At 40.5% G+C, this 144,179-nt stretch overlaps 6 protein-coding genes, 1 pseudogene and 7 gene segments (V, D, J or C); 6 read left to right on the forward strand and 8 right to left on the reverse strand.

Moving 5' to 3' along the window:
* Positions 1 to 3,036: 3,036 nt before the first annotated feature.
* On the reverse strand, positions 3,037 to 45,203 carry tmem65 (transmembrane protein 65). 2 transcript variants are annotated; one of them, XR_003694322.1, is made up of 8 exons: positions 44,569 to 45,203; positions 15,237 to 15,281; positions 14,450 to 14,517; positions 14,177 to 14,231; positions 8,406 to 8,448; positions 7,051 to 7,156; positions 5,442 to 5,841; positions 3,037 to 4,311 (listed from the first exon to the last, which is right to left on the reverse strand). XR_003694322.1 is itself a non-coding variant. In XM_028598421.1 (7 exons), exons 1-7 carry the CDS (start codon positions 44,822 to 44,824, stop codon positions 5,710 to 5,712), a joined length of 705 nt encoding a protein of 234 aa, XP_028454222.1. In that variant the 5' UTR covers positions 44,825 to 45,203; the 3' UTR covers positions 3,037 to 5,709. The 2 variants fall into 2 exon arrangements, 1 of the variants encoding a protein (XP_028454222.1); XM_028598421.1 differs by having other exon boundaries at positions 3,037 to 5,841.
* A 2,884-nt stretch (positions 45,204 to 48,087) lies between these two features.
* rnf139 (ring finger protein 139) lies at positions 48,088 to 64,860 on the reverse strand. 2 transcript variants are annotated; one of them, XM_028597427.1, is made up of 7 exons: positions 64,290 to 64,860; positions 56,103 to 56,758; positions 53,998 to 54,145; positions 53,782 to 53,888; positions 51,448 to 51,699; positions 49,736 to 50,038; positions 48,088 to 49,123 (listed from the first exon to the last, which is right to left on the reverse strand). In XM_028597427.1, exons 1-7 carry the CDS (start codon positions 64,450 to 64,452, stop codon positions 48,635 to 48,637), a joined length of 2,118 nt encoding a protein of 705 aa, XP_028453228.1. In that variant the 5' UTR covers positions 64,453 to 64,860; the 3' UTR covers positions 48,088 to 48,634. The 2 variants fall into 2 exon arrangements, with proteins under 2 accessions (XP_028453228.1, XP_028453229.1); XM_028597428.1 differs by lacking the exon at positions 64,290 to 64,860 and adding an exon at positions 58,159 to 58,499.
* A 2,269-nt stretch (positions 64,861 to 67,129) lies between these two features.
* tatdn1 (TatD DNase domain containing 1) lies at positions 67,130 to 79,329 on the reverse strand. The gene is made up of 12 exons (XM_028597827.1): positions 79,115 to 79,329; positions 77,438 to 77,503; positions 75,014 to 75,063; positions 74,329 to 74,392; positions 73,611 to 73,754; positions 73,323 to 73,365; positions 72,326 to 72,411; positions 72,194 to 72,234; positions 70,124 to 70,200; positions 68,112 to 68,182; positions 67,653 to 67,779; positions 67,130 to 67,492 (listed from the first exon to the last, which is right to left on the reverse strand). Exons 1-12 carry the CDS (start codon positions 79,191 to 79,193, stop codon positions 67,390 to 67,392), a joined length of 951 nt encoding a protein of 316 aa, XP_028453628.1. The 5' UTR covers positions 79,194 to 79,329; the 3' UTR covers positions 67,130 to 67,389.
* A 110-nt stretch (positions 79,330 to 79,439) lies between these two features.
* ndufb9 (NADH:ubiquinone oxidoreductase subunit B9) lies at positions 79,440 to 85,457 on the forward strand. The gene is made up of 4 exons (XM_028597848.1): positions 79,440 to 79,585; positions 81,917 to 82,109; positions 84,069 to 84,182; positions 85,035 to 85,457. Exons 1-4 carry the CDS (start codon positions 79,497 to 79,499, stop codon positions 85,164 to 85,166), a joined length of 528 nt encoding a protein of 175 aa, XP_028453649.1. The 5' UTR covers positions 79,440 to 79,496; the 3' UTR covers positions 85,167 to 85,457.
* Positions 85,458 to 87,201: 1,744 nt separating this feature from the next.
* Positions 87,202 to 95,628, reverse strand: LOC114568554 (fibrinogen C domain-containing protein 1). Its single transcript, XM_028598181.1, has 6 exons — positions 94,802 to 95,628; positions 92,640 to 92,868; positions 91,447 to 91,581; positions 88,686 to 88,902; positions 87,514 to 87,709; positions 87,202 to 87,348 (listed from the first exon to the last, which is right to left on the reverse strand). Exons 1-6 carry the CDS (start codon positions 95,378 to 95,380, stop codon positions 87,202 to 87,204), a joined length of 1,503 nt encoding a protein of 500 aa, XP_028453982.1. The 5' UTR covers positions 95,381 to 95,628.
* Positions 95,629 to 98,675: 3,047 nt separating this feature from the next.
* Positions 98,676 to 105,336, forward strand: LOC114568187 (pro-opiomelanocortin). The gene is made up of 3 exons (XM_028597621.1): positions 98,676 to 98,695; positions 103,245 to 103,362; positions 104,770 to 105,336. Exons 1-3 carry the CDS (start codon positions 98,676 to 98,678, stop codon positions 105,334 to 105,336), a joined length of 705 nt encoding a protein of 234 aa, XP_028453422.1.
* A 6,925-nt stretch (positions 105,337 to 112,261) lies between these two features.
* LOC114568556 (Ig kappa-b4 chain C region-like) lies at positions 112,262 to 114,112 on the reverse strand (annotated as a pseudogene).
* A 3,060-nt stretch (positions 114,113 to 117,172) lies between these two features.
* LOC114567510 (Ig kappa chain V region 3381-like) lies at positions 117,173 to 117,666 on the forward strand. The segment is given in 2 exon segments: positions 117,173 to 117,224; positions 117,332 to 117,666. Coding segments are annotated over 2 exon segments (387 nt in total).
* A 4,606-nt stretch (positions 117,667 to 122,272) lies between these two features.
* LOC114567512 (Ig kappa chain V region 3381-like) lies at positions 122,273 to 122,779 on the forward strand. The segment is given in 2 exon segments: positions 122,273 to 122,324; positions 122,432 to 122,779. Coding segments are annotated over 2 exon segments (378 nt in total).
* A 1,051-nt stretch (positions 122,780 to 123,830) lies between these two features.
* Positions 123,831 to 124,483, forward strand: LOC114567518 (immunoglobulin kappa variable 3-11-like). The segment is given in 2 exon segments: positions 123,831 to 123,932; positions 124,149 to 124,483. Coding segments are annotated over 2 exon segments (360 nt in total).
* A 2,657-nt stretch (positions 124,484 to 127,140) lies between these two features.
* LOC114567520 (Ig kappa-b4 chain C region-like) lies at positions 127,141 to 128,543 on the reverse strand. The segment is given in 2 exon segments: positions 127,141 to 127,676; positions 128,474 to 128,543. A coding segment is annotated over 1 exon segment (258 nt).
* A 1,029-nt stretch (positions 128,544 to 129,572) lies between these two features.
* On the forward strand, positions 129,573 to 130,045 carry LOC114567517 (Ig kappa chain V region K16-167-like). The segment is given in 2 exon segments: positions 129,573 to 129,624; positions 129,732 to 130,045. Coding segments are annotated over 2 exon segments (366 nt in total).
* Positions 130,046 to 134,846: 4,801 nt separating this feature from the next.
* On the reverse strand, positions 134,847 to 136,951 carry LOC114568558 (Ig kappa-b4 chain C region-like). The segment is given in 3 exon segments: positions 134,847 to 135,346; positions 136,397 to 136,472; positions 136,922 to 136,951. Coding segments are annotated over 3 exon segments (435 nt in total).
* A 2,358-nt stretch (positions 136,952 to 139,309) lies between these two features.
* LOC114568559 (Ig kappa-b4 chain C region-like) lies at positions 139,310 to 140,860 on the reverse strand. The segment is given in 2 exon segments: positions 139,310 to 139,872; positions 140,728 to 140,860. Coding segments are annotated over 2 exon segments (462 nt in total).
* Positions 140,861 to 144,179: the final 3,319 nt, after the last annotated feature.

Genomic DNA, 144,179 nt, shown 5'->3' on the forward strand with positions numbered 1-144,179 from the left:
GAATCGAAAGGAAGAATCGGAATTGGAATCAGAATCGTTAAAATCCAAACGATGCCCAACCCTATTGCCAAAGGAGTCTGGTGGCTTTGAAGACAGCAAATACGCATATAAACGGCTTTAGTTCCCTATCAAAAAGTGCTATCTGGGCAAGATAAGGTTGAGGTTGTTGAAATTTTTTTATTTGCAATGAAAATTAATAAAAACATTGTTTAAAAAAAAAAGTCTGTCTGACAGCAAGGTGAGGTAAAGCGGTGAAAATATATCTAAAACCCTTCTGACTTCTGCAGAAGGTAGAGCTTTCATTTGGGATCCCATCATTCAAAAGTACAAAACAGTTTGAGAAACCATGTTTTCAGAGCCTTTAAGATGCATTTTGTACCGAATGTGTCTTCAGTTGACTGGTGATATTGATGTTTGTGAGATACACAATCTGACCTGAGAGCTGCTCAGACCAAGTTTCCGCTGCCTTGCTCGAGGGGAACTTCAGCCGCATCCGCGATGGACGAGAAGACAAAAAAAATAAGAGCTTCGCCACCACCTGCAGAGCCAGAGGTAAACACTCCCAAATTTATTGTTAGTGTAAATTGCACATTTTTGGCAAAACGCATACGCTATATAATCATTCCTTCCACATCACTGGTTTTATACTACATACATGTATCAGTGCACAACAGCTGCTACTGCTGTTTCAGACGGTCCACAAGATGGCAGCACAACACAGCATTCCTTTAACTGACAGACTGAAATAGATTATACTTTTGTTCATATTCTTCAAAAATCTCTTTGCTCATTTTTCCTTCAGATAAAGAAATGATCATCAATGATCAAAATATCATCAAGAAAATTAAAACATACAAAAATCTGCCGGACACACAGGCCTGAAGAAAACCTTCATCCTTTAAGAAACAAAATGCACCCAAACGTGATATAAACATGAGATGATACAAAAACATACAAGTTCAGTTTGTCCGCGGTAACAAACGGCATTGTGAAAACATCATATCATTTATAATTACATAATGAGTTACTCCTTATCCAACACATGATTCAAACAGATGGTAAATTGCTTTTGTGTCATCATTCTCCCCCACAATGGATCTCTCTTCCAATGAGACAAAATTCCCTCGAGGCTTTTACCGTTAAATCCAACGACAAACTTACATTTCTTCTGCAGAAATCCCAACACTCATTAAAATATTGTTCAAACATTTCTGTCACCAGTGAGTCTGAACTCAAGAGGTTTGACTGTTTACTTTCTCTCTTTTTTTTCTCTCCATCCAGTCCATAATTCCTTTTGATATGAGGATTTGTGTCCCCATCCCTCTACGGATGAACATTTCTCCTCCCTGGAGCAACCATCACAATCTGTTAAATAACCGCAGGCAGTGGTGTAGTCTACGTGATACGCAGGTATACCCACTAAGAAAGCTCCAGGAGTTCCATATACCCACTTAAAAATGCCCAATGACCCACAACAACATACTTTCCATTATATTTTTGATATATTTTGAATTGTCATCTGTGTTTTTCATCTTCGCATAGGCTAAATAAAGGGATTTCCACCGTAAATTGGTGCATAAAGGTGTATCCGAATGCAGGAAATTAAGTCTTTGAAGTGCCCCCCCAAAGGCAGATTCTGAACCATATATATATATATATATATATATATATATGCCAATATATTTATATACAGTACAGTATACCTACTAAAATACATTAGACTACACCACTGACCGCAGGGTTTAAAACCAGCTAAATCACAATCATTATTGCAATATTTTACTAAAGTTTTGGCCATTTTCAAACTTTTCAAGGCATAAAAATGCCCCAGTTCTCCTTCCATACATTGTACAACCTGTAGTAGTAAATAAACATGGACATGCTCTTGTGAAAACCATTTCAGGGTTAATGGAAAACAGAATAATGTGTGATCCATCGGCCGGGTCTGAAATCACTCCCTCAGACACATTTAAGAAGATGTAATTATAGAATTTTTACTTTTTCATAAAAACAAATGACTGAAACCGATTAATATTGTTTTTTTGGCGATTAATTTATTGGTCGACAACTAAGCGATTAATCGATTCATCTTTACAGTTCTACTAGCGACACCAACTTTCGCTGTCCGTAGAGCAAACAATAGATAGAATTATTGTAAACGAGTGTATAACAATATATCCGCAGTTTGTTTAAATATGGAGGCTTGCCTTGGTCTCCCCATTGATAAACTTATGTATTATGCAAATCCAATCACACCTAACCCTATCGCAAAAAGGCTTCGCATGAAATCCCATTATCAGAACAATAACAATATGTTAACTTTCTCGTTTATCGGCCAATAGGATATAGTACATCCCTCGTCTATGGAGATCAGTAGTGTGCTACGGCGGTCATTTCTGCATCTATCAATGGGTTTGTTAGCAGCGAGAAGTGCAATGGACACGACTTTGTTTGTTGCATTGTGGGAGCACTTATAAATGTTACGTGGAGAATTCAGACTATTGCTGAGACGTTAAGTCAACCAACAGGAAATAATTGTATAATTTTGAACTTAAAAGAGCAATAATTTTCCAGTTCCAACTTCTAAAATTTACCATTTAAAATTCATTGTTAAGTTGAACATATTTCAACTCAGAAAAAAACAAGTGCTTTTTAAGAATTCACCTGGGCTTACTCACAACTTTCGGTTACACTTTACTTGAAGGTAGCTACATAACAGCGACATGACACTGTCATGAACGTGTCATAAACATTATAAACAAGTCATAAACGTTTATGACATGACGCTTCTTTTAGTGAGTGTCATTCGGTTTTGTCATGATCAAGTTAGGGTTAGGATTAGAGTTAGGCTTAGAGTTATGGTTAGGTGACAGTGTCATGTCACTCTTATGTAGATACCTTCAAGTAAAGTGTTACCCAACTTTCTTTTGTTTTCTGACATTTTATAGACTAAACAATTGATCAATTAATCCTAAACATTATCACTTAATTAGAGTGTAATAATATATATATATATATATATTTTATTTTTTTTTTTTTTTTTTTTTTTTTGTTGCAGCTTCAAAATGTGGACACTCAAATAAGTAGTGAATAGAGAGTGCTATCTGATGGGGCCGGTAGCAGTGAACAGGAGAAAAATGGATCACTTTGATTTATCGCAATTACAAAAAGCACCTTTGTTATTATGTGTGCTGAGAGCCGGAGTGTGTGAGAGAGAGGCACAAAAGAGAGAGAGATAGAATTAACGAAGGAAAAAAAAAAAAAGAGACAAATGTTGAGTCACAGAAATCACTGAAAACTACTGTACTGACTTGTGATGGCATAAACATGTTTAGGACTGCAGGGCCTTTTTTTTTGGAAACTCCCAACTATCTGGAGCTTCAAGTCTGAGGAAGCAAAACCAAAAAAAAAATACTAAATACACGGCCGGCGGATCCAAGTCAAGAGTCAGTGAGAAAGAGAGGGGAGAAAAGATGCAGTGGACAGAAACATGCAGAAAAGACCTTTGAAAGCAAACATCGGCGTACAGTAAAGGCCATTCAGTTTCCAAGTAGAGTGCATCACCACCGAGCGCCTCTTTCAACCCGCGCAAAACATATGAAGACTTTCCAGCATATTAAAAACCATCTGACGGGGAAAGAAAAAGTCTGACTATAGAGCTACATCAGTTCTTCATGCAAAACATCTAAAAATATTCCCATCGAGGTAGCAGCGGACACTCTTACTCTTCTTTTAAATATTGTTTTTTTTGGGGGTTTTTTTGGTAAAAGTTTAAAAGATGCACGAGAACCAAACTGCCGATACTCAGGGACCGTAATGTGTCACTGAAAAGTCTGCTCAGTTTCAGCTCAAGTAATGAGTCCCTTTTACTTTTTGACCCAAAATGGAGATGAAGTCTTCAGATGTATAAAGTGTCTGGTGAAGAAAAATAACCAAATATAAATCAGATCTTAGTAAAAAAAAAAAAAAAAAAAAAAAATAATAATAATAATAAAAAGGACAATGTTTAAAATGTTAAATAGTGTTCCAGTATATACTTTTGAGTTTCTACCGTCAGGATGGGAAACGACCACCGGTCACACCTGGACCCTTCTGTTCTACCCTCAGGTGGCACCTGGGTGTTTTTTTTATTTTTTGGATTCACACCTTCTCTGTGGGAAAGCAGAGGGCTGTCTAAAACCCTGTTGGAATCAGCAGCTGCAGCTGGTACTTGAATCCAAATTTGACAGCAGTTGGTCTGAAGGTGTTGACACAGGTGAGCACTTCGCATCCTGGGAGCTACTCAGGCAGCGTTCACAGCAGCCGTTCGCTCTGTGTCAAAAACAGAGATGGAAATTCAAGATTGGTTTCCACCGACATAATAATAATAATAATAATAATAATAATAATAATAATAATAATAATAATAATATTATAGCTTCAGCACCATTGATTCCTCTCATCAACGCCCAGGACCCAGCAGAAAGGAAAAGACGTTTAAACACGTGTTCACATTTTTGACAATAAGATGCGAAACACTGACTTTAGGCAAGAGCGGTAAAAGCACCAGTGAGGTTCCACTAATTGGTTAGGGTTGTAACAATCCAACTTCCCTCCCCCAGATACCGATCCAGATGCCTACACTCAATCAATCTGCCAATACTGAGCACTAATAAAATAACTTTACCTCGCTTGTCCCCCCCAGTTAAAAATCTGTACACAGCAACACACTTAATGTAGGCCAACACAAGACTGCTGTGGCACTAAAAACAGAGTCTGCAGCTGGCTGTGAACTATTACGTTTTATAGTGACAAAGAAACTGTAATTAATGTGGATTAGCCACGCGTGGCCCGTACTGGAGAGCAGTACGACCATCCAGCATATCGGATTTGTTTGCGGTAATTAAAGGACGTGCTGACATTCTGGGGAAATTCTTTTGCTTGTCAAACACGTAGACCCAGAAATGATACTTATATCAGTCTAAGGCTAGGGATATGCTCGGTTGTGGCAGCCTGTTCTCACCAACCATTTGTTCAAAAAGCTACGCAACATTGAGCTCTGTAATTCGTAAGCATTCCATTCCATGAGTAAAATCTAACAACTTAAAGTGCTCATATTATGCTCACGTTGATCAAATATGGAGAGAATAGTCTCTCCTGGAAGACATTCTTAGTGTCGCCCTCAGTTTGTTCCCATTAATGTGACAGAAATAGTTGCGTGGGAAATGAAAAAGGAGAGACTCTTTTCTCACCTCCACGCAGCGGACCAACAGCAGCGCGAAATGGGCGTGAATGTCGGACCGTCGGTTTTCGGAAAAATTACAGGAATGGCCGGACTGGGTCGGTCGGACAGACTCCAGAAAGAACGGGATTGATGAGAAGAACCAGAAGTGATAAGATCCCTCCAGCAACCATCCCTCGTGACAAACTTAAACGAGTGAATCCCCATCAACTTGACGTACTGAATGAACAGACGGCATGTCTTGATGGAGCAGACCGTGTGGAAACACCGCAGCTTGGTGCGTCGGAGGAAGCCACAGAGAGCTGAAGCTGCGATGGAGCTAAATACGGTCAGCTGACACAAACAGCTTTAGAGGGTTTCGGAGACCGAAGAAGTGTGAACGCCGCCTGAACAGAGAAACATCCGACTGTAAAATACTTCAAAAGTTGACATCAGCAGTATCCAGTCTGTAGGTGTGACGGGGGGTTGTGTGTGACTGTAGTGGCTTGTTAGGAAGACGAGGCGTCACCGCAGGGCTGTGCTTCTTTTTCTTTCTCTTTGTCCTTTTCCTTCTCGTCATCCAGGAAAAACAGCGGGAACATCCCCAAAATGCAGCCAATGGTCACTCCGATGGCTTTGCCCTGCAGGAGAAGAAATGATATTGTGTTAAAGTAGAAATCCTTCGCGTGTCGTCCTTCTCATGGACTCTAGAATAAAACCCATTAATTATATTCTTTGGACTTCAAAATATTCAAATAAGGTCGCTTTCACACTTACCAGAGCTTGGTGATCTGACCCAAATCCATTTACTAGCCTGCAATTTCAACCTTGCACACAATTCTCGGACTTATATACGATTAAGGGAATGGTAACTTTCAAATCCATAACCTATTAATTTATAACCACACATCGCTGGTCGTCAATGTGACATCATCATCATCTCTCTTGTCTCCATCACTCGCTGTCGGTCAGCTGCTCCTTATCGCCTTCCTCTAAAATATTAGAAACACTAAAGCAGAACCAGAAAACCCAAGAGGTTATAAATTTGGAGTTGCTCCACTTTCCGAAATGTCGTTGAGTCTCACCCAGATATTCTGTCCAATAAACAAGTGGCCTGTTTCCGACCGTGTGACGTTTGTTCACAGCGTTTGGTGCATTTGATAAAGTACAGTGTGAACGCTAACCGAACCAAATGAAAAATGAAACAATGCTGCAACAATGTGGCAATCGCCCCAAGTCTACAGAACTATAGGTGTGAAAGTGCCCTAAGAGTAGCCTGTTAGGGTCCTAGTTGGCCGCGATACACAGGAGACAAACATCTTCAGAGACATGTTTTAGAATAAAATGAATATTTCAGAAAAAGGTCGTTTTGGCTCACCAGTTGCTTCTTCCTTTTAAGCTTTTAAGTGCGTGTGCCTTTGATAGATTTGATCTTACACCTATTTCTGCACTCCTCAGGCATGCAAATGACAAGAATAAAGCTGACAGTGATTTTTTTTTTTTTTTTTTTTGGCAATCTCTTTCTCCTTCAATCTTTGCCTCTTCTTTGTGTCTGTGGATTCTCTTCTTGTAATACGTTATCAGCGGCAGACTTTCCTTCCTGCACCGCTTAAGCTTTCTTCTTTTTATACTTTGCAAATGTCCTAGTTTTGTGCCTACCTTTATTGTTGAAGGTTACTTGTGGTTATTGTAATGCCAATTGCTACTTGGAGACTAAAACACGTCACACAAATAAAATTGGGGGCAGCCGGTCTTAAACTGCAATATCGCCCGTTAAACTACAGCTGTTGCATGTAATTAAAGGCATAAATACCCCCCCAAAAAAATGTAAACAAACGTCTAAATCTTACCATGTGAGAGCTGAACTTGGTCTGCCACATGTGCACCTGTTCGGGCGTCAGATCTGGACCCTGCATGCCCAGTTTGGAAGCCAGAGCCTCCACATAACCTGCAAGACTACATACACACATCCGGGTAAATATACTTGTGCAGACGTTCACTGACAATTAGGATCCTTGCCCTAATCATTAGCCTAAAGCAGCAGGTAGAGTTGCTTTTACGCTCACAAGGATGCCAAGATAAAGCAAACGCGCGTCTCTATTAGCATGAGTTTGCTTTATGCAGCTTCCCCAACCAAACACTGATCATTTACTAGAGAAATGTCCTCAGGTTGAAGATGTAAAATGAACTGGTTCTCCCAGAGATAAAAGAATAAAGCACACAAACACACACCAAAATAAACGGTAACACTTTACTTGATGGTATTGACATAATCGTGACATGACACTGTCATGAACGTGTCACAAACGTTATAAACAAGTCATAAACGTTTATGACTTCTGTCATTCGGTTTTTGTCATGACAAGTTGACATTGTTTGGGTTGTCTTGATTATGACAACTTGACATTAATCAAAGTGACATAACCAGAAGTTGTCTTGGTCATGACAAGTTGACATTAAATTAGTTTGGGATGTCTTTTTAATGACAACTTGACATTAACCAGGATGACATTACCAGAAGATGTATTTGTCAGGACAACATGACATTAAATGTCTTTGGAGTGTCCTTATTAAGACAACTTGACAGGATGACATTATGTCAAGTTGTCATGACAAAGACATCCTCTAGTAATGTCATCCTGGTTAATGTCAAGTTGTCATGACAAAGACATCCTCTAGTAATGTCATCCTGGTTAATGTCAAGTTGTCATGACAAAGATATCTTCTGGTAATGTCATCCTGGTTTATGTTAAGTTGTCATGACAGAGACATCCCAAACTAATTTAATGTAAACTTGTCATGACCAAGACAACTTCTGGTAATGTCACTTTGAATAATGTCAAGTTGTCAAAATCAAGACAACCCAAACAATGTCACCTTGTCATGACAAAAAAACGAATTACACTTAATGACAGAAGTCATAAACATTTATGACACATTCATGACAGTGTCATGTCAGAGTTATGACAGTGTCATGTCGCGATTATGTCGATACCTTCAAGTAAAGTGTTACCAAATAAACTACAAGTATGAGTATGTGTGAAAGCCTTGGAGGGAAACAGAAGGTATAATAAGTCAAAGTAATTGCAATTATTAATTTACCATTTTCAATTTAAAAAGGAAGCAAACACCGACTGTAATAGACGTCACGCATCAACCTTAAAATAAAACAGAACCGTTAGAGAACGTTTATAATGCTACTTACCCGAGACCTGCCAAATCTGAAACCAGGTTTCCCAGCGCCGCAGCTGCATAAACACAAAGAAGGAAACACTTTGATTTCTGCCGTTCTCTGATCAAACACACAGAAATAGGTATCTTATGTAATGAAGGATTTGACGATTTCTTTTTAGCAACTTTTCAAGACTTTTTTAAGGTCTAGGTTGAAATTCAAGGACTCAAATTGGCATTTTTGTGGGGTTACCAGAGAGAGCCAAAGCACAGGTCTTGATTTATGTTTTCAAGTTAGGTGTATTCAAAAATACTTTCAAGGTTATCCATTCATTTTCAAATTTCAGAAGTTTTAGGGAATAAAAGAAACTTTCAGGGTTCTTTAAGGCCTGTGGGAATGCTCTTCCTGAGATTTTCCTTTTTTAACATTTCAGATAAAAGGAGCCTACTGAGATGGGTTCAGACATCTGATCAGAAATGAAAACGTAGTGGTGTGGATGTAGCGTGAGAGGAGACCTCGGGCAGACCCAGAACACGCTGGCGGTGTTTCATATCGCATCTGACCTAGAAAAGCCTCACGTTCCCACAGGAAGAGCTGCTCGAGAGCAGGTTATGTTCAAGACATAGACTGTATCATTTTAATGGACAGAGCGTGTCTGACGTCACCCTTTGGTTTGTGGAGCTCTGCCGTGAGTCGCGGCGCAGCCATCCTGGTTGCGGATGTGACGATATTAGATGAGAGGGAGGAGTGAGGGAAAAGCCCTTACGCTCTACGTTACGTTACACACGTTCACTGGCAATCACATCGTAGCCACGCCCTAGAACACCACGTTTTATCGCCGATTTTAAAAATCAACGAGACCATGATTCAAAAAATTATAATATATAATTATATAATATTCGCAGAAGACTTGAAACTAGCGATTGAGACCATAAACTCATTACGATAAATGTTTACTGAGGTAATAAATCAAGTGAGAAGTGGGTCACTTTCTCATAGACCTCTACAGAAACCGACCTCCTTTTGCAACCGCACGTGTCGCCCCCCCACACTTCGCCGAACCGGATGCTTTGTCCATTAATATTTAACAGTCTATGGCTCAAGATTAGAGATCAACCAGTATGAAAGCACCGCATACTGACCAATCAATACTCGATTGAGCGTTGTCCTTGTTGGCCTTAAAAGGCTACTTACCGGTTTAAATTAGGTCTTATTTTTTGCTCCCACGATCACTTACCACTGCCAGGGTTGCAATTTAAAGAATATAGCAACAAACGTTCATGGAATGCACAAGTGTAATTATGGTCAGATTGTCTTGTGCCTGACTGATGGGGCAGTGCCTTATAACTTTTTGGACAGCTTTTTTTCCTGGATTTAGCAGCAGTGACGGTATTGCTTTTTGCCTGTATTACATGTCTGTGTTCTTCATATTCTTGTAGGATTATCGTTTGTTCTTCTCATGTCAAATATGCGGGTCCGGTACACATGTCCATGTTCGCGATTGGTCATATGGAGCAAACACCGCCCCCTTTCATGTGAACTAGATTGGGAAAACCAGGGTAGATTGAACAAGTTGATAACCTTCGTGTCACATCTGGTGCGTGACTGCTGTAGTTAGGTTTAGTGAAGCCGGGTAACAAAAATAAATGTTGACCTTGCTTCATAGTATAGGCCTCTGGAGAACATGGCTGGGGAGAAAGATTTCGGGGCTACCTTGCCTAGCATCCAACAAATAGATGGATGGATGCTTGAAGTTAAAATATAACAGGACAAATTAATCGGCTGATGTTGATGCTGTAATCCAGCCTTTGTCATCCTTCCAACATGCCCCCCTTTCAGGAAAACTTAAGAAACTCACCCACACACGGAAACCAGAACGAATAAGTGAATATACTTAAACTCGGCAGTGCCAAGTGGCCCACATAAAACTCTCCTGAAATATGTAGGCAGAGATAGGAGTCCAAACAATAGATCAAAGCAGCACAATCCAAGATGAGTTGGTAGGAGTGAGAGAAGGTGTGAAACTTTTTACAGATCAAAGAGCACCTTTGGAAAACCACCAAGACACTAGTCAGCTTCTTTCTTCATCTGCCTTCATGGTCTAACTGTCAGCAGAATTAGCTTCTAAGCAAATTCCTGTTAATGTACTACATCAAAAACACTTGGCAGCTATGAATAATTCACGCTGTGGCTCCGATTTGCACAGGGGATTGCTGACAGTGTGGTAGAAAATACATTTGTGCACAGCCATTAAAACTGTAAAGGTGCTAAGTACTATATGTGTTTGTTTTGCCTTCAGTGGATCTCTGGAGGCCTTAAGAGTAAAGATGCTCAAAGCTGAATGCAGACAGACTAAAGCTGCAGTTACACACCGACCAGACGGCCGGCCCTCGACAGAAAAGGCAGTTGGACTGATCAGTCTCCCCGAGTTGGTCAAAAAAATGCATCGGAACACACCAAAGCGACGAGACGTAATACGTCTCCATAACAGCAGGCGGCGCTAATCTGTATTGTGGGCCAAAAATGAAAACCGGCAGCTGATTGGACGAACGCGTCACGTGGGGTCTGGTTTCTCCGGAAATTCAAAGACAGACCGTTGTGGCGGCTCATTCAGAATACGATCTCATATTGTACTAAACTAGCTCACCGAAACGTGTTTCTGAAAACATTTTAAGCGAGAAATAGGCCGTGCAGTTGCCGAATCCGTCTTCATTTCAGATCAACAAAGGTCAGTTTGAAAGATTTTCGTTAGATTTTGAGAGGCGTTAGTCACGCTCATACCGCTCCCAGTTTCCAGGTTAGCACTCTACCAATCAGATGGGTCATTTGAGTCCGACTGCTGGCAGTGCCCGCCCCCGCCGATTATACATGTCAAATCAGCCAAAATGAACACCGACAGCCCCGACGACGGACGACGGCACGGAACACACCGAACAGAATCAAGTCACTGACCTCGCCAGACTGTCAGACGGCCGATTATCGATTAAGCTGCGTTCAGACCACAGAAAACAAATCCGTCCGTTTGATGCAGGGTTGTGCACTAGTGGAAGTTCCACTGTAAAAGCCCTGTTGTGTTCTTTAACTTCCCAATGTGGCACAGGTAGACTTTATATTTCACAGTTACCGTTTTCCCGTCAGATCGTTTATAGATCTTGACGTTTCCGACCGCACTTGAAGGGATCTTTGTTTCATGGAGAAAGAGAGAAAGCAAAGAGACGGAGGGAGTGAGGAAACGGTCAGCTGTTACTCAAAGTCCCGGGCAGTTCAGCGCTTGCGTTTGGTGTTTTACAACGCTCTCGTAGCAGAGATAGAGGTAGTGACGTTTCCGGTTTCCTGGACGGGACTCTCACAACGCCTCAAAACACACTTGACGAGTCGCCAGTTACACAATTGGCCACCGTAGTGTGACGTGGGGTTGCGTTTCTCCAAAAGTTAAGTCGGTCTCAATTTTTCGCCGCAGGCCGCTTTGTTTTTTTCCGTCTCCACCCCTCTGCGGCACCCCCCACCGCAGCCTAAACGCGCCACCCTCATTCAAAGTTAATGGAAAGACTGTTTTGGCCGCATCGTCTGACGGCCGACTCAGGCTGTGAGAATGCAGACTAAACCGCCAGATGGACGGCTTCAGTCCGAGTTTCCTTCAAAGAAAAACTCCTCGCTGAAAAGCGCCGATACAATCTTGGCTCATTTCACCAGCGCCTCTGACACCGATTGTGTGTGACAGCTGCGCGATGAAAAGTGTCAGCAACAAAAGCTGGAAAAGGTCTCTCGCTCAAATAAAAGAGAAAAAAAAAATTTGAAAAAAAAATAAAAGAGAACTAAAGATATGGACTCGGTAAACTGGCTGAGCATCGCTGTAGGACGGATGAGGATGACACAGATATAAAGCAGCGCCTGGATGGATGAAGACATGAGAGCAGCGCTATTGATCTCTAGCTTCTCTCATTTACACTTTGCAGGGGAAATTGGAGCCAAGTATCCATGGAAACGGAATGATCTAGTGTTGAGGAGAGGGAGAAGGCAAGCTCCAGTGCCTTTATGGTTTTCACAGCGTAATAAAGACCCAGAAGAGCAGCAGCTATGACGATAGAAACTGCAACATTATTCTGATGGGCTGCGAGTGTGAAGAAGATATTTCAGTGTAACTTTATACAACCGGTGGCATCACCTGAGCTATCCGAGTAATAATAAAGTCTTCCAGGTGATGGCTGATGGAAGAGGAGGCATTGATTACAGATGATATTGTGTGACTTCCAGCCTGAAAGAAAAGCAATAACATCACGAGAGCTTTATGTGGCCATAAGTTAGGCACACTGGCCTGGTGACAGGATCCTTTATAAAGGACACCGTCATCGCCTAGTTTTGGAGAGAAGGAACGTCATCGTTCTCAGCCACTCCCTCTGTTCGCCGATTGAACCGGTAAAGATTTGACCGGAAAAAACCCAAGAATATACCGCAAACCCACACGGTGTGCTGAAAGAAAATGAAAATTGAGCGGAAGTATGTAGGAGGGCAGAGCCGGGCTACAAACTATGTGGATTGTGACCAATAAATTCCCTTTTTTTCTTTTCTTTTAATTATTACTTCCTGTGAATATACACATCATTCTTTTCTCTGAAAAATGAGATTTCTGTTCATGAATTAAGTTTATTTTAAAGGAAAGGGATTCCAACACCGGGAGTCCCTGACCGGGACGTGCAACGGTCCGTAGCTAAAGAGACAGTGTAGTTTACCGGCAGCCTGCAGCTGCACTTTTCCAGACACCATGGCCACTGCCAGATTTGGAGAATACACAACATAACTGGAAAATCCTCCTGCTTCCCTCAAGCTACATTTTGCTCCCCCCCCCGAATATCCAGAAGTTAAAGCCCGAGCAAGAACAATCTTTGCTGAGTTGTGTTGGTGGCCATGATGTCGTGGCCCTCCTCCCCCACGGGGTTCAGGAAAAGTTTGATTTTCCAGATCGCTCTGTTAGTGGTGAAGGAGTTGGCTAAGGCTAACGCTAGCGATGCCAATGCTAAATATAAGCCTTGACGGGTATCCCCTCTTGTTGCACATGCGCATGACATACGGCACAACCAAAGGTTAGCGATTGGTTCTGGCAGATCCAGAGTGGCTCTGGGCAGATCCAATAGTTTTAAACTTCAATAGAGGACCCGCCTTCAAGGAAGTTAACACTTGTCAATGGAGAGAGGCCAGACTCTTCGTACTAATGAAATGTACCAGAGTCTGGTTGGACCCGGCTAATTATTAAGTACTCATATCGGTACTCAGTATCGGCGGCGTATCCAAATGTAAGTACTTGTACTAAAAAGTGGTATCGGTGCATTACTAGATTGAATTCATAATAATTACTGTTTTGACAGTACTTTTAGTTAACTATTTCAACTGTTTAGACAATACTTTTAGCTAACTATTTCAACTGTTTAGTCAGTACTTTTAGCTAACTATTTCAACTGTTTAGTCAGTACTTTTAGCTAACTAAGTCACATATTTAGAAAATGAGGTTTATATGAATTTTCCTGATGAATGAGGTCATACTTTAGTAAAATAATTTCTATTTAAAATATTTTTTTTTTATCACAGAAAAACAGATAAAAGAAGGAAATCATTGTATTTGAGAAGATGGAAGCAGAGAATGTTTGGAGTTTTTCTTGATTAATTTACTTAAATGGCTATCAAAACTGTTGATGCTTGATTTTTCAATTGACTGATAACCAATGGAATTAGCCAACAGGATAATGAAGTAAAACTTAGATTTCATTGTGACTCGACCACAGACTGCAGGTCCGTTTTGTTCTTCTTACCAGCCATGGTGGAGATCCCCAGAGTGACGCCGATGGAGAGTTCAATCTGTGTTCCCTGGACAGACAGGGACAGAAGAGAATGAGGTGAGACGTTCATCCGGACTCATTGAAAATGTTATCACAAGAAGAACACGTAGACGGAAGAAAATGTGATCTTTGACGGAGATTTATATCTGTTTCGGATTCTATTTCCTTTCACAAAACTTGTTTTTCTTTCAGGCGAGTAGTTCCAGTCAAACCACACCTCATCACTGTTTAAATACATTCACTTACTGCTGCGATCATGATGGCATTATCAAGGAAACCAAATCCAACAAAGGGGATGCCGTTATGGAACAAAACTGCAGACAAACAGAAAGAAAATAGTAAATTAACACACAATCTGACTGATTTAGATTTAATTCTGGCACTTTGACATCAGTGAACTACACAGCGCAGGTTTATCAGCCTGGCTGGTAAAATGAATAGATTAAATGCACCAAAATGTATTTTCTTTAACTGCATTCTTTTTAACATTCACACACGTGCTCTCTATCATAAATTCATTTCACATATGTTAGTTACATATTTCCATAGATGTGAGGGAAAATGTGTTAAGATTACTTTCAAATCAAGAAGATTATGTGTAGACAATTTTGGTAAAATTTTCATCAGTATGCAAGAGCTGAAAGTTGTCAATTGAAGTGCTGAAGCATACAGTATGTGGAAATACATCCGAACATATTAATACTCAGAGTGAACAGACTTATCCAAATATTTGTGCAAACTTTATAAGAGAGGATAAGGTGGAGTTTTGATGTACAACTTGTGCTTAAAACTTTAGTGGGCGACTTTTTTATATTAATGAACGTCTGCTGCATTTCAAGCCATCACATAAATGCTGATGGAGGAATGTCGGGTTGCTTTCTAAAATATAGAGGTTTTGTGTGTGTGTGTGTGTGTGTGTGTGTGTGTGTGTGTGTGTGAGTGTGTGTGTGTGTGAGAGAGAGAGAGAGAGAGAGAGAGAGAGAGAGAGAGAGAGAGAGAGAGAGAGAGAGAGAGAGATTTAATCATCACTCACCATATCTAATCTGGGCTGCAGTCGGCGGAGAGGGCTCCAGGGTCTCTGAGAAGAAAAACATCAAAACACGTCAGAAGTTCGCTCATTAACTGCTGAGGTTTGACTTAAAGCGTCTGCAGCAACACAGAGATACAGTTTGCTCACCCCAAAACTCATCACAGTCTCTCTTATATTCAACAATTTACACTTTCAGTCTACACTCCCCGGTAACTTCTGACAGCTCGTCTCTCACACACACACACACACACACACAAACACACACACACACACAGTGTTGTGTAATGGTAGAAAAACGACCACCATTTGAATGCGAAAGTGCCAAAATATATCATCCCATTAGGTTTCTCCCAGAATCAGACCAGATGTATGTTGTTTCAGATGGAGATCTTGACCTTTAATTATAAACTCCCCCCTGATGCCAATCAGTGCTGTTTCTAAATGCCAGGGGACAGTTTAAAGATCATCTTTTCAGATTTCATTCAAATAAGAAGTGCCTGAAACACCAAAGACATCTTATTCGTCAGACAAACGTGATTAAATATGCTGCATGAGACAAGAACACACTTTTGGCTGGATTTTAAAATTACTCCTAGGTTTCAAAACCTGTTTCAAGCATCAAAAGTTGGTCAGATTCTTAGTCTCGTAGATGAACTCTGTTCCTTAAGACTGCGTTTGAAATAGGCAAAGTTATTGTGGGAGCTGTTTTTGTGTTCAGACGATTAAACACTGATACATTTGAGAAGTTTGGCTTCTGTTGCTTAATATAACTAATAGAGTTGAAGAAAAACAGGTATGGCTCAAAGTTTAATTGTAAAAGTATTGCTTTTGCTATCAGTATGGAAACTCGGGTGTTGTTTTGGCACCGGCAGTGTTCCCCACACAGACTAATGTGTGGCGGTACGCCACACAATCAACACCTGCCGCCGCACATTGCGTTTCATTACGTTTCATTACGTAACGCTATTTATTTATTTTAACACGCAGCGTATTCGTTTAGCTGCATTTCCTTTCCCTGCTCTCCTCTGTCTCTCTGTCACTCACACGTCTCACACACACACACACACACACACACACACACACACACACACACACACACACACACACACACACACACACACACACACACACACACACACACACACACACACACACACACACACACACACACACAGCGTCTGTCTCCATGAACACTGTCTGCCGTATGGAAACGGCTGGTGAAATTCACAAATTCACGAAAGGTTGGTATCTCGTGAACACCCTGCACAATCACACATTAAAAAGTGCTATACAAATATTTTGTGTGTTAATGTTGGAGTTCGGACCAAACCTTTAGTTAACAAGCGATTGTGCCTGCTTTAGAAAGTTAACTAGTCGCAAGTTTGCGGTAAAATGCAGTTGGGTTGTCGAGGTCAAAACACTATATGTAGCAGCTGTGAATCAAATAAACGTATTATAAATAATGTTATGTCATTGTTTTACTCTTACACTGAAAAAGGCACGTTTTGAGGATGAGGATCAGCCTGAACCGGAGGTATCAGTCTGAAACAGAGCTCAACAGTCCGATCAGTGGAATTAATTAGGTTATTAATTGGTTTACAATATTTTCAGGCTTCAACCAGTGCTGCTCAAGCAGAAAGACAGGGTCACTGGGAGAGAAAAAGATAGAATCGCTAGGCACTGAAGAAAGAGTAGGAGAGGAGGACAGCAACCAATAGCGTGTCCTCCTCAGTTTATTATCCTTGAATGTACCACCCCCCCCCCACCACCACCACAAATTGCTTTCTAATCTGTGGGAAACACTGCACCGGTATCAAATTATTTCAAGCAATACCCAGCCCCTACAAGCTAGAAGGTATTGTATATAGAAGGTGTATTTGTGACTGTCTGACTTTAATTGGTAAGAGAGAAGAGGAGACGCTGGGGACTGGGGTTGGTTTTGTCGAGCACCCTGGGGAAACACCGAGCCGACTCTAGAGAAGTGAGTCACTGGAGCAGAGTGCATTCTGGGGAATGGAATGACCAATTGCAGGAATAGGTCAATTATAGTCGTCCACTTTTTGACCTCCCTGTGTGTTTTTGCAGTTATGTGCTCGTCTCGCACAACTTTCGAGTTTGCCAACTTTTCTGCCAACAGAGAGATGCCAAGAGCAGAAAAATAACGTGTCTGTGTGTGTGTGTGTGTGTGTGTGTGTGTGTGTGTGTGTGTGTGTGTGTGTGTGTGTGTCTGTGTGTCTGTGTGTGAGGACTCATCTTTCAAAACAAACAGGCAGCAGCACCGTCAACAGATTAACGCCTCTCTGACGGACCAGTCACTCTGAAAGGTCAGGGTCTATTTCAGGATACAGGAGTGGACTGTTCCTTTCAAACCAGGACAGGAATATGTCCTGCTCTTCATTGATCACAGCGCCGAGTGCAACTTGAAATGCATCTGTTACTTTTACTACTACTACTACTACTACTACCGACCATGAATTACGGTTTGTAAAGTACAACAAGGAACTCCAAATACTGGCCCGATCGTATCTGACCGTCTCTGGTCTTTTTCCAACAGAAAAACAGAAAAAGACCAGGGGTGCAACTAACAATTATTTTCATTATTGGAAAAAACCTCCTGCGTCCCGTAGGTACAATTTAAAGCAACATTAAAGCACTTTATCCGCTTCGGTCCCCCCGACAGGTTGGAAGCGAAATAGTCCATTACCACTGTTGTTATGTCTCAATCGAACTACAGATCCGCTACCCCATCTGGCGAACTTGCATAGTGCGGTTATAGCAGATAGAGGGCCGAAAAGCGAATGCAGAAGTGCCGTTCACCCTGTTACAGGTTGATGAACCGCTGAAAGGATTTTGGAAACATTATTTTAAGGTACATTATTTTGGTGCAAGTTTTCCAGATCGGGTAGCAGATCTGTAGCTCGAATGAGACATAAGAATAATGGCAATGCTAACGTTAATGGACAACATGTCTGATGCTTTCACAAGTCCACACTTTGACTAACGTTAGCTTGGAGAGCTGATGTACCTGTTGGGCCGCAGACTAAAGAAAATGACAGCACCCAAACTGGCAGTCGGTCCGACCGGTGGGGAGAGGTTGCGGTTCGTGGCGCTAGATTTGGTTTATCAAAGACGCTAGCAAAGCAACGCAGTACAGAAAATAAGCCCAGCAGAGTCGACAGATTGGTCGGACCTCCGTGTTCAACTATATATCTTTAAATGTTACAGTTACAGTCAAATATGCCCAGCACAAGGTGATGTCATCAAGTCAAATATATGTTGGTTTGCCCAAGCCTAAAACAATGAGTTATGTACAATTATTGACCAATCATTGCAGCCCTTAAGGACCATCTCTTTCTTTCAACCCGACTTCACTTACTCCCAAAGTCCCCTCCCCTCTCTTTGCTCCCAACGAGTTGCTTTCTTGCTATGAAAAACAAACACACATCCACATCAAAAGTTTAAGCATCCTTCCGGTTTACAGATCAAAGCCTCTGCCAGACCAGAGCCCGACTATCTGAGAGATTTGAGATTTAAGATTGCTATCACTTAGCAACAACATTCATCCAGTGAAGTGACGGCGGAGGAATTTTATGTATGACAACTTTTGCTTTTTTTATTCATTACTTAAACTAACAGCACGCCCCTCTGTTGGTCACTCAAGCATCAATGTTGCGGGCTTCCACAAAAACAGCAGTGGCTAGTTGCATTGCTCAATGGCACTTGTACTTTGTGTTGAGAAAAAAACGGTTTCCCAAAGTGAGTATTTCAGACTTTTATTTTGGAAATTCCTGGAGTCAGAGCTTATTTGTCATTTTGTTAAAAGGACAATTCCGGCGCAGAATGAATAAAGGGGTTAATAACATATGTGTACCGAGTCGACCGTTCCCTCATATGTTTTCATGCTAATCGAATGTGTCTCTAGCTTGAAACAAGCTAGCGCAAACCACTGATTAGCTTATAACGCTAGTCGTCGGGGCACGGGTAAAGAAAAAAAAAATCTCTATTTCTACACCTCTAACAAGGCTCAAAATAGCGTCACACTTCAACAGTAGCATAATGAGTGTCCCTACATGTAAACCGAAGCATTGAGAATTTTGTAAGTGTACAGACAGTTTATTAAAAAGATAGAATATAAAGAGTAGCGTTCACGAACGCCGTCCTTGAGCTACGTTGCTATGTTGCTAGTTCCACGGTTTTTGTCGTTTGACTGGTCATGACTGTTTTCCCAAGATGGCACCTGCCTGTATACGTGAACGCTACATTTTTATTTATTTTTTACCCTTGTTAGTGGTAAAGAAATAGCGATTTCTTTTTACTTTACCCTCTGCCCCGAATACTAGCGTTATAAGCTAATCAGCGGTTTGTGCTGGCTTGTTTCAAGCTAGAGACACGTTTGATTAGCATGAAAACAGATCCCAGAGAATGGTCGACTCGGTACACGTTATTAATCCCTAGGTTCATTTTAAGCCGGAATTGTCTTTGAACTTATTGAGAGTAGTCACACTTTATTAACAGTTTAAACAGAAAGTATTTAGTGTTGTAGTACTGCAGCAACGACAACAGACAGCTTCATCTCTGTATTGAGCTGCACAATCTTTAAACTCAATGCATCATGAATTGCAGATTTAATGTGATGGCAGCATTAAACCCCCCTGGCAGAACAGCTATCTTTTTTAAATAAACGTTGATCCAAGTCTAATTATAAAGCACTGATAGATCCCCACAGATGGCCAAAACATTATCCAACCTCTGTCTTTTTTTTTATTTTATTTTTTTTAGGGCTTGGCAGGTCTAATAAGAGCAGAGCTCTTGAGCTTCTGAAGCTGGACAATGAACCCATGAAGACATGTAAATTAAAGCCATTTGCCAGTGAAATGCCAGTGATCCATCCATCCATCGCTCCCCAAAATACCGGAACCGTTGGCTCACTAAACCTCCTTTCTCTGTGAAAAACTCATTTAATTTAATTTGATATACAGGAAAATGTAAAAGCAACAATTAAGTTACAATAAAACGGGCCTGGCTCAGTATAAAAACTGGTTTCCAGTAGGGTTGTGCCAATGGACAATATCATCATCCATCGTGATGGCTGGCCGACATCACGATGGAGAGTCACCATCGTGATGCCACGCCCCCCCACCCGGTCAAACACACTAATCCTAGTCGCAGGCGCTGGACGGGAAATTGACAAGTGCGTCGGTCTTAAAACTAGCAAAGACACTTGCTTCGGGCTTTGCGCTGCGCAGGGTGCAAGATAGGGCCCCTTAAGTGGAAGCTACTTTTTCCCCCCTTACGTGCAACCTATTTGTGAATCATCGAACCATCGCTTTGAGAAGACTGCTGATTGGCTGTAGTGATACATTCTCTCTCTCTCTCTCCCTGTCAGTTGTGGCTCGCTCTACCTTCTAGTAAGGTTGGACACAGCGGTAAACGTGGAACGCGATCACACTATCCTTTCTCCCCTCGTTGGACTAAGTCTGTCGACACTACTCTGTGCGTGCATCAAAGAGTAAGTCTGAGGTCCTGTAGGTACGGGACGATGTTATGCAGGATTTATGAATGTACGTTAGCAACGGTAGGTTAATTCACCAGGGTGCTATTTTATGTGTGAGCTAATATCGCGCATCTGTTCATGTGCGCTGCAAGAGTTACGTTTCGGTTTATTGAATGCGTTATTCAGTGCAAACATAACCAAGAATGTAGTTTAATCTCAGTAATGATGGTATGTTAGGTTATTACGGTCGCTCTGTTGAAAGCAAATGTCCCACTGTCCTTACGTTACGCAGATCACGGACATCTGATTGATTTTACTGCACCGTACTTGAGTGAAAGTAGGTCAAGTTGTAAAACCTACCAGCAGGGCACCATTTAAATGTATGTCTAATCGTTTCTGTTAACTGTGGCCCATAGTAGTAGAAAAAAATATTTATGTAAAGAGATTTGAGCTATCCGATACCATTGTTGAATTAATAATAAACTGTACATTCCACCTTATACCTTCCTTCCATCATGTGGAAGAGACTAAAGGCACCAGACTTTCCTGACTAAACATTACTTTATTAAGTAAGACAAAATAACAGAGATGTAACGTATTGAATTCTTATTTATTTGTACACTCAACTCTTCCAGCATGCGACACACGTGCGACAGACGGGGGGTAAATAAACAAAACTGGATCGGCCTGTGGATCTGTTAATTTTTTCGATCCAGTTTTTTGTCAATATCGGGGCCGATATCCGATCTTAACATTGGATTGGTGCACGCCTACTTTTATGTTCAATTCAATGTTTCAATTTGTTAACAAAAAAAAAGGAGGAAATTATTTCCTTACATTTGTTTTAATTCAACAAGCAATTTGTATTTTATCAAAATACTGAAAGCAGTAGAAAGGCAGAATTGAGTACACTTTATCTGTATATATTTATCGCAAGAAATATCATTATCGCGATATTCAACAAGTTATCGCATACCGCATATTTTCCTCATTTCGTGCAATCCTAATGCTGTTGCATGTTTCTGCAGGGTGCTATGAGTGTGACACTTTGGTCCAAAGGGAAATTGCACCAGAACTATTCAATGTATTAACATCATATTTAGTAAAGACATTCATGTTTCTCAGAGGATGAATGCTACTAATTCTGGTGATCCCAAACCGTCTCACTACAGATCACAGTCCTGAACCTTTTACGGAACTAGAGTGTTTCAGTCACTGAAAGGATGGCAAAATTAGGGAAATCAAGAGAAGAATGTACAAAAATATAGACTCACTGGGTGGTACGAAATCTTCCAACTGTGAATTTTTCTGTGAAATGATGTCAGGCATGTGTAAAGTAACATGATTAATATGACCGAAAAAGGACCTAAAGGTTAACTTCAGCAAAAATAGATTAGATTGTGGTTGGACTGTGAACTGTGAACAGGGCTTTCTTGAAAAAGAGAAGAGAGCATTAGTCTCAGTAAGTGTGTTTCTATCCACCTCTGCATATTTTCAATTTACACATAAAAAAAGAAGGGAAAACTCTGGGAATTCGGGGAATGCTGAAATATCGCTTGGCTCGTGGAAAAGTTGGTGTATCAATAAAAATGGTGAAAAAAAATGGTTTGTCACACAGAACCATCTGAGAAGTTGCAGTGTTTCCTCTATGTTGATTTTGTGGTGGCGGGCCGCCACGGCAAAATTTCTGCCGCCACGGTATCAGAAATAGGGCAGACGCACAATGTATACAACCTCTGTCGCCCTGCTTAAAAAAAATCCTAAAGGAAACACTTAGCCGTCATTGGAAACTGCTTGGAAATGGAAAGGCACTTTCAAAGAATACTTGGCAGGTAATTGAATGAACCATCTGTCCATCAAACTATTGACCAAGCCCGTCGGTGGAAGTGCGAAAACATCTTTTCCTTTGAGAAAAGCCTTTAGTGCCCTTCCTTGCTCTTCATCAATGAATAAATACTCTTCAGTTCGGATATAACTGATGCTATTGCATAGGGGTGTATGAGAAAAAAATCAATACACTTGATTATCGCGGAAAAAAATCTTTGCGTTAAAAAATATTCATGTAAGACAGTGGTTCACGTTTATGTTGTGTTTAAACCCCTAACTGCTAGATGGCTATGCTGAGACGCACCACTAGTGTCCTCGCCTAACAGTGCCTGACTTTTGTCTAGAAGCTAACTAGCTATGAACTTTGGCCTACTTTAGCATATAAACATTAGCTCACTAAGAACCTGGGAACCACAATCCCAAACTAACAGTTTGATTTTCTGTATACTGAATTGTTTACCTAAAGTAAACTTCTTTGACTTTTATGAACATCATGTCTTTTTTCAAATATTAGTTTTTCTAAAATTATACTTTAAAAAAAATCCCAATATATCACCTTATCGAAATATCGAAATATATTCCAATATATTGAATCGTGATCCATGTAGCGTGATACGTATCGTATCGCTGTTGTCGTTTTGAACAAACGGTCGCCTCTCGGTGTCGTCACACACAACTAAAACACGTAAACCGTAGCAGCCGGCAGCTCCTCATGGGACTCCGGAGAATCTCGCTGACGTGCGCGCAAAGGAAGAATAAATCATGACGTTAATGAAGCGTGAAACTGAAACGTCACTCAAGTTTCCGCTGAAGAGATAAAAACATCTGATCTGTGTGGACTGATGAGGAGACTTTAAAACATTCCTCAAATTATTAGACAAAATGTCATACTTCCATCACATTTTCTACACGGTTTCCCATCGTTTGAGCCTTGATTGGCACTCTTTTAATCTTGTTTCGCCCTCTTCTTCTGCATTGGTTTGTTGGCACTTGACTGGATCCACCAGCCGTTTATCTTGGCACGCTCAACACCTGGCCTAATATTCCCACAACAGCAGTGGAGGGAAACACATTCATTTGCATTTTCATTTGCCAATATTCTAGAAATTGGGTTAAAATGTGCGGTACATTTGAATGGATCCATTTCTAGTGACTCTACCCTGGTTAAATACGGTAAAAACAACAACATTGAAGCCAGCTGAAACCATGTCAGATGAGAAACGGCATCGAATTCCTTTGTCATCCCCGACTGGAGCACACTGATGTGCTGCTTTTATCTACTCCAAGCGATACGGTTCTGATTGCATACCTGCAAACTCTTTTTCATGCACCCAAGAGATTTGTTTTCTGGTGCGTAAAGCAGCCTCGCAGGGCTGCTGGAAGTGGCTTTTTTTTTTTGTCTACTTGACAGAAGAATATTCCTTTCAAATGCGCTGCTGAAAATGTCAGGCCACACGGTGGGAATGACCCACTTTCACCTTTTCGGATTTTAACTTCCTAATGACTGCAGCGAGTACAAAGACTGTGACTCTTGGGAAAATGAGTCCAGAAATAGGTCTGACTGATGCAGGCAAAAATTATATTTATATATTTATATTTATATATATATATATATATATATATATATATATATATATATATATATATTATATATATATATATATATATATATATATATATATAAACACACACACACACTACCGGTCAAAAGTTTGGGGTCACTTAGAAATTTCCAGTCAGTAAGGCCTAGAATCACCCTGACACTTGTAACAAAAACTTGAGAATGTTTCCTTTCCAATGATATCAGGCACACCCCTGAGTGTCAAAGTATATGGGAGCTGTACCACTTTTAATTTGGGTATGACGTTTAGACCAAAAAGCATGAATTTCAAGTGTTTCTTCAGCCACTTCTTTCTACAACAGTCTAGAACCCTTTTGCAATTATGTAAGCACATAATGTAATCTGAAAACTGCTGTTCTGATTAAAAAAACAATGCAACTGATCTCAGCAGGTATTGTGTCTGGAATGGAAATTTCTAAGTGACCCCAAACTTTTGACCGGTAGTGTATATATATATATATATATATCCAAATATATACAGTATATATATATATATATATATATATATATATATATATATATATCACTGCACAATCTGCCAAAGCAGCAGATTTGGAGTCAGATGAGTAAATGCAGAAGAGTTGTAGCTCTCGGGGGATCTCGGTCTGCTGCAGAATATCTCATAAAGAACATAATGACAGCAGTGTGAGTTTAACACAATCCATATGTCAGTGTGTGATTAAATCAAACATAAGCCTGTGTATAACTTACGTAATTAGACATCCGCAGATGCTGTATCCTCTGTCTGCTGTCAGACTGCTGATTAACAGAGTGAAAATGCGTCCTGCAACACACTGCACACTAGGGCTGCGCAATTAATGGCAATTTTATTGAAATCACAATAAGGACTGATGCAATATCCAAATGGTAGGGGGGCAAAAAATCTGGTTAAAGGCAAACTATGTGTCAAACCATTCGGAATAAAGTACTGTGGTGCTGCAGAGACATCCCAGTCTACAAATCATATCCTACAGACTAAAAGTAAAAAATCTTTGTTGTTTGGTCCTTTGTGAGAATCTGTCCTGATTTATTAATGAACACTACACCAGTTTGGATGACTAAAGGATTTGAGAGCTAATTAAATGTATTCAAATGTGAGAAACGTGACATTTACAGGATTTGACATTTACATTTTGGAAGATCTTTTGTGTTCTTGCATTGTTTTGGCATTAGGATCTTTGCCCTTGGAAAAGTTCAGAGTATGAGAAGACGGCCACACTCTTTCCTCAAATGAAAACAAATTCAAATTGAGGAGAGGGACTGAGGAGAGGAACTACTTACTGTCACGTTTGACATTTCACAAACAGAAATGGCGTTTTCGTTCAGCCCAAAATTAAATGAAAATGCAGCCCCATTTTTAAAACGTTGACCGAATCTCTCTTTTTCAGCGACTTGAATGTGTCGGATCCTCAGACTGGTGCTGATAACAACCAACCAATCAGAGCTTCGTAGGCGGGGATTAAAAGGTTTACAATACTTCTGTTGGTGTCAACAAATTCCGTGAAAACTCCAAAACCAATTCTTTCTGACTTTCCATCTATGGCACTCGGCCCTAAGTCCATCGGTTTCTACTGAAGACGTAAACCTTTAAATATGGGACCCACATATAAAAAGAAAAACATAGAATTATCACCAGACTTTGGGCCCTATTTCAACGATCTAAGCACACAGCGTGAAGTGCCTGGCGCATTTAGGGCACGTACAAATCCACTTTTGCTAGTTTAATGGCGGAAAAAAAAGGGTCCGGTCTCCAGGCGCATGGTTCTAAAGGTTTGTACTTAGTGTCTTCATTAATTCATATGTGTGTTTTGGGCGTAACGTGTAATAAACCAATCAGAGATCATCTCCCATTCCCTTTAAAAGCCAGGCGTGTTTGGACCTTGGTGTATTTCCTTTATGAAGGCAGATTTGCTGAGCAGGAAGGAGAGATTTTCGGGAAAAGAAACTGATCTGCTCGTGCGTGAAGTGAAAGCGCACGAGCAGATCATATCATAATACTATTTCACATTGTAATATTTTTATTTTCTAATCTTGTGCATGTTTGTGTGCTGCTGCGCGTCCCTGTGTGTGTGTAACAAGCACAGTGTGCGCGCGCTGTGCACGAGCCTAAGAGCATTTAACTAATGCGCTGTTAAAATAACAATGAAATGCTGCGTCATTGACTTTAGACCAGCACACCCATGGGCGCAGGTGCATTTGGCATCTAAACAACGTGGGCGCTGGGCGGGAAATCGACCACTGCGTCGGCCTTAAACTAGCAAAGACACTTGCGTCGGGCTTTGCGCTGCGCCGGGTGCAAGATAGGGGCTTTTTTCTTCAAGAATGCAAATGTCACCTTTCTGTGGCTGAGTAACAGACCCAAATAACAACGCTGAAATCCGCAGATTTCCTCAATCAACATGACAACTGTTAACTCTGAGTCCGGTAAATCTGCTTTTAGTTTCAATGCACCAAAAGCATGGAACTACCTACAATGTTTACTTAAAGTGATGGTTCGGAGTAATTTCACCCTAGGGTCCTTTGCACCATGACCTCGAGCCAAATAACCCCCCAGAAGCTTTTTTCACCTGGGTCGAACATTGGGAGAGTTAGCGTAGAGTAGCGTTATCAGCTGAATAGCTTAGCGCAGGGGCTAATGGATCCAACTGTGTATCTCGTAAGTTAAGCTACTAATAATGCCCGAAATGATACCAAACTTCTACAAGTAGTACAAATAGGTTATGTACTCATAAAACGATGGACTGGAAAGTTTGCAAGTACACCATTAGCGCCTGCACTAAGCTATTCAACTGATAACGCTACTCTACGCTAACTCTCCCAATGTTCGACCTAGGTGAAAAAAGCTTCAGGGGGGGGTTGGGGAGTTGTTTGGCTTGAGGTCAGGGTGCAAAGGACCTTAGGGTGAAATTACTCCGAACCATCATTTTAAGCTGGACACTCTTACTGCCCCTGGACATTTCAAGATGGTTATTTCAAATGATTTTACCATAATATGCACTTGTTTTCATTATATTAATGATGTGTTTGATTATTTTTTGTGTGTCTTCATACAGTATGTGTTTGTTGCTTGTATCAAAGCATCATTGAAATGAGGGAGACCTCAATGATTTTTAAGATTTTAAATGAAGGTTGATGATGAACGGTTAACTACTCTTACTACACGGCCTTGTTAAATACTTGATTTCGGGGTCTTAAATCAGCCTGAAGGGGTTCAATTCACAATAATGACCAGCTCGCTCTACAGTATCTCTTACAAAGGGGCCACTTCTGCAACTTCTGTGTCGACTGAAAATGGGATCGATACACAGCATCAACTGCTGATGATTGGCCTAGGACCAATCGACAAACGTCGGACTGAATAATGAATTGGCAATCCAGTCTCATCAACGGGCCACAAACTAAACCATTCTTTGGCATTTTGTTTTGTCATCTTTGTGAGAATGAAATCAATCTTATGAAAGAGCAGTGCGTGATCGCACCGCTGTCTGGTAGCTGATGAATCCTCCGATATACACTCCTCGCTAAAAAAGGTTATGGATCCTCTAAAATGGCGGATCGCTAATAAAATCAACCTAACACTATTTGAGAAATGTTTCCAAAGTGTGTTCCATAACCGTGATTAATAGTACGTAAAGCAGTTTATGCTTTAATTGAAGAAAAATCAGGGAATAGCAAGAGGCAGACAGTCTGTCGTGTCTCACACACACACACACACACGCACACACACACACACACACACACACACACACACACACACACACGGGAAATTAACATCGACCACCGGCCAAATGCTTCTCCTCCCCTACCTGCCAAACTTCTGATTAGTTTCCACGCAGACTTCACACATCAAACCCTTCAGACGTCAGATTCTTCGGTTCAGATGAGTTTAGTGTGATAAATGTTGAGACTCAAACAGAACTTAGTGCGATTAGATCGGCCACTGACAATGAGGGTATGCTGAGAGATGTGCTCAGAATACAAGTAAGACTTTTTGATGGATAACGTGGAGGCAAAACAACACCAAGCTGCCAATCAAATTAAAAAAAAGATATATTATATGGCCAAAAGTACGTGTACCACGAGCAGACGCCCGTATGTGGTTGCTGATCGATCCGAAACCACGGCCGATAATCTGCTACTATAACAGCCTTTTCTCTTTTTCTATTCAGATTTAGCCATTCAGCCTGAAGAGCGTGTCTCGCGGTCAGCAGTTCATCCCAAAGGTGTTGGATTGCGGGCTCTGTGCAGGCCAGCCAGGTTCTCCCACAGCAGACTGGGAAAACCAGTTCTTTAAAAAAGGAGCTGGCTGGGTGCACAGAGGGACTGCCGTGTTGAAACAAGAAAGGGCCGTCACACCTTTGTCTAAATTCTGTACGTACTTTCGGCCGCATTATGTAACAGTTGTTAATTTACGGACATAAACTACTTTTTGATCGCACATTTTGTACGTTAACCTTCTGTCTGCTTGCGTTTCTGCGTCTACCACTACAGCTGGGTTTCTCTCACTGACATACAGGCATAGCAGTCTAATATATCACACACACACACACACACACACACACACACACACACACACACACACACACGTTAACCACTCTTGGGCGTTGTTCCATTACATGGTACCTGCTCGACTCGCCTCGTCTTTTTTGGTTTTCCATTATGAAAAAAACTCCCTCGTGCTAGCTGACAGGTTCATTTTTAAAGGTTCACGTGAAAAAACGTGCAGACTACTGATTGGTCGGAGAATCGTCACTAATCACTGCGTCGTCATTGCTAGACAGATGGGGGGTATCCTGAACGCAATATTTTTTTTCCCCCACTATGGCCACGCCAAGACCCGCCCTTCAATAGCATTCACACACTACAATTGGCCAGGCGTCCACGCTTACATGTAGAGGTCCTGTCCCCTGACCTATCCCCTAACCCTAACCTTAACCACTTGAGGTCAAACGCCTAACCCCAACCAATCGAGCTGCTTCGTAGGGCGGGTCTTGGTGTGGCCGTAGTGGGATTTGGAATTTTGCGCCCTGAACAAACCCAACATTTTTAAATAGTATAGCCAGAGGGGTTTTTTTTTGCTGCCTCCAGCTTCTTTTCAAACTAAATTTGTCTTCTGGCTGCTTCTGCAGCTTCCTCATTTCATTGAGATCAGCGGAGGTTGCAGAGAGCTCCAGGAAAAAAAACAAAGACAGGGGTCTTCCAGGATTTTTATTTTTTATTTTTTAAACTTGGCTCGCAATCTGGCAACATGCTGTGTTGGACAGTCAAATACGTACAAGTGCACAATCCTTGTAGAGTTGTAAAAGCCTTCCTCATCACATGTGGAAAAAAATGAAAATGAAAATGAGCAGTGATAGGTCTTCAAAGTTAGGGACCTATTACTGAAGCCGGCTTTCATTTGAACCAGACAATACAGACACGTTAGCTCACTCTCGTCCTCTCACACAAATTAAAACAATGATGGAGACATAAATCAATGACAACAATTTAGTTTGTTAAACAACAGTGTGTACACTTACTTTCCACTCACATATACAGTACCTTAAGAAACTGAAAATGCTCTGTGTGACTGTGCTGTCGAAGCAAAAGCCTCGACAGTAAAAAGCCTCCCAGTGAAGAGAACTGGCCTAAATCTTCATTTGGGGGAATTTGTGTACCCCTAGTTTATCGGTTTTACCAGAGTGAATGGGTGACGAGCTGTCTATGGCGAAGAGCTGCTGACACGTACTTTTAAAAATCTGGAGCTTTTACAGTCTACTTTTCAAACCCTTCAGACCTGTGCAGGAACGCTGACATTTGCATTTGATTGAAAGTTCAATTTGGGGGAACAGGCTCTTAGGATATCGGTGCTGAGAGCAGGCCTCTGCAGGCATGCGGGAGCGAGAGCACAAAAAGATAGCGTAGCTCTGCTGTGTGACTGCAGGACAGCAGCCGTGTGCTGCACACAACAAAGGAACGTGGAGGCGAGACGCGTTTTCTGCGGAGTTCAAACACAAAGCCGATACCTCGGGCAGACTTCGGCTCGACTGTGGATTTTCCTGCCGGGCGGCCCTTTGAGACGACGCTGGAATCGGTGGAATCGCAGGCTAGGAGGCTAACATTGCAGAGCCAAACATGCATCTCTGTAGGCGTCAAGTTTATTAAAGTACATAGCTATAAAGTGTCTATTTAGCAAAGCATACTGACTGTTGGGTCTCATAGAAAAACAGGGAGATGAAGAGGCAGAATAACTGCTGATTGAAAAAAACTAAATGTTGTAATAAAGAAGTTAGTTCACATGAATTACAACTGCAGTCGAACGAAGAACTCCGTGCAACCAGTAACATAGCTCGAACAAGGCGTTCGTCGTTCGACTGGTTAATATGAACGCTACTGTCTTTATAATCTATCTTTTTAATAAACTGTCTGTACACTTAAAAAGTTCTCAATGCTTCGGTTTGCATGTAGGGACCCTCGTTATGCTACCGTTGAAGTGTGGTGCTATTTTGAGCCTTGTTAGTGGTATAAAATAGCGGATTTACCCTCTTCCCCGAAAGCTAGCGTTAGCAGCTAACCCACCGGTTTTGCGCTAGCTTGTTTCAAGCTAGAGACACATTCGATTAGCATGAAAACATGTCCCAGAGAACGGCCGACTCGGTACACGTGTTATTAACCCCTAGGTTCATTTTGCGCCGGAATTGTCCTTTAAAGAAGCACCATGAAACCATGCAAAACACCGGCTAGGCTTGTCATCCTCCCCAGCTCGGACCTTTTGTCCAAAAAAAATAAATAAAAGAATCCAGAAAAACCGAGACTGCGACAGCCAAAATGCAAACAGCTGGCTTCCAAAACGCAAGTCCACAAACCAATGGGGGACTTCACCGATGCTACAGACGTTATTTTTTAGTCTATCGGAGATAATTACTGAATTGCAGAAAAAAATGCAGACCAAAATTGGCATTGATTGGGTTCGACTTCATGAAAATATTCAGAGGACATAAGTAATATGTCCATGTGTACAAATATCTAAATATGTGGTAAAAACACAATTTTTTGACATATCATAGTCTAATGTATTTATTCAAAGTATTGCGTTTTGCAGCAGAGTCTTTCCATAGCTCTCTGGTCAACGTGGCATCATGAGTTTGCGTAACCATACACGCCACTTTCCTAAAGCCAAATGGCGTGAGATCTGTACGCATTTTGAGCTATCCACGTGTATGTCTACGCTGTATACAGCAGATGTAAACATACACACCCGTCGCCACGTGGCGTGTTATCGCGAGAACGTGCCATACTATCGCGAGAACAATGTCAAAAAAGGTTGGGTTTAGGAAAAGAACATTGGGAAAGGCTTTAGTAACACAAAAAAACGACAAAAACACGACAGTCACCAACGTCACACACTTAGGAAAACAATAAACGGTTGGGTTTAGGAAAGAAGGGGAAGGCTTAAAAAAAAAAAAAGAAAAATGTTGGAAAAACGGCACACGCGGGACGCGATCCCGGCTCTCCTGGGTGAAAGTCCTGTGTTTTACCCGTCAGTGGACTTACGCCCTTTCATACTAATCCCTACGGCGAAAATTCACACGTAATGTAGGTCAATGGCGGCCGAACTGCGTTGAAAAACGCTGAAAAGCGATTATGCGTCTTGATAACGCGCCTAAATGTCATACAAATTGGTGTGTCACACATACGCCACTTTATCAGTCTGCTCTCGTTCTGTGTCTGTCTCTTTACCCCCATTGTGTAGCTTTGAGATGTGGATATGTCTCAACCTCTCTCTACATGAGGCAGCACTTGCTGCTCAGTTCTAAGATATATTACGCTGGTGCCGTTGGTGACCTAACCTGAGGCAGCTCAAGTTGTGAAGCGAAGGCCTAATGTACGTGTCAGTCAGACAGCACCGGCTTTAATCTTACTGCACTCTCCGTTGGTGCTGCTGAGCGCCTCAGACCACGTCCTCGGCAGATTGGGCTCAAGTCTCAGAGGAAATAAACCGCATCGTTCCAACCTCTCTTCCAGAAACCTTCTCGAGGAGATTGACGTGTTGGGGAGGTGTGTTGGCACTGAGCGGATGACTGAAGGGCTCCCGCTGTGCCGTGGTGTGGCAGCAGGATTTCTATTCTATGCATATGGAAGATGAACGCCTGTCTCGTTCTCTATGCCGACAACGCGAGGACAGACAGGCTTTAAGAAAAGTACTCTACAGTTGGGGTTTGACAGCATTTTTTGAAGAAATCTGAATTATTTATTTCATTTATTATTTATCAATCACTTATGGCGTTTTCCCATTATATGGGATTTGTAGACCTTTACTAGACATAGTAGACATTACTAGAGCTGGGCGATATGGCCTAAGAAAAAAAAAACTGATGTTTTTCACAAAAAAATCTGATTTAAGATGTGAATCTTTTTTTTTTTTTTTTTAGATTATGTTTGGGGCATTTTCAGCCCGCTCTACCAACTGAGCTTCCCGGGCGCCCGTGAATCGAAAGTAGATTTTGAATCTAATCTTGAGCCTAAAAACCGATATTGAATCAAATCGTGACATTTTCTGAATCGTGCACCCCTAAAGAGGCTGTACTAAATCTGCAATGGAAAAAGGAGTCGAGCCCACTGCTCGTACTAGCAGTGGGCAAGCGCTATAACTGAACACAAAACTGAATGTTATTAAATTTAACTTCTCTCTTTCTAGCTATATAACATTTTACTACCATGCTTTAATCTGTTGGTAGCCTGCAGTTCTTTCTTTATAATGCGGATCTGCTCAAACAGCAGAGTGAATAATTCACAGAACAAGTCTATCACCATCCAGTTCCAAAACTTCCATCTGCAATTAGATTAGCACTCAACAGCATTTATATGCAAACAAACAGAGAAAAAACTAAAATGCAACCGTGTCTGCTTTGGCACAGGGAAGTGTCCTATTCCCACTAATTAATTCCCTGTAGATTTGTTCTATTTGTCTGAATTAATTTCGGGCGCCTATCGTCGCTGGTGGACTATGTTCTCTGAAACAGAGACACACATCAAACCTGAAAAGAAAGAGGGAAAACCTTCACGAAATAAGAATGCAATAAACACCTGCAGAGGGGCCAAGAACAATACATTCAGATCTACTGCCATCCCGATAATGGGCGATATGGCCTAAGAAAAAAAATCTGATGTTTTTCACAAAAAAAAATGGCTTAAAAAAAATGTCAATAAAACCCCAGACTCTACAAAATAAGATAATCTAATGGATCCCACAGCAGGGACATTGCCAACAGCAAAAAAGCTTTTAAATACTGTATCAATATCCCAAAGTCTTTTTCTGAAAGCTGCCCGGGTCCGTGTTCAGACGTTCACAGCTGATGTACAATAATATCTCAAACAGAGTGGTCCTCGCACATTCTGCTGCTGTACACACATCCTGCACAAACGTCGTGTGGGATGAGGGGTGTTAAAGTGCTCATATTGCACTTTGTCTTCTTCCCCCTTTCCTTTATTGTGTTATATATCTTTTTTTACAAAGTGAAAAAGCCCAAAGTCCATCCCAAAAGGCACTTACCATCTCCAACAGAAAACACTGTTAACGTGTGGCCGGGTTGGATCAGTGGGTAGAGCAGGCGCACATATACTGAGAGGTTTATGCCTCGACGCACAGGTCCAGGGTTCAAATCCGACCTGTGACAATTTCCTGCATGTCTTACCCCCCCCTCTCTCACCTAGCTGTCCTATCAATTAAAGGCGGAAAAGCCCAAAAATTAAAATCGGAAGAAAAAAAGAAAACACTGCTCCAAAGAGCTCTATTGTTGCTCTATCGGAACTGGACGATTCTGTATCGATGCGGTAACAGACCATAATTGATTGTGTCTTATTTAAGAGCAGATACAATAAAAAGGGGGAGTTCATATATGTCGGACTGCTTGAGTATGCCGATGAAAACCATGTGTAGTAATATATAATAATATTGAGGAGGTGATGCATTGTGATATCGAATCGTGTGACCAGTGAAATTCCACACCTGTAGCGGGAGGCATTATAGGCTGCAGACTGTTAGGTTTAAGAATGTTGTTTCTGGAAGGCCACATTTTCAATTTCACAACCCATTACTGACATATCAACATTTCATTTCACTCTAGTGATTACAGTACGGGCAGCCTCATTTAGGTGACTGATTCTTAAGATTGTGGCCCAATTCCATGCAGCTGGCCTTGCATTGCAGTGACTTGGAAAGTTATTTGGAACACAAAATGAGACAATTGGCAAGCGTTTGGTGGTCTCTGGTTGTCCCCTTTGGTAACAACCTGTACCATATATATATATATATATATATATATATATATATATATATATATATTTATTTATTTATTTATTTATTTTATTTATTACGGTTCATGAAAAAACAACCTAACCGTTCGGTCCGCTTGTCTCATTTCGGAGCGTGTGTGTGCCGCACGGTTCGACGCATGCGCAATGTGGCCTCGTGCCCGTCAGGTGCCCCGTATGTGACCTCAGACAGCTGTGTTTCCCTTTGGCGCAAAAGAAGAGGTGTGAACAAGTTACCAACAAAACGTACAGCGAAAGACCGTGCAAAACATTTCAGGCCGTCCTGCCAACCTGTAAACATTTTAACATCAATGTACGCTGTAACGTTTTTTCATTCTAAAGTCGCTGAAGCGGCTGCTGTTTAGATCCTGTCGGGTCCCTGCAGCGGGCCCCCGGGCTGCTCAGTACCCCCCGCGACTGACGCGCGCACACACACAAACACACACGGTGGATGCAGGAAAGAAACGAAGATGAGACGTACAGGAGGACCTGAGAGCTACGCTTGTTATTGTAAGTGCAATGAGAAGTTAAACTCCAAAAAGTACTTTATCAAACCGTATGACTGTGAGTCCCAGCTCAGGATAGGAAATGAACTAACAATGTAAACTGTTTTTATGTTTAACGTATTCTGACTTATTCAAAAGACGGAGCTTTAAGAGTTCCTCTCTTTTTCTTTTAAAGGATACATTTTTGTAAGAGCTACACTGAAGTTGGCAATTTGATAAATGCAAGTTATTTCAATTCATATTCTGTAATATTTCAATCTTCATGTGCTATAAAGGCACATAAGTTCCTGTAGATGGCAATACACATTCTCCTTTTTTTGCCAAATAAATGAAAAGCTAGTTGAAATCACGACAATGTCTTCCCTCTTGCTGTATCAAAATCTCACCTAGCTTTCCTCAGAGATGGTCCCAATAATGTGCTTAAAGTCAAGTCAAATTCAGTTTGTGCACGATTACAAGATAGAACTATATAATTATGTAATACTGTATCCTACATTGTGGATAATTAAGCTATATATCATATGCTGAAGTATATTTCTGGAGTGTTAAAGATTAAAAGAAAAAATAACAAGAACCGTACAGAACCAAAAACTGTGTAAAAGTGTGACTGTATTTCATCGTAGAGGATTCCAACAGCAGGACGTACAACCGGCTGCCGCTAAAGCTATGAGCTAAAAGACACAAACTAGCACTTGGTCACCGCTGTTGTCTGAAAAACAAAAACGGACGGGACTAAATGTTGCATTTACTTAAAACTGGTTAAACTCGTGTAAAAGACCCTTTCCTCATCTGTTTTTTCTTTTTCTTTTAACAGCAATTTACTGGTGAAAAAGAAGTTCTACTTTTAGGTTTTTTAACATTAATGTGAGTTCCCCCAGCCTGCCTATGGTCCCCCAGTGGCTAGAAATGGTGATAGGTGTAAACCGAGCCCTGGGTATCCTCCTCTGCCTTTGAGAAAATGAAAGCTCAGATGGGCCAATCTTGAAGCTTCCCTTTATGATGTCATAAGGGAAAGGTTACCTCCCCTGTCTCTGCTTTGCCCGCCCAGAGAATTTGGCCCACCCATGAGAGAGAGAGAGACATCATGGCTTTCAAACGAGCAAAGTGGCAGTTGGTCAAAGCCACACCCCCACCCTCCACCTTGCCCCCCCTCTCTCCTTCTCAATAGCATTTAAAGCTACAGACACAGAAATGGTACATGCTAAGGAAAGCTCATTGTGGGACTGGCTCTAGTGGCTGTAATTCTGCACCAAGGCTGAATATCAGGAAAGAGACTTCAGATACAGTATTAGGGGACCACTAAGGTCTATATAAAAGAGACTTCAGATACAGTATTAGGGGACCACTAAGGTCTATATAAAAAGAGACTTCTAAGGATACAGATACAGTATTAGGGGACCACTAAGGTCTATATAAAAGAGACTTCAGATACAGTATTAGGGGACCACTAAGGTCTATATAAAAGAGACTTCAGATACAGTATTAGGGGACCACTGAGGTCTATATAAAAGAGACTTCAAATACAGTATTAGGGGACCACTGAGGTCACTGAGGTCCAAAAAGCAGCATGTCATGGGACCTTTAAAAGTTATTGTTGTTAAATTTATATTAATCATTTAAATGTCCCCCCTTTTTGTGCTGATCCGATCCGTGACTCAAAACGGTGATCCGCACAGTGAGTTTTATGATCCATGGCACCCCTATTTGAGAGAGATCGGACATTATATTGCAAGCCATCATCTCATTGTTTCATTATTAAAATGTGTGGTATAGTTGCATAAGAAATGCATTGCTCCAAATATAGGCAGTTTAAAACATCGCAACCGTATTGTCAATTTCGGCAACCAAAAGCTGATGCTGGCAACCACTTTCAAAAGTTAGCATTGAGCCGTGTTAAGCTATCACTATTTTGGGGAACCAATTTAATCTTAACAGCTAAATGGATACCAACGAAACATTTTTAGACAGCATTGCTATTATCTAAATTACAGCCATTTGCTTTTCTGTCAAACTGACAAACGAGAACGGGCAGATTCACACCGTCTCGCTCCAACGGGAGAAGTGTGAAAAACTATTTCACATGATGAATATCACAGAAATAACTTGGTATGGATAAAATGAAGGTAGAGCCCGAAGAAACAGAGGTGCAGTGGTAAATACAGTGTGACACTGTATAGACAGTCCTCGTTTTAGGACTCAGGAATCAGTCTCAAGGTGCAGGCCTGCTAAATTAGCGGCGCGGTGCAACTGATTAAAAAGGAAAGCATATGGGGTCTTTCATGCACAGAGAGGTTTGCACTGCCAAGTGGCGTCATGAAACTCATTTAAAATCACTTTGTTTCCATGCTTCAAAGACCTTGGGAGTTCCAGCCAAGAGTTTCTCAACACTGTGCATCAATGTTTTCCTCTTCTTAAAAGGTCCCATGACATGCTGCTTTTTGGATGCTTTTGTATAGGCCTTAGCGGTCCCCTAATACTGACTACGTTTACAAGCAGCCAATAACCCGTTCAAAACCAGAATATTAGCAAAAACCCGGTCGCGCACGGCCATGTAAACACCGGCAAAAACAGGAATATGCTCATATTCACAGAGACACAGCACAGCACCACACTTTTGGAGCGAGGAGGAAACCAATTTCTTTATTAGTGTGGTGAAAACCATGAATATAATGTCTTTTGTTGACGGCAGAAAGTACCGAGATAGTGAGATTTATAAGAAGGTGACCGAAAAGTTACACGAAGCAGGGTTTGTCCGTATGTCCAGACGCTAACCGTGCGTCGCTGTTTACATCGGGATATTGCCAATTGATTATAAATTCCATGTATACAGGAGTAACTCTCTCTGCTCACGCATATAAACGGGTTATTCAGAATGTTTCAAAAACCCGAATAGTGACCTTAACCCGACCATAACCCGAAAATTGACAGCTTGTAAACTTGTCACTGTATCTGAAGTCTCTTTTCCAAAATTCAGCCTTGGTGCAGAATTACAGCCACTAGAGCCAGTCCCACAATGAGCTTTCCTTACTTATGACCTCATAAGGAGAAGATTCCTGATTGGCCCATCTGAGCTTTAATTTTCTCAAAGGCAGAGCAGGATACCCAGGGCTCGGTTTACACCTATCATCATTTCTAGCCACTGGGGGACCATAGGCAGGCTGGGGGAACTCACATTAATGTAAAAAAAAAAAAAAACTCATAAAGTGACATTTTCATGCCATGGGACCTTTAAAAGCCACATCACAGCCAAGTGACAAAACTTTCTGAGCTTATTAGTCTGCAAATAAAAGTGAATAATATACTCACGACTGAATGTTGTCTTTCTCAAATGTTTTTTGGGAGGTAAATACCTTCTAAAAGAACCAAGAGGCAACACTAAAATGTCGTTAAATTATATTGATATATACTGTAGATTAGGGCTGCAACTAACTATTATTTTCAGTCGATTAATCGGTCGATTATTTTCTCAATTAGTTGAATGATCTATAAAAATGTCAAAACATGGTGAAAAATGTGGATCAGTGTTCCCTAAAGCCTAAGATGAGGTCCTCAAATGTCTAGTTTTTTCAAAAACTCAAAAGATATTCAGTTTACTGTCAGAGAAGAGAATAAACTAGAAAATAGTCACAGATAAGAAGCTGGAATCAGAGAAATCTTGATTTTTTTTAATTAAAAAAATGACTGAAATAGTTGCCGATTAATTGAATAGTTGACAACTAATCGCTAAATGGATTCAGCGTTGCACCTCTACTGTAGATATTGCGTCACTTTACATCCGCTACTCCTGTCAGATACAAATAGTCTTTCTGAGGGAAGAGAGGAGGAAAGAATGCTCTTCATAAATACATTTCCCCTGGTGGGTCTTCTTCCTGGAGCTCTAAGTCTACCCTTCTGCTCACTTGTCAGCACATGATGACAACATCAATAACCAATTCAATTCTATGATTATAGAGCCTCATTAGCGATAACAATGTATAAAGCAGAGAGACATTTCATACAAATTACTGCGGCGAAAAAAAAAAAAAAAAAAAAACTGCTACCACTTAATACTGGCCTGAGAGCGTAGAGTGTAGACAGTGGGATGGTAATGATACAGGTTCTGAGGATTAACATATATATACACATCGATACACTTGAGTATCACGATATTTTATTTAGCAATACTATATTGATTTTCAAAAACACAATATGTTGTTATTTTTTGTTTACGTTCAAAAATATTCATGTAAGACAGTGGTTCACGTTTATGTTGTGTTTAAACCCCCTAACCGCTAGATGGCTCATCTAGCGAGGCTATTTTGCAGAGGCACCGGGGCTCCGCTCGACGCTTAGCACCGCCCAAGACGATTTGTGATTGGTTCAAAGAAGTGCCAATAAACCAGAGCACGTTTTTCTCCCATCCCTGGAATGCTGTGTGGACAAGCCAGCCCCTCCTCCGCAGCGCTGTGAAGGAAGGTCTGGCGATGCGAGACTACAATCACGGTGACTCCATACCATTCTTTTTGCCATGCGAGTCAGTCCTTGGACAGACACGTCTAAATGAAACGCTGTCATTTTGAACTAGGGCTGGGTGATACGGAGAAAATCAAATATCACGATATTTTTGACCAAATACCTTGATATCGATACCGCAACGATATTGTAGAGACTACTGGTGCTTCCACAAAATATTTTACACAATGAGATTTTTGATGAATAATCATTAGTAATGTGGATATAATGACTAAGTGGGTAAAGGCAAATAATAGAACAGTTAACAACAGTCTACACTTTAGTGTAATGCAGCCTTTAAAACCAGTAAAAGACAACACTTATGCCATATTACGATATCCAAAATCTAAGATTATATCTTGTCTCATATCACCACATCGATATAATATTGATACATTGCCCAGCTCTACTTTGAATGTTAAGTTCCACCCGTCCGTCAAGATGTCCGCTGGGACAAAGTCCTTTACAACATGTCGTACAATCTCAGCTAAATGTAACCAAGCGTTCTCTCCTTTTACCTTCACCATTAGCTTCTGGAGTTGAGTGTGTCTGCTGGAAATGTTTTTAATGAACCTGCAGCTTAGCTCGGTGTCAGACTAACGCCCGGGGCAGAAAATGTTTCACAGCTCAACAGTAAACGCTTCCGATTCTCTCACCGTTCCCATTTGGTATTTAGCTCATTAGTAGTTAAAAGTAAAGGGGCGTGGGGGTTCAGAGCTGTAAGACAGTTGCTTATTAGTGAGGACTTTCACAACCAAAACTCATTCCTACACTGGATGGCTTAATTTATATGCTGGACAAATGCTACAGGAAGAGAGATGGTGCTTTTGGTGACTCTGCACTGTACCACTTCAAAAATACACAACACACTTGCATTAGTTTACCAAGTAAAAGCTTTCTATAACAGCTAATGCGGGGATCCTGAACCTCTATGAAAATAATAAAGGATAATGAAAAGGGGGTTGACCGACACTGGTTTTCAAGGGCTGATATCGATACGAATTATTAGTTAGTTAATGAAACCAATAACGGATATTGGATCCGATATGCATTTACAGTAAAATTTAAAAATATTTTAGTCTAAATTAACATTTTTAAAATGGTACAAACTCCAACACAACAGTTTGATGAAATGCTTTGAGCAATTATGTAATACAACTGGAACTTAGAAAATAATACACAGTAAGAAAATGTAGACATAAAAACAAAAATAGCTTCCTGAAGTTTTTAACGTGCTAACAGTTTGTTTACAGACTGCTAACAGAGCCGTAGCGGAGACAAAGTAGCGCACTTTTTTTTAATAATTTTAAATAAAAACTTAGTAAAATAAAAAAATGATACAGATAATCTGCAAATTGCCAAATATCGGCCCCAATAATCAGCCTGGCCAATAATAGGTTGATCCCTAATAATACAATTCAACTGTGATGCATAACTGGAATATAGTGAAAAGTGGGAAATATATAGTAGTTCTTTGTCTCAAAGCTCTCTGCCGCAATATGAATTTAGCTTGCATATAAAAGAGGTTCTCAGAGAACATATGCTGTAAACTGTACAAGCAAGAAGCAACTCTCAAATATTTTTTTTATATAATGCCCTGTTGCAATGTTTACATTAGGAATTGAGCCCCAAAAAGTTTGTTTAAAGTATGTTTTACAGTGCTGCTCATGAGTATTGGAACCCCTGCTACAGTTGACTAAAAAGAGGAATTAAAAAAAATCATCTTTTGGAAATTGATCTTAATGCCTTAATTGAAAAGAATTAGGAAAAATCCGACCTTTAAGGACACCCATTTTCTTTGTGAATGAATAATGTATCGTAAATAAATACATGTTCTAAATACAGGGATCTTAAGTATAGACACCCCTATGTTAAATTCCCATAAAGGCAGGCAGATTTTTATTTCTAAAGGCCAGTTATTTAGTGGATCCAGGATACTATGCATTCGGATAAGTTTCCTTGGCCTTTGGAATTAAAATAGCCCCCCCCACATCATCACATACCCTTCACCATACCTAGAGATTGGCATGGTTTTATGTTAGTTTACTTAATAGCTAGTTTGATTTGCATTGAGAGATGATTTTATGGAAAGTACCCCATGCCAATCTCTAAGTATGGTGAAGGCTATGTGATGATGTGGGGTTATTTTAATTCCAAAGTCAACTTTACTCAACTTTAGCAGGGGTTCCAATACTCATGAGCAGCACTGTACTTAGTAGTACTTTACTAGTACATCCATTGTTAAAAGGCATATATTAAAAAATAAATTTCTGGACAAGGGTAAATGAGGCTCTGTAAATTGTAATAAAATGCCTGCGAATAAATTATTAAAATCGATCACTCTGAGAAAAAGAAGATCAATTTCTGGATCTTATTATCAGATCACTCAAAGATTTTAATTTGGAGAATTGATTACTTTAACCCAGGCCTTCATTTTGGCCAACCTGACTTGCTGGGTCGGAGGGCGGGCAGTCGGACTGATTGGTGGGGCGCTAACCCAGAAATGACGAGCGGGATGAGCTTGACCTTTGTCGATCTGAAACGAAGACCGATTCAGCCACTGCATGGCCTATTTCTCGCTTAAAATGTTTTCAGAAACACGTTTCGGGTGAACTATCTTCATAAAATATGAGATCGTATTCTGAACGAACTGCTTCCGACTGCCTTTTCTGCCAAAGGTCGGCCGTCGGATTGGTGTGTCCGAGCCTTTACCTAACATACTAGTTTCCAAGAGTTGTATGGGGAGGGTGGGTGATGGTAATCTTGTTCCTGTTTACAAAACAAAAAAGAAAAACTGGAGGAAAATGTACTGTTTGATGTAATATGTATTGTGCAATTCCTTCAATAAATAAAAAAAATTAAATAAATATAAAAACCTCTTTCCCAGTGTCTCTCTCTCCAAAGAAATGTTTTCTAGAGTCTTTCTGGGTGTAGACTCTAAGCTGGGTCTCAGGCAGGATATTTTTCTTCATTTTGCTTGAAACTACAGGCTATGCAATGCTGCAAAATACATTTCTAAATCCATTTGAGTCCATTAAAAGCTGAATAAAATGCTGTAACATGGTAGGCAGGTAGATTAGCTGGCAGAAAAGGGTAAAAAAAAAATACCCCTTAAAACCAGCTTACATATCATCTTACATAGTATCCCGAAAAAGCAGTTTGAGTGCACAGTGACAGAAGACAACAGTGACTGACAAGCAGAGGGGAAAACAGCGGGATACTGCGGTGACGAGAAGGACATTCAACGCACCGTGAGACACCGAGGAAGCACAGCACCTGGCGGCAGCTCGCCGGTGTATCCAAGTGTAAATGTGGTTTGTGTGTGTGTGTGTGTGTGTGTGTGTGTGTGTGTGTGTGTGTGTGTGTGTGTGTGTCATCTACACATCTGTCATCTTCCTGCAACACTTAATTTTATATCAGAGCTGAAAACTATTTATTTATTATGAAAGGTTTCCCTCAATTTCCTGGCCCTCGCTACGCAGGAATTGGGATCTCCCCAAGACGCTCAGAGTGAAGCCATTACTCAGATCTCTGTACTCCTTCTGACCAGGCAGCTGATTTTACTATTTCAGTCCTAAGATGAGTCACTCTGCTTGAAAGTGGAAATAAATGCCTCAACGCGGATCAAAACCAAACAGGCAATACCCTCTGAAGACTCAAAGGGGAAGTAGGCTATATGTACACACATGCACACACACACACACGCCTGCCTGTTCAAACCCATTGACTGTACAAACACAAACACACACACACACACACACACACACACACACACACACACACACACACACACACACACACACACACACACACACACACACACACACCGAGGTTCATTATTTGTAATTCAAGGTGGAATTAGTAGAACTTCACTGGCAGAAAATAACCCTCATAATTCAGCCGGGGTTTCTAAGTGCTGAACATGTCCGTCACTCTGCTATTAAATTGTGTTTTTAAGATTTCCAGACCATTGGTGCTGCATATCAAAGCCGGAGGCAGCTTTGCATTGTGTAAAACCACTACCGATGTGGAGCTGTCGTTCTATTTGTTGGCCGGGTAAAACAAACTACGGCATCTTCACATTACATTGGGAGTTCCCATAATGACTGTAATTTCCATCAGCAGTTATTTATTGACACAAATAAATAGAAAAAGGGCAAATTATTAACATGTTAAACTGTGGTCTGAGTGCAACCTATGCAACGGTCCCTGCAGACAAAATCTTCCATTTGTATATATATAATATAACATTATTATTTATTGTATTATTACAATGGTGTAGGTATATGTGGTAATGTATTTACTTGCTTCAAGTGCAGAATTGAAATGGACAGGCTTAGAGAGCCACAATCAAACAACCAAGCTTGGTCATTTTCAGACTCAACGGTTTGAGGTTAACTAACTATGGTTGTATATCGCTTATATAGCGTATAAAGGGGACAACCCTATTCCAATGTTGTTTAGTTTATCCAGCTGCCACATGATGTTACATGTTTTACACAATACTACACCTTTACTTAATCCAGTTGTGACTAATAATTTGCCTTTGAGGGCCAACTGTCTGCAGGTTTTAATTCAAAGACTCCCCCCCCCCCCCAATGATGAGTAACACTTGACGATGACAGATGCTGGCTAGGGCTGGGCGATATGGAGAAAATCAGATATCACGATATTCTTGACCAAATACCTCGATATCGAGGCGAAATAACGTCTGAGTGGGAAAAAGGCAAATCATAGAACAGCTAGAACAGTCTGGTAAATTCGGAAAATTACATCACTTTACTGTAATGCAGCCTTTAAATCCAGGAAAAGACCACACTTCTGTCATATCACGATATCACGATATCCAAAATCTAAGATGATATCTAGTCTCATATCCCGATATCGATATAATATCGATATATTGCCCAGCCCTAATGCTGGCCGCCCCTAAATTAAATCCCTTTAGACAGCAGTTTGCAATTTCCACTTGCATATCAGTATCGGTAAATATGAGGGCGGGAAAATATCGGTGCACGTCTCGTACCTGTGACTTCTCATTCAATCTCTCTCAGAGCTTCCTATGGAAGCAGTCACCTTTGGCCTGCGCTGTTTATTTCTTACCTTGAGCGACGGCTACGGACTCGAAACTCTGCAGCTCCTTCAGTAAACAGGTCCTCTCCGTCGGCTGGAGGCGGTAAATAAAGTCTTTGGCTCTCTTGGGTGAGTTGAACGTCTCCCTCGGCTCGTTCCTCCCGTGTGTCCCCATCCAGCAGCTCGGTGTGTGTCGCCCTATCCCCGGCAGCCTCGGCACTATCCCCGCCGCTGGTAACTTCTGTACAAGCGGTCGGAAAGCTCCCTGTAGGCAAAGCCTGAGCATTGTGGCGAAATTAAACAACTAGTAACGCTCCTATAAAGTCTCTACAATGTGATAAACTGCTGTTTTTTAACGCTTATTTGAGAGCGCAGAAAGCGGTCGTTGTCTCCCCCGCTACAGCAGCGGCCACTCGGGCAGAAGTTGTTTCTCGTTTCGGTCCTAGTAACGTTAGCTAGGTTCGACACTCAATGGGAAAGAAACCGACGACTTTTGATTACCGTTTCTCTTAAACTCGGGTTAACTTTCAAGCAGGCGCACATATCTTCTTTTCGTGCCGTCCGCCGACCAAAACGCCTCATGGTCTTTTAAGAGCGGTCATGGGCTTGGCACATGAAGTTTCAGCTAAAGCCGAACAAGAACTACTGTCAACTCGGGCGGAGAAGCTAATTTCCGGCGGCAGCTTTTCAAAATAAAACGTGTTGCTTCCGGTAATACCTTTCATATTAAAATCTACTTGTAAAAAGAAATGTAACGTGAGTTCAGGGGACAAAAAAAAGATTAGCAATCCGAAAATGTTTTCACTTATCTTTCCTTGACGGTGAGGAGAGTGACTGATAACCAGTCTATGCTACTAACCCTACCAGCCAATTTACCGTAATTGCTGCTTTACTACCTGTTTACATCCCTGTATAGTATATGTTTATTACATCTCATTATGCAAATACATGTATTAAATCCCAGTTTAAAATACAGTGTATTCATTTTCAATTACTGTCTCCAACAAATATTATAAAATTATTTTATTTCATATTTATATGTTATCCCTAGATTCTCCTTTTTTTTTTACTTGCATGATTTTCTTTTTACAGGCCTACATATTTAATGAGCATTGTTGGAGGGAGCCTGATATCTAATATTTTCATTACAGACACCTGCTTCTCTTTAATTCCTGTGCATATGACAAGAAATAACTTTTACCTTGAAACAGAGGCCCAGGGCAATTAAGCAGAACTTCTCTCTCTTTGCTGCTGTATCAGCTGAGAAATCCTACCCAACTCAAAATGGTGAAATAGTCCCATCTACCGGTCCAATGACTTAACTGCATTTTCACATAATAAAAGTTGTAGTGTGTTTTATTGCAATTCGGCAGCTTCACTGGATTGCCACGTGTGCCAAATACGTGCCTGCCGACAAGTCCTTTAAAAAAAAAAAAAAAAGGGATGTTCAAGATAGTTGAGATAGTCCAAAATGCAATATCAAAGATGATTTTATTTACATAAATCTCCTTTTAAAACAAAAGGCAAAATAAAACAGCTTTCACCTTTTTAAAAAAAAGCTTTCAGAACAATCAAACTAATTATCAAATTCCTTCATAGCTGAAACATGTCAAAAAAGCCCCCCCCCCCCAGCTTTCTCATCATCAACAAGAACTTCATGGATTCCTTGCAGCTTATTTTCTGCGACCAGTAATTACAACAGTAATGAACATTTGAGTTTGCAGTCAAACCCTTAAGGACGTTCAGGCTGTGGAAGTCTAAACAATGTAATACTCAAAAGAGGAGTTGTGCTCAAAAGCGTTTTTAAATTCACGTTTTTTTTTAAACTCGCGATGAAAAACCGGAGGCTGAGCTATATACGGTCTTAATAAAAAAAAAAAAAAAAAAAAAAAAAAAAAAAAAAAAACGTGGCTTCTGGATATTTTTCAGGGTCTTTCTTTTCGTTCCGAGTGGTTAAAAGATTGTTGGATCAGTGTTCAGTCGGGGACACCTGCCGGCTGGGAAAAAACAAACCGAGGAATTGCTTCTCGTAGCTCAACACGACGATAAATAATCACAGAATTGTCGCGCCACGACAGCGTCTTGGCAACTTCAGGAACAGTTCATGTCGGAGTTTACCGCAACAAAACATATCTGTAAAATTTGAGACTTTTCTGCAGCTCCGTAAGATTTTTTTTTTTTATGATGAAATGTATTCATCAATTGAAAAAACCAGAAACACAGTTTAAGACTTGGAGAAAGGTTGCTGTCGTTTTAGTTTGTTGCCAAAAGTCTGTACCAGTGATTAGAAACAAAAAAAAAGGTCTGTTATGGGAACAAAAATGACATCTGCTCTTAAAACATGACCAATAACCAACACGTGAAAGCAAGTATGGTACTTTTTTTTCCCTTTTGAAAGAAATGCAAGTACTTAAAGTCCATAGTTGACTAAATAAGTGGAACCTTTTCATGCTGTACCTTTGTGACTTTTACTGAAGAGCATCGAGGAATAAGCTTTTTTTTGTTGTCGAATACCAGCCAATACCATTATAAGCAACAATTTCTGGGTTTTGAAACAAGAATTTAAGCAAACTAAATACTGATTTATGCGAGAGAAAATCTGAAATTTGCATAATTGAAAAAACAAACAAAACGAAAACAAACTCTTCTCTCGTCCTAAGGGAGAATGTGCACAGGTTTGTTTTATTATATGTACAATAACGTACACAATTGTAAGTGAGGTCACACAAGAGACCAGTAGTAAGTAATGATAGAGGTATATCAGTGATTACAGTAGCAAGTCACCTTTTTTTTTTTTTTTTTTTAAATCAGACAACCTCAGTCTTTCTCAGAGTTGATAAAAACTGCCTCTCTCTCTCTCTCTCTCTCTCTCTCTCTCTCTCTCTCTCTCTCTCTCTCTCTCTCTCTCTCTCTCTCTCTCTCTCTCTCTCTCTCTCTCTCTCTCTCTCTCTCTCTCTCTCTCTCTCTCTCTCTCTCTCTCTCTCTCTCTCTCTCTCTCTCTCTCTCTCTCTCTCTCTCGACAAGTTCACAAAAATACTCTGTTTAAGTTAGTTGGGGACAAAAATATTTAACAGGTGAACCGCAAACTTGAGCTGTGATCAATCTGAAAGTCAGGATTTGAGAGCACTCGAGGCTGGTTTAGTAAGAGCGTAATCTGTTTTGAGCGCGCTACGGACAAAGAAGTAATCCCCCCCTGTTGACCAATCACATTTGGCAAAAATAAAAAACAGCTGGAGGAAAGTAATGACAGCAGGTTTTCAAACGGAAGCAAACTAAAAATGTGTTCTTGCGCTCAAATGGGGGTCCTACTACAAACTCCTCCATCCTGACTTGCAGATTAAAGCTTGGATTTGTTTAATGCGCTCCACAGTTTTGCCGTTTATACACTAACACACTACAGCGTTTCCCTTATAAACACACTGCTAGGGAACAGGATCTGCATCTTTAAGACATCGTCTACACACATTACACGACACACACACACACGCGCGCACACACACACACACACACACACACACACACACACACACACACACACACACACACACACACACACACACACACACACACACACACACACACACACACACACACACACACGCTGCATAAGTGACAAAATCTAAACAAAGTCATGATCTTTTTTCTTTTCTTTGGAAGAAAAGAAAAGAGCGCGCTCAACAAGGGAGACTTGTGCTGTGCAGAATATATGTTGCAGAAAAATGAGATGAGTGTCAGCTTTGAGAAATAAACGGTGTAGAGACAGCTGTGCCCACATCGCAAGATTTGTTATCAGGAGCTCCAATAATTCTGGGATAAAAAAACAACAACAGTAGGAGTTTTTGGTCTACATCGTGCAGCCCCAGCACACACTCACACAGAGCAGCAGTTACTCTTTCCACAAGCCCTTTTAGAGTAAAAACCCCAAACTCAAAATCAATCAAAAAGAAACTAACAAAAAAAAAAAAAAAAAAAGAGAATGACATCCCTGACATTTTTTTTTTTTTTTCAAGAACAAATTAAGATGCTGTTTGTGTTTTAGAATTCTTCTTAACTTAAATATAATAAAGATATATGTATATTTCTCTCTATAGATCTTTCAGTCCTCGGTGGAGTCTGTGTCATCGTTGATATAGTCTTCTTCTATTGGCGTGCAGCCATTCTGAGTCCCCCACTCGTCTTCGTCATACTCTATGCTGTCGTTGTCCTCCAGCAGCTCATTGTCGAGCTCCGCCGGTCCTCCTAAGGCCTGGCCACCGCCGCCGCCTGCCGCTCCTCCGTTGGCCGGCTGCTCGGCGGCCGGCGGTCCGAGCCGGTTGTCCCCCGGCGCGGGCGGGGCTGCGGCGGCGACGTCCTGTGGCGCTGCGTAGCCCCCGTTGTTGTTGGAGAAGGCGGCTCGGTCTCGGCTCTCGTCCTCGATGTAAACCCTCTGGTGGCACATGGGACACGTGTCCTGGATGTAGAGCCACTTCCTCAGGCACAGCGCGTGGAAGTAGTGGTGGCAGGGCGTGATGCGCGCCGAGGTGGCGAACTCCTGGTAGCAGATGGCGCACACGTCCTCGATGTCGCTCAGCTGGTCACCGCGGACCTGTAATGGGAAAAATTACATTTAAGCAAAATGCCTTATATTTTTAGGTTTTATTTCTACTTTAATTCTCTCACATTATTGAAAGACAGTTTATCTCAGTTTCTGCTTAAACTGCTGAGGTGTCCAGTCTGGAACATAATGTGAGCTGTTTGTCTGAACAGATAGGGGGGGACAAGGTCACCCTAAAACTCTCTAGTTTTCCCATGCCAGTTAAGATGTAACTGGGGGGTGAAAGTCGTACAGGGAGGAGGAGGTGAGATGGCTCCAAGATGTCTGCATGTGGATCAGATTGCCTGTAAGAATTGTAGTGTCATAATAATCCAAGTGCGTGTGTGCTGTCACTCTGAAGATGCATATAAGCCTGGTGGTTCTGTTCACTCATTAGAGAAACTAACTCCACACTGGGCTGCGGCCTTTTGTGAAATCATGTTGCTCCTTTATTTGCATATATATATATATATATATATATATATATATATATATATATATATGTCTTTAATAAAATACAAAAACCCAACTTGGTTCTAGTCTCAGTCTGTCCTATTTGTTTCAATTTACTAAACTTTAAAACCTCCACCACCCCCTGCTGCAAAGGAAAGTTCCACGACAGACCTCCGGCAGGGAGTTGATCTTCTTGACGGCCGTGCGGCGGTTGATGAAGGTCTTCCAGCCGTTGCGCGCCTGCAGGTAGATGTTGAAGTAGGCGTGCAGGCACATCATGCAGGCGCGGATCTTGCTGCCCGTCTCGAACATCATGGTGTAGGCGCCGTTGCCGAACATGATGACGCCGAACAGGAACTCGATGACGTTGCCCGTGGAGCGCACGTAGTAGACGTAGTCGTCCAGCTTCTCCCACAGGACGTTGGAGAGGCCGTCCGCCATGAAGAGGCCGTAGACCGTCAGGGACACCACCACCTGGAGGGAGGGAGGGAGGGAGGGAAGGAGGGAGGGAGGGTGAGACACCGTATACTGTGTGCTGTACAGACGATAAAACAGACACCAGCAAGAGATCACACTGCTGATCAGGTGAAGTGAAGGGAACTGATGACAAAGGGCAATGCATTCTGGGTCAATTTAATAGTTCTTCCTTTCGATAACTACGCCTACAGAAAAGAAGAAAAAAAAACTTGGGTCTTTTGCTCTTACAGTACTGGTACAGTTTCTGTCTCCACCTACACATGTAATCCACGAGCAGTTTATTTGTATAGCACCTTTCACCGATAAAAATCACAAAGTGCTTCACAATAAAATGTAATACAATACAACAAATTAAAATACAACATTTAAACACAAACAGAAAACATAAACAACCATTAAAAAAAAAGTAACTTAACTAAAAGCCTGCTTGAATAGCAGAGTCTTCAATTGCTTTTTAAAAGATTTGACAGAATTCACACAACGTAGAGAGGGAGGTGAGACGTTCCACAGCCTAGGAGCCACTGCTTGGAATGATCGCTCCCCTCTAGTTCTAAACTGAGTGCGGGGAACCACTAATAGCCTCTGATCTAATGAACTCCGATTACGGGGTGGGAGTCTGAAGCTGTATGAAGTCAGAGATGTAGGCAGGAACTTGACCGTGCAGGGCTCTAAAAGTAAGGACCAGGATTTTAAATGGAATTCTATTCCGGACTGGTAACCGGTGAAGTGATGCTGAAACAGGTGTGAAGTGTGCTCTTTTGTTAATGAGAGTTAAAAGCCTTGCAGCAGAGCTCGGAACAAATGATCAATTAGCATTTTCCAAGCTACTTATACCTTCAAAGACGTGTAAAACAGGAAAGAAAGGTCGGAGAGAAGAGGCTGAGTGTCCATTTTCTATCACAGAATAAACACTGAACCTCACCGACTCAGTGTGAACATTTTCAAAACATTCGGTTTGGGTACCGAAACCCGTTCCTAAACGACCGCTATCTACCGGACCGAAATGACAACGCAGTGCCACTTGAATGCCCGCGCTGCCGTCTGGTGCCCTAAAATGAGATGCTAGTTCACACTATGGCTGGGCAATATATCGCTATTATATCAATATCGTGATATGAGACTGGATATCGTCTTAGATTTTGGATATCGTAATATCGTGATATAACATAAGTGTTACCTGTCTCTGGTTTTAATGGCTGGATTACAGTAAAGTGTAGGGCTGCGTATTGGCAAGAATCTGGCGATACGATACGTATCACGATACATGTGATACAATGTTGTTTTGTGCTATTCTATTTTTTTAATTATCGGTTTAGGCAACGGACATTTTTAAAAGTATCATTTTAGCACCAGTATTGAAAAAAAAAACCAAAAAAAACCCCCTAAATGAGATTCCCCGTCCTCACCTTGAGGCAGAGCTCCACGCAGAAGGCGGTGACAGCGAAGAGCCAGGTGTTGAGGTCATAGGAGTGCCAGAGGGCGTAGCTGAGCGCCACGGGCAGCACGAAGAGCGCCAGGGACACCAGCAGGACCGGGAAATGGCGGCGAAAGGAGGAGACGTGGGAGGCGCTCAGGGACATCAGGACAGGGTCCGTCATGCCATGGATGAAGTGCAGGATGGCCGTCAGCAGAAGGCACATGTTCCGGCTCAGGCGGACCTTCAAATCAAAGCAAGAGAGGCTCAGTCACCGATACGCGATGCTAAATTAGAAACTCTGCTCAAAGTGTTCTGTCAGTAAATCAACAGGATGTTTTCCACATAATCAGTTCAAAGTGCATGCAAGTTTCATCAACTTATCCCAAAGACTAGAAGGCTGAAAAGACTCTGTCATGTCACTGAGTTTTTAGTTACGGACTATAGATTTTGCAAAGACTGGGGATCTCGCAGGGCCACAGTTTTGTTTTGAAAAAAATTAACAAAGCTAGCTAGCTACCGCTTGGGTTAGCTGATAGCTTGAGAGAAAGTTTGCAGATTTTCTGTTCTGCCATACAGATGAATGGTGGCAGTACAGAGAGGTCTGCCTTTACCCGCCGAAAAGTCTCCGTTGGATGACTCGCTTCAGAAGGGGTTGAAAATCGGCAACTTGTGGCCAGTTAGCTCAGTTAGAGCGAGCGCACATATGTAGAGGTTTTGTTCCTCGACGCAGAAGGTCCAGGGTTTGAGTCCGACCTGTGACGGTTTCCTGCATATCTTCCCCCCTCTCTCTCTCCCCTTTCATATCTCCGCTTTCCTATCCAATAAAAAGGCAGAAATTCCCAAAAATAATCTTTAAATAAAAAAACGTTCCCGCTTCAGCGTTTGGCTTAGCACAGCGCCATGAAACCATAAACAGCAGCGGCTCTAGCCGTTTGCTGCTTCCCGTTTGGCCCTCGAGGGAGCTCACCCATTGGTTGTTGACAACTTTCACGCAATTTAACTTCACTCCAACACGTTTGATTTTGTCGGAACGTCAAGACGGGGAAAAGTAACTGACCCGGATTGAGTCTTATGACCACCTTACACTAAACGACTGAGACGGCGCTAGCGCCCCGACCCTAGCAAGACTCATAGATACTGGAAATTTGTCTGCAACAGTGGAATCGCTTGAAAAGTCGTTTGGTGTGAGGTCGGCATTAGACCTAAGAAAGTTTAATGCCAATTAGAATTTAAAATAAAACTTTAAGTCCCTGTAGCTTAGGGGTGACGATGTCGAGCATGAACTGCTCTAACGGTCTAGTTGGAGGACAGGGACCTTTGCTGTGTCTCTCTCTCTCCCTTGTTTCCCGTCACCTCTCTACAGTCTATAATAAAGGCTGAAATATGTCTCTGTGTGTGCTTATGTGTTGTTGATGCATTCTAATGTGTGTCTATGCACTTTTACCTGTGTCTACTGTGTATGATACTGGTGTTGTGTTTTTCTCAAGCCATCCACCTGCCAGTTGTCATGATCTGGAATAGTGGTTGTGTCATTTTACTTGTCTATGCCTATGTCTCTCTTGTTTTATGTGTATTTCTTGTATTGTATCTATTGTTTTAAGCCATCAACCTGCTAGGGACTGCCAGATTTGCCTTTATGGCTAAATTACATGTTGGACTTATGTTGATTAAAGTGCCCATATTATGAACAAAAATCGCTTTTTCTGGGATTTGGGGTGTTATTTTGTGTCTCTGGTGCATCCACGCGCATACAAACTTTGAGAAAAAAAAAACATCCATGCTGTTTTGAGTGAGATACGGTTTCTGAATGTGTCCTGCCTTCAGTCTCCGGACGAGCTCTTCAAAATCTGCACGGCTTTCTACGTCACTAGCCGAAACGATACACCATAATCTACAAAAGAACTACTTACATGTGCGCCCTCGTTTAGAAGAAGTCTCCCAGCTAACCCTGCCTTGTAACTGACCGAAGTTGGAGAAACAGGCTTTCTTTTACGGTCTATGGAAACAGCTAGCTAACATGATCCTTACCTAGCTACTGCACATGTGTGACTACAAACAAAGATAGTACAGAAGAAGAGATGTCTCACTCTGTAGCTAAAACAGAGACCGGAACACAGGGTGAAAAGAGGAGCTGCAGCAATGTGCAGTACAACAAAAAATATGGTGTTTTTTGAAAATGAAACCATGTAAACCTATTCTGGTACAACCTTAAAATACAATTATGACCTGAAAATGAGCATAATATGGCAGCTTAAATGTGCGTTGTCCCTTTTAAATTAAAAAAGAGAAGAAGCTGGAGGCCGTGCATCCTGCAGAGACATACCAGGCGGTCCTCTGGGTTCAGGCTGCTGAGGCCGGTCTGCAGAGCCAGGATGAAGAACAGAACAGGAGCCACGAAGCCTAAACGCTTATCCTCCTCCTCGGTCGAACCTGAGGGGTCAAAATGAGACAAAACACTCAACTACAGGAGCATTCTTATAGCTTGTATATATGGCAGAGTTTGTACCACACACACACACACACACACAAAGACACAAACCTATGAAGGCCAGGATGCTGAGGCCTAGGTAGTGTGCGACGGAGGAGATAACAGCACTCATCCCCAGCACGGTGAGCGTAGAGTCACAGCCAGAGATGATCAGGTTACTGGTCAGATCCCAGAACACGTCCCAGCTCAGCAGGTAACCCTGAACACAGCAGAGCAGTAACACAGCTACGCATGTCACCATGGCTTAGAACTCCCTTTACTCTTTACATTCAGACATTCAGACAATGCATTCTCGGCCGACTGTCGGCAGAAAAGCCAGTCTGACTGATCAGTCGGCTCCCCGTCGGTCCAAAAAGTGCCTCGGAACACACCGAAAGCGACGCCGACTTGAGCGTACGTTCAGCAGTTGCGCGAGACATAATGTGTCTCCGTAACAGCAGGCAGCGCTAATCTGTATAGTCGCCCAAAAAATGAAAACAGGCAGCTGATTGGACGAACGCGTCACGTGGGGTCTGGCTGCTCCCGGATTTTACAACCGGGACAATGGTGGCTTCGTTCGGAAATACGATCTTCACCGAAGTTCACCGAAAACGTGTTTCTGAAAACATTTTAAGCGATAATTAGGCTGTTGCAGTGGCTGAATCTGTCTTCGTTTCAGATCGACAAAGGTCAGTTTAAAAGATTTTTGCCAGATTTTGAGAGGCGTTAGTCACGCTCATCCCGCTCGTCATTTCCGGGTTAGCGCTCCACCAATCAGATTGGCCATTAAGTCTGACTGCCCGCCTTCCGAGTCAACATGTCAAATCGGCCCAAATGAAGGCCGACAGCCCCTCCAACGGACGACGGCACGGAACACACCGAACAGACTCGAGTCACCGACCTCGCCAGACTGTCTGACTTGCCGATTATCGGGGTTGATGCATCAAGGCCATAAAAAGGGACATGCACAGTCATACTGGTAAAGAATGATGAAAAAAAAGAGTATGTACTTAATTATTCATTAAGTACATTAATTTAGAGACATTTAAGAAATAATTTTGTCGGTACTAACAAGGACGTCTATTTGATCAATGAATCCTGCAGTCACAATCCACAGTTGCCACAACCCCACTTTTACCTAGAGATGTCCTGATCGCAAGTATGGTGCTGATATGGGCATTTTTTTTTTTAACTGATCTGGGATCAGCAGTCACCCCGATCATTTACATTAGCTGAGCACAATGAATAAGCTATTACACCATTGCAAGTAGATGTCTAGATTTTATATGCGAGTTTTGCAAAAATGCTAGCTGCACTAAGTTAGATGTATTAAGCTGAAGACATATTTTGGTTAATTAGATTTTTTTTATTTTATATTAGACATAAAAATGGTGTGCAGCGCTATTATCTAGGCAAATACAACTATAGGACCGGGACTCGGTACCGGCAGATGTCAATATTTAAAAAAAGGATCGGGATAAGGGGTCAAAAAGGTAATGGACATCCCTACTTTTAGTTTATAGATGTGTATCGTCTCCCACAGCAGCTTTCAACCACATACAAAATATTTAGAAATAATGTTAACGGTCTACAGTAGACAAAAAACTAATATTCAGGACCTTTGTAAAGGAGATCCCCTCTAAGGCCTTTTTGGAGGAACTGAATTCAGTGCTTTCCAACCTTTTCTAAGACCTGCAGATATTCGTTTGAGTTCAGATATTCGTTTGAGTTTGAATGGTTCCGGTTAGGGCTGGGCAATATATCGATATTATAGCGATATCAAGATTTGAGACTAGATATTGTCTTAGATTTTGGATATCCTAATTAGGATTGTAATACCATAATCCAAAAGTAGGGCCTTGCTTACCCAACATAATATCGTAATAGGGCATAAGTGTTGTCTTTTCCTGGTTTTAAAGGCTACATTCCAGTAAAGTGATGTCATTTTCTGACTTTACAAGACTGTTTTATCTTTCTATTATTTGCCTTTACCCACTTACTCATTATGTCCACATTATTGAGGACTATTTATCTTAAATCTAAGTGTGAGGATATTTTGTTAAAGCACCATTTGTCAATCCTACAATATCGTCACAATGTCGACATCGAGGCATTTGTTTTAAAATATCGTGATATTTGATTTTGTCCATATCGCCCAGCTCTAGTTCTGATCTTACCTGCGAGTCGGAGAGCCCGTCTGCGATGCCACCCGTGGCGTCTCCGCTCTCCCTCCTCACCGCCCGCACCACGTAGACCAGGATCAGCGCCTGGGCGGTGACCCGGGTCAGCCAGAACACCCGCAGCACGTCCGGGAATCGGATCCTCTTCCACGTGTCCTCGAGCAGCAGCTGAAGCCCGTAGATCCGGTACATATGCCGCACCAGCAGGTAGACGTACCGGCACGAGTAGTAGAACCATTTGAGCCGCATGGCCAGACACACGGCCGTGTTGAGAGCCAGCGCCAGGCCCGAGAACACGGCCACCAGCTGCCGGACGTCAGCGGGCAGCTCAATCATCAGCCCCCACAGAGGGATCATGATGTCCAGGACCACCAGCGCGGCAAACACCGACTGGAGGTTGAGCAGGAAAACGTAGCCCACGCCAAACACGAGCTGGACGGCGGCCATGCCCAGCCACAGTGTCGGCCCGTTTCTGGGCAACAGCCTGAACCCCAGAGCCGCTTTGTAGTACGCGCTGTAGAAGTCTATGTGCGAGGTGGCGTAGTAGTTGATGAGGACCGCCGCCATGCCGAGGAGAACGGCAAAGAAGAGGGTGTAGAACTTGAACAAGGCTTTCTGGGAGAGCAGCAGCACCATGCTGGAGATGAGGACACCTGCGACACACAAGAGACGCAGTTAGCAAAGAGGTCACATTGACGAAAAAGGATGAAAAGAGTAGGGCTGCTCTCTCTTAGTCGATTAGTCGACTAATCGGTCGTTTTGGTCTTCTTAGTCAACTTAGATTTCTTTAGTCGATTAGTCATGTTTGATGCTTTTTTTTTTTCACGCTGAATTACTTATTTCTAAGAAACGTACGAGCACATCTCTGGTAAACACAAGAATTAAAGTGGTGCTTTTGCATGACTCTTTGCGGAGAAACTCAGATTTACAGATCTGTCGATTAAATCAACTAATCGATACAACTGAATGACTGTTAGTCGACTAAGAATTTCTTCAATCGAGCACAGCCCTGGAAAAGAGTGGCGGAACTATTTCCCCATCACAGAGACTAATCTGTCCGTTAAAACAATATTAACTGTTGTGGATTTTCAGGCGAAAGAATGGCACGAATGGCCGAAACACAAATGACATTAGGAAAACAATCAGTTTGCGGCCAGGATACAAAGTTAGCACCATCCGCTAGCCAAATGCTGGTAATGCTAGATTTTACCGTAGAGCGGCAAAGATGAAATGATTAGTTGTCGACTATTAAATTCATCTGCAACTATTTTGATAACTGATTCATCTATTTGAGTCATCTCATGTGAAAAAGGGTCAACATTCTCAGATTCCAGCTTCCTAAATGTCAATATTTTCAAGTTCTTTCTCTCCTGTGATTGTAAAGTGAATATCTTTAAGTTGTGGACAAAGAAGACATTTGAGGACGTCATGATGGGCTTTGGGAAACACTGGTCGACATTTTTCACCATTTTCTGACCCTTTATATACCAAACAACGAATCGATTAACCTAAAATGATGATGATGACAGTGTTTCCTCTATGTTGATTGGCAAGTGGCGGTACGCCACGGTTAGATTTCTCCCGCCACGGTATCAGAAATGTACAAAAAGCCGTCTATCAGCAGTGATCGTTATAAAGCACGTCCAAGAATAGCGCGGACACGCGCTTCACAACGCGAGTGGGCACACGTGCCACTCGGAGAAAAGGGAGAAAGAAAAAAAGAGACAGGCGGTCCGAGGACCCGGTTGAGATGGCATGTGTGCATCCTTGAGAACTGTAAGTCGTATAACTTATGTTGTCAGTTGATTTAAGCCTGTATTATTAGTCTATAGTTCTGCACATTTTTAGTTTCACCTTCACCTGCTAGCTAAATTGCACGTGGCTGTTGATTCTATACAACGCCCTTGATATCATATCATGGCATAGTAGGCTAAACCGTGATTACTTCATACATTCATGTCCCGAAACATATTGGGGGAAATTCATTCAACATAGTTCACAGCCAAATAACAATTAAAAGTATTTTATTTGAACATTTATAACCTAACCTAACCTGGCACTGCCTCCGTTTTGGTGTCTGCTGTGGTGCGCACTGCGCAGCGCTGTTCAGACCGGGCGCCGCTTCCCTTTTTTTCCTCCATAAACTCCGCTCTCAGCTACTCTGCCAGTTGCTGCATGAACTTCCTCCGGGACATTTTATAGCTGGCGCACTCCTTGGAGAGGATGTGTGCAATGATTCCAGCCAGTTGTAGCATGTATAAAGTTATATGAACACGTAGACAGCTACCGGCCATCTACGTGTACCGCGCCTTTCACAGAGTGAGCGCCCGTTGCTTTTCAGAACAGAGTCCATCCACGCCGTAGCCTACGTTACCGACTCTGGCTTTGCCTTAGTCCCATCGGTGATGCCCACACTTGTTACTCGAGAGTTACGTTTCTCTGACAGAGACTATGATTATTAGCAACCAAGATGCATCTTCAACCACGCAAAAGATTAAAAACAAAACCGCGAAAAAAATGGCCAAAATAGGTAAAAGTGATTGTATTTTCTTTGCCTTTTGTGTAATGTAGGCTATATAAAAACAATTTTGAATAAAAATACAGACTCTTTTAGGAAAAGTCAGGTACCAGCAGGATTGTATTTTTTTATTTAGCAAAGTTATTACACATACATTTCAAAACGTCTTGGCCATTCTAGTGTTAAAGAACAGGCCACAGGGGGACCATCTAGCAGCATGTATGCTACTCAGCATTAATGGGCCACCTCTTTCTGAATTCCCCTATAACCGAGCCTTGGAGTTATTTTTGCAAAAGACAAGAAAAATCAAATGCACACAGAAATGCTGCAAACTTTGCCACTGAGGCAAATATGATACAATAGCCTACTTTGGGTTTGGTTTCCCTATGAAGAATTTCTTGTAAAATTCATTTTGTAGACCTACAGTTCCTCAAAAATACAGTTCAATCAAAACAAAATGAAAATATTCCTCATATGTGAATATGTCAGTTCCGTTTAATACTTAAAACATTTGGCGGCGGGGGCGCGGGACTGGGGGGAGGGGGTTTTCAGACAGATGTGCCCCCAGTGCTAAAAAAAAAATCCTAAAGGAAACACTGTGATGATAAAATTTTTTTATTGAAAATGAAAATAATTGCTTGTTGCAGCCCTGCCACATTTGCTTCACTCGCCAGCCAAACAATGGTTACCTATTGAGTGGCTGGTAAAGTTGGAACACTCAGCCATTTCACCACTGGACTAAAAAGTTAATTTTGCACCCTGTTTGCAGCGCTTTAACTCTGTCAAGTCAAAGGCACTTCATATAGCCTTCTTTTAATTTTTCTAAATTTTAAAAAGGGTTTGTTTTAATTATATTTGCCTTTTTAACTGTATTGTTGCTTGTTTTAACAGTGAGGTGTCCTTGAGTTCTATGAAAGGCGCTCATAAATAAAATGTATTATTATTATTACGGCCAGATATGCTCTGCTGTGCCATGCTTCATCCTGTAATGCCCTGCAGTGCCCTGCTATGCCTATGTTTATTGTCACTGTCGCAGTAAATGCTTTCTCTTGGGGGAAATCATTGAATTGAATTATTAGAACAAGCAACAGGGCAAAGCAACAAAGAAAAACGATAGCGAAATAGTCAAACATTTCATCAAACAAACCATTTCTTAAAGTTTTAGTGCGTAACGTTCGCGATCACGGAAGGCTTGTATCATGTGGATGCGCCGACAGTTTTGTTGTCATTACGTAGAATTCCTCATGGGGGCGACAGAAACTACGCACTGTAGCTTTGGGCATAATAACCCAGATGTTTCATAGTTGTTGATGTGCTGTACGAATCACATATACAATTATTAAAAAAAAAAAAAAAAACATATCCCGGGTGAAACAAGTGAAAAAATAGGGCTGCACACTATGAGGAAAATCTCTAATTGCGATTATTTTTGACTAATATTGCGATTGGATTCACGATATTGTGGGCAATGCTAATTTTTGTATCATTGTTCTCATTTTCATTGATAAATAATCAAATTTCAAAAATGTAATTCATTATAGCCTGATTTCTGCAAGGATCCGTACCCCCCAATACTTCATTCAGAATGGTTTGACACATATTTTACCTTTAGTACAGAAAAATACTTACTGCACATCTACAACGTGAGGCAGGTGCGTTGGAGGTTTAATAATAGGCAAGGTTTCGATAAAGATGGTCGAGTTTTTTAAATTTTATTGCAAGTTAGACAGTACTGCTATGTACTAGCAAGAATGTGGCGATACGATACGTATCACGATTCAATATATTGCAATATATTTCGATACTGTGCGTAAGGCGATATATTGGAATGTTTTGAAAGTATAATTTTAGAAAAACTAATATTAAAAAAAAAAGACATGATGTTCATAAAAATCAAAAGAAGTTTACTTTAGGTAAACAATTCAGTACACAGAAAATCTAACTACCACTTTGGGATTGTGGTTTCCAGGTTCTTAGTGAGCTAATGTTTATATGCTAAAGTAGGCCAAAGTTCAGCCATATTGTTAGCTTCTAGCAAAAAGTCAGGCATTGTTAAGCGAGGACACTAGTGGTGCATCTCAGCATAGCCATCTAGCGGTAGGGGGTTTAAACAACAAATGTGAACCACTGTGAATATATATATATATATATATATATATATATATATATATATATATATATATATATATATATATATATATATATATATATATATATATATATATATATATATATACTGCCTTTTTGAAAATCAATACAGTATTGCAAAATAAAATATTGTGATACTCAAGGGTATCGATATTTTCTTACACCTCTATTAGACAGTGAGCGGGAGTTGTCTTTGCAACAAATATTGATTTGATTCACAACCTCTGGTTTCTTCTGATGAAGAAAAACAAGTTATCGAACGTTTTATCGACCGCATTTTCTATTGATATTGATTATGTGTCTATCGCGATACATATCGTTATCATTTTATCCCCCAGCCCTATGTATGACCATAATGACATGTCGGTTTCGACTGTCACAGCGCGTACAGCACACCGACTGGCTGAGGAGGAGTCGAACACGTCAGACTGCCCTTTGCCGTTTCACACCATTACTATCACTATGGCAACTCAGCGATGACTTATGTCAAATGTTGTACATTTAGTGCGTTTTCTTTTACACAGTATTTAGTTTTACGGGGGATAGGCTGTTTTTCAGAGAAGGATTAAAAGAGTTCAAAAGGCATGTTTTCTATACTAGAGATGTTCCAATACCATTTCTTCCCCTTCCTTTTAAATATGTTTATGTATGCACCATCCACCACGGCAAACTCCTTAAGGGTTACTTACCTGGCAATAAATCCTTTCTAAAGTCACTTATACTGGCGTGTGGGGCTGCACAATATATCGCTTTTATATGGTTATCGCAAATCTCACCAGGCGCAATAAACATATTGCAAAAGACACTCAGAGATTTTTTTCTGTTAGTTGAAAGAAAATATCAGCAGAAAAGTGCACTTTCAAATGTAATTGTCACTCTTTTTTTTAGTGTTGGCTTTTAAATTCAATTCAATGTTCAATTTGTTCAATAAAAGAATGTTGGAAATGATTTCCCTTCATTGGTTTTACTTTTAACAAGCAATTTGCTGTATTTTAGCAGAATACCGAAAGCAGCAGAACTAAGAACACTTTAACATCTGGTTTATTTATCCCAAGTAATATTGTTATCGCCATATTCAACAACGTTATCGCGTTATGTCCTATTTTCCTCATAGCGTGCAGCCATACTGCCGTGGGTTGTCTCTTTATCACCTGACTATTTCCACAACGCTTGTTGCCACCTTGACCTTAGGCCCCTTTCAACGTTCCCCTCGAACTGAGCAGCTTCGTTCAAGGGCAACGTTAAAGTTGGATCAGCTTCGTAAAGAGTTCCTTGACTAAATGGACTTAGGGCACTGAACTTAGTCGGTGAAGAGGTGTTTGTGGAGGTCAACATTTGAATGCATTAATGTTTACGTTGTGATTTGTATTGCTTTTGGAGACTTTTCCAAACTCTTGTTTTTCTTATAATTCCGGTAAACACTCATAGGCTTATGTGCTGATACTAAACACAAAAACATTGTGGGCCGGAGAAAGATGAGACTGTTGGCTGACCCACATTAAAAAAAAAGAGAAATGCTTCTTATTTGGTGCCTTGCCTCTCCAAACCCAGACAGCTCTGGGCCAACACCAAAATGACTTGGGGCCATGGTATGGGGCCTAGGCGGTTCAAAGGTCTACAAACTGGACAAACAGGAAGTTATGTAACCTGGTGGGTGTTTGTCTGTGCACAGGGCTTTCTGCTCATGACTAAAAACTTAGAGAGACGCTTAACAACACTGATCTTTGTCAGAAGAACAAAAAACAGCCGCAAGTGATTCACGCCGACTAGTTTCAGGGCACTGAAAAGCTTCAGCTATGCCTGACACGTGCCACAAAACATGAAAATGTATGTCATGAATTATGTAATATACAATAATTTAAATGTTATTTCAGATGAGGTGATTTATGAGTTATGACAGGGTAGTCTGTAAAAGAAAAGTGAAAGTGCACAAGACTTCAAAAAATGCAAACAAGGCTCAAGCATTTTCAATTTGACATCAGGATTTCTTTCATTTTGCCATTAGATTATGAATGCTTTACAAAAATGACATTTCACCTCTAATCGCCACAATTAGAGGTGAAATTATTAGTTTGATTGACAAAATTAATCTGCAGCTTTTTAGATTAATCTGTTAATTGCTTCAATCATATTTAAAGCAAAAAAATTAGAATAATTCAAAAGGTTCTCCCAGGGTTGGAAATTAACGTTTCATAATCGTGACATGACACTGTCATGAACGTGTTCTAAACAAGTCAAACGTTTATGACTTCTGTCATTAAGTGTCATTCGGTTTTTGTCTTGACAAGTTGACATATTGTTTCGGTTGTCTTGATTATGACAACTTGACATTAATCAAAGTGCAATAACCAGAAGTTGTCTTGGTCATGACAACTTTACATTAAATTAGTTTGGGGTGTCTTTGTAATGACAACTTGACATTAACCAGGTTGACATTACCAGAACATGTTTGTCATGACAAGTTGATATTAATTTGTCCTTATTAAGACAACTTGACATTAACCAGGATGACATTATGTCAAGTTGTCATGACAAAGACATCCTCTGGTAATGTCATCCTGGTTAATCTCAAGTTGTCATTACAAAGACTTCCCAAACTAATTTAATGTCAACTTGTCATGACCAAGACAACTTCTGGTTGCTGGACAAAGTCTGGTGCACTTTCACTTTTGTTTTACGGACTACCCTGTCATAACTCATAAATCACGATTATGTCGATACCTTCAAGTAAAGTGTTACCCAATAGATTACTATTGTGTTTTTTGGCTGGTTAGTGAAGCAAAACTAGCAGCCACTTGCATATTTTACCAGCATTTGGCTGGTGCTAATTTCCAACAATGGTTCTAACTTTGTTTGTCTTATGATAGTGACCTGAATATATATGAGTGTGGGACTGTTGGTCAGACAAAACAAGACACTTAAGTAAGTCAACTTGGGACCTGGGAAATTGTAATGGCATTTGTCACTGTTTTCCGACATTTTATGGGCCATTGATGAATCGAGAATGAAATAAAAATAATAGTTAGCCCTAGTGGTTATTACTGCAATATTAACTTGATTCATATCCCCCATGCCTACACCAAGTCATATACAGAGTTCAGACCATGGTTTAGATAAGGTTCCAGGGGATAAAGTAGTATATTTTGACAGGCAGAATGACAGGCTGCCTAAACGTCCCCAGGGCAGTTTCTTTAAGGACACATAATTTGACACGACACCTGTGATAAAATACCGGACTTTAGCGGTTAGCTAGATGGATGGCGAGTTTCTAGCATCACATCAGCCTAAATTAGGTTTGATACAAACTAATTAAACACTGTGTCAGACGAACCAGACTTGTATTTTTTGTTACTGCCGGTGGCTTAATCGGCTTTAGTCTGTGTGACAGGTGACATAGCTTCACACTGCTGACCAACGTCACGGCTAACTCAGCGTCAGTAAGCTAGCGTTAGCTGTCAGTTCGCCGGCTGTTGTTGACACAGTTTGGAGGCTTTAAAATAAGACTTTAAAACACTCACCCATGACTCTGACGAACACCTTCCCCATCACCCCGACCCATCCCGAACCAGGGTCGTAGTAAGAGTTAAAAATGGCGTCGATAATAAAGATACAGGGAACTCGCAGAGCCACATCAAGCACCGCTAAGGCCTGCTGGCCTAGCCGGGCTTGAGAGGACGCCATGCAGGCTTCAGTGGAGGGCTGACAGTCCTGGGGAGCCCCGGCTATCCGTGCAACATTAAAATAGATTAAAGTCTCTCAGCAGCAACCTCTTGCTTTCGGCTTTGCTTTGCCTGGCGTTTATTTAATAGCCGTGAACCTGCTGCCGTCCGCCATGTCCGCCCAGCTCAACCTCCTGTTGCTTCTTATTTTCTCTCTAATGTCGGGTTGCTCCCGTCCGGAGTGTCACCGCCGACAAAATAAGTTCCGCTCAGAATCCTGTCTCGTCTGGTCTGTTGTACAATATTAGCATATCTTTGAAATTGAGTTGCTTTGGGAACACGGTAGAAGTTGCCAGTTGCCACCACAGGCTGTTGGTTGGTTCCGACGTAAAGTGACGTCACTTCCAGCGTCAGAGGGTGTGGCAGCATTGACATATGTTGTGGCAGCCGACGTAGCATTTAGCTAAAACAACAAATAAAAGCAAAACAACAAACGTTACTAGTTTTTTTAATTTGAATTCAAGGAGTATATTAAGTCTCTCAAACTGAAGTCTCTCTGACACTGAAAAAACTGATTGTTTATTCATCCCCTTCTACATACATTTTTTTATTTTATTTACACTATTTGTATTTATTTGAAATCATATTATTTTTTTCTCTGGATCATTATTTTGAGTACATTTGTATTTTGTATTTATTATAAGGATCCCCATTAGCTGACGCCTAGACGACCAGCTAGTCTTCCTGGGGTCCAAAACAATATTTTATCAGACAATATGAAAACATTTCATAACATATACTGAAAAAAAGTAAATAAAAAAAAGAAACTAAATACCACGATATCTGATTACAAAACTAAATAACAAAGAAGAAAAATTACAATTAAAATTAAATGAAAACGATAACAAACCAAGCAAATAGAGAAATATCTTGAAAACGAAGTTGTATATTACAGTATGTTACATTGGCTAACATTACGGTAGATCACATTGAAATAGACGGAAATCTGATATTTTTTCCCCACACAATCAGAAAGCTCATGATAAATAATTTAAATGAAGGTAAGATTTGACTTTTTTAAAATATACCTTTCCTGTAGTAAAACAAATGTTACTTTGGATTTTATTCCACAAAGAACTTGCTCTATAAATGAAAGTTTTTTTCAAGTTATTGGATTTTGGTAAAGGTAAAGTCATCTGCCCCCTTCTGGCTCCTGAATGTACATGTCTGAAATGTTGTATATTGGAATGTTTTTTTTTATTAAGTTGTGAATAAAAACAAATATATATATAAAAAACATGTTTTCATACATCATTTGATTGATGTTTTTTTTAACACACTTGAATCCTTAGTTGTAGAATAATGATGTCCACGACCCGCTGAATGTCTGTCTGTTCCCACCGTTTCATAAAGAATTTAAAAAATATATACAGTAAGGTTCCGGATTAAAACCGGATTTTTAATAATTAATCTACTCAACTATTTGTCACAATAGCAGTTTTTAAATATTTTTATTTAATCTGCTATAATGCCATTCTTTGTTTCCTTTAATGTCTTTTAACAATATTGTTCTTATAAATGTAAAGTTGCAACAAATTTTAGTTGATATCATTTTTGTCAAAAAGACTTTAAACAGACATAACTTTTGTGCAATCTGCTCTGTGCATAGTCGGACATAAACATGCAAACTACAATTTACTCTTTCAACAGGTTTATTAATGTTTGTGTTTTTCTGAAGTTAAGCAAGCTGCTATATATCTGTTTCGAAGATTTTAAGGATTTTTTTATGTTAGAAAAAAAAGTTAAATTATGAGTGTAAATGTGTTTAAAGAGAAGAGTCAAAGCACCTGGTAATTCAAATAACATGGAGAGAGTGAGGCAGACCTTATAATCATGGCTTAATTTCTAAGGCCAAAAGTAAACTTTTTGAAGAAACGATTCGCACATGCAACAATTTTTCTGTGCTGTGCAGGTGTGTTGGAAAATATTAAACTTGAAAAAAACTTGGAAAATCTGCTCTTGCTACATGCATCACCATTTATTGAAAAAATGTACAGGTACATGAAACACAAGGAAATTACAAATAATTTCAGAATTAAGGCAAACCCCTTGAAACTGTAATTCTTAAGTGCTCATAATATGCTTTTTGGCTTTTTCCCTTTCCTTTATTGTGTTATATATCTTTTTTGTGCACATTATAGGTTTACAAAGTGAAAAAGCCCAAAGTTCACTCCAAACTGCTCCAAACAGCTCTATTGTAGTCCAGCCTTTACTTCAGAGACAAACGTGGGTCACTTTGTAACACACGTCATAATGCTCGCCTAGCTGCTAGCATGGCAAGCCCTCATACTCTGCTTCTGACTGGCTAGTAGTCCTTACCTAGCTACTGTTAGGGCACGCCCTCATACTCTGCTTCTGACTGGCTAGTAGTCCTTACCTAGGTACTGTCAGGGCACGCCCTCATACTCTGCTTCTGACTGGCTAGTAGTCCTTACCGAGGTACTGTTAGGGCACGCCCTCATACTCTGCTTCTGACTGGCTAGCAGTCCTTACCTAGCTAGCAGTCCTTACCTCCCAACAAAGATGGAACAGAAGTGAGATGTCTCACTCTAAAACAGAGAGCTCAACACGCAGGGTGAAAAGAGGAGCTGCAGCAATGTGCAGTACAACAAAAATATGGTGTGTTTTTTTTTTATTAAACCATGTAAACCTATTCTGATATAACCTCTATATACAATTATGAGCCTGAGCATAATATGAGCACTTTAAAGAAGACACATCAGAAGCTATTTGACTTTAAAAAACTGGCAAGGGTAAAGTTATCATCATTCAGACACACACACACACACACACACACACACACACACACACACACACACACACACACACACACACACACACACACACACACACACAATTTCAATCAGTCTGTCTGCTGAAGGTTTAATCTGGTTCATCATCAGCTCGAGCTGAAGAACACTTTGATGGTGTTGTTGTAGACTGTGTTGGCCAGCTCGAGCGGGTCCTCTTCCCTCGCTGCTGCCATCACTTCTAGAACTTGTCTGGAACAGACAGATAAGATATTGAACTTATTTTTTTATTTTTATTAAGACTGCTATTAAAATTGTTTGACGGATTGAAAAACGATGTTTGCTCGCTTGCAAACTTGGATGAATTTATCCGACGAGCTCTTCCCTCTGACTTGACGCCGACATTACTCACGTGATGTGACAGGGCTCATTCCTGTCCTTCAGACAGTGACCCGCCTCCCACTTCTTCTTCGTGGGAAATGTAGTTTTTACATATTTGGAGCCTGCATGAGTGTTCTTCACGCCACACCACGGAGCATCTGGGGAAGGAGTGTGACGGTGTCCACGCATAAATAAATCTCAACAGTTTAATAGTCACACTTACAACAGCAACGTGATGCACCAAACATCTTGATTTTCTGTTTACTTCATGTAATGATGAAGCCATAAAACGTGGCATGTTGGATTAGCTTCAATGACATACTGAAGATAATTTCTATTGGTGTAAAACAATAACTCTGAAACTGTGTAACTTGAAAATCAGAAACATTTGGGTTTATGCTACTATATCTACTTTTCTTGAACCTTTCGATGGCCAAACATTTATTTTTTAAATACCTTGTTTTATTACAGTAAATTGGCTGCAACTCACCTGTTTCTATCATGAGTCTCTCAGTGGGGATAGACTTCATGGCTTCAATATTGGCCTCTGTTTTTAAGGAACTGAAAAATAGCAACAACGACAAACAGTATAAGTTGCAGTACTGTTATTATGTACGTTTTTAAAATAAAATAAAAACGGAGTGTAAAAACCTCCTAAAAGCTTCATATTGTCTTCATAAGTCATGTCAAGCTCCTTCATTCCAGGAGATTTTGAAATACAGAATACATTCAAACACTTGCCTTCATTAAAGACTGGGCTGACTGAATTACATGTTTCTCCTCCACATTATCAAAGTTAGCATAACTTTTTTTATATTAATGAACGTCTGTTACATTCAAGCTGTTGCCATATGAGTTGCTACAAAGCTAATTAGCTCTAATTAATCAGCATCAGCATCAGCAATAATCAGCTCCACACAACTCTCTCTGGATTTCTTAGTATGGCTATGTTCAGAAGATTGTGGCGTCCGGTGACTTTCCCGCGCAGAAGCTCAAATGAAGATAGTGACCTCTTCTGAAGGGCCAATCCTGTTTTCTTAATCCTCCGTGTCCTCCTTGGCTACTAGCAACTGCGTGGAGGAACGGTGGGGGCGCACATAAGGCTTGTATTACGTGGACGCGCCGACAGTGTTGTTGTCATTACTTAGAATTCCTCATGGGGGCGACAGAAACTACGCACTATAGCTTTAAGCCGCCTACACGTGATCCGCGGTAAAACCGCTCTGCGCTGGCCATTCCATTGTTTTCCAACGGGGAGAGCGGTGCTGCCCAACTATGCGCTGCGCTACACTCGGCATCGCACACACGCTTAGAATTGCCGCCGTGCGCTGCGCTCAAAGTTCAAATTATTTCAACTTTGATCTAGTTGCCGCTTAGCCTGGCTCCGCCCTCTTACGTACTTCCGCTCAATTTTCATTTCCCTTCAGTACTACGTGTGGGTTCGCGGCATAGTCCTGGGTTTTCTCCAGCCAAATCTTTGCCGGTCCAATCAGTGAACAGAGGGAGTGGCTGAGAACGATGACGTTGTGAACGTGCGCTAGAAAGATGCGAGCGAACGCTGACGAATATCCAGAAGTTTAAGCCTAAGCAAGAACAATCTTTGCTGAGTTGTGTTGGTGGCCATGATGTCGTGGCCCTCCTCCCCCACTGGGTTCGGGAAAAGTCTGATTTTCCAGCTTGCTCTGTTAGCGGTGAAGGAGTTGGCTAAGGCTATCGCTAGCGATGCTAATGCTTATAGCCTTGACGGTGTCCCCTCTTGTTGCACATGCGCATGACATAAGTCAAGACCAAACGTTAGCGATTGGTTCTGGCAGATCCAGAGTGGCTCTGGGCAGATCCAATAGTTTTAAACTTCAACAGAGGAAGTTAACACTTGTCAATGGAGAGAGGCCAGACTCTTAGTACTAATGAAATGGATCAGAGTCTTGCCGCTGACCTTTCAAGGCGCAACCATGGGTGCAACCAATTCCAGAGCATTCCTGCGCTGCACTTTGCCTCTCTGCTCTGCCTACTTGCAGTTTTTGCCGCTTATCATGTGTAGGCGGCTTTAGTGTTATTGCACTAGGTATGTAACATCTCTTATAGATATTCTCTGCTCTGTATCGTCGCCCTGAACGGAGTAGGGATGTTTTGTGTCATCAATGATGGACAGAGCTTTCCTGTGTAGAGCTGAAGTTTAAAGGTCCTCTGTGTTGCCTGCCTACCATCCTGGACAGCTTGGTTTTTGTTAATGCTTGTTATAAACCAGACAGACCTAAACCAGACTAAGATAGAAATGGTTTGAAGTCTTAAAAAGTTTCAAGCCAAGAATTTGTTGCAACTTGTGCGGTTGACCAAACGTTCAACACGCGTCATCCTGTCAGTAAGTGGGTCTGATCAAACATTTTGCTCCGTGTTTAGACCCGTCGCGAGTGAAGTTGGAGCGGATGTGTGGCCGAGCCCAGATGTGGTTCATGTCAGGTCAAGTCTTTGGGTGGAGTTGGGAAAACAAAATCCTCTCACCATCCGTTTATCCCAATGTAGAGGTCCAGGCCAATGAGGGAAGCGGCGTCCTCTGCCGTCCCATCAAATGAGTGGACCTGAACGGAAAAGTTACAGGTAATCCGCTGCGTCGGGATTGAACTTCCCATCTGAAACTCTAATGCATTAATTTTATGTGTTCAAGGGGATCGTTTTGATGTTTTAAAGTGTGGTTGTCTGAGCTACTTCTCCATAGTCAGCGTGTTAGCTACAGTAGACGCGCCCAGACAGGAGGACCGACACGGAAGCTAAGCAATGTCCTGCTGTGGACAGGGGCAGCAGCTAAATGTATTTTAGACACCTACAAAATGTATATCTGTTTAAGTGTACGCTACATTTAGAAATTCTTTTACGGCTTTACCTTGCTGTCAGACAGCCCTTTACGACGGGGAACTGAAGCCGTTATTTCCGTTCTCTTCAAAGCCACCAGACTCCTTTGACAAAATCAGTCATTTTACCTCGCAGAACACGGGAGTTGCTGCCCTACTGCTGCCTCCATTGGTTAGTTAGTTTGTTAGTTTTGTTAGTTGCTAACCCTTTGAAACACGAAAGTCACACAATGTGACACACTAACTAACCGATGCAGGCAGCGGTAGAGCAGCAACTCCTGTGTTCTGCGAGGTAAAATTACAGATTTTTGTCAAAGGAGTCTGGTGGTGTTGAAGAGAGCGATATATAACTGCTTCAGATCTGTTTTCATTACTTTCATTTGCCGACTGCCATCTACTGTAGCTAATGCTGCATTACAAGCAACCCGTAACTCGTGTTTTCACAACCTTCTACCCGTGAACGTGCCCTGGAACGGCAGTCTAACCCGTAATTCAGGTCACAATGGTGACCCCATGTTGATGCTGTACAGACGGTGGCGATTAACAATGAGAAATATAAATAATTAGACATAAATAAATAGGCAACGTAAAGTAATTCCACACATTGTAATCAAAACAATACACATAAGATTGTGTACTCCTACAGGTTATGTTTATTAAATGAAGCCCAAAATATGTTGCCGACTAGAAATCGCTAGTATCAGCTAGCGCTAGCTAACATCAGCGTTAGGTAGCCACTAGCTAGTCGTGACTTGAAGTCATAACTTAGGGGCTAAAAATTGTGTCTGACTATGGAGTTCCTCATACAACCACACTTCAAAACTGTCCCTTAAACTCCTTATATGTTTCCCCCCTCAGTTTTTTTTATCATGATAATCACATATGTTGCAAATTATCATTCTAGTGGATTAAGTTTTTTGGTTTTTCAAACGTTAAAGGAAAGTCATCTTGTAATGAATGAAGATAATTAAGATCTGTCTGCAGTGGTAAAATAGTAACACAACTTTACAGGAGAACGCATTTGACTGCAACATGTGTCTATTAAATGCATCGCCTCCTGTAAAAAAAACTGAGATGTAAAATCTTGGAAAAGAAAAGAAATGTCAGTAACATAGCAAAAAAGCAGCGTTGCGGTTTGGTTCCCTGTTAAGTGTATTACTTTCTTTGAAACTGTTCTCATCAGAGAACAGTTTACAGTGTGTATACTTGAGAGTAATAGTATAAAGCAGGGATCTTCAACAGGGGGTCTGGGTCCCCCCACGTCCAAATTATTGTTCATTTTTGTGTTGTGTTGTTATGTTTTTTTCAAAAATTAAAAAGTCTTAACATGAATCTAACATATTTTCAGCAATTATAACTCCCCTCTGATGATTTATTACTGGCCCATAGGTAAGGTAGTCACTAAGGTAGCCATCCACAGATACAGTTCATCCTAAGGACTCACTGTGCCACATGTATGTTTAACATTAAAACATGATTTATAAAATCATGCCAACAAATATTAGGCTATTTTCATAGCTTAGGATTCTATGCAAAAAAGGTATGTATAAAGGCTTTAGGCCACCCTACACGTTATTGTAGGCCCAGTTTATTAGGCAACTTCATTTTCTACAATATATGTAGTAGGGGGTCCCTGCTCTCTCTCTCTCCATCTCAGTTAAGGGGTCATTGGCTTAAAAACATTGAAGACCCCTGGTATAAAGTATAAAGCAGATGTCCTCACCACTCCTCCAACACATCGCTCTCGATTTCTCCTCATGATGTCTGTCAAAGCAAAGACAAAGAAACCGTCAAAAGCTTTGCATACAGAGTCGCTCTCGTGAAACCAGACTAGTTCCTGGGTGCACGGACCTACCGATGAACTCCTGATGGGAGTTTCTGCAGTGGAGGAACATGGGCAGCTTGGTCTCCTCTGCCAGGTCAAACTGCTTCTCAAAGTATCTGTCACAGACCAGAAAGACCAAAGACTGTTTCAGGACTCTACCTCCTGTCATAGTTGTGATGTATGGACGAAAGCAGCAGCGATGCATATGTTATGTATTTATTTCCAACTAGGGCTAAAACAGTTTGCTGAATAATCGAATAGTGGATCAACAAAAATGAGAGATGACAATCTCTCAACAATAATAATAATAATAATAATGTATTCTTTATTAAAGCTTTAGTGCGTAACATTTTGATAAATAATGAACGTCTGTTACATTCAAGCCTCTATCAGGTTTTTAATCCTCCGTGTCCTCCTTGGCTACTAGCAACTGTGTGGAGGGGGGGTGGGGGGGTGCACGGTCGTAAGGCTTGTATCATGTGGGCGCGCCGACAGTTTTGTTGTCATTACTTAAAATTCCTCATGGGGGCGACAGAAACTACGCACTATAGCTTTAATCCTGCAAGGGAAATTACAATGTTTTCACTCTACACACACTACACACAGGCCTGAAATACACACACACACACACACACACACATGCTCAGTAAATATATACATGCACAAATGGAGAGATGTCAGAGTGAGGGGGCTGCAGCTGTCGATGGACAGGCACCCCGAGCAGTTGGGGGTTCAGTGCCTTGGTCAAGAGCACCTTGGAAGTCCCCAGGTGGTGAACTGGCAAGGTTACGTCAATTATCAAACAAAAAAATGTCAAATCCAACGGTTTTCTATTTTTGTAAGTTGGTCTGACACAATAAGACATTTGACACCTTCAAATGCCTGTGGGCTTTTGTTTTTGACAATCAAATAAAATCAAAAAACTTCTCTAGGCCTCTAAAGGTAAAGGTACATTTTAGAAGGTCAAAAGCCAACATGCAGCCAATTAGAGCAGCTTTTAATGCTCAATGAAGACAAATAAACGTACTTGAGTTGAGTCTCTTTCGGGCAAAATTCCAACCTGTCGAAATCTGGAACAAGTAGAAAAACACACGGTACAGTATCAACATGTCATTTAACAATGGAAATACTTATTACTGCGTACTAAATACCTTATGATATTATATGTATACATATTTATACTGGCATAGTAGTATAGAAGCAAAGAATCATAAGTGACTCATTTCTTGTGGATACAAATTGAAATTGTTTCTGTTTTCATCACTATCGTTTTTCTTTACTACTGCACAAATGCAACACAGTTGCCCGCGCTCACCGAGTCCGCACTCTCCGATGGCCACCACCTTTCCTCTGTGTGCTGCAGCCAGCTCCCTCAGCCCGGAGAAGTACTCGGATTCTCCGTTCTGCTCAAACTCACTGCAGCGGGTGGGATGGCAGCCGACCGTGCAGTAGAACTCATCTGTAATGGTTGAATATGAAGGTATAAAGTAGGGCTGGGCAATATATCGATTACATCGACATCGATATATGACACTAGACATCGTCTTAGAATTCGGATAACGTGATACGGCAATATGACATAAGTGTTGTCTTTTCCTGGTTTTAAAGGCTGCGTTACAGTAGAGTGATATCATTTTCTGAATGTACCAGACTGTTGTAGCTGTTCTATTTGCTTTTACCCACTTAGTCAGTATACCCACGGTACTGGTGATTATTTCTCAAAACTCTCATTGGGTTAATATTTTGTGAAAGCACAAATTGTCAACCCTACAATATCGACATTGATGTATTTGTTGAAAAATATCGTAATATTTGATTTTCTCCATATTGCCCAGCTCTAGTTTAAAAGGTCCAGCATAGAGCAAAGCATTCGGCTGATTGTGCTCATGAAGAAATGGACTTATGGATGTTTTAGTAAAGACCTCATGAATTCACATTTTAGCTTGTGCCTCCGGCTCTGCAATACAATCATAAAAAGGCCCATGGACGCTGAGAATTTGGTCACTTTTTGTTGTTGTAGTTGTTATAGATACCTCTGGTCTGGGCTAGTTTCAAGGCCTCTTTGCTGTCTTCAAGGTTTCCTCCAGTGATCATAAACTGAAACAAAGCCACAGGTATTACATTACTTTTGAGCAGAGCCACACAGAATCTGCGGATGCAAATTTTTTGCAGAAATTTTCGGCGATTTTAAACAAATTGAAAAAATAATATTCAGATTGTTGACACATCTCAGCCAGAAAAAACAGTCTGCTAAATTCAGCAGATTTTCATTCTAGATCAACGCTAAAAAAAACTGTTAAAAATAAATCTGCAGATTCCATATGGGTTATTACTTATAAGACAACATTTTAAAATTTGCAATGGCTTTTCAGTGTTCAATTACAAGACCCGATTCACCAAAGTTATAACAATTCATGCCGAGGGGAACATGAAGGTCTGCACCAAATTTCCTTCCAGTCCATTTAATGGTTGTTGAAACATTTTACTCAAAAACACAAATAGAAGCCTCATGGTGGCGCTAGAGGAAAAGTCAGAGGATCACCAAAGTCATTATGATACATCCTCTAGGGACCATGAATGTCTGTACCAAATTTCATCGCAATCCATCCAATAGTTGTTGAAATATTTCAGTCTGGGCCAACATTTCAATCCCCAAAAAAATGTTGATTGTGAGGCTCCAACTCGAATGAATTTATATTAAAGTGATGGGACACTTACCTTTTCGACTCCTGTTTTGAGAGCTCGGTCAATGATCTGATTGAAGTCATCTGTCGGAAAAAGAATACAGAATACAGCATAGAAAGTCGGCTTAGAAATATATGAAAAATATTGGATGGGATAAAACAACACAATGTAACTCTGCTAAATAAAACATCACATTCATTATTAGTTTCACTTGTTTACATTTGAAACAAATTGTATGTCCTATACAATACACATGTTCTATAGCATGGTCTTGGGGGGAATTGTGGGGTCCCTGTAAATTATAGGGTGTGGTCCAGACCAGTGATCATCAACAGGGGGTCCTCAGAGTTAATGCAGGGGCGGCCTCCAAATTATTTTTAATTTTTTAAAGTTTTTTCCTGGCCTATAAGTAAGGTAGTCACTAAGGCCATCCACAGATACAGTTAATCCTAAAGATTCCCTGTGTCACATAATATTAAAACATGATTTATAAAATCATTCCAACATCTATTAGGCTATTTGAATAGCTTAGTATTCTATGCAAAAAAAAGGTATGTATAAAGGCTTTAGGGGACCCTACACGTTATGTTGGCCCAGTTTAATATGCAACTTTCCGGAGTCTGAAACTCAAGTAACAGCATGTATCTCAGCCTGTTTGACTGACATTTCTTCTTGGATGTCCACACACCATCTTTTTTCCCACGGCACATCCAGGCATACGGTTATAAAACACAAAGTGACCAATCACAGCAGAGGAGCAAAAGGTTTAACCCTCGGGTCTGTCATTTACGCGCACGGCTTTTCTTATCACAGCTACGCAGATGACACCCAACTAATTATTTCCTTTCCAGAGTCTGAAACTCAAGTAGAAGCACATATCTCGACCTGTCTGACTGACATTTCTTCTTGGATGTCCGCACACCATCTGAAACTCAACCTCGACAAGACTGAGCTCCTTTTCCTTCTAGGGAAAGGCTCTCATACCCAAGACCTGACTATAACAATTGACAACTCTGTGGTAGTCCCCACCCAGACTGCTAGAAAACCTGGGTGTGACACTTGAACCCAACTCTCCTTCACTGCCAACATTGTTGCAACCACCCGATCGTGTAGCTACATGCTGCATAACATCAGAAGGATACGTCCCCTTCTAAAGCAGAAGGCGGATCAGGTTCTGATTCAGGCTCTAGTCATCTCACGTCTAGACTACTGCAACTCCCTCCTGATTGGCCTGCCTGCATGTGCCGTCCGACCCCTGCAGCTCATTCAGAACGCAGCAGCTCGACTTGTCTTCAACCTCCCCAAGATCTCTCACACTACACCGCTCCTCCGCTCTCTTCACTGGTTACCAGTTGCAGCCCGCATCCGCTTCAAGACACTAGTACTTACATACAGGGCCACGAACGGATCAGCCCCCAACTTACATCCAGGACATGGTCAAACCATAAACCCCAACCAGCCCACTCCGCTCTACATCAGCCGACCTGTTTGCTGCCCCCTCACAGCGAGGGACAACTAATCACTCAACGAAATCCCGACTGTTCTCTGTCCTGGCTCCTAAATGGTGGAATGAGCTCCCTACTAACATCAGGAGGGCCGAAAGTCCACGCATCTTCTGCCAAAGGCTAAAAACACATCTCTTCCGACTACACCTTGGATAAACATGAAAAGAATTATATATATTGAAGCTGCACTTTCATATGGCTCTTTGTAGTTTTGCTTATTTAAAGCTAATGTACTTGCACATACTACTTGTTGTCTGGAGTTTGCACCTTCAAGGTTGAAAGCCTTTAGACGTAGACTGTACTGGAGCAGGGACCCTCTACTGAGTAGTCTCTCTTTCAGTTAAGGGGTCCTTGGCTTAAAAAAACATTTATGACCCTTGGTCTAGACCTACTCTATCTGTAAAGTGTCCTGAGATAACGTTTGTTATGATTTGACATAGGGCTGCACGATGTATTGTTTTTTTATCACAATATCAACTTGCGCAATAAACATATCGCAAAAGGCTGCGCACATTTCGCAAATGATTTTTTTGTGTCAGCTGATGAAGAGAATCTCAGTAGAAAATTACATTTTAAAATGTAACTGTCATTGTTTTTCCCGTGCTGCTTTTCAATGATCAATAACATAATGTTGGAAATATTTTCTTTCATTTGCTTTATATTTCAACGTGTTGCATTTTAGCAGAATACTGAAAGCAGCAGAAAGGCAGAACTGAGTACACTTTAATATATATGTTTATTTATCGCGAGCAATGTCGTTACTGGGATATTCAACAGCATTATCGCATATTTTCATCATATCGTGCAGCCCTAATATGACACTATAATTAAAATTGAATTGAACAGCCCATAAGTCAAGTAACGTGTCCTGAGATGATGTCTGTTATGATTGGACACTATAAATGAAGTTGAATTTAATAGCCCACAAGTCAAAAGGGAATCAGTAGCTCACCGTCGTGTTTCTGCTTCCCTCTGTAGACTCCTCTAAACATGGGATCTGTCAGGTTCACCCCGATATCTGGAGAGGGAGAGGATGGAAGATCTAAACTGCAATATGTCACCAAACATTCGGCTGTGACTCACTGTTGATATGCTGGAACCAATAACATACAGTGCTGCGATACTGGTACCAACATCCTGCCGGGATATCTCATCTTTCCATGCCTAAAACTATGTTGTTGATACAGTGGCGTGAAATAAATACATTCTGAAGTGAATACATGATACAACAATAGTGGTAGGCTACATGATTTAGACTAAATTAATATGGTTGTAATAGGACTGGGCAATATATCGATATTATATCGATATCGTGATATGAGACTAGATACCGTCTTAGATTTTGGATATCGTAATATCGTGATATGACATAAGTGTGGTCTTTTACTGGTTTTAGAGGCTGCATTACAGTAAAGTGATGTACTTTTCTGAACTTACCAGACTGTTCTAGCTGTTCTATTATTTGCCTTTTTCCCACTTAGACATTATGTCCACATTACTGATGGTTATTTATCTAAAATCTAAGTGTGAAGATATTTTGTTAAAGCACCAATTGTCAACCCTAGAATATCACCGCAATATTGATATCGAGGTATGTGGTCAAAAATATCATGATATCTGATTTTCTCCCTATTGCTCAGCCCTAGGTTGTAAGAACAACAACTGCTTTTATTTGGGGTGCAACTAATGCCTTTTTCCCATTATTGATTAGTCTAAAGATGAGGTGTACAACAAATCAGAAAATAGTAAAAAAAAACAAAAAACACAAGGTGATGTAATCAAATCGCTTGTTTCCTTTTAAAACCTTAAAATACTTAGTTCACTATCAAATAAGACAACTAATATTATTTTCATTATAAATTCATGTGTCAGTGTTTTCATTAGAACCTAAGGTGACCCCTTCAAAATGCTTGCATTGTCTGACAGTCAATAACTACATTTAGGCTACTGCCCGGTAACTTGTGAATTAATTCATAATAATACTTAATAATAATAATTAATACTTTATTAATCCCGCAAGGGAAATTACAATGTTTTCACTCGGTTATTATTATTATTATTATACACATTACACACAGGCTTGAATTACACACACATGCTCAGTACCTGGCACTAATGGAGAGATGTCTGAGTGAGGGGGCTGCCCATGGACAGGCACCCCGAGCAGTTGGGGGGGTTCAGTGCCTTCCTCAAGAGCAACTTGGCAGTGCCCAGGAGGTGAACTGGCACCTCTCCAGCTACCAGTCCACCACCATACTTTGATTGATACATAATAATACGTCATAATTTACTTGTGGTATAATTCATAAACATTCTGTAACTGTATGTAGTGGAGTAAAAAGCACAGTATGTGCATCTGAGATGTAGTGGAGTAGAAGAGAAGTACAAAGAAAATGGAAATATAGCTGTGAACGGCTATGAACCGAAAACAGACCATCTGACATTTCTCTGTGACTGCTATGTTGTCATTTTTAGCAGCGCTAACTCAAACTAGCTCGCATGCTAACTGAAAACATGCAGGCTTGTCTGTTTGCAGCAAACACCAGCATGCAGTGACACCGACACACTCAAAGTCTTCTGTCGTCTCTTTATGTTTTATCAATCTAACCATTCAACACAAGTGTCTTACCAATGAATTTGTGCTGAGCCATGGTTGTAAGAGCAATACTTCTGAAAAGAACCACACATGCAGCTCTCACCAATCCCATAATGCCGCAATACCGTAAGTAACATAGAAAAGAGAAGCCACATTACTGGCATAGCTAGACATTCGGTTACTTTGGTTTACTCTAATCATTTCAAATTCGTCCCTGCAGTTCAAGAAAAGCGATCGTGCAAACAGAAATACACGTAAACGATTCTTTACACAACTAAGAAACAGACCAAACAAGCGACGAGACACAAAATACATTTGCGCATTTTAGAGGTAATTACGGTCATAACGTCCACACGCCACAAAGTCCCAGAATCCTGCGCGCCGCTCGCCGAGAAGGTGACAGGGGACGGTGAAAATGGCCACTGCCTATCTCACTCACCACCAAAAAGTGTTGCGACTTTACAAGAAATCGCTGAGACACCTCGAGTCATGGTGCATCTTTAGGTAAGATGAGCTTGTTTAAGCTCTGCGGTGAAAAGTGAATAATGCAGAACGTCGCTGCTGTCCTCGGGTCTGTCTGCTCTGCTCCTAAGCTAACAGCTAAGCTAACTGCTAGCCAGGTCACTCATTACTTAGCTAGCTAAGCTAAGTCGGTCAGTCCCACTGCAAAATACCAATCCTCGTCAGCTCATCAACCTTTCATTAAACCACTCATATATTCCCTGAAGCTGTCCTGCTAATTTAAAACAGTATATTGTTTGAAGCTAAGGTAATTTACACGTTTACGGGGCGCTAGCTAGCGTCGAAATCAGTGAATAGTCGAGGTATAGCAATACTTATAAACTTGACTCTCAGTCTAATGACAGCCTAATACATGGTAATGTAGCTATATAACCAGAAATCTTCATACATAATATTAATTAAGCTCGTTTAAAGGATAGGTAATCATTTGTTTTTTAACTGGTATGTGTGTTTTTGCTGTGTTCTATTTATGTTTTTTGTTATTTTTAATTGTCCACCACTTTGGTCGACTGTTGTTTTTAAAATGTGCTTTATACATAAATTCAGTTGTACCTCTGTTCCCTATGATGAACTGAATAATGTGAAGTTTGTTGCTGTTCAGGCTTAGGAATAGTAAAGAAGTAGTAGTAGTAATAGAGATTTAATAAAGTAATTCACTCTAGACGTTATAGGGATTTGTTTTACATATGATTTTACATTTCTTCTGCTGACATACAAACTTATGCTGGTCAACCATTGTGAATATTGTTATTGGATAATAAAGTTATTGGTTTAAAAAATAAAAACTCCATAACTGGCATATCATACATGAGTTATAAACAATTTTACATTGTTTATGTCAACCATCTCATTTGTTACAGTGCAAGCTATGGCTGAAACCAACTGTAGTGGTTTTCTCAAGAGAAAGACATTCTGTTTGTTAGCCCAGATGATAAGCACACGTAATGTTTTTGTCCATGTCAAGTTTACACTGAATCTACACTGTCCTCCGTACTACATGTCTTACAGTTTGTAGCTGCAAAGATGAATCGATTAGTTGATTAGTTGTCAACTATTAAAAATAATTGCCAACTATATTGATTAGACTGATCACATGAAGTGGTATATGTATGACACGCCAATTCGTATGCCATTTTTGCGTGTTATCAAGACGCATAGTTGCTTTTTAGCGTGTTTATCAACGCAATCCGCCCGTCATTGTCATTGACCTACATTACGAGTGAATTTTTGCCGTAGCGGCACATGACTTTCACCCAGGAGAGCCGGGATCGCACTCGTGATAATCATTGATGAAATCATTTAATTGGTTTGAGTCATTTTTTTTAAAAAAAAAAAAAAGTCAGGATCTTTTTTTTTTTTTTTTTTTTCATTTTTATTTGTTAGGGACCATGTACAATTTTTAACATAAATGTCATTTGATGCAATGTACCAGAGTTAGCCTTAGGCTACTTTACATCTGCAGTCCCTAGGCAGGCCACAATTTAAATCCAGCCGTAAAAACATGACCTCATCTAACAAAACAACAAGACCGATCACAAATCCTACATCAATATAATGCACAGTGTGTGTGACACACACACACACACACACACACACACACACACACACACACGCACACCTGTTCAGCACCATGTGGTGCTGTTGATTCTGATTCCAGCTTCTTAAATGTCAATATGTTCTTGTTTCTTCTCTCCTCTGTGACAATAAACTGAATATTTTTGAGTTGTGGACAAAACAAGACCTTTGAGTACGTCGTCTTGGACACTGGACCGTAGGGCTGGGCAATATATCAATATTATATCGATATCTTGATTTGAGACTAGATACCGTCTTAGATTTTGGATATCGAAATATGATATGACATAAGTGTTGTCTTTTCCTGGTTTTAAAGGCTGCATTACAGTAAAGTGATGTACTTTTCTGAACTTGCCAGACTGTTCTAGCTGTTCTATTATTTGCCTTTTTCCCACTTAGACATTATGTCCACATTAATGATGATTATTTATCTGAAATCTAAATGTGAAGATATTTTGTGTCAGCACCAATTGTCAACCCTAGAATATCGCCGAAATATCGATATTGAAGTATTTGGTCAAGAATATCGTGATATCTGACTTTCTCCCTATTGCCCAGCCCTACTGGACCGCATTTTTCACCATTTTCTAACATTTTACAGCCCAAACAACTAATCGATTAATGGAGAAAATGATCACCAGATTAATCCACGATGAATATAATCATTAGTTGCAGCCCTGTTACAGTTACTAGATCCGGATTCAAGCTATTTAACTGTTGTTGTTTTCCTCATCACAGAGACAAATATCGGTTCTACGCCTGCATGCTGCGGGCTCGCTTCGATGAGAACAAGGACGAGAAGGACATGGTGAAGGCCACCAAGATGCTGAAGGCGGGGGAGGAGGAGTTCTGGTCCAACCAGCACCCCCAGCCCTACATCTTCCCCGACTCTCCTGGAGGAACGTCCTACGAGAGATACGAGTGCTACAAGGTGAGGCTTCATGTGCTTCATCTGGACAGTGACCATGAAATCATTCCATACACAATATATATTTCTTAGTAGAGCCCGACCGATATATCGGCAGGCCGACATTAGGCATTTTCCAAACTATCGGTATCGACATTTATAATGGCCGATAAATGATTTTTTTATTTTTATTTTTTATATTCATTTATCAGAATCATTTATAATGACAAATAAATGATTCTGCTAAATGAATATTTAAAAAATAAAATAAAAACGGACAAAACACCCTTCAACCATGTTCTGAGTGTTGGCGTTGCATAGCTTGTCCACCAGACGGCGCTCTACAACCTCCCTGTTGGCAACACTCTGATTTTTTTTGTTTTTATTGTCTTTTTGTTCAAAGGACTTTAAGTTTCATAGCTTAAGTTTGTATTTTTATACATTTTATTTATCAGAAGTTTATTTTTAAACTGCATTATCATTATTTTAGGGAGGACTCATAAATAACTACAAATAACTAATGTTAGGGAAATCTTTTTCTTTCTTTTTTTACGCGTTTCTGGATTATTTTTTCGGCCAATATATCGGAATGTCAGATTTTTTAAATCACCAAATATTTGTATCGATATTGGCCTTAAAAATCCATTATCGGTCGGGCTCTATTTCTTAGTTATTATCTCTCTTACAATTCTAAGAAAAAAACGTTATAGCTCTGTAGTCTTTCCACAATGTATATAAATATATTATTCAATATTATTTTCCCCACAATTTGTGACACAAAATGATTTAAAAGCAAACTTATGGTTTGAGACCTTTTCTTTACCAGAAAACCAAACAAATGATGTGGCTTTATATGACTAGAATACATTTGCAAGTTGTTTCTTTTTTTTTTTTTTTTTTAAATTGCAGTGGTTTCTTTGTGTTCAAATACCACCTACTAATATTTTTTTGTAACATAAAGTTGAGCAATGTATCGATCAAACTATGAATCAAAAATGTGACCGATTATCGACATGCAGGACTGCATGAAGTGTGAGAAAGTGTGTTGCCCTGCCTGTCAAATTGCTCCTGCCCTCTGCTGGAGGTGTAAGGGCAGTGCATCTGGACTGTCTCAACATCTCCCATCACATATTCTGAGACATTCTATCCTCTGATAGATAAAATAAGATTTCAATAAGATTTCACATTGTTTACTGTCAAAGTGTGTGCTTGTTCTTTTGAATTCTCAAAACCTTGTACTTATTTATCAGGTTGCTTATTTTAGATTAGTCTTGCATTGCCAGGGCTATTTCCACAGCGTTAGGAGGGGATTGTTTGCATTTCTTTTAACCAATCACAATCGTCTTGGGGCGGCGCTAAGCTCCGGATGCAGCGATGGTGCCTCTGCTAAAGAGTCTCGGGAAGGAACTTATTTTAGGTGGAATATTTGCACCCAGCAAAAGAAAAAGGCACATACAACATTAAATGAAGTTAACTGTTCACGCAATACAGTAACGAGAGCTATTTCAATTAGCTGATACATGGTTAAACATAATTTGCTCTTACCAGTGTATCGCCATGTCTACGTCCACAGCAAACCGCCCAATCGTCCCAGTTAGAGAGGAAATGCCGTCAGCATATCCTTTTGTAAATCCTTACAATCATTCACGGAAAGAACCGAGCAGGCTTGCCCTGTTGCACGAATTTTCTTCAAAATTTGCCAATTTCAGTGTGCAGCTCGCTAGCTCGAAGTTTGTTGTTGTTTCCCGAAGCGAAGGGAGTTTGGGAACAGCAACACACGGAGAGAGAGAGAGCGGAAGGTGAGGGATCAAGTCTGAGATGCCGGATGTCAGGCTCTATCCTGCAAATGTACTGTTGATCTAGATTAGTTTAGCCAATCAGAAACACTTGTATCAATTTATTTGAGGTCAAAAAGATGGGAAATGCTGACAATCCTAATGCGACATGATGAAAAGTCTTGAGCTCTTGTTTTGTTTCCCACAGGTCCCCGAGTGGGCGCTGGACCACTGGCACCCCTCGGAGAAGGCCATGTACCCGGACTACTTCTCCAAGAGAGAGCAGTGGAAGAAACTGAGAATGCAGAGCTGGGACAAAGAGGTGGGCAGTTCAGACGCGTTTTACAGTACATACCATCAGGGCACCGTGTCGCCTCTTCTTTTGTGGGTTAACTCTGATCAAAGAACATGGCTTTAAGACTTAAACAACTCACCATTCACAAGGTGAATTCACAGTACCTGTTACAGTTACCACAAGGCTGCGTGAGACAGTGGTACTAACGTTTTGATTATGACCCCTTAAAACAAATCGTCTATTTGCGACTAGGGCTGCATGATATGAGGAAAATGCCAAATTGCGATTGTTTTTGACTGATGTTGCTATATGATTCACGATATTGGAGGGAATGATGAATTTTTTTGGATCATCATCACTCATTTTCATTGAAACACAAATAAAAAACGTACTGTAGTGTGATTTATTTTTTTTTTTTTTTTTTTAGCAAGAATCCGTACCAAACAAAGATGTTTCTCCTTTAGTCTGTAAGATAGGATTTGTAGGCCCAGGCCCCATGATACTTAATTCAGAATGGTTACACATATTTTGCGCCCCACCCTGCGATTTGGATATTGCACTATTCCATATTGCGATTTCATTACACATTAATTGTGCAGCCCTATTTGCGAGCCCTGGTTACAGGCCGCATGTCTATGAGTTATATATTATAGTTTTTCCTTTATCACCTTTTCAAATTGACTACTTTCAATGTTTCCGAAGATGTAAAAACTATCCAGCGTTTCACAAGAAAAAGGGAAATATCAGAGGGACATGAAAAGACGCCCTTTGGCTCTGAGAAATTGCGATTGAACCTTTTCACTATGCTCTCATTTGATGGTGAAAAAAACTGTTGCCGCCCCTTTTTGTGAACGTTTGTGCCCCCCCGTCTGGTTTCAGGTCGCCCAGCTGCAGGCCGAGACTCAACCCGGCGGCCCCAAGACCGAAGCCCTCCCTCCAGCCCGCAAGGAGGGAGACCTCCCCCCTCTGTGGTGGCAGTACGTCACCCGCCCCAGGGAGCGCCCCACATAAACAACCTCCACCTCCCGGGGGTCGGTCACCCCCCCACCCTCAGCCTGAGAGGAAACAACAGCAGAAGCAGCACGAAGGCTGGCTGACCTCTTCATGAATTACCACCTGTCTGTAAAGAATCAGTCAATCATTCACCTGTGCAGGTTGCGTGGCTGAGAAATCAACCTGCCTGAATTCACACGGATCCTTTTAGTAGTCAGTTTAAGGAGGTTGGTGACTTTGAAAAGTCCTGTACATGTTTCAAATAATACCTGTAACTGTTCCGATAAATAAATATATGATGTAAATTGTCTTTGTGTGTTGTGTGTAATGACACATTACATGCTGTAAAGGGGGTCAGCCCTATGTTCCCACATTTCCCAAGAATGTTTTTTTCACTGAAAATTAGGCCCCTATGTTCCCACATTTTTTGGAAATTTTTCAAAATTAGGTTCCTACATTTCCTTTCAATTTAAGCCCTATCCTCCTACAACATTTTTTAGGGTTAGGGGGACAATATCTGATACAAATTTATGAAAAAGGAAATGTGGGAACATTGGGAAGTCCTTCCAGAAAAATGTTTTTTTGTGATTGTTGCAGGCGAAAATCCTTGATAATGCGGCACGTTTTCTTAAAAAATGTGATGGAATATGCCGGATATTTATGCAATTTTATGCAATGAAATTGCGGGAACTTGCAAAAACTGCAGTTTGATGGAAAAGAGAAAGTGATTTCCCCCAACTTTTCGATGATGTTCACGTCGCGTAATTACATCGTTTCATAACATTCCCATGGCATCAGGGGAAAATGGCTGCTCTTGTGTGAAGTAAACGCAACATTTTAACTTTCTGCTAAAATGTGACTTTTTTGCAATGAAAATGTGGGGATTATGAAATTGTGCAAGCCCTGCATATTTTTCTTCTTGAGATACGTTGACATTGAGTATTTTTTTTTATTTGTTTAATTCCATGTGGGCCTGCAGATGAGGTAAAGCATGAAAGTTATCCACCTGGGAAAGTTCAGAGTTTCACTTTAATTTGGTCAGTCGTACCAACAAACATCTCCTGCATTCATACACGTGTTTATAGATCTTCTCATCTATCTCTGCAAGAAAGCAGCTTTTTGGGTATTACTGGGGAAAAAAACAGCGCTTTAAATAATAATAATTTCCCTTATCGCTGCATACAAGCCACCAATAAGAATGATGGAAGTGAAATATGCCCCGTCCTGACAACAAAGCTAACGAGAGAAAGGAAGATGTCAATCAAGCAGTGCTGCTTCTTAAACTCTTCCTCAATAATAGGTTAACTTCTGATCTGATATAAAAAAAAAAAAAGTATTTGCCCCCAAAAACTCAGAACCAACAATGTAGCAGTCGTCTCGGTACTTTTTGACTTCCTGTCTGTGGCTCTCATCCCCGAGCCCATTGAATGGAAGGTGTAACTCTTTAGAAAATGCCTTTTATTTTTTTTATTTTTTTTTTTAAGGACAACTCCGGCGCAAAATGAACCTAGGGGTTAAAAGCATGCGTACCGAGTGGACAGTTCTCTGGCATATGTTTTCATGCTAATCGAATGTGACCAGTTTGAGCGCAAACCGCTAATTAGCTTATAACGCTAGTCGTCGGGGCACGGATAAAGTAAAAAGAAATCGCTATTTCTACACCACTAACAAGGCTCAAAATAGCACCACACTGAGAACTTTGTAAGTGTACAGACAGTTTATTAAAAAGATAGTTTAGAAAGACCGTACCGTTAACGTATATGCAGGCGCCATCTTGGGAAAACAGTCACGACCAGTCGAACGACGAACGGCGTGCTTGAGCTATGTTACTGGTTACTGGTTGCACGGAATTGTCCTTTAAGGCTCAGATTTCTTAACACAGATGATAACTTAGCAAAAGTTACTCAAACATGCAGGAAAAGGGCATTTGTTGGGGACTATTTTCAGCAGCGGATTAATATATATTTGGCGCTTTTGTGAGTATTTCTGGCAGCCCCGCGAGGCAGCTAGCAGTCCTAAGAAGCTGCGAGTCGGGCTTCAGACTGGTGCGTCTCTATGGCGACAAGCGTGGCCTGAAGTTGCGTGGTCGTATCATCATGGTGACCGCCTTCAGAGAGTAGAAGTCCGAGTCCTTCCAGGAGAACCAGACGATGCCGTCCGGCCCGAGCAAGTTCTGAGCTTTCAGAGAGTAGCGCCCACCCTGGTCGAAAACATAATTTCCACAATAACACATTTAGAGATCACCATTAAACTTCCGCAGTTGACTACTTACATGGATACAATCCTATTTTTTTAATAAAAGTTTTCAAAAATTCCATGTTTAAATATGCAAATGAGGTATTGTTATTTTTACACACAGTCCTACCCTGTAGTAGACGCCGTTGAGGTTGGCGTAGAAACACTGGTGGAACCACCAGCCGGCGTGGCTGATCTCGGCACAGATGTTGCCCGTGTCTGGCGTGCTGAAGCCCTGCTGGTCGTGGTACCAACCGAACGAATCCTCCACCGTTCCGCTGAAACCAGACACATGGAGGCGGTAATGGTTCTCCTCATTCTCTATCCTGCAGGAGGAGGAGAAGAAACCCGAATTCCTTAGTGTTAGGAGTAGGGTTGGGCATTGTTTGGACATTATCGATTCTCGATTCGAGCTCAGCACCGTCCATGATCCCGATTGTGATTGTTTTTTCTTTTCCCATCCTGGAATGCTATGTGGACTAGCCAGACCCTCCTCCACAGCGTGTGGAGGAAGGTCTAGCAAAGCGAGATTAAAACGGACCAAACTCCGGTTTGAAAGCAACAGTTCTGCACTGGTACCAACATTATCTTCCCCTTCTTCCACAGTTTGTCTCTCAGACAGTGAAAGAAATGGACACAGCGACGCCGTAGACTTCAACAGAGACCAGTGAAGTCAATTAGAAGCACTTTTCTGAGCGTTAACTGCGTAGCCTCAAACTGAGCTTGACGACGTAGATGTGACGTGAGCAACGTGTCTGAAAGTTGTAAGTCTTCTGGTAGAGAGAGAAAGATTGAGAGAAATCTCAATCATTCCGAATCCTGCAGAGACGGAGAGCGTGAGTAGGAGCTGTCCATGAGCGTAGGAGAAGGAGCAAAACGTTGCTGAAATATTTTGTTCTGATGCTTTCATGGACTCTCTATGGGCTTCTCCCTTGACTTTATGCCTCTACGTACACCCAATTGCCTGTGAGCTTCTCCTGTACTATACGGTAATTCCTCTACTGTGTGACAGAAAGTTGCGTGGTCGTGACACAATCGTTTTTATAAAAACGGCTGCTACTCTCATAACATGAGATACAATGTAATGGAGCCTTTTATACATTTTTGTGTTTCTTTGGAAATAAACAATTGACAAATAGAGTCTTTAAAGGCTTCAGATGTCAAGTTATTCGCTGTCAAAGTGACGTCAAAATGAATGGGAGTCAACGGAATGCTAGCTGAAGGTGATGGCTTGTTAGCCTGAGAAACTCCCCATAGGAGGTACGCTTTCCGGATGCTCGCTTACCCCCTTGGTCTCTCTACCTGAAGCTGTGGTACAGGGCGTGTCTTTGGACGTGGCTCCAGTCCTGCAGCTCGATGCGGAGGCTGTAGTGGCCCTGGTTGGACAGCAGGTGGAGCTGTTGGTTGCCCAGCCAGTGTTCCCCCCGTGGCTCGCCAAAGCCGTCGCGATACTCCGACCAACCACGATTAAAACTCACCAAGCCGTCACGCCGCCGCTGAAACACGGTCCAGCCCCCTCCTGCAGCACACACACGTACACACAAAGACATAGATTACGTCTAAATACACACTTTTGGTGGACAACCAAATTTACAGGTACGCCTATATAAAGAAACACTGTAGTAGGCCCTACACCATGGCCGGCTACTTCCAGTTTAGAGTTTTGACGGTGGCCATGACGTTGTGGCCCTCCTCCCCACGGGGTTCGGGAACAGTTTGATTTTCCAGATTGCTCCGTTAGCGTTGAAGGAGTTGGCTAAGGCGAATGCTAAGCCGACATCACGACCAAACGTTGGCGATTGGTTATGGCAGATCCAGAGTGGCTCTGGGCAGATCCAATAGTTTTAAACTTCAACAGAGTACCCGCCTTCAAGGAAGTTAACGCTTGTCTCTCGATGGAGATTGGCCAGACTCTCTGTACAAATGAAATGGACCAGAGTCTGGTAGGACCAAGCTATAGAAATGCAGCTGGAGGAAGCATCTCACTATCACTAACGTTATCCACATTCATATATATACGTTAGATGCAACAAATGATATCCAGCTACACAAAAAAAGCCTGAAAGCCGGAAGTTAGGACGGAAGTACAAAGAGTCGTTGCTGTGAAGAGGATTCACCATCTTGTCTCGTCTCATTGGTGTAAACTGGCAGGTTTCAAAATGTTGCAGACCGGTGCGTTGCAAGATTACTCTCGTCAAGAATCGTTGGTCTGGGGCGCCTGGGTGGCTGACCTGGTGGAGGAGGCATCCACGTATAGGGGTTTACTCGTCGGCGCATCAGCCGCGGGTTTGGCTCCAACCTGTGGCCCTTTGCTGCATGTCTTCCCCCCCCCTCCCCTTCGTGTCTTCAGCTGTCCTATACAAATAAAGGCCTGAAATGCCCCCAATCTTTGGTCTGAACTGGACTTTACGGCGCTGTGAAGATTTTACTGTGAGACTGGCAGTCGAATCAGGCTCTTTCGAATGTATGGAATATTCGATTATTTGGGATCACCCCTATAACCGACCGCATTTGCGGTTCTGGGTGTCCTGGCAGCAGTTTTACACACTTTTACAGTGGTTGCCTACCGGGAAAATCCTCCGCAGGGAGATTTTTTTGTTGCAATACCGTGAGTGGCCACTGGAAGAAAATGGCTGCCAGGGTGAGCCTCTTCCTGCGGGGGATATTACCATGGACAAATATATAATGGACCAACAGAGACCGTTGCTCTGGACGGAGACCAGTGAAGGCTATTAGAAGCACTTTTCCGGGGATGGCCAGCTATACTGCGCAGCCTCCAACTGAGAGAGACAGCGTAAATGTGACGTGAGCAACGTGTCTGAAAGTTGTAAGTCTTCTGGTAGCTGTGCCAAGAGAAATCTCAATCATTCCCAATCTTACAGAGACGGAGAGCGTAGGTATATGTAAGGAGATAACATAGACACAGGCTAATTACTGATCACTAACATGCTAGTTAACATTAGTAATTAAACCTAAACAGCTAATGGAAGTCCAAACTGCCTGTGAGCTTCTCCTGTACGGTAATTCCTCTACTGTGCGACAGTAAGTCACTTGGTTATGACACAATCGTTAGCCTATTTTTATAAAAGCGTCTGCTACGGAGCCATAACGTGAGCTACAAGGTAATGGAGCCTTTTATACGTTGTTGTGTTTCTTTAGAAATAAACAACTGACAAATAGAGTTTTTTAACGTTAAAGTTATTCGTCTGTCATGTGACGTAAAAAAATAATGGCGGTCAGCGGAATGCTAACAGGAAGTGATGGCCAGTTAGCGCCATGATGGCTCGAGTTCTGAAGCGAAGCTTACCCCCTTGGATATTACGAATCCCACTATGGCCACACCGAGACCCGCCCTTCAATAGCATTTATTGGCCATGCGTCCATGCTTACGCAAGGTCATGTAACCCCATTTGTACAGGTCCTATCCCCTGGCCAATCGGCTATCCTAACCTTAACCACTCAAGGTCAAATGCCTAACCCCAACCAATCGAGCTGCTTCGTAGGGCGGGTCTTGCCGTGGCCATAGTGGGATTCGTAATTTCGCTTCCTGGGGGCCAGTATGCACATGTTTAGTAGATTTTATGAGCGATGTTGTACACTGACACAGACAGCTGTAGCCCTAAAAAGTAGACTGACTGTGAGGTTGTCAAATGAGAGTTTCTGCTCCTGTAAAAGCCAGAAGTCCTTCTGAAATCAACCTTGTTTTAATAAAACGTGTTTTATTCACAATGTGATGGAGCAATACTACATTACCCACAATCCTTAGTGTAACAGCGACATCTCTGATTAGTGGAGTGGCTGGAGCAAGCATCTTCCAGTGAAGTCTATGATAATTTATGTACACAGACTCGTACCTTTGCCTTTTTTTGCAGTTTTTAAAATGTTCTTTTGCGCCAAATTAAATGTTTTAGGGTAACAATTAATCTCACTGCTGGTTGGCCTGGTTTGGGGGGGAAATCACTTCTGGAACTAGAGCCGTTTAAAAAAGTGAGCAGTCACTGTTGAGCTCTATTGCACACGTGTGTGCATATATTCGTGTGAACAGATAATGTGTGTGTCTCACCCTCCGTCTCCATGTCGCAGTAGACTGGCAGGACGGTGCCTGGCGACAGGATGATGTTGTAAACACCAGAATGACGAACACCATTGTGATACAGAGACGCACAGTCGGATGAACAGAAAGACAGGTGCTGTCTCTCTAACGGAGAGAGAGGGAGAGAGAGAGAGAGAGAGAGAGAGAGAGAGAAACACAGCATAATCAAACACTTCAACTACACATAAACTAAACTAACTAAACATAATAAATATGTGAAATTTGTCCTGAGTTGTTTCTTTAAACTGCAAAGGGGATAATGTGAATGTCCCTGCATGTAAACACTTTATTTTGTTACTTCCCTCACTTCAGTTGTTATTGTACTGTATATTTCTTGTAAAATTGTAAATTCTATTGTATTGTTATACTGTATACTTAACAGTATTTTTTTTTTAATATTTCTTACTGTCCTTTTTTTTTTTTGTTTCTGAGTGTTGTACTTTGAGAGCAAAGATTAACCGAATTCAAATTCCTTGGCCAATAAAGTTGATTCTGATTCCGATTCTGATTGCTGTATAAATGTTAGTGATATTGGTCTTAGTTGAACTTGACATGAACTTGAAGGATCTTGCGGCCTGCAAACTGACTCACTCGCAATAATTGAATGAATCGAAATGCTGACCCCATATGAGCCTGTTGGCAGCCTTATCTGGGACTTCCACAACAGGTACAAAGCAGCAATAGTGGTTATTATGGCCATCGTTGATGACGGAAAAAAATGGGGAAGAAACGTTGTTGGGTATCTACGTGAAGCCCGTCCCCCTCTCCAGCACAACTGGCGCAAGTAACAGAAATAAACATGAATGATCAGGGTAAACAGTATTCTGTCTATTCTACAAGAACATCGTGACATAAAAAAATAACACAAATACAAACACAATACAAACAGCGGGTGGTTAGTTAGTGACATGCAAAGCCAAAGGAATAAATGTGACCGGTGGTAGCTTAAAACTGTTAATAAAACATTGGCTGATTTTAGTTATTGCAGCTTTGTAAAGTGAAATAAAATAACGGTATGTACGGTATGCCCTGCGGGAAGAACTGCTGCTGGGTGTAGTTTTGATTGTGTGTCAACATGTTCCACGTGGCGGTAAGGTTGCATGAACATCGCGCAACATGAAACTCACGCAACTCACCGCTGCGTTGGTTGCATACGTGTGTACCTGGTGTGGCTCGCATGGCGAGCAGCGGTGAAGTTCTGACGTCGTTGATCTTGCAGCCCGTTTTGCGGCTCACGCGCTGCACGGCTGCTGACAGGTTGCGCAGCTGCGCCTGCAGCTCATACAGCAGCGTCGCATGCACGTGGAAAAGCGTGTCGACCTCGGCGTGACGCAACTCCAGACACCTCAACCGCTGGTCAAAGGTCAGGTTCAAACCAACACTTTCTACACCCTGAGGGACACAAAAGAAAGAAAGAAGAGAAGACAGGTGGTTTAGTGAACAATGCTGGCCGTAAATGCAGAATCTGTGGTACTAACAGTGTGTTTTTAAAACGAATCTATTGTTTAATATGTGAAATCAAAAGGTAGCTCAATCAAAAGGGAAAGCATGGTCTACTTTCATCAGCAAAAAACAACAAATGTCACAAAGTCAGACTTTAGTCTTAACTCGATTTTGACCACGGGTGGCCCAGAGACGCTCCAGCCCAGAAGAAATGCTCTATGGGTCAGGCAGACGCAGAAGGATTGCTGGGTCCCATTCAAGAGGCCAGCAGCTAATCCTGTTAGCTTTTCGGGTTAATGCAGACTTAGTATGTGAAGACAGAGAGATAATAAAAACAGAGAGATAAAGACAGACAGAGATAAATAGAGAGAAACAGAGGAGGGTGTTCTGTTTTATACCTGCCCGGATAATCTTTTCTTCTATAAAATACAAATTGCTTGTAATAGAAATTAATAAGTAATAATGTAATTTTTTTTCAGCATTGCCTGTATTGTTTACATTCAGTTTCAACATTGAAGTGAGTATGTTTTTATTATGTTACTTGTTTCCTCGGTCTCCTGCATGCGCTAAAATGCTAACAGTTAGCTTGTGAATGTATGTTAGCCCAAATATCAAAATACAGCTGAGGCCAACTGGTAATTTGACCTGCTGTTGAGATTAAAAGTCAGGGCATCATCAAAGTCATTTGTATTCATCTTTTAGGAAACATGAATATCTTCTAAAAATAAATCTGTTTGTTTTGAATTCTATAAGAATAAGAAAAAAGGTCACTTCTGTTTGAAAAACTAAGATGGCAAACTCAAGGCTTCAAAATGTAGTCCACAAACAAAAGGGTGACAGAACTGTTGCTACATCCACTTCTTTTATACAGGATATATTTGTGTGCCACTGCAACCACCGCTAAAATTGTCTGAAATCACAGTAAGCGTGAAACTATTCCCCTTCCGGAGGACCCTATTTCAGATAAACAATATGTACAGTAGTGAACGGGGAGCGACAAATAATGATTTCTGTTTATATTGAGCCATGAATTACACATATGATGTTTGTCTCCGGAGTAGTTACGCTGCACATTGCACGCGGGCTGTAATCTGAAGCGTTACCGAAGAAAGTTTGTCGTAGGTTTGTCGGGGTATCACTTAGTTTTGTGTGAAACTGCTCAATGTCACCTTGCTCGCTAGCTAGCTAGCTAGCTTAGCTCTGTTCCACAACACGCGTAACGTTATCTTACCTGATGTTTTTTATCCAGCATCTTCTAAAAACCAGGAAGCAAAAGGACTTTTTTAAACTTCTTTCTTTCAACTTTATTTTTGTCTCCAGAGGGCAATTGGTTTTACATGAAAAACAACATAGTCATACAATTCAGAAGGAGTTCTGCAATGTAAAATGGAGGACAGGGCACCGCTGCTGAGTCGAGTCAAGTCGAGCAGAGCAGAGCTGGTGCTAGCAGTGGGTAAGCGCCATAAAGTGCAAAGTGACCAGGAAAGTTTGAAGTGGGGTTACTACCTCCTCCCCCGGGGCCGAGATTACAAGTGAAATGGCTGTGGGGATGAAGGAGTGCTTGTACCTGTTACAGTATAAGATCCATTGCTTGTTTAGTAACGTAACATTCCGGTACAAAACACACAGGCATTGTAGCTTCAGCAAGACGTATCTTGTGCGCCTTTGGGCCGAGTAGTCTTTTTAATTACGTATTTTAACAGACTTATACTTTTTGTGCCTTGCAAAATTACCTTTTAAATTGACGAACATCATATGTGTAATTCATGGCTCAAATCAAGCAGGATCAAATCATTATTTGTCCCTCCCTGATCACTACTTTTAAAAGGTCCCATGTTGAAGAGAACTTCTCTCTATAGAAAACTAACAGTCAACAGTGTACCTGCTCCTCCAGGGTTGTGATTCGATGGCCGTGGTTCCTCAGCTCTTCCTGCAGCTCTGACATTGTTTCCGTCAAGTCGTCCAGCTGTTCTTTTCTGTTCTGGTTCTCGTGGAGCCAATTTGAGATGTCGTCTGTGCAGCGGAACATATCCGGGCAGCGTTTCTGCGAGGTTCCCACTAGCACCGGAGGCAGCGTCGCCATCAGTCGGCAATGGCCGCTTGACGTCAGATGGCTGCTGTACTCACCGCACTGCGCTGATAAAGGACCAATCTCTGGGGACAGGTCGGAGTCGGTTTCCAGGAGGGAGGAAGGAGGATGCCAGTCAGCGTCCTCAAAGTTGTCCTTGTTTATGTCCCAATTTGTTTCAAAGTTTTTGTTTGGTACATCCCTGCTTGTTTGGATGTTCATGTCCAGTACATCTCCATTTGTTTCTGTGAGGGTGTTGGGGTGTACATCCTCATCGTGTCCAACGTCTGGACGTTCATCAGAGGGCGCAAAGTCACCGGTGACAGGCTGGTGTAACCGGCGAGTCAGAAAGACAAAAGTTAGTAAAATGAATCGCCACTTCATCCTGAACATTCAGTAACTCGCACTCCCTGGTTATTGTTGACTTTTGTCCATAGCAACTTCAAGTGAAGTCGCCATTAGGCTCGCTTTCAATTACCGGATCAACATCAGGGTCACACGTCATAGCAGAAAGATGAGGTCCAGACTCCGCCCAAAGTTAGACTTGAGTTGTAGGCTTTGATTCAGGTTTGGGAAGAACTGGCAAAATCAAAGTCTGGATAAAGTTCATGGACCGACTGGACTATTCTCAAACTCTGCAACATCCCGGCTAGGTTTCTGTAAAGTTGATCACCCTGGTCCAAGGGCACGAGGGCTGGTGATTCACCATTTATTGGATTGAAAGTGGAAGAGATCACTGAAAACTTGCTGGACTTTTACAACCAGCCCATCCTTGCCAAGGTCCCAGCTAGGAAAGGTTCTGACCTTCTGATTGGATCTACCATTTGGTTGGAAACAAACTGTTGAAAAGCTGAAAACAAAGTCCAGATGATGTTTACACAAACTTTTGTCCACTTTTCAGAAAAATTCCATATAAACATTCTTCTCTGGCAATATTGTTTTCACAATGTTTACATCTTTTGTTCCTTATCTTTTAATGCGCCTTCAACAGTCCCTGCTTTCCAATGTATCACCACACGATGGCAATGCAACAAAACTAAAAGGTGACTAAGTGTCTAGCACTGGCAATGAAGCCAATGAGCTAAGACATTAAAAACGATCCTTTGCTTAACATAATTTTAAATTCAAGTTGAAACACACACAGGGTATATTTGATTCATACATTCCTACCTGTCGCCCGGATGTTCCATCATCACAGCGCTTAATCGCCTCAATGGAAAAGCATCGGGACAGCCAGGAGACTGTTTGTTTGTGTGTATGTGAGTGTGTGTGTGTGTTCAGCACCGGTTATGACATCTTATCCTGATAATCCTCTAATGGGATTGGCAGTCATTGGCCTGGAACGTAAAAGATTACATATATTGGGATTACAACAATGTGTCCAAGTTACAGTAACTGAAATAACACGGCAGATGAAAGAGACAGAATGAACAACGATGTGATTTTAAGAAGGTTTTACTGAAGGTAATCACCACCTGAAGCACTAATCTGTTGATTTCATGACGAAATAGTAAATCAGGTTTAATAATGTAAAATGTGTATGTCAAAACTGTGGTAGACCTGTGGATTGCGGGATACAACAATGGATTCAAGCAGAGATAGCAGTAAAATTAGCAGTTCACAAGATAATGTAAGAGTTAGCAATTAGCATAAGCAATATACATGCTAATCAAAGTGTTAACAGATGCAATTTACGGTCAGTTAGAGTAAGTAAAGCCCAATAAAATGTTTAGTTCATGTAGTCCAACTCCAGCATCATATGGTGTTATTTTATAGTTTTTACTGTGACTTATTATCAGTGTTGTTAACATGCTAACAGACAGGAAGCTAGATGCTACCTGCATCAAAACAGAAAGGAAGTAGTAAAGCCTGCTTCTTGCTCAGTTTGATTGGCTGACTTTTGGCATTCATATTTTAACTATTACGCACGTCTAAAAAAACACTAGAAAAACAGAACGTGCAGTGGAAGAAAGAAGCACACGCCAGGTGCGCTGTACCATAGGAAAACAATGGATTTGCTGGCGATGCATTACTAGTGACTCTTCTCGGTTTATTCGGCCCTTAGTCTCACAGCTGTGGAGGAGGGTCTGGCTAGTCCACACAACATTTCCGGGATGGGAGAAAAACGTGCTGTGGTTTATTGGCATTTCTTGGAAACCAAACACAATCATCTAGGGCGGCGCTAAGCCCCGGATACAATGACGGTAACTCTGCAAGATAGCCTCGGGAAGGAACTTGTTTTGGTGGAACATGTGTACGTTCAAAAGTTGTTTTAGTCGTGCTTCAGAAAACTCAGATTGGACAGATAGTCTAGCTAGCTGTCTGGATTTACCCTGCAGAGATCTGAGGAGCAGTTAACCATAAGAATATACCGGAGTTTAAAATGCCAACACAAAGAAAGCAGAAGGCGACGGACATCCGGCCTAAGAAGAGGGACATCCGGCAGAATTTCAGGCGGCACCGGAACAATCCAGTCGGTGGAACGTCATCGATATAGACTAATCGGTCCTTAACAGTAACCGTTACTTGTTGTAGGCTTAGCATCAATACTAATCCTCTGCCATGTTTATTAGACCCTAAATTGTGAAAATGTTGAACAGAGCAAACCACATACTGATGAAATTGTTAAAATGTAAAGTTTGTCAAAAAGGTGGCGCAAATGAAGTCATTAAATCAAAGAGTTCTTTGAATTTACAGATGTAAAATGCTTGGCCTGATCCTAAAGGGAAAATATCAATCTGTGAGTATTTATTCCAGGTAATTAAACATAATATAAAACATTATTTTTGTTCAGTGTAGCCAAAAAAAAAACATAAAGACTTTAATTGCAGGAGTTAAAGGAGGAGAATAAAGTGCCTCCAGTTCTACTGTGACGATAACGTTTGGCTCGTCTGACTCTTGTCATCAGGCCATCAACCTCTTTGTATTCTTCCCGAACATACAAGAGGAAGTGTGTGTCTGTAATGGGTTGAATGGAGGCTCAAGGCTGTCAGAGTGCTCTAATGGGTTTATATTTACCTGCCTGCCTCCACAAGCTGCACTGTTTGTTCCATTAGAAAAACAGAAAAAAACAGACGCAGTCAAGTCTTTGACGAGAGTACGAAACAGGCTTGAGACCAATAACCGACATTACTTGAGTCCTTCCTCAAGAACAACCTTGAAATATGAAACAAAAATGAAGATCCTGCAACTAAGTTCTTTAGCGGTCTTCATATCTCTTCACATTTTGAGAACAAGGGTAATATGAATACTTGTGTCAGTTGGTCCTGGTATATTGACAGAATAATGTACCTGGAAACAAAGACAAAGAAATGTTGTTTAACTTTAATACAGAAGTAACAAAAGGCTGATGGATCAGCCTGTCCTCACACAAAAAAAAAATGTGAAAGAATTATGCAAGTAGCTCATAAGGACGACAAATAGGTTTCTTGTTACCCTGGGTTTCCACAGGCAGCTTTTTTCAACTGCGATTCCGCTGTATCGGTGATGTGCAGCGGACTCCAAGCTAATTGTGTCACCACAACATGACGCCAACGGTGTACATGATTTGCTAACAATTTGTTGTTGGTGTGGTGTTGGAGTCCACCCATCTGTAGGTGTGATCAGCCATTTCCCCGGTGGCCCGTTAAACAAGTCAATCCCCTTCAGCTTCATCATTTGTCACGCAGAGGGCTCAGTCAATGGAAAGATGCTGCAGCAGGTGAGTGTGTGTAACTGTAGACTCTGACCCCACAGGTTTGAATCCCCTTTTTCCCCCTGTGACGACATGTCGGTTTGGTGTTAATCTGCCCGATAGGTTGGCTGACATTTAACACTCGTGGCGTTTCTTTCTGTTGACTCCGTTTTTTTTGCCCTTGTTTTTGTCGTCTTTGTTTCTGTCGTTGAGTCTCCAATTTGACAGCTAATATGAACCTGCTGTGGTCACAAGGTGAAAACAGACTAATAAGATAAAACTATTATACATACTAAGGAGACTGTCCTCCTGGGAAAAACTGGCACATAAGTCGTTTGTTCAAGCACCAATTACGACTTATATTTACGGTTATAGTGGCGGCGCCCTCTAGTTGCCGTAGTAATTTTGACGGGAGCAAAGAAAGTAAGGTGACGAAGTATAAAGGCCCGGACATACTGAGCCGATAACTGGCCATTGGACAGTCTGGCAAAGTCAGCGACTTGAATCTGTTCGGAACTATTTTAGCACAATATGAGATCGTATTCTGAACAAGTGGCCATTATGCTCCGTTGTAAAATCCGGGAGCAGCCAGACCCACATGACGCGTTTGCCCAATCAGCTGTCGGTTTTCATTTTTGTGCGACAATACAGATTAGCGGTTATGGAGACGTATTACGTCTCGTCGCTTTGGTGTGTTTCCGAGGCACTTTTTTGACCAACTAGGGGAGACTGATCAGCCCAACTGCCTTTTCTACTGTTTGGCCGTCGGGCTCAGTATGTCCGAGCCTTAAGAGCGCCAAATCAAACAAGCACAGGACTTTCACCCAGGAGACCAGGGTTCATGTCCCAATTGTGCATAAAAGTAAATGGCAAGTTTTTTTTTATTTACTTTAAAACTACGTGTCAAGTCAATAAGTGAAGTAATGTAGGTATTTGAACCCAAACCACGATCTTTTCCTAAACTTAACCAATTAGTTTTGATGCCTGAACCTAACCAAACTGCCACCGTTTCACAACGTTAACGTGTTTAAAATGCGTTCTGGTTTTTTTGTTTTTGTTTTTTTTAAACTAAGAGTCCACTATCCTGCTAGTGTTCAACAAAATGTTTGCTGGTCCTAAATGGTGGAACGAGCTCTCCGTTGACATTCGGACAGCTGAAAAACTACTCAGCTCCCGCCTTATGTTAAAAATCTTTTCCGGCTGCACCTTGGTTAAGAAGCTGATGTTTCTAAAACAATAATAATAATAATAATAATTGCAGTAGTTTGTCATTTTAAAGCTAATGTACTTCTTCTGTATGATTCTTGCTGTTCTGAGTGTGTACCTCCAAGTTGCTTTGGATAAAATTCAATGTAATGTTATGTAATGGAACTGCAAGGCATTGAGCTAAATGCTCACAATGATAAGGCTTGACTATTGATGTTTAGCAGGAACACATTTCACCATGTTCACCATCCATCGTGGAGGTGAGTGCCAGGCAACAGGGAGTGGACAAGCAAGTACAGGTTTCAGGGTAAAGGGTTTAGGGTTTAGGGGTTCATGTGCAGTTTGCAGATGGCTGGAAAGCAAGGCCCATCCAGGAGCAAATGGAGGCTGGGTGGAGATGGGCTGGTATAAATACTGTGACACTAATGAGGTAAATGGAGAACAGGTGAGCATGTGGGCGGGGAATGTCAGGTGATGGAGGGCGTGGCTGGACGTGGGAGTCAGAGGCACGTTCAGCCCCGACAAAACACAACACGTTTATTGGAACGTAAAGGAATTGAAATAAATTGGTAACGTAGTCAGAGTTGTGTTCATATATTTAACGTTTTGTTTAAATTTCAAATAAATCATTCTTTATTAACTATTGAGCCCCCTGCCGCCCAAAATGTCTGTTCACGTCCTCTGCCAGTGAATACTAAAGAAGACCACGGTCTTTCTGTGAACTGATTATTTTTATAAAAAGAGTATTAAACAATTTCATGATTGTGAGGGAATTCAAATAAATTGGCACGGTCGTCAGATTTGTGTTAATATATTTAAAGTTTTGTTTACACTTTTTCAAAAATAAATAAAAATAATGTATTAATTATTTGCCCTTCACTTGAGCCCCTGCACTCCATAATGTCTGTGCACGTCCCTGGTTGTCAGATGGGTAGGTGTCCGGCTCGATGGTGAACAATACAACTTCCTCACAATTTAGAACGCCCAAACTCAAACAGATCCCAGTAATAAAAATGTCTGTCTTATATGTATGTGTATTGGAAGTGAAACTGGGGGTCGTTGAACACCCTGTAATGTGTGCAAGCGATCTCCCTTTTCAATATCACAAGTTTACATATAGACACAGCTGATTGGGGTATAATAAGCTTTAATTATATAGCACTTTTCAAACACAGAGTTACAATGTGCTTCATATAAATGGATAAAAAAATGAGTAGATTTGAAATTTGAGTGAAAATTGGCCGATCAACTGGTCAACTGCAGAGGTCTTATTAAAAAAAATTCAGGGCTTAAGCCGGCCGGCCTTGTTTTTCTAAAGAGTGAAGAATTTGCACAAAAATGTACATGCCTGCAGCAAAAACTAAGGTTTGTGAGAATTTTTTTTACAGACATTTGTATTGTCCCTCAGAAAGCCAGTTTGTATATGTGTGTGTGTGTGTGTGTGTGTGTGTGTGTGTGTGTGTGTGTGTGTGTGTGTGTGTATGTAGGTGTGTAGGTGTTGTGAAGGGGATGATATTTCATTGAATGTCCATTTTCATGCAGCTTTGTGTTTACAAGCATGAATGGAGAATGATGGTGACTTTTAAGGTAAAGACGTCATCATCGTGTGTGTGTGTGTGTGTGTGTGTGTGTGTGTGTGTGTGTGTGTGTGTGTGTGTGTGTGTGTTTTTGTCCTTGGCTGACAGGCTATAAAGTCGTCTGGGTCAGTTGGAGGAACAAAAGTGGAGAGGAACAACAGAAAGCTCTGTCCAACGGCCAAACAACAAGAAAACAGCTGAGAGAAAGAGACAAGACAGCGTGGTGAGTTTCTTCATTATCTGTTTTATTATTATTATAATTATTATTTTATTTTTAAACCCCATCTTCTTCATTTAAATGAGGCTATATTACAGATGTCTTGCCTGTGTTCTACTTGTTAAAAATAATATTAATTGATTTCATACTCATAGAAAAAGGTGCTTTATAAAAGGCAAATATAAGATAATAAATAAAAAGCATGAAAGCAAAGATTGAATGATGAAAATGAAAACATTCAAAGAATTAAAACCTTGAGATGAGACACAACAATGTAAGTGTGAATACATAAACTATAAAATAAATAAAAGAAGTAAATACTTATTGCTAAATAAGTCAAACTTAAATAATAAAAAAGAAACATATATGCAAATAACGTCATCTTCACAAAAGAAGACCCTAAAACAGCTTTTCCGTGTTTGAAATATTAATATTGTCAACCCAACGTACCGATGTCTGCCATCTTTTCTATTCGATTCACTTTTGTGTATTTTTGTATATACTTATATCTATTATTATTGTTATCTTAAATCTATACCCATCATTTTTTGTCGTTATTAAGTCTATAAAATGTTTAAGCTGTGGGCCTTTGTTTGTTTGAGAAGTGCTTTACGAATAAAGATACATTGTTCTCATGATTATTATTGTAGTTGTAGGTCTAATGGTAAAATTTGTGAAATATTTTGGATGGTTTATTTCTGCACATTTACAACTTTTAAAACCATTTTTTGGGGGCTTCGGATATAAAAATGAAAGCCAAAGAACTCCCGTTATTTCTGCAGCAGTGATAAAAATATCTTTCGTGTGTGTTGCATTCATTTGTTATTGAATCATATTATTAATTAATTAATTGCCAACTATTTTGATAATCGATTAGTCAGTTTGAGTAATTTCTTAAGACAAAAGTAAAAATTCTCTGATTCCAGCTTCTTGAATGTGAATATGTTCTAGTTTCTTCACTCCTCTGTGACAGTAAAGTGAATATCTTTGAGTTGGGGACAAAACGAGACATTTGAGGACGTCATCTTGGGCTTTTGGGACACTGATCAACATTTTTCTATTTTTTATGAAAATAATCATTAGTTGCAGCCCTAATGTGCACACATAGACATGAAACGGGGCTTGAGCACCTGCCCTTTTCTTCCTTGAGAAAAAGTGCCCTTTCTTCCTCTGCTGGGCTTAGACCAAAACCTCTTAATTGATCACAACATGAAAAAAAGTGTCCAGCGTTACACAGACTCCTCATCTAATAACAGTGTTTTTTCATTATTGGTGCAGTGAGTTTTCCTGTAAAATTAACAAAATTGCAGCAACAGCCTTTTTTTTGTAGTTTAGTGTGAACATTTTTGGAAGTGTTATTTATTCCAATAACACCATAACAATTAAAATGATGTATTGACACTGGCAAAATAAACTAAATAAATAAAATGTCTGTGCACGTCCCTGGTTGTATACGTTGTCAGATGGATAGATGTCAGGCTCGATGGTGAACAATACAATCTAGAGAGACCAAACTCAAACAGATCGCAGTAATTAAAATGTCTGTTGTATGTTTGTTGCTGTCTCTGATTGGCCCGGCAGGAGAATGTGTCCTGCGTGGCTATTGGTCGCCGTGGCGATGGTGGGCGTGGCCAGAGGAGCTGCCAGCCAGTGCTGGGAACATCCGAGCTGTCAGGAGGTGAACTCTGAGAGCAGCATACTGGTAAAAAAAACCACACACACACACACACACACACACACACACACACACACACACACACACACACACACACACACACACAGATGATGACGTCTTTACCTGAAATCTCCCCATCATTCTCTCATTCATGAGAGCTGCATGAAAATGGACATTCAATGAAATATCATCTCCTGTTACACACATACATGCGCGCGCACACACACACACACACACACACACACACACACACTGTTTTCCCCATAGATATAGAACAAGAAACAAACTCTGCTTCCCCGCATGATCAAATCACAATATTGCGGTTAACAACAGATGGATGATGCTTTTGAAGTATATTGTTGATCATATTTGGCGCCTCACAAATCTTTTCATTTATTTTTCAGCTCCTACTACGTGAGCCCCCGTCTCTGTGTAACGTAGAGTTTTTCCTGCATGTCTACGACGTGTAACGTTAGACAGCCAATCACAGACATTATGAGATCTTGGTAGATCACGCTGCATGCTGATTGGCTCACTGGGATTTACTCCTTAGGTATTGAAATTGGGTATTGAATGACAAACATTTTTTCGATACTCAATACTTTAGAGGCAATTCAGTCAGTGTCTAAAAAGTATCGAATTCAGTACCCAGCCCTAGATATCGGTTTCGGAAAAGCCTCCGATAATGCCGAAAATAGGCTACTGGTATCGGCAAGTATTGGAGTTTATGCATCCATCCTATACATAATTTAGCCCAGAAGAAAATCTACTTTAAAAGTAGTTTTATTTCTATTCTTTTTCCTGACTGACATTGGAATCATATCGCACCCATACAGGGATAGTGGTACGCTTGCGGCCGATACGCAAGTTCAGCTATTGGAATCGGCATTGGGAAGCAAAAAATTATACGCAGGTATACCCATTATACCCACTAAGAAAGCTCCAGGATTTCCATATACCCACTTAAAAATGCCAAATGACACGCAACAACATACTTTATTATAATTTTGATATATGTTGCATTGTCATCTCCGTTTTTCTTCTTCGCAAAGGCTAAATAAAGGTATTTCCAACGAAATTTGGTGCATAAAAAGTGTATCCAAATGCAGGAAATGAAGTCTTTGACGCTCAAAATAACCAGACCCCACACTATGATATGCCCCCCCCTCTCCTCCCCCTCTTCCCCAAAGGCAGATTCTGGCCCATATATATAGGCCAATATATTTATATACAATACAGTATACCCACTAAAATACATTAGACTACACCACTGACTTTATGTACATTTTCCTGATGATACTTACATACTTTTACTTAAGTAACATTTTCAATGCAGGACTGGAGTGTTTTTTACAGTGTGTAATAAGTACTTTTACTTAAGTAAAGGATCTGAAAACTACTTCCACCTCTGACATCTTCCGTCTCCCCCTGCAGGAGTGTATCCAGCTCTGTCACTCCGCCCTCACCGCCGAGAGGCCTGTCATCCCGGGCGATGCCCACCTCCAGCCTCCTCCTCCAGACACCGAGTCTCTGCCTCCCCTCTCTCTTTTATCCCCCTCCTCCTCCTTCCTCTCCTCTCCTCAGGCCAAGCGCTCCTACTCCATGGAGCACTTCCGCTGGGGGAAGCCCGTTGGGCGGAAGCGCCGCCCGGTCAAAGTCTTCGCCTCCAACGGCGTGGAGGAAGAGTCCGGCGAGCTGTTCCCCGAAGAGATGAGGAGGCGGGAACTCGCCGGCAAGATGACAGCGACAGAGGAGGAGGAGGGAGAGGAGGAGAGGGCGCAGGAGGTGGCGGAAGAGGAGCAGGACCAGCTGCCGGGCGACGTCCACGAGAAGAAAGACGGCACGTACAAGATGAAGCACTTCCGCTGGGGCAGCCCGCCGACCAGCAAGCGCTACGGCGGCTTCATGAAGAGCTGGGACGAGCGCAGCCAGAGGCCACTGCTCACGCTCTTCAAAAACGTCATCAACAAAGACGGACGGCAGCAGGAGAGCGAGCAGTGAGGGAGGACAGAAGAGAGAGAGAGAGAGAGAGGGAGGAGACAGACAGAAGAGGAGCACACAGATTGGCCAACAAGTTCCTCCAAACTGAATACAAAGTCGATTGTCATTGCCTTCAAAGTATGACCCATGTGAGCGTTTTCTGCTCGATGGTGTTTTAAGCCCACAACGTTGACTTCAAGGCAGCGCTGCGTCTGTCGACTTCAAGGCACCTGACCCTAACCCTAACCATTGCCTAATCCTAGTGCCTTCCACTGAGCGCTGCCTGGAAGACGACATTGGGGGCTGAAAACACCAAAAAAACGCATTTTCTGACTCCCCTATCGGCAGGCAACCCTGTCTCCTAGAGATTACATTCATATGTTATGCATCAATTATTGTCATTATGATTAATCGGCAGATTATTGCCTTAATTGTGTGGGGAGAAAAAAAAAAAGTCCATCCCATTTTATTCCAGAGCCTAAGATGACTTTGTCAAAGGTCTTTTTTTTGTTCAACTAACTGTCCAAAACCGAAAGATATCCAGTTTGCAATGATTAAAGCACTGAATATTCACAACTGAGACTTGTATATAGGGTTTGTTTGGGCATTTTTGCTTGAATAAATGTCCGAAACAAGGATTTGATGGCTGTTGGTTAGCATCAAGGTGGATGGTTGGTTTACAAAGTGCAGGACTTTGACACCAGAGAGCCTGAGTCCTGCGGGGGGGATTAGGTTTAGGCAAAAGAAAGTACTTTGGTCAAGGTTATAGGAAAAGATCATAGTTTGAGTTGAGTGAGTCTCACGGTCATGTCCCTAAACCCGTACAGGCCATCTCAACCAGCTTCTTACTAGGAGTGAAGGGGTGGGGGGGGGGGGGATCCTATATGAAAACACACTTTTCTACTTCTCACTAGTTTGAAGTGGACAGGGCTCAATTGGAAAAAAATAGGTGATGTCATATACATCTTTGCACCAATCAGAATTAAGCAGTGGAGTGTTAAAAGTAACACCTACGCTACGAGTACAAAAAGTTAATATCTCATGAACGGTTCATCCGATTTTTACGGAATTTGGAGGGTACCATCTAGGGCCACTCCTGAGGCCACCCCTACAGTGGGGTACTGATTGGTCGAAGTGGGTGTGGCCTATGGGACCCACGTTTGGATTCACCACTTATACTAATGTGAGCAACTTTCAACTTATGTCTTTAACTTTGATCGTTGCTTCTTTATGAATACTAATATATATACTAATCTAATTTATATATACTGTAAAGTTACAAAGGCACACTTCAGATTTGGGCTTTGAATGTGGGCTGTGAGCGGCAATAAACATAATTAAAAAAAAGTTGATCATGCTCTAACTGCTATGAATTTAAAGTGTAAAATTGTCAGTGAAAGTTTTGCAGATGCACGATCAGCAACGTTTTCTCATTATGATGGCATAAAATGTAATCCAGGCGTCATTCTGTCACTTTTACAACATATTTGCTGTTATAAGAAACTGTATGAAAGTAATTTCTAAGAGACAGGGTTAGAGCAGGGCGACATTGTTGTCAGTGTCTTCCAGAAACAGTTGTCATATATGAGTGTTTTCTTACTCTGCCACCAATAAGGTTGAGGTTTGGCTAGTTTTAGGCAACTACTGTAAAACTCACTAATCTTTAAATGTTTATCGTCAGAAGGAAACAGTATTTTAATGACCAATACAAAGCTCCATTCTTCTGCCTGTCTGAACTACCTGACCTGAGAGAAAAAGACAGAACTTTTTTTTCATATTGATTCATGTAAATAACTGTAAATGACAAGAAAACAAAGTTATTTGCAAGCAAAAGACATGAGTGTTGGTTCTTTTTACTATCTATCTATCTATCTATCTATCTATCTATCTATCTATCTATCTATCTATCTATCTATCTATCTATCTATCTATCTATCCATCCATCCATCCATCCATCCATCCATCCATCCATCCATCCATCCTGCAAACCTTTGATGTAAATTCACAGCTAGAATCTCACAGTATCTTACTGTTTTAATATTATACAGGATCCTACTGTAAATGGCAATGCATTCTGGCTGAAAATAATAAGGTTACAGCACTATCTGTTAATAGCAACGCATCTTGGGAAAATAAAGGAAAAGGTGGAAATTACACTTCGGCCAGTATATTACTGTAAATTCAAATAATACAGTAAGAAATGGTAAAATACAAAAAAGAACAGTAACTGTTCTTTAAAAACGGTATGCTTACTGTAAATAAACAGTTTACTGAAGCTGCTGTCAGTTTTAAAAAGTTGTACAGTCTATCTATCTATCTATCTATTTATCTATCTATCTATCTATCTATCTATAATCACTGAGTCTCTTTCTGCTCTGTACTCTGGATAACAGCAGGAGGAAAAAGCCATTAGTGACTCTAAAACTGGAAATGTGTGCTGCTATAACTATTCCACAAGAGAGCAGCACTGTTACATCTGTAAGGACACTACACAGAGGGACATCCAAGAGGTGACCATTGTTTTAGTTCTAAGTCTGTCATAAGTGTGTGAGAAAAACTCAAGTCTTTGTGGAGTATACAAAATATTTTTGGGGCTTATTTTGGCCTTTATTTTATAGGACAGCTGAAGACAGGAAAGGGGGGAGAGAGAGGTGGGGGGGGGGGGGGTGACATTCACATGCACATGCTGTAAGGTGTTAAGCCAGGGCAACATCACCAATGGCCACCATTGAAAATGAGAATCACATCAGGAGCCAGACGTGTCGAGTTTATTGACTTTTTTTTATGTTTGTCGCATTCTTCGCTTTTTGTCGATTTCTGTTGCATATTTGTTGATATTAAAGCCCTATGAACGTCAGCAAAAAAGTTCCTTTGCTGTAATGGAGCTTAGCAAACCAAGCAAAACAAAGATTACATTTTTAAAAGCAGGCTACCACACATCTGACTCACAGCCACCTGCTTCACAGCCTGAATATGAAAACTTTCTGAGCTCTAAAGTCGGAAGATCTGCCAAATTCTGTTTTGAGAGTTGCGCGTAATTGCAGTTTAAAAAAAAGTTCCCGTCCATTTCGTTTGGCGCACAACTAGATTAAATTTATTGTGAACCTAAATTAATATACGGGCCACATTAAAACCTGCGAGGGGCCGGGTTCGGCCCGCGGGCCTTGAGTTTGACACATGTGGGTTAATAAGCCATAGTAGATGGGGCGCACGCTCAACCAGGTTAGGCCAAGTCTTTGTGGATTTAATGAATCTTTTGTTTTTCGATTAAAGGACAAATCTGGCACAAAATGAACCTAGGGGTTAATAACATGTGTACCAAGTCGACCGCTCTCTGAGATTTGCTTTCATGATCGAATGTGACCACTTTTAGTGCAATCCTAATTGACCTAATATATATAGATATATACAGTATGTAAACCTAATTAGCTTATAACGCTAGTCGTCGGAGCACGGGTAAAGTAAAAAGAAATCGCTCGTCGAATGACGAACACAGTGTAACCAGTAACCAGTAACATAGCTCAAGCACGGCGTTCGTCGTTCGTCTGGTCGTGACTGTTTTCCCAAGATGGCGCCCATCTGTATACGTGAACGCTACTGTCTTTCTAATCTATCTTTTTAATAAACTATCTGTACACTTACAAAGTTCTCAAAGCTTCGGTTTACATGTAGGGACCCTCGTTGCTACCGTGGAAGTGTGGTGCTATTTTGAGCCTTGTTAGTGGTGTAGAAATAGCGATTTCTTTTTACTTTACCCGTGCCCTGACGACTAGCATTATAAGCTAATTAGCGATTTGCGCTAAAACTGGTCATATTTGATTAGCATGAAAACTATCCCAGAGAACGGTCGACTCGGTACACATGTGTTATTAACCCCTAGGTTCATTTTGCGCCAGATTTGTCCTTCAAGACAGCAACATATCACATCAGTTATTTTATGTTACTTATTATGTTATTTATAAAAGATGGTCCGATACCATTTTTTACTTCCCGATATCGATTCCGAGCCCTGAACTTGCGTATCGGCCGACACTGAGTACTGATCCGATACCAGTGTGTCATATCTTTAATGTTTTAAAGCAACATTATGTAACTTTTAGCTGCAGATGTAGTTCCAATGAGACAACCTGTAGGGGGACCGAAGTGGGGAAAGTTACATAGTGTTGCTTTAACAGCTGTATACTACTATCCCTGAATGGATTTGATATTTTTGCTTTCATTGTTGTACGGCCTGACTCAGGTTAAACTTTTTGTGAAACATGAACAAAACACAAACAACGAATGCCATAGAACAGGGGTCTTCAATGCTTTTTAGGCCAAGGACCCCTTAGCTGAAAGAGAGATGATGTAGGGACCCGCTACTACATATACGGTTTAAAATGTAGTTATATAATAAACCGGGCCACATTGATGAAGATTAATGGATATTGTTTATACATCGTGTTTTAATGTTAAACATATACGTGTGGAAAGCACGGTGGATCCCTTAGCTGAACTGTGTGGCTACCTAGCTACCTTACCTATAGTAAGTGCATCTTCAATGTGTAAATCACATTTTTTCTTTTGCTATTAATAAGTTGAATTCATATTGATGTATATGTTCAGACATTATAATTCTTGAAAAAAAATGTTTTTCTACCGTTGACCTTTCTTCTAATATCCAGTTTGACAGTGAGTGATAACGGAAAAATAACACCAATAAACTACTTTAAAGTAGATTTTGTTCAGGGCTACATTGCGTGGTATTCAGTGGTGTAGTCTACGTGATACATAGGTTTACGCAGTATACCCACTAAGAAAGCTCCAGGATTTCCATATACCCACTTAAAAATGCCCAATGAAACGCAACAACATACTTTCTATTATATTTTTGATATATTTTAATCATCATCTGTGTTTTTCTTCTTCACATAGGCTAAATAAAGGTATTTCCACTGTAAATTGGTACATAAAACATAGGCTAAATAAAGGTATTTCCACTGTAAATTGGTACATAAAAGTGCATAAAAGTGTATCCGAATAGTAATGAAGTCAGTAATGAAGTAATTGATGCTCAGATATATATCTGAGCATCAATTACTTCATTACTTATATATATATATATATATATATATATATATATATAATATATATATAAAGTACAGTATACCCACTACAATACATTACACTACATGACAGGTGGTGCATAAACTCCAGTATTCTCCAATACAAGCATCTTAGGCGGTATACATATTTATTGTTTTGACATACAGAGAATATCTGCATTTCTACAAGCAATGCAAAATGAACTTTCAAATTGTGATGAATCTGAGAAAAAGAAAAGTTGCAGAGTGCAGACTGAGATCAGGATCAGAGTGAAAGCAGTGAGTCAGGTCAGGACTGGGAAACACTCAGTGTCAGAATGGATGAAACTGTTTTTTAAACATTTCACTCCCCTCTCTTGGCTCAGTGACCATAGCAACAGATCTGCATCACTGCTTAACCATGACAACAGACAGGTTTCAGTACTAAAAGATAAAGATATATTAAAATGTCCTTTTGTCACTGTGATATGTTAATGTTTAATCCACATCATTAGAAGTGATCAAGTGATTTACTTTTTTTTTTTTCACATTTTAGGAAAGATGTCAGGTTTGTTTTTACAGTAGGCCTTTCTTAGGCTACTGAGACAAACCTACAACAAAACTGACTTTCTTCACTTGCAAAATTATCTTTTAAACAGACAAAACACCATGTATGTGTAATCCATGGTTTAATTCAAACAGCATAAAAAAAGATTAAAAAAATATATTTTTTGTCTCTCCCCATTCAGAACCGTATGCTACATGTTTGTTTTCTGAAATAAGGGCCCATGGGGACACAACCCTCACAAAATGACTTTCACTATCAGAATGTGATCTGCTGAAGTTGCAGCAGTTTACTACTGTCAGCAATATCAAAGATATCCAGTCACACAGTGATACGTCATACAAAAACCTGTCTCAGCTGGTGAGGAACTGATCTGACTCAACAGTTGCACTGAAACTAAAACACAAGTTTGACTGAACAAAAATATTTTAACACTTTAACACAAAATATACTTGATCTAACTACAAGTTATACTTTAAAATCTTTCATTAAACAGGTTTTGACCTTCTGCTGGACATCAAAGCTAACTTCTGTTAAAGTATATTATAAATTCTTTGATAGGTTTAATCCACAGAGTATGATGACACATGAACACTAAAACTGTAAATATGATTTGATTACTTCATATCTAACCAGATTTCATAGAAACTCAAACATACTCATAGTTGAAATACATTACAAAATGTAATTTCATTCATGTTGTAAAGTTACTAATCACGTCTATGACATATTTTAGTCATTTTGTGTTTTGTATTTTTTAGCGAACAAATGTATTTTATGATTAAAATCAAAAATTATTGGAGTATGTAAATCAGAAATGTTTAAATTATTTCCTTTTGTCATCTCTTTATGTGTCTTTGTGGATCTTCAGCAGAAACACAATGTAAATATTTCCAGAGTATGAACTGAAGATCACCGTGATTTTACTTCTCTCTATGCTGATGATATTGTGCTTTTTATTTCAGATTTAGCAAATATTGTTCAGACTTTTGTATTTTTTTCTAATAATATTGAAAACATTTTAGATACACTTAAAGCACTTACAATATAATAGTCTTTACTTTAAACACACTTTAGTAATAAGAGATGACTGGATGATGTGTCATTGAAATGTTCTGACCATGAGTTTTGTTCCAAAGGTTTATTATTACAGACATTGTTTTATATAATCTTAAACTGTCTTTCTGCAGTGATCATTGTAGAGTTTACAACATTTTTGTTGGATCAGTTATTCCTCAGGAATTTGAAAAATTCACTAACACACTTAAGAAAAGATGTAAAGAGACACTTTGATAATAACAAATATGAAAACAACTGATTTGATGAACACGTCTTTATTGTCTTTAAACACTGAAATAATACAGAAATATTGCGACAAGCTGGTGAATATCGCTATTGAAAGATGTCAAATTAAAAACAGAAATAGTTGCAGAGCGCAGACTGAGATCGGAGTGAAACCAGTAGCAGAGTCCCAGTGAGTCAGGTCAGGACTGGGAACACTGGTCTCTCCTCAGTGTCTCTGAGAGTGGAGTCTGGGAGCCCTGGGTGGCCTCACAGGTCACAGAGCCCACCTTCTCCCACTGGTCTTTAGGGAGCCTCAGGGTGCTGCTCCAGCTGTATTTGCCGTCCTTCCCCAGCACCCCGGGGCTCCTGCTCTCCTCCCAGCTGCTGCTGCTGCTGCTGCCGTCCACCTTCCAGGCCAGACTCCAGTCTGAGGGGAAGCCCTTGTTGGCCAGGCACATGAGCGTGGCCTTCCCTTCAGCAGCTCCTCACTGGGGGCAGCACCGTCAGGGTGGGACGGACATCACCTAGGAGACACCAATCAGCTTAGAGGACAGGGACCACACAGCTGTCAATCAACCAGCAGACACTTGGACACCTTGACTGTGTGAGAGTTGGTTTTCTCCTTTAAGGAGTTTCTGTCAGATGGTTTTTCTGCTCCACCAGTCACTCACTCACACATTGTTTCACTTCCCTTTAAGAAGCCTCTCATGTAAATCAGCACAGAGAGAATCATCTACACAATGAGCTGATATATATCTAACTATACTCTGGAAATAAAATGTCAACTTTTGGACAAATCTTTAAACCTCCCAATGAAAATCATCAACAACCTAACTATACATTACTTTAAAATATTTAGTGTAATAGAAACAAATCCAGAAAATGAGCTGACAACATCAAATGTTCTTCATGTGGATTTCGATCATCATTACCAAACTGTTCAAATAGTTTTCAAACTTTGAAACAATCCATGACACAGTAAAGAGATGTTGCACATTTTCAAATACCGATCTTTATCTTTGCTCTGTTCAATTGTTTGAATATTTGAATCTTCATTTGCTTTAAACAGTTATCATTGATGTGAAAAATGAAAAATGAATCTTGTAGAACAGGTTTTCAGTTTTATCTTTTCCACACTTCAAGTCATTTAAATTTCAGTTTGACAGAAATGTGTAAAGAAATGTTTAGTGAAGCTGCTCTGAGTTAGTCTCCACGATAAAGGAGAAGTAAAAAATATGAATACTAAAAGTAAATAAAAATATATTTTATCGACTGTAAACAGAATTTAAAACATAACTTTACAATATTTACAATATAGTTTGTAGTATTTGTGCAGAAACTTACTTCCAACATTCAGTCTGGTTCCTCCACCAAAAGTCCTCCACAGTGATACAAAGTCATTGAGCCGCCGTACAAAAACCTCTCACTGTAGAGAGACACGGCTCTCTGACTTTGACACAAACAAACTCACCAAAATGAGGCTGTTTGTAAAATCTCGTCAAATGAAAAGAAAACTGACAATAACACAGTGCTGCAGATTTCCTTAATGCATGTTTCTTCTCCTGCAATTAATTTACATAAGACAGAAGACATTAGATTGAGTTTATTGTCCACCTCAGTGGAAATATGTGTTTGCCTTCTCCCAAAGTACAGCAAAGGTAAATACAATGCACATAACACAGCACACCATTAAAAACATACAGAATATACAGAATACAATATACAATAGTATGAACGGGTAGGTAGCAGCAGATAAATTCTATAAATAATTAAAGAAATAAAATCTTATAAAATAAGAAGTGTTCCCTGATGAAGTAATTCTGTGTTCAATGGATGTATGGCATAGGGAATGAAATACTTCTTGTAAATGTTCCAGCCGGTCCATGGGACCCTAAATCTAACATTTACTATACTCTGATAAAGTGATTGATCCATTGATGAACAGCATCATCAGAGTAATCCAAGTCCCTGTTGGAGTCAGTCAGAACATTTCCATAGAGAGCCACTTTGCATCAGCAGCACCATGCTCCAGTGCTCTGGGAGAGTTTATAGTCCTGAGAGTTGAACACTGGATGACTGACAGCTGTCCTTCATGACAACAGAAGACACAGAAATCCTCCTCATCAAAAACATGACTTTGATCTCCGTCCTCATCTGGACTCTCCTCTGCTGCTGCTTCACAGGTAAAGTCCAGAGAATCAAACTCCTCTCCTCTATCAACATCCGTCCCTCTGAAATGAAGCCGACTAAACCGTGACGCTGCTTTATGTTTTTGTCTCTGTATCCTCAGAGTCCAGAGGCCAGGTCACAGTGACTCAGCCTGGAGCAGTGAGCTCTGCTCTGGGAGGCTCCGTCTCCATCAGCTGTAGGACCAGTCAGGCTGTTTATGGTTCTAACGAGTTAGCCTGGTACCAACAGAGAGATGGAGAAACTCCTAAACTGCTCATTTACGCTGCTACACAGCGACAATCAGGGATTCCAGATCGTTTTACAGGCAGTGGATCAAACTCTGACTTCACTCTGACCATCAGTGGAGTCCAGACTGAAGATGCAGCAGTTTACTACTGTCAGAGTGCACATGTTATCAACAGTCAAGTTATGTTCACACAGTGAAAAAGCGTCGTACAAAAACCTCCCTCAGTCAGACTGAACAGAAACTGAACTGACTGCTGCAGCTGGAAGCTACTGCAGAGACTGATACACTTCACTGAACACACACACACACACACACACACACACACACACACACACACACACTTATTTGATAGTAAAGACTACAGAGTTCACTTTCTGTGTTGATAATCAGAAGTTAAAATTCACATCACTACAGTTGTATTAACAAAGATTCAGTAGCCAATAGAAACAGTGGAGATCTTGTACCTCCAGGATTTCTTTCATTGTAAATTGAACTCCTGGTTTCTTCCATCAAGAAATGCATCATCTCGTCATCTCAGACTTCTCATCTCAGAGTCACACGTCATCAAATCAGCAGCAGGTTTTCTTGCTCCACTCACTCCTCTTCTACATGTACAGAAAAGTTAAATCCACATTTTGGAGTTCATGAAAATATTTTACTTCAGTAAATGCTCTTACCAAGAGAGATAAAAGACACAAGCATTTAAACACTTCATCCAAACTACAAGAACTACAGAACATATATTCTGACCTGCTCATATGTGTGGAGCCGTGCAGATAATTCTGTTTTTATGTACCGACACTTATGCTGTCACCCAAATATAGTGGATGTCAAATTATCTTCATAGTGATCAATTCCAAAAATATATTTGAAAGATTTTAAAGCAACTTCCTTTGTAGAAATAATGTCCTGGTTACTTTGGAAACTCCACAGACTTCACTATCAACAGTTTTTACCGGAACTACTTTCTATCAAAGAAATAGACCCTATCAAACCCACTGTGATGTGGCAGTTATGGACAGTGTGTTGTGGAAAATCTCTTTGGTGTTCGGTGATGAAGCTGGAAAATAAGATTGTCTGACACGCTGGAGGTCTCAAAGTTATTGTTTTTATTCTTTTGCAAAAGAAGGAGACAGTTTAACAGACCGACAAGCAATCTGAGAAAGTGTGTCGGTGAACAAAGAAACCTCAGGGTTTTTATAGCTGAGCATGAGATGGTAGGGACAGTTTTTCCTGCTGACACTGCTTCTTTTACTGCTGAGCTTTGAGTTTTTGTGGAAGTCTTCCTCAGGCCGCGGAAGTCTTCCTCAGGCCGCCACCTCATGTAGAGGCTTGCATGCCAGATACAGGAGAAGCTATGATCACCTTTTTAGAATAATAGAGTACTTTATTGAATCCCTATAACTGATATATTATATAGAAAACAGAGTAAATATTGTATAGTATAAAGTTAATATATATAAAATGATGAGAATATAAAAAACATGGAGTAATGGATAAAATATGAAAGAAATATCACACATCAGTATGACAGATAAAAACTTTCCACTACAAGTGCCACTACACAAAAAATATAAATGTTTACATTCAAAACAAGTCAAAGGTTTTCTATAAGACATGACATCACATGTTATACCAAAAGTCGTTTTAAAGTCTTTGTGACAAAGAGTGAGAAAGGCCATTAATCATCTGAAACAGAATTAATAAACATTAAAGTGAAAGACAGCAACATGATTTTTATTAACCTGTTTGAATTCATTTTAATGAATATTCTCATCCTCTCTCTTCCCTTTAGATTTGAAGGAGCTGAATATGTTAAGCTGCAAAAAAGAGACAATGTGGAGAAAAAAGTAAAACAATGTTGAAGTTTATTGGTCTCGAGGAACTTTTAGCTTTGTGTTTAAATCCAGAATGTTTGTTGCAGTTGGTTGTAATGACTTGTTCCTCTGTGTCCCACATTGTTCATGTTTGTCAGGGCTTGTTTGAGGGAAACAGATGTTCTGCATTAGGGCTGATTACTGAAATGTCTACATACTCAAACAAGTGTTCTCTCATTCTCTGTCAACCCTGAAAAAAGGATTTGACATTAATAAAACAAGTGCACAGATCCTTGTTGGTAGAATCTGTTGTTTTGTGTTTTAATTTCTACATTTCACACCAGTAATTGTGTGTATGGATCTCAAATGAGAACACAAATGCACATGGGCTGTGTGAATGCAGTTTAAGAGGTTTTAGTAATTCAACAGAATCAACTTCACCCGAATTGCGAATGTATATCAATCCAATATCTCAATTTCTTTATGCATTATATCATGAATAATTTATAAAGTCAGTGTTCTCAGCACTGAAGAGGAAACCCCCTGTCCCTGTTGGAGTCAGTCAGAGCATTTCCATAGAGAGCCACTTTGCATCAGCAGCACCATGCTCCAGTGCTCTGGGAGAGTTTATAGTCCTGAGAGTTGAACACTGGATGACTGACAGCTGTCCTTCATGACAACAGAAGACACAGAAATCCTCCTCATCAAAAACATGACTTTGATCTCCGTCCTCATCTGGACTCTCCTCTGCTGCTGCTTCACAGGTAAAGTCCAGAGAATCAAACTCCTCTCCTCTATCAACATCCGTCCCTCTGAAATGAAGCCGACTAAACCGTGACGCTGCTTTATGTTTTTGTCTCTGTATCCTCAGAGTCCAGAGGCCAGGTCACAGTGACTCAGCCTGGAGCAGTGAGCTCTGCTCTGGGAGGCTCCGTCTCCATCAGCTGTAGGACCAGTCAGAATGTTTATGTTGCTGGTTCGAGCTCCCACTGTTTAGCCTGGTACCAACAGAGAGATGGAGAAACTCCTAAACTGCTCATTTACTATGCTAGCACTCGACAATCAGGGATTCCAGATCGTTTTACAGGCAGTGGATCAAACTCTGACTTCACTCTGACCATCAGTGGAGTCCAGACTGAAGATGCAGCAGTTTACTACTGTCAGAGTCGTCACTATATCAACAGCCAGTGGGTGTTCACACAGTGAAAAAGCGTCGTACAAAAACCTCCCTCAGTCAGACTGAACAGAAACTGAACTGACTGCTGCAGCTGGAAGCTACTGCAGAGACTGATACACTTCACTGAGGACACACACACACACACACACACACACACACACACACACACACACACACACACACACAGTCCGACTATAAGATAACATTTTTGTTCCACGATGTGTGTGAAAAACATCCATAGATGTTATCGAACAAACAACACAGCCAGGTTCCTAAAACACTAATCTCTTTAAGTAAATCATTTAATTGTAGTAAAACCAAAGAGATCCTCCCAGTCCTTCTTGACCTAGACATTAGTTTATCAGCTATTTAAAAGCTTTGTTGACGCAGGGACAAATTCATTTTAACATCTATGTACAACATTTCTTTTAAAGTTTTTTTTTTTAACATTCAGAAAAAGGTGTTTGTCATCACACCATTTTACAATCCTCTGAATCTCTGAAAGGTAGTTAGATAGATCACTGTCCTTTTCTTATTAGGCATGTAATGAGCAGTGTTGGGAACGGTGTTTAAGTAGAACGGCGTTACTGACTACTACTAAACACAAGACAGCGACGAGCCAGGGAAATTCAAAGGTAGCGTTCTCCAACTGGAAGTACCGGCACTACTTCTCGCTCATTGAAATGAAAGACAAGAATGTTTCTGTAACATGCACGCTATGCCCAGGAAAAAAGACTTTATCCACGTCTGCCTCAAGCAACTCCAGTCTTATCAAGCCCCTCACATCAACACATGCTAACAGGACACTTGTTGCTGCTGCTAACCCAACCCCCCCAAGCCCAAATGCAGCTAGCGTGAGCTCCAGGAAGGAGACGGAGCCACTCTGTTAAAACAAGCAACGCTCCATTTTTCGGGTCAGCAACAGGTGACCAAGGCCGAGCTCAACACATCCATCAGTTCATAGAAACATCTTTGATGTTAAAGATGTTCTAGAACGTAATAGTGTTATAGAACATAAACAAATGTCACAGTTACTTTGCTGAGTAACTATTTACTTTTACAATGTGGTAACTGAGTTACTAACTCAATTACTTTTTGGGAGAAGTAATTTGTAACTGTAGCTAATTACTTTTTTAAAGTAAGATGACCAACACTGGTAATGAGTCTAGAGCCTCTATTTTATCCTAGTAGAATTTGGGTAATCAAAACCTTGCATAAAAGTTATTTAATTCATCAGCTTTTCCCCCCTCATTAAGAACACTAAGACATGTTTTAGCCGGGGCCAGGTTTGTCATAAATTTCATGGAATCCCACATTTTTTTCAAATTCATAGAGGAGCAGTGGATTTCAAATGTCTCCTTCTCCTCCCTCCTTGCCCTTCCTAATTTACTGTTGAGTTGTTGTTGTTTTTTTTTTATATTCCCCATGGCCACAATATCCCCATTTTTAAATGCTATTTTTCTCAAACTACACACTCTTTAATGTCCATGGAAATATGAGATTTATTGTTTGGATACAAAGTTATAGACTTCTGAGTTAAAACGTTATCTGTACAAAATGTTACATAATCAGTTATAGTGTCTGTTGCTTCTTCTAAGTCCAAGCTATGGAAGAGGTCCAAGTTAGTGCAGTAAAAACATCCTTTTAATGGATCAATGCCATCATTGTCCCAAACGTGGATTGTTTTTAATGGTGGTGTACTGCTTTTAAGCAGGGACTTGTAGGGTTAACTTTAGTAATTCAATGATGGGATGTGGATATCAGTGAAGTTAGTATTGTGTGATGGGCATGAGTGGACAATATATGCATGTGTGGGTGTTGTAGAGGTTGATAGGAGCAGAGTAGAGAACTGAAGAGAGGGAGTTAGATTTTTAAGTGGCATGTGGCACGTGCCAGTGACATGTACTTCCGGTACTTCCGTATGCCAAATGCAATTGCGTATGAATTGGCGCCGTAGCGAGTACTATGAAAGGGCGAAAATCCATTTAGTGACATTGGTCAGGGTGGAGGATGGGTAAAACACAGGACTTACACCCAGGAGAGCAGGGATCGAGCCCTGCATTTGATTTTGTGTCCCGCGATTGATGTTTATTTTTCACTTTTGTTGTTTTCCTAACCCTAACCCAGTTACTCTTTTCCTAAACCCAACCAGATGATGTTTTCATGAACCCTAACCTAACCCCGTTCTTCTTTTCCTAATCCCAACCGTTTGTTGTTTTCCTGAACGTAACCCGCGTGTCATGTAGCCTCACGATAAGACATAGCCTCGAAATAACACACCACGTGGCTTTAGAAAGTGGCACGTATATTTTAACAAAATGTTACGTTGTAAATTATATTTTAGATGTTACAGTGAAGAACTAAGTAATATTTTAACGTTATAAATTATATTTTACGTCTTACGGTGAAAAACATGCCACTTCCGGCAGCACATGCCAGGACATGCCACTTCTGGGTGCCACATGCCACTTAAAAATCTAACTCCTACTGGAACTAAAGGAGACGGGAGAGGAGCAAAGCTGCAGCAGAGTGGAGAGTCAGCCAGAGAGAGGGCTGCACTGCATCCAGACTTAAATAACCTCCTGCTACTGGGAACATCCTCAGCTGTTCCCAGTTGCTCTAACCATCACCTGCAGAGAGAGCACAGACAGCTGAATCACACAGCTAACTCAAGATGACAGCATCCATTCATATCACATTACAATCTCATGTTCATTCTTGACTTTGGAAACAGCAAAACTATCTCTTCACAACATCCATCCAGTAGCTGTTGTTGAGCTTTTAATCATATCACATACTTTTCCTCAGCAGATGTTATTAAAATGTGGATTTTCAAATTCCCATTCCTCTCAGCATTTGTGAGACTTCTTGTCCACGTTGGCTTAGAAGTTAAAATATTCCATGAGAACTGGGTGAACTCCGTCTGCTGAGGAAGATCATGGAATTGGATCCAAAGATCTGAGACAAGACAAGACCGAGTAAAAATTCGGCAGATTCTGAGACGAGACTGAAACCTTCAAAGAGTGGTCTTGAGACCAAGACTGATATTGAGAACTACAACACTGGCCTCAGCCTTCTATAAAGACTCATCACTGCTTCACTTGGTGAAATCTTCACATTAGAAACATGTCAAACCTGCATTAATATTAATATCACTAATCATTAACAAAAAAGACCATATTACCAAACTGGAAGGACAGAACAAAACTGTCCACAAGTCACTGGATCAGTTTACTACCAGACTTTTCAATATCCTCTCCATGTGAATATGTAAATACAGTGGCAAGAAAAAGTATGTGAACCTTTTGGAATTTCATGTTTTTCTCAATAAATTGGTCATAAAATGTGATCTGATCTTCTTTTAAATCAAGGGTATTGACAAACATAATGTGTCTAAAATAAAATTATTCTGATCTTTCATGTCTTTATTGAACACTCATCTTGGTGTCATTTTGATTGGGCACCCACTTCTTGGTAGAGTAGCAATAGTCCCAAAGTGTCTCCATTTGTAGATTGTTTGCCTAACTGATGACTGATGAATTTCTAAAGTCTTTAAAATAACTTTGTAACCCTGGCCAGCTTCATGATTCAACTGCAATTCTTGATCATAGATCCTCTGAAAGCTCTTTTTGGCGAGTCATGGCTCACATAAGTGTGTTCTTCTTGTGCAGCGCAAACTCCAAAAGTTTGAGGAGTTTTTATCAGTCAAAGTAGCTGTAGTCCACACCTCCAAACTCATTATCTTAACGAGACTCCACGTGTGCTAAAAGCTGACTCCAGTTAGCTTTTTTGAGGTCATTAACTCAAGGGTTCACGTACTTTTTGCACAAGCACGATGCAGTTTTTTTTTTTTGTTCTCAATAAAGACATGGGAGATCAAAAAGGTTTTGTGTTATTATTTTAGACACATTATATTTGTCAATACCCTTGACTTAGATGAAGATCAGATCACATTTTATGACAAATTTATTCCGAAAACCATTAAATTCCAAAAGCTTCACGTACTTTTTCTTGCCACTGTATGTAGGTCCATGCTGTCAGCACTGAGGGGGAAACAGCATGACATGTTGAGGACAGCTACAGTTCACTGACTCTGTGTGTTTGCATATGTGTCCTGCCTCTCTGCTCCCAGCCGTTAAGAGGCCAGTGTTGATCATTTAGAACATACAGAGTATACAAAATACAATATAAAATAGTGCAAATGGACAGGTGGCAGCAAATAAGTCTATTAAAAAATACAAGAGAGCAAATATTAAAAACATGCAAAATAAATGCAGTTATTCTGTGTTCAATGCCTGTATGGCATAGGGAATAAAAGACTTCTTTTATATTCCAGCTAGTCCTGGGAAGTCTAAATCGAAAATTTTGAAAGATCTGTCAAGAAGTCAAAGTGTTATTGAAAGATCCTAATCAATACTCTGATAAAGTGATTGATCCATTGATGAACAGCATCATCAGAGTAATCCAAGTCCCTGTTGGAGTCAGTCAGAGCATTTCCATAGAGAGCCACTTTGCATCAGCAGCACCATGCTCCAGTGCTCTGGGAGAGTTTATAGTCCTGAGAGTTGAACACTGGATGACTGACAGCTGTCCTTCATGACAACAGAAGACACAGAAATCCTCCTCATCAAAAACATGACTTTGATCTCCGTCCTCATCTGGACTCTCCTCTGCTGCTGCTTCACAGGTAAAGTCCAGAGAATCAAACTCCTCTCCTCTATCAACATCCGTCCCTCTGAAATGAAGCTGACTAAACCGTGACGCTGCTTTATGTTTTTGTCTCTGTATCCTCAGAGTCCAGAGGCCAGGTCACAGTGACTCAGCCTGGAGCAGTGAGCTCTGCTCTGGGAGGCTCCGTCTCCATCAGCTGTAGGACCAGTCAGAAGGTGGATTGTTCACCTCAGTGTTTAGCCTGGTACCAACACAAAGATGGAGAAATTCCCAAATTGCTCATTTACTATGTTAATCGTCAAGTATCAGGGATTCCAGATCGTTTTACAGGCAGTGGATCAAACTCTGACTTCACTCTGACCATCAGTGGAGTCCAGACTGAAGATGCAGCAGTTTACTACTGTCAGAGTTATCACTATATCAACAGTCAGCGTGTGTTCACACAGTGAAAAAGCGTCGTACAAAAACCTCCCTCAGTCAGACTGAACAGAAACTGAACTGACTGCTGCAGCTGGAAGCTACTGCAGAGACTGATACACTTCACTGAGGACACACACACACACACACACACACACACACACACACACACACACACACACACACACACACACACACTGTGATAGGCGATGTGAAAGGAGCTAGTAAAAAGCCTTTAAACCTGTTGGTAGTGGTTCATGGACGTGAAAGACAAGTAGTAACAACAGTGTAAATAGATGAAAGAAATGTAGAAATGATCGTCCTCATCTTAGATCGAGGCAAAGTGGGCCAAAGTTTAACAATGAATGAGTCAAAAGTCAACAAGGTCAACAGAATCATAGGAAAACTGTAATAACTGAAATGTAATAATAAATAGGAAATGCATTTCAAGCATCTTTTCAGAGTGACACCACCGTCAAACAGCCTGTACGCCGATGATTTCTCAATCATACATGACTAAACATTTTCTCTTCTTCATGTCCATCATGTGATCAGTAATTAAAACAACTCTTCTGTCTGTACTCCCCTTTTCAATTTTTAAAAAGTATCAATTATAGACTTTGGAGTTCACCTTTTCACCAAACTTAAATTCAGTATTTAAATTAAAGTAGATTCCCTGGCTAAAAGAAATAAAGTATGGTGAAACAGAATACATTGTCCCAATCATCCACTAAATGATTATCTGCAGAATGAATAAACATTATCACAACCTATTTCCTGGTATGAATCCTGTCATCCCACACTCAAGAGTGCATTGAATAGATATTTGGCACCTCGTTAACCACCTGTAGTAAAAAACAAACTATAGATGTAAAAATACCCACAAACAGAATCCACGCTCTGTACTTCCTTGGTGGAAACTAAATGAAGTTTTTATGACAAGATTTTACCATTCATCTGTAGCCCATTATGTAGTGACACATTTAATTAGTCAAAGTAAAAGGGGAAACAGCATGACATGTTGAGGACAGCTACAGTTCACTGACTCTGTGTGTTTGCATATGTGTCCTGCCTCTCTGCTCCCAGCCGTTAAGAGGCCAGTGTTGATCAGTGACTGTCCAGGACTTTCAGAGTCACTGACACGCCGGCAGCACGATGATGATGTCACTGATTCTACTGCTGGCCACCCTGGGGCTCCTTGTTCAGGGTGAGACTCTCTTCTGAAAACTTTGCTTCAGGATGCAGCCATGTTCACCTCAATGATGTTCTGCTATGATGGAGAAAGACTGGAACAAGCAGCATTTACCTTCTTCCATCTCTTCTCCATGTTAAAGAAATGAGACTCTTCTGTTTGGATGTTGATCATCTTTCTCCAAGCTGGATTTGTCTCAATAACCCTTCTGCTCTTTTTCATGTTTTCCAGGTTCATCAGGAGAAATCATCCTGACTCAGTCTCCTGGATCTCAGTCTGTTGCTCCAGGACAGTCTGTTTCTATCAGATGTAAAACCAGTTCAAGTGTTAGTACTTGCCTAAACTGGTACCTTCAGAAACCTGGAGAATCTCCTAAACTTTTGATTTATGTTGCTACAAGCCGTCACACTGGAGTTTCAGACCGTTTCAGTGGAAGTGGATCTGGAACTGACTTCACTCTGACCATCAGTGGAGTTCAGACTGAAGATGGAGGAGATTATTACTGTCAGCAGTGTAGCAGCTTCCCGTTCACACAGTGATACAACGTCGTACAAAAACCTCCTCAGCTGGAGAGGAACTGATCTGACTCAACAGCTGCACACAAACTACACCACTACATGATTTATTAACATACATTTATAAGTTAGACCACAATAAGACTTTCAGCATAAACACATTTTGTATATTTTTGTTAAATATAGTTTTAGGACTATTACTACTACTACTATACTTTTGCAGTTTGTGGGTTAATATAAATTTGCTCAAAGTCAGAATCACAGCTGTATAATTTCAGCTCTTTTACCAATATAGTCTAACTATCAAATCAAATTATGAATCAATTTAGATTCAGGTAAATATAATATATAGCTGGCATCAAATGCAGCAGTTCAGAAGGAGCTCAGTCAAAGAATTTCAGCTTTTAACAAAACTTAAATATATTTCATGTTGTTATAAATTATGAAGTATACTAGATGCATTTTATTAAACCCAAATATCAATGACACTATGCAATTTATCACTCAGACATTCTGAGTGGGTTGTAGTTAATTAGATCATCTTGACAACTATGACTCAGCACAATTCAGTACAGAGTAAGACACTACAATTATTTGTTTTCCAAAATCTTCACATAGATTATTAAAAACCTAATGATCTGACCCTGAGACAAACTCAGATATAAGATGATGATCATTTCATACTTCACAAATGAATTGCAATAAATTCTTCTTAAACGTAGTTTACTAAGATTCTTTATACTTTCTGGACATTTCTAAAAAGCTTTCAACATGAGAGTTATAGTAGTCTATAGACACATCTAAAAGCAATTCAACATAGTAAACACTTCATTTATGAGATACATAGTATATCTGAATTTCTTATATATTATTAATATATATTACTAAATATTGAAATAATCAGCTTTCCTAAAAAAACTAATTGAAATTACTCCAATGAAGCAGTTTCTGAAGTCACATAAATTATGGATTTACTTCTATCTTGTCTGGGTCACATTAATAATTCAAGTTCAAGTTCAAGTTTATTGTCATATGCATATTAGTACAAAATACCACAGCAATGAAATACAATGTGCCTTAGTACTCCCTCAGCACCAGTCAACAATAATAATTTTAAAAACATAATAGTATTAAAAACATTATAAAATATCCAACATAATATATATATATATATATAAGTGACTAAGTTCAGACCACAGCCGTCCTTCCTGTTGTGCTATTGTTCAATAATCTTTTTACCTGGGGGTACAAACTATCCCTAAAACGTGTTGTGCGTGTTTGGATCCTCTGCAAGCGTCTCCCTGATGGAAGATGGGAGAAGAGATTGTGTGCAGGATGACTAGAATCCTGTATAATACCTCGTGCCTTTTTAGTGCTGCGTTTCCAGTAAATTTGTTGGAGCGATTCAAGTGGAACCCCGATGATTTTAGATGCAGTCTTGACTACTTTTGTCAGTAGATTAAGGTCATGTGAAGTAGCCCTACCAAACCACACTACAATATTACCTGTCAGTATACTCTCAATTGTACAACGGTAGAAGTTCAGTAGAATGTTAAGAGACATACCATATTTCTTAAAAAGTAAAGCCTCTGATGTGCCTTCTTAATGGCACAGCTGATATGGAAGGAGCCTGTGAGGGGGTCTGAAATGTGGACGCCTAAGAATCTAAAGGTGTTAACCGTTTCAAATGGAGAGTTGTTAATAAAGACAGGTGTATGTGTAGACTTGTTCTTCCTAAAATCTATGATGACCTCCTTAGATTTCCCCACATTGAGAGACAAATTATTTCTTTGGCACCACATGATCAATTTGCTTACCTCATCTCTGTAGGCAGTTTCATTATTGCTGTCAATAAGTCCTATCACAGTAGTATCGTCTGCAAATTTTACGATACTATTAGTGGGATGTTTAGCAATACAATCATAGGTACACAGACTGTATAATGGAGGACTGAGACAGCAGCCTTGTGGTGCTCCAGTGTTTAGCACTATAGAGGCTGAGTATGTAGTGCCAACTCTAACTGTCTGGGGACGGCCTGTTAGAAAGTCCTGTATCCAACTGCAAATACATTTGCAGAGGCCCAGGTCTAACAGCTTAGATATTAAAATGGAAGGTCTAAAAGTATTAAAGGCACTGCTATAATCAACAAATAGCATCCTGACATACTTATCCCTGCCCTCTAGATGTTGGAGTGCAGTATGTAACGCCAGGGATACAGCGTCATCCACAGCTCTATTTGATCTATATGCAAATTGTAATGGATCAGTTAAGGCAGGTATGCTATTGTTGATATGTGTCTTCACAAGCTGTTCAAAACACTTCATAATCACAGAAGTCAACGCTACAGGTCTAAAATCATTCATACTGATGGCAGTCGTTTTTTTTTTAGGCACAGGAATTATGATTGATTTTTTAAAACAATTTGGAACCACACAAAGAGAGAGTGACAAAAGTTAAAAATGTCAGTGAAAACAGAGGCAAGTTGACTATAACATGTCTTTAAAACTCGTGGAGTAATGCCATAATTATCTGTTTAGTTTTGTGTTTTCAAAATATATTAAACATGCTATTATATTACCTCATAGTTTCTTTCTTGAGAAATTCCCAGGCAGTTTTACATTAAACTTAACATTAACATTTCTAGATTTATGGAACTATTAAGACAGACATATCTTTTTCTTTTACAATAACAGACATGGAAACAACTGATTTGATGAAAAGTACTTTATTGTGTTAAAATAATCAAAATTAAAACATGCAACACACTTTATCAATGAAACATGTAATCAGACAGTGAGTGGGGGAAAGAGATAAAAGAGAGAGAGAGAGAGAGAGAGAGAGAGAGAGAGAGTAGCAGAGAGCAGACTGAGATCAGTATCAGAGTGAAACCAGTAGCAGAGTCCCAGTGAGTCAGGTCAGGACTGGGAACACTGGTCTCTCCTCAGTGTCTCTGAGAGTGGAGTCTGGGAGCCCTGGGTGGCCTCACAGGTCACAGAGCCCACCTTCTCCCACTGGTCTTTAGGGAGCCTCAGGGTGCTGCTCCAGCTGTATTTGCCGTCCTTCCCCAGCACCCCGGGGCTCCTGCTCTCCTCCCAGCTGCTGCTGCTGCTGCTGCCGTCCACCTTCCAGGCCAGACTCCAGTCTGAGGGGAAGCCCTTGTTGGCCAGGCACATGAGCGTGGCCTTCCCCTCCAGCAGCTCCTCACTGGAGGGGGGCAGCACCGTCAGGGTGGGACGGACATCACCTAGGAGACACCAATCAGCTTAGAGGACAGGGACCACACAGCTGTCAATCAACCAGCAGACACTTGGACACCTTGACTGTGTGAGAGTTGGTTTTCTCCTTTAAGGAGTTTCTGTCAGATGGTTTTTCTGCTCCACCAGTCACTCACTCACACATTGTTTCACTTCCCTTTAAGAAGCCTCTCATGTAAATCAGCACAGAGAGAATCATCTACACAATGAGCTGATATATATCTAACTATACACTGGAAATAAAATGTCAACTTTTGGACTAATCTTTAAACCTCCAAATCAAGATCATCACCAACCTAACTATACATTACTTTAAACTATTTAGTGTAATAGAAACAAATCCAGAAAATGAGCTGACAACATCAAATGTTCTTCATGTGGATTTCGATCATCATTACCAAACTGTTCAAATAGTTTTCAAACTTTGAAACAATACATGACACAGTAAAGAGATGTTGCACATTTTCAAATACCGATCTTTATCTTTGCTCTGTTCAATTGTTTGAATATTTGAATCTTCATTTGCTTTAAACAGTTATCATTGATGTGGAAAATGAAAAATGAATCTTGTAGAACAGTTTTTCAGTTTTATCTTTTCCACACTTCAAGTCATTTAAATTTCAGTTTGACAGAAATGTGTAAAGAAATGTTTAGTGAAGCTGCTCTGAGTTAGTCTCCACGATAAAGGAGGAGATAAAAAAACATGAATACATATATATTTTAACGACTTTACACATTACTTTACAATATTTAGAATATAGTTTTTAGTATTTGTGCAGAAACTTACTTCCAACATTCAGTCTGGTTCCTCCACCGAACGTGTACCACAGTGATACAAAAACCTCTCACTGTAGAGAGACACGGCTCTCTGACTTTGTCAGACTGAACTAAACCTACAAGCCCTCAAGATGCTACTTTACCATTAAAGCTGGAAATAATGATTTATCCTCTGACTCAATATTTCATTTCCTTATAATTAACTTTTGAATTTTCTATTTCAACAGCAAACCTTTGCCTTTTAGTGCAAAATATTTCTGTAAAAATTATGGATTAATATTTCAAAAATCTGGAAAGTTAAGAGTGCAGAAAGTAAAGGAAGAAAAATAGCTCCTGAAATGAAAAGTTTTTTAAAAGTTTGACTTACTTCCAACATTCAGTCTGGTTCCTCCACCAAAAGTCCACCACAGTGATACAAAGTCGTTGAGCCGCCGTACAAAAACCTCTCACTGTAGAGAGACACGGCTCTCTGACTTTGACACAAACAAACTCACCAAAATGAGGCTGTTATGAAAAAAGAACTGACAATAACACAGTGCTGCAGATTTCCTTAATGCATGTTTTTGGTATATGTTAAACGTATATAATTTCTTCTCTTGCAATTAAATTAAATAAGACAGAAGACATTAGAATGGATTGAGTTTATTGTCCACATCAGTGAGAATTTGTCTTTGGCCTCTCCCAAAGTACAGCAAAGGTAAATACACAGAATACAAAATACAATAGTGTAAATAGGCAGGTAGCAGCAGATACATTCTATAAATAATTCAAGAAAGCAAATATAAAATAACAAGTGTTCCCTGATGCATCATTCTGTGTTCAATGGCTGTATGGTATAAGGAATAAAATCTTCTTGTAAATGTTCCAGCTTGTCCATCGGACCCTAAATCTAACATCTGAATGATTGATCCATTGATGAACAGCATCATCAGAGTAATCCAAGTCCCTGTTGGAGTCAGTCAGAGCATTTCCATAGAGAGCCACTTTGCATCAGCAGCACCATGCTCCAGTGCTCTGGGAGAGTTTATAGTCCTGAGAGTTGAACACTGGATGACTGACAGCTGTCCTTCATGACAACAGAAGACACAGAAATCCTCCTCATCAAAAACATGACTTTGATCTCCGTCCTCATCTGGACTCTCCTCTGCTGCTGCTTCACAGGTAAAGTCCAGAGAATCAAACTCCTCTCCTCTATCAACATCCGTCCCTCTGAAATGAAGCCGACTAAACCGTGACGCTGCTTTATGTTTTTGTCTCTGTATCCTCAGAGTCCAGAGGTCAGGTCACAGTGACTCAGCCTGGAGCAGTGAGCTCTGCTCTGGGAGGCTCCGTCTCCATCAGCTGTAGGACCAGTCAGGATGTTTATAGTAATAACAGGTTAGCCTGGTACCAACAGAGAGATGGAGAAACTCCTAAACTGCTCATTTACTATATTAGCACTCGACAATCAGGGATTCCAGATCGTTTTACAGGCAGTGGATCAAACTCTGACTTCACTCTGACCATCAGTGGAGTCCAGACTGAAGATGCAGCAGTTTACTACTGTCAGAGTTATCACAGTGGGGGTGTGTTCACACAGTGAAAAAGCGTCGTACAAAAACCTCCCTCAGTCAGACTGAACAGAAACTGAACTGACTGCTGCAGCTGGAAGCTACTGCAGAGACTGATACACTTCACTGAACACACACACACACACACACACACACACACACACACAGTCCGACTATTAGATAACATTTTTGTTCCACGATGTGTGTGAAAAACATCCATAGATGTTATCGAACAAACAACACAGCAAGGTTCCTAAAACACTAATCTCTTTAAGTAAATCATTTAATTGTAGTAAAACCAAAGAGATCCTCCCAGACCTTCTTGACCTAGACATTAGTTTATCTGCTATTTAAAAGCTTTTTGACGAGGGACAAATTCATTTTAACATCTATGTACAACAATTTTTTTTTAAAGTTTTTTTTTAACATTCAGAAAAAGGTGTTTGTCATCACACCATTTTACAATCCTCTGAATCTCTGAAAGGTAGTTAGATAGATCACTGTCCTTTTCTTATTAGGCATGTAATGAGCAGTGTTGGGAACGGTGTTTAAGTAGATATAGTTGTTGACTACTACTAAACACAAGACAGCATCTGTGAGCCAGGGAAATTCAAAGGTGAGCGTTCTCCAACTGGAAGTACCGGCACTACTTCAAGTTCATTGAAATGAAAGACAAGAATGTTTCTGTAACATGCTGTTATGCCCAGGAAAAAGACTTTATCCACGTCTGCCTCAAGCAATCCAGTCTTATCAAGCCCCTCACATCGACACATGCTAACAGGACACTTGTTGCTGCTGCTAACCCAACCCCCAAGCCCAAATGCAAAGCGTGAGCTCCAGGAAGGAGACGGAGCCACTCTGTTAAAACAAGCAACGCTCCAATTTTTAGGTCAGCAACAGGTGACCAAGGCAGCTCAACACATCAATCAGTTCATAGAAACATCTTTGATGTTAAAGATGTTCTAGAACGTAATAGTGTTATAGAACATTAACAAATGTCACAGTTACTTTGCTGAGTAACTATTTACTTTTACAATGTGGTAACTGAGTTACTAACTCAATTACTTTTTGGGAGAAGTAATTTGTAACTGTAACTAATTACTTTTTTAAAGTAAGATGACCAACACTGGTAATGAGTCTAGAGCCTCTATTTTATCCTAGTAGAATTTGGGTAATCAAAACCTTGCATAAAAGTTATTTAATTCATCAGCTTTTTCCCCCTCATTAAGAACACTAAGACATGTTTTCCGGGGCCAGGTTTGTCATAAATTTCATGGAATCCCACACATTTTTTTCAAATTCATAGAGGAGCAGTGGATCCTTCTCCTTCCTCCTTGCCTTTCCTCATTTACTGTTGAGTTTTTTTTTATATTCTCCATGGCCAACAATATCCCCATTTTTAAATTCTATTTTTCTCAAACTACACACTCTTTAATGTCCATGGAAATATTAGATTATTATTTGGATACAAATTTATAGACTTCTGAGTTAACATGTTATCTGTACAAAATGTTACATAATCAGTTATAGTGTCTGTTATTTCTTCTAAGTCCAAGTTATGGAAGAGGTCAAAGTTAGTGCAGTAAAACATCCTTTTAATGGATCAATGCCATCATTGTCCCAATGGTGGATTGTTTTTTTAATGGTGGTGTACTGCTTTTAAACAGGGACTTGTATTTTTAACTTTATTTTAATTCAATGATATGGATATCAGTGAAGTTAGTATTGTGTGATGGGCATGATTGGACAATATATGCATGTGGGGGTGTTGTTTGATAGGAGCAGAGTAGAGAACTGAAGAGAGGGAGTTAGATTTCATTATCTGGCATGTGTTACGTGCCAGTGGCATGTAGTGTCGGTACTTTTCTATGCCAAATCCAAGCTATGAATTGAGGTCGAAGTACTATTGTTTTCCTGAAAAACCCCGTGTCATGGATCAATGCGATAAGACATTGTCCCGAAATAACACACCATGGTTTTAGAAAGTGGCACATATATTTTAACGAAATGTTACGTTGTAAATTATATTTTAGATGTTACAGTGAAGAACTAAGTAATATTTTAACGTTATAAATTATATTTTACGTCTTACGGTGAAAAACATGCCACTTCCGGCGGCACATGCCAGGACATGCCACTTCTGGGTGCCACATGCCACTTAAAAATCTAACTCCTACTGGAACTAAAGCAGACGGAAGAGGAGCAAAGCTGCAGCAGAGTGGAGAGTCAGCCAGAGAGAGGGCTGCACTGCATCCAGACTTAAATAACCTCCTGCTACTGGGAACATCCTCAGCTGTTCCCAGTTGCTCTAACCATCACCTGCAGAGAGAGCACAGACAGCTGAATCACACAGCTAACTCAAGATGACACCATCCATTCATATCACATTACAATCTCATGTTCATTCTTGACTTTGGAAACAGCAAAACTATCTCTTCACAACATCCATCCAGTAGCTGTTGTTGAGCTTTTAATCATATCACAGACTTTTCCTCAGCAGATGTTATTAAAATGTGGATTTTCAAATCCCCATTCCTCTCAATGTTTGGGAGACTTCTTGTCCACGTTGGCTTAGAAGTTAAAATATTCCATGAGAACTGGGTGAACTCCGTCTGCTGAGGAAGATCATGGGATTGGATCCAAAGATCTGAGACAAGACAAGACAGAGTAAAAATGCGGCAAATTCCGAGATGAGACTGAAACCTTCAAAGAGTGGTCTTGAGACCAAGACTGATATTGAGAACTACAACACTGGCCTCAGCCTTCTATAAAGACTCATCCCTGCTTCACTTGGTGAAATCTTCACATTACAAAACACCCAAACATGTCAAACCTGCATTAATATTAATATCACTAATCATTATCAAAAAAGACCATATTACCAAACTGGAAGGACAGAACAAAACTGCCCACAAGTCACTGGATCAGTTTACTACCAGACTTTTCAATATCCTCTCCATGTGAATATGTAAATACAGTGGCAAGAAAAAGTATGTGACCCTTTTGGAATTTCATGTTTTTCTGAATAATTTGGTCATAAAATGTGATCTGATCTTCATCTCAATCAAGGGTATTGACAAACAAAGTGTCTAAAATAAACAAATTCTTATCTTTCATGTCTTTATTGAACACTCATCTTGGTGTCATTTTGACTGGGTGCCCACTTCTTGGTAGAGTAGCAATAGTCCCAAAGTGTCTCCATTTGTAGATTGTTTGTCTAACTGTAGACAGATGAATTTCTAAAATCTTTGAAATAACTGTGTAACCCTTGCCAGCTTCATGTAAATCAACAATTATTGATCATAGATCCTCTGAAAGCTCTTTTTGGCGAGGCATGGCTCACATAAGTGTGTTCTTCTTGTACAGCGTAAACTCCAAAAGTTTGAGGGCTTTTTATGAGTCAAAGTAGCTGTAGTCCACACCTCCAAACTCATTATCTTAACGAGACTCCACGTGTGCTAAAAGCTGACTCCAATTAGCTTTTTTGAGGTCATTAACTCAAGGGTTCACGTACTTTTTGCACAAGCACGATGCAATTATTTTAGTTGTTCTCAATAAAGACATGGGAGATCAAAAAGATTTTGCGTTATTATTTTAGACACATTATATTTGTCAATACCCTTGACTTAGATGAAGATCAGATCACATTTTATGACTTACCCTATTAGGAGACCTTAAGGAACAGTGTGAAATACCCTATATAATCATTCTATCACCCCTTTACATTGCACAAATCCTGAATGCCTTTTTAAAACAGGTTTTATCACGTGCTACTGAACGTAATAACACTGACACAGCAGTTTAATACTTCCATAATGTATTATGTCTAAATGAAATAAAAAGATAAATGTAAAAAAAAAAAAAAAAACACAAACATAGCGTGGCAGTTTTCCAGAAAAAGTTCAGAGAGTTCTATAGTAAAGTTACTTTATGGATCAATGATCTGTGCCTGCATGTGATTGAGAGAGAACGTAACAGTTTGCATGAAACAACATCAACGAAGGAATAAACGGTTTCATTCACCGACAAGGTTGTGCTTTTTCTGTTGCTAAAGGTTACTCCAAAATTTCTCTGCTATAACGTTAGCCATTTACTTTTCTTACATTTCAGGTTAGAAGCAGCTTCAAATGTCTCCATCCATATCTCCATCTGTAATTTTAGTGTTGAAGTTAATTTTCACATTCAAATACAATTTAAAATGTATTTAATTTATATTCAAGTCAGTTAATTCAATTTTCCAACACACCTTAAGACATGAAATGTTTTAATGAACTTGTGTTGACCGTGAAATGCATATGTAATGTGATATTTTGAGATTACACAGCTGATAATATTTTTAATGATATAATATGCTGATGATATCCTAATTTATAATTCAAGTGCAATTATTTCTTCTCAGGCTGCAGTTTACCCATATTCATTATACTCTATAGACACATCTAAAATCAAATCAACATAGTAAACACTTCACTTATGAGATACATAGTATATCTGAAATTCCTAAAAATATTGAAATAATCAGCTTTCCTATAAAAACAAATTTAAAATTACTCCAATGAAGCAGTTTCTGAAGTCACATAAGCTTTAAAGAATTTGGAATAAATGATGGAATTACTTCTATCTTGTCTGGGTCACATTAATGATTATCTGATTAGTTTTGTGTTTTCAAAATATATTAAACATGCTATTATATTACCTTATTTATTTATGTTTTCGAGAAATTCCCAGGCAGTTTTACATTAAACTCAGTTGAGTTTAACATTTCTAGATTTATGGAACTATTAAGGCAGACATATCTGTTTATTTTACAATAAGAGATATGGAAACAACTAATTTGATGAAAAGTACTTTATTGTGTTAAAATAATCAAAATGAAAACATGCAACACGTCAATGAAACATGTAATTAGACAGTGAGTGAGGGAAAGAGATAAACAGAGAGAGAGAGTTGCAGACTGAGATCAGTATCAGAGTGAAACCAGTAGCAGAGTCCCAGTGAGTCAGGTCAGGACTGGGAACACTGGTCTTTCCGCAGTGTCTCTGAGAGCGGAGTCTGGGAGCCCTGGGTGGCCTCACAGGTCACAGAGTCCGCTTTCCTCCACTGGTCTACAGATAGCCTCAGGGTGCTGCTCCAGCTGTATTTGCCGTCCTTCCCCAGCACCCCGGGGCTCCTGCTCTCCTCCCAGCTGCTGCTACAGCGGCTGCCGTCCACCTTCCAGGCCAGACTCCAGTCTGAGGGGAAGCCCTTGTTGGCCAGGCACATGAGCGTGGCCTTCCCCTTCAGCAGCTCCTCACTGGAGGGGGGAAGCACCGTCAGGGTGGGACGGACATCACCTAGGAGACACCAATCAGCTTAGAGGACAGGGACCACACAGCTGTCAATCAACCAGCAGACACTTGGACACCTTGACTGTGTGAGAGTTGGTTTTCTCCTTTAAGGAGTTTCTGTCAGATGGTTTTTCTGCTCCACCAGTCACTCACTCACACATTGTTTCACTTCCCTTTAAGAAGCCTCTCATGTAAATCAGCACAGAGAGAATCATCTACACAATGAGCTGATATATATCTAACTATACACTGGAAATAAAATGTCATATGTTTCACAAATTCTAAAACCTTAATCATACATTGCTTTACAGTATTTAGTTCAAACAAACAAATACAAATAATCAACTGACAACAATGAAATGTTCTTCATGTGGATTTCAGTCATTATTTAGCAAACTGTTCAAAAGATTTCAAACAACATTTGCAACAATATATGACATTATATTCATAGTGTAACATTAAAGACTAACTTAAATATTTTAAGTAGAATATAAGTTTTGTGTTCATCATCAAGTTATTTAAATTGACAGAAATGTTTATTGAAGCTGCTCTGAGTTAGTCTCCATGATAAAGGAGAATGAATAAAAACATGAATACATTTCATCAAGAAAACACATTTATCTGCCCATCCAAAAATGTAATTTAAAACATTACTTCACAATAATGTATTAACTATTGTTGTGCAGGAACTTACTTCCAAATTCCAGTCTGGTTCCTCCACCGAACGTGTACCACAGTGATACAAAGTCATTGAGCCGCCGTACAAAAACCTCTCACTGTAGAGAGACACGGCTCTCTGACTTTGTCAGACTGAACTAAACCTACAAGCCCTCAAGATGCTACTTTACCATTAAAGCTGGAAATAATGATTTATCCTCATTTAATGTTTTACTTACAATTAATTTTTGAATTTATGTTGCTAAAGTGAACTTTGAGTCTTAGAGCAAACTTTTTGTGGAAACCAATATCCTTGAATATTGAAAGGAAACAATTTTTCCTAGACTGTTGAATATAAAAGAATACAAAGAAAAATAAAATAATAAACATTTGACTTACTTCCAAATTCCAGTCTAGTTCCTCCACCGAACGTGTACCACAGTGATACAAAGTCATTGAGCCGCCGTACAAAAACCTCTCACTGTAGAGAGACACGGCTCTCTGACTTTGACACAAACAAACTCACCAAAACACATTCACAGTTTACCCAGTTTATGTCATAACTGGTTAAAATGTTTAAAACTTGATTCACAAACTATGAAAATGTATTCAATCTTTACTTGAAATGAAATGTTAAACATCTACTAACAATATAAAATTATCCTTCAGTGAAAATAATTGAAATATTTCTGAAGAAAAATTCCCCAATAAATTCGGCCCAAATGTAAATAATTATCAAAACCATTTTTATTGTTGATGATGAATGAAATATAATAATTTTTCTTTAAATCTGTCTCACAGTGATTTGATTGATTTGTGTTGTAGTGAATCAGTGGTTCTGGGAGTGGGTGGCCAGTGACCCCTTAATTTTAAGCCTCGACCCCCCTACTTTTAGCAAATATATTCATACATTTTTAAACCTACCTTTATCCTCAAAGAGGAGATATTATTCATGTACATCAATAAACAAAATGTAAGTTAACACTGAATGAGTGATCTTGTGTTTATTGTTGTATGAGTACCGTTAGTCTGTTTTAGAAGCAAACCTATGGAGGGTAGGTGGTTTGTAACACTTGTGCTTAATATATTTGGTACCCCTAAAATAGCTTATGGACTCAAACTAAAGACTCATACAAATGAGCAGCCACATATTCCTAATCAATACTCTGATAAAATGATTGATCCATTGATGAACAGCATCATCAGAGTAATCCAAGTCCCTGTTGGAGTCAGTCAGAGCATTTCCATAGAGAGCCACTTTGCATCAGCAGCACCATGCTCCAGTGCTCTGGGAGAGTTTATAGTCCTGAGAGTTGAACACTGGATGACTGACAGCTGTCCTTCATGACAACAGAAGACACAGAAATCCTCCTCATCAAAAACATGACTTTGATCTCCGTCCTCATCTGGACTCTCCTCTGCTGCTGCTTCACAGGTAAAGTCCAGAGAATCAAACTCCTCTCCTCTATCAACATCCGTCCCTCTGAAATGAAGCCGACTAAACCGTGACGCTGCTTTATGTTTTTGTCTCTGTATCCTCAGAGTCCAGAGGCCAGTACACAGTGACTCAGCCTGGAGCAGTGAGCTCTGCTCTGGGAGGCTCCGTCTCCATCAGCTGTAGGACCAGTCAGGCTGTTTATTTTGGAAGCAACCTCCACCATTTAGCCTGGTACCAACAGAGAGATGGAGAAACTCCTAAACTGCTCATTTACTATGCTAGCACTCGACAATCAGGGATTCCAGATCGTTTTACAGGCAGTGGATCAAACTCTGACTTCACTCTGACCATCAGTGGAGTCCAGACTGAAGATCCAGCAGTTTACTACTGTCAGAGTCTTCACTATCCCAACAGCCAGTGGGTGTCCACACAGTGAAAAAGCGTCGTACAAAAACCTCCCTCAGTCAGACTGAACAGAAACTGAACTGACTGCTGCAGCTGGAAGCTACTGCAGAGACTGATACACTTCACTGAGGACACACACACACACACACACACACACACACACACACACACACATAATACAATAAATTAAGTAGTTTGTAAAAAAAATCCCATTACAGTTACCAAAACAACATGTTTCATTATTCATTTAATTCTGGACACAGACCTGTTTGAGTTTTTTAAGTATGTTTTTTTTTCCTTGTATTTATCCAGGCAAGTCATTAAAACACATATGTATACTGTATATTTAAAATGTCAGCTTTGCAAAAGGCAAAGCCTCTTAAGGGAGGGTGTAAGGGCTAATAGAGAAATATCATATTGTCAGTTAAAAAGATGACAGCAAACATCCAAACATTTCCAACACCTCCACTACTTCCACCCAATCACAGCAAGCAGAACAGAAATGACATACAGTCTAGCACACAAGCATGGTGTCAAACGACGACAGAACACGAGCAACAAACACAAGCACTAATTCAACATGCAGAGCTAAACAGCAGCAGCAAGACAACAACAATCAGCATGGGGCAACAGTAAACAGCAGACAGATAATGGGGAGGGAATGCTTGTGGTTCCCAAAACAGCCGCATGTATCAGAGAGAAGGTCCATAACAGAGTTGTTAAAAGCTGACATGAAGATACAAGTTTTCAGCTTTAGTGGTTTTTTTGCAGATAGTTCCAGTCTTTGGCTGCAGCAGACTGTAATGACGACAGAGAGAAGACAGTATTTGTTTTGGGAACTTTGAACAGAATATGATGAGAAGAACGTGTGTCAACTTCTATCGCTAATGAAACAAACAGTGGTGGACTCTTAAGACTCTTTTCACATTGTGATGAACAAAGTTTTACTAGAAACATAAATGCCAAAAAGTTCCTATCAGAACAGTTAATGTGATATGAAGTTATGCACTGAGGAGATCAGATTACCACAAGATCTAAAACCACTTCTGTATCAAAGAGCACAGCACAGCAGGTCATTCCCATCTACCTGTTACCTGCTTTAGATCAGACACATTAGATGACAGTGGTGACCATTATTGTTGGGAGAAAAACCCAAAGAATCTCTGTTGACTTTCTCTCACATTGACTTTGTCAAGGAGAGCAGTAACAGTGGTGCTGACCAGAGTTTGACTTTCATCCTTTCCCACCAGCTCCATACCTGCTGTAGGACACCACAGCTAAACCCTGTCAGGCTGCACCGAGCAGATGGGACCTGCATTACATCATCTCATCACTTCTTTCTAAAAGAATCAGCTCATGGAAATGCTACAGAGAAAAACTCTCTCAGGATTTCATTGATACTGTAGATATTCATTTAAGAAAGGAACACATGACGGCAGTCATTCTTGGATCAATAAGCTCGGACGACATTAAGTTGATACATTTGTCTTTATTGTTTTAACATACAGAGAATATCAGCATTACTGCAAGCAACACAAGATGGACTTTCAAATTGTGATGAAACTGTAGAGAGAGAGAGAGAGAGAGAGAGAGAGAGAGAGAGAGAGAGAGAGAGAGAGAGAGAGAGAGAGAGAGAGAGTAGCAGAGAGCAGACTGAGATCAGTATCAGAGTGAAACCAGTAGCAGAGTCCCAGTGAGTCAGGTCAGGACTGGGAACACTGGTCTCTCCTCAGTGTCTCTGAGAGTGGAGTCTGGGAGCCCTGGGTGGCCTCACAGGTCACAGAGCCCACCTTCTCCCACTGGTCTTTAGGGAGCCTCAGGGTGCTGCTCCAGCTGTATTTGCCGTCCTTCCCCAGCACCCCGGGGCTCCTGCTCTCCTCCCAGCTGCTGCTGCTGCTGCCGTCCACCTTCCAGGCCAGACTCCAGTCTGAGGGGAAGCCCTTGTTGGCCAGGCACATGAGCGTGGCCTTCCCCTGCAGCAGCTCCTCACTGGAGGGGGGCAGCACCGTCAGGGTGGGACGGACATCACCGGCTCGACCCACTGCAGAGAGAGAGAGATTAATAAAGTTGATATGAGGTCAACTAAACTCTAGCCTGTTGGCTGCAGCAGAGGAGGCTACTAGTTCTGCTGCTCTTCCTCAGATTGGATCAAACTGCTCTTAAAATGTTTCACTTCCCTCTCTGAGCTCAGTAACCATGGCAACAGACAGGCATCACTGCTGAACCGTGACAACAGACAGGTTTCAGTACTAAAGATAAAAAGTTCAAACTGGCTCTCTTTTACTAAACTTTCAGAGTTTAATAGTTCAAAATAATCCACATAAGATGGAGATTGTGAGGCTTTTACTGTTTTAACTTTCTTACACATTTCTTGTCCTAAACGAAAACCTCATTAATGATATTTCTTTGTTCTGTTCATGTAAGCAGGAATCATCACTGAACAGTCAGCCTTCATTACTCAAAACTTCCAAATGAATATTGTTAACTACTGAATTACTTTTCACAAAAATATGTCCAATAGCTTCAAAATCATTATTCTGGGAGAAAGATGGAGTAATACTTATTCACATCAAACACTGAACCAAAGATTATCGGCACAGTTCTTGAGCCAGATTATAAAAACTTTAACTTTTACAAATATTTTCTTCACACAGACTAATGCTGAGTAGTTTTCTACAACAACTGATAAGACCTTAGAAAGTTTTAGTGCAACAAGATTATTCATCAGAGTGGTTTTTTGTCGGGTTAACGACGGTGAAGCCTTCAAGAATTGATGCAAATATATTAAATTTAAAAAATCTGACAAAACATAGTAGGTTTTAGAATTATGATGTTCAAATGGAACAAACATAAAATGTGAGTGATTAAAGGAGTCTAATGTACTTACAGTTAACATTCAGTCTGGTTCCTCCACCAAAAGTCCACCACAGTGATACAAAGTCATTGAATTGACAAAAACCTCTCACTGTAGAGAGACACGGCTCTCTGACTTTGACACAAACAAACTCACCAAAACACATTCACAGTTTACACATTATATGTTAGAACTGGTTAAAGAGTTTAAAAAGATACACAATCTGTACAAATGTTTAACATTTTCATTGTGAATTGTTAAATATCTACCAACTATTATTTTCTCCTTCAGTGAAACTAAATGAAACAAGTTCTAAAAAAATCTTTCTAATAAATTCTCCCAAACAAATGTCATGAACACATGTTTATTGTAGATCATGATGAATAATAATTGTGTTTAAATTTGTCCCACAGTGATGTTGATTTGTGTGGTAGGTAATTAGAGATAATCCACAAAATATTCTTGATATATAATATATATATTAAGACTTTTTTGTGCATCAAACTCAAACCAAAGACTCATTCAAATGAGCAGTGAAAACATTCCTAATCAATACTCTGATAAAGTGATTGATCCATTGATGAACAGCATCATCAGAGTAATCCAAGTCCCTGTTGGAGTCAGTCAGAGCATTTCCATAGAGAGCCACTTTGCATCAGCAGCACCATGCTCCAGTGCTCTGGGAGAGTTTATAGTCCTGAGAGTTGAACACTGGATGACTGACAGCTGTCCTTCATGACAACAGAAGACACAGAAATCCTCCTCATCAAAAACATGACTTTGATCTCCGTCCTCATCTGGACTCTCCTCTGCTGCTGCTTCACAGGTAAAGTCCAGAGAATCAAACTCCTCTCCTCTATCAACATCCGTCCCTCTGAAATGAAGCCGACTAAACCGTGACGCTGCTTTATGTTTTTGTCTCTGTATCCTCAGAGTCCAGAGGCCAGGTCACAGTGACTCAGCCTGGAGCAGTGAGCTCTGCTCTGGGAGGCTCCGTCTCCATCAGCTGTAGGACCAGTCAGGCTGTTACACACATTAACTATCTAGAGTGGTACCAACAGAGAGATGGAGAAACTCCTAAACTGCTCATTTACTATACTAGCACTCGACAATCAGGGATTCCAGATCGTTTTACAGGCAGTGGATCAAACTCTGACTTCACTCTGACCATCAGTGGAGTCCAGACTGAAGATGCAGCAGTTTACTACTGTAAGAGTTGGCATTCCATCAACAGCCAGTGGGTCTGCACACAGTGAAAAAGCGTTGTACAAAAACCTCCCTCAGTCAGACTGAACAGAAACTGAACTGACTGCTGCAGCTGGAAGCTACTGCAGAGACTGATACACTTCACTGAGGACACACACACACACACACACACACACACACACACACACACACACACACACACACAAAAAAAACGTACAAAAAAAACTTAGATAGATGTTATCGAACAAACAACACAGCAAGGTTCCTAAAACACTAATCCCTTTAATTAAATAATTTATTGTAGTAAAACCAAAGAGATCCTCCCAGTACTTCTTGACCTAGACATTAGTTTATCTGCTATTTAAAAGCTTTATTGACACAGGGACAAATTCATTTTTTCATCTATTCACAACATGTCCTTAGTTTTTTTTTACATTCAGAAAAAGGTGTTTGTCATCACACCATTTTACAAACCTCTGAATCTCTGAAAGGTAGTTAGATAGATCACTGTCCTTGTTTTATTAAAGCTAGGATGGCAGTATCATCAGAACATGTAATGATATAGTTGTTGTGATTATAGCTTCTATACTCATCTGTGTAAAGGGTAAAAAGGACAGGTGAACAGACTCAACCCTGGGGGGCTCCGGTGCTTCAAGTTCTCCACTCTGAGAGAGTACCATTAACACTGACCTGCTGTTTACCATTCGGTAGAAACCAGTGGTACCACCTAATAATGAGGCAACCTAGTCTCACAGAACTGCGTGAAATGAACGCAGATTCGCCAAAAATTCAGTGACGGGCCCACGGATGCGATGCCTATGTAAGTCAATGACAGGCATCATCCGTGGTCTATGCACAGATTCCCTGATCACAGCACGTTTCTTTCTCTACAGAGAAGCTGTATACAGCTTTGCTATTATTGGTATTTTTAGCCCAATAACCGCTGTTTTAATCAACATTTATTCACCAGATATTATCATGGTTTAATTGTACTTCTTTTAATGTTATTATTTTGGTCTATTTCGGCCAGGGAAGCTGGATTGCTTTGTTGTTTATTGATATTTTTAAACTATAATGCTACATCTAGCAACATATATTTAGATATTATCATAGTATGTATCAAAGACTCCAGAAGTGACGTAGTAATTACCGCATGGCTTCTGTGAAAACTTGCTGCATGTTGTAGCCTATGTGAGAATATGTACAATAAATATATCAATAATGAAAAAAAAATGTGTATGCTTATGTTTGACTTATTTGCATTTGTTTTGACTTGTTCTGTTGTTGAAAACAAAACTAAACTAGAAGCATTTTTTATCTTATTTTCATCGTTATTTAAAAACGCAATTTTCTAATTTTGTGGTTGATGAATTTTAATAGAAAAGACTAAAGGGAAAAAACATGAGCTTATGTTTGTGTGGGACTTAGCTTTATTTAACATCACACTGCATTATTAGTTGTTTTAAATAAATTACTTTTTTTTTTAGTTCAGTTTTTTATTAGCACCATTTCATTCAGACATACAGAACAGATTCCACAATATGAACCTGATACTATTGAATGGTGCACAGAACAGAGAAACACAAATTGAGCAAATAACTGACTTTTTTTGAAATATCAATTTATGGTAGGCCTAACATATTAATTGTGATATTCAGAAGATGATCCTCACATCAATCACTGTGGTTATAGCTTGTAGCCATATAGCCTTCAAAATTAAGAAGGGACTAGTTTTAGGAAGCATTTCAGGAAATTACAAGGCTAAGCAGATTGTTGCCGAGCTTTTTGTTCACAGAGATGTATATAACTTTGTTTGGGTATGTGTACATATACAACGTGTGTTTTGGCATTTTTTTCACAAACTGAGAAGTTGGTTGTGACATGCGTCAGAGGGTATCAGAGGTCATAAATGATGAACCAATCGATCGGCTCTGCTCCTATAGGCACCTTGGTGTTCATATGGACAACACCTTTGGCTGGAAGGCCCGTGTGTTATCATTTAGAGCAGACACAGGGAATCAGAGGGTTTATGTTATACAATATAAAAACATCTCATTTAAAGTTTGGTTGTCAGGTGACTGTCATGAAGGTTGTGGAGAGGAATAGAAATCAGTCTCTCCAGGCAAGCACAGAGAATATGGTCTGATCTTCATTCTCCCTGCCAAGTAGCTCCTATCCTCTGCTAGCACCCCAATGCAAACTAAATATTTCTAAAATATAGGCCTAATTTGGACCTCAATTAAAACTTTAAATAATGTTGCTTAAGGATGGTTGTGGAA

Source organism: Perca flavescens, chromosome 14, assembly GCF_004354835.1.
Source record: "Perca flavescens isolate YP-PL-M2 chromosome 14, PFLA_1.0, whole genome shotgun sequence".
In the NCBI taxonomy this organism is placed as follows: domain Eukaryota; kingdom Metazoa; phylum Chordata; class Actinopteri; order Perciformes; family Percidae; genus Perca; species Perca flavescens.

What these genes read in the sequence shown, in the direction of transcription:
- tmem65 (XM_028598421.1), bottom strand. Translation starts at nt 44,824, where the DNA reads ATGCTCAGGCTTTGCCTACAGGGAGCTTTCCGACCGCTTGTACAGAAG. An exon ending in ATGCCATCATGATCGCAGCA is followed by an intron (nt 14,232 to 14,449) that starts GTAAGTGAATGT and finishes CTGTCTGTCCAG; the next exon opens with GGAACACAGATTGAACTCTC. An exon ending in TCAGATTTGGCAGGTCTCGG is followed by an intron (nt 7,157 to 8,405) that starts GTAAGTAGCATT and finishes GTGTGTATGTAG; the next exon opens with TCTTGCAGGTTATGTGGAGG.
- rnf139 (XM_028597427.1), bottom strand. Translation starts at nt 64,452, where the DNA reads ATGGCGTCCTCTCAAGCCCGGCTAGGCCAGCAGGCCTTAGCGGTGCTT. An exon ending in TGAACCCAGAGGACCGCCTG is followed by an intron (nt 51,700 to 53,781) that starts GTATGTCTCTGC and finishes TTTGATTTGAAG; the next exon opens with GTCCGCCTGAGCCGGAACAT. An exon ending in GCGTGGAGCTCTGCCTCAAG is followed by an intron (nt 50,039 to 51,447) that starts GTGAGGACGGGG and finishes CCCTCCCTCCAG; the next exon opens with GTGGTGGTGTCCCTGACGGT.
- tatdn1 (XM_028597827.1), bottom strand. Translation starts at nt 79,193, where the DNA reads ATGGGATTGGTGAGAGCTGCATGTGTGGTTCTTTTCAGAAGTATTGCT. An exon ending in GGCTCAGCACAAATTCATTG is followed by an intron (nt 77,504 to 79,114) that starts GTAAGACACTTG and finishes CTCCCTCTCCAG; the next exon opens with ATATCGGGGTGAACCTGACA. An exon ending in GAGACTCATGATAGAAACAG is followed by an intron (nt 67,780 to 68,111) that starts GTGAGTTGCAGC and finishes CTCCTTCCCCAG; the next exon opens with ATGCTCCGTGGTGTGGCGTG.
- ndufb9 (XM_028597848.1), top strand. Translation starts at nt 79,497, where the DNA reads ATGGCCACTGCCTATCTCACTCACCACCAAAAAGTGTTGCGACTTTAC. An exon ending in GAGTCATGGTGCATCTTTAG is followed by an intron (nt 79,586 to 81,916) that starts GTAAGATGAGCT and finishes TCCTCATCACAG; the next exon opens with AGACAAATATCGGTTCTACG. An exon ending in TGCAGAGCTGGGACAAAGAG is followed by an intron (nt 84,183 to 85,034) that starts GTGGGCAGTTCA and finishes GTCTGGTTTCAG; the next exon opens with GTCGCCCAGCTGCAGGCCGA.
- LOC114568554 (XM_028598181.1), bottom strand. Translation starts at nt 95,380, where the DNA reads ATGTTCAGGATGAAGTGGCGATTCATTTTACTAACTTTTGTCTTTCTG. An exon ending in CTGCGACATGGAGACGGAGG is followed by an intron (nt 88,903 to 91,446) that starts GTGAGACACACA and finishes TGTGTGCTGCAG; the next exon opens with GAGGGGGCTGGACCGTGTTT. An exon ending in GCCCTGTACCACAGCTTCAG is followed by an intron (nt 87,710 to 88,685) that starts GTAGAGAGACCA and finishes CTCCTCCTGCAG; the next exon opens with GATAGAGAATGAGGAGAACC.
- LOC114568187 (XM_028597621.1), top strand. Translation starts at nt 98,676, where the DNA reads ATGCTGCAGCAGGTGAGTGT. An exon ending in ATGCTGCAGCAGGTGAGTGT is followed by an intron (nt 98,696 to 103,244) that starts GTGTAACTGTAG and finishes GCCCGGCAGGAG; the next exon opens with AATGTGTCCTGCGTGGCTAT. An exon ending in ACTCTGAGAGCAGCATACTG is followed by an intron (nt 103,363 to 104,769) that starts GTAAAAAAAACC and finishes CTCCCCCTGCAG; the next exon opens with GAGTGTATCCAGCTCTGTCA.